At 51.9% G+C, this 111,454-nt stretch overlaps 1 protein-coding gene across 2 annotated transcripts; it reads right to left on the bottom strand.

The window, feature by feature from the left end:
- Positions 1-4,039: 4,039 nt before the first annotated feature.
- On the bottom strand, positions 4,040-105,116 carry LOC140396583 (protein mono-ADP-ribosyltransferase PARP12-like). 2 transcript variants are annotated; one of them, XM_072485370.1, is made up of 12 exons: positions 104,724-105,116; positions 65,869-66,004; positions 56,840-57,104; positions 54,188-54,289; positions 39,347-39,470; positions 35,631-35,799; positions 32,037-32,139; positions 30,950-31,046; positions 26,401-26,494; positions 18,024-18,154; positions 16,777-16,931; positions 4,040-5,310 (listed from the first exon to the last, which is right to left on the bottom strand). In XM_072485370.1, exons 1-12 carry the CDS (start codon positions 105,056-105,058, stop codon positions 5,036-5,038), a joined length of 1,986 nt encoding a protein of 661 aa, XP_072341471.1. In that variant the 5' UTR covers positions 105,059-105,116; the 3' UTR covers positions 4,040-5,035. The 2 variants fall into 2 exon arrangements, with proteins under 2 accessions (XP_072341471.1, XP_072341472.1); XM_072485371.1 differs by having other exon boundaries at positions 35,631-35,796.
- Between the last annotated feature and the right edge of the window lie 6,338 nt (positions 105,117-111,454).

Here is a 111,454-nt window from a genome sequence, read left to right as displayed (position 1 = left end):
GGGAATTCTCTGTCTGTGAGTGCCGGCGGGAATTCTCTGTCTGTGAGTGCCGGCGGGAATTCTCTGTCTGTGAGTGCCGGTGGGAACTCGCTGTCTGTGAGTGCCGGCGGGAACTCTCTGTCTGTGAGTGCCGGAGGGAACTCTCTGACTGTGAGTGCCGGCGCGAACTCTCTGTCTGTGAGTGCCGGCGGGAACTCTCCGTCTGTGAGTGACGGCGGGAATTCTCTGTAAGTGCCGGCGGGAACTCTCTGTGAGTGCCAGCGGGATATTTCTCTGTCTGTGAGTGCCGGCGGGAATTCTCTGTCTGTGAGTGCCGGTGGGAACTCTCTGTCTGTGAGTGCCGGCGGGAATTCTCTGTCTTTGAGTGCCAGCGGGAACTCTCTGTCTGTGAGTGCCGGTGGGAACTCTCTGTCTGTGAGTGCCGGCAGGAATTCTTTGTCTGTGAGTGCCGGCGGGAACTCTCCGTCTGTGAGTGACGGCGGGAATTCTCTGTGAGTGCCGGCGGGAACTCTCTGTGAGTGCCAGCGGGGTTATTCTCTGTCTGTGAGTGCCGGCGGGAATTCTCTGTCTGTGAGTGCCGGTGGGAACTCTCTGTCTGTGAGTGCCGGTGGGAATTCTCTCTCTTTGAGTGCCAGCGGGAATTCTCTGTCTGTGTGTGCCGGCGGGAATTCTCTGTGAGTGCCGGCGGGAACTCTCTGACTGTGAGTGCCGGCGGGAACTCTTTGTCAGTGAGTGCCGGCGGGAACTCTCTGTGAGTGCCGGCGGGAACTCTCTGACTGTGAGTGCCGGCGGGAACACTCTGTCTGTGAGTGCCGGCGGGAATTCTCTGTCTGTGAGTGCCGGCGTGAATTCTCTGTCTGTGACTGCCGGCGGGAACTCTCTGTCTGTGAGTGCCGGTGGGAATTCTCTGTCTGTGAGTGCCGGTGGGAACTCTCTGTCTGTGAGTGCCGGTGTGAACTCTCTGTCTGTGAGTGCCGGTGGGAACTCTCTGTCAGTGAGTGCCGGCGTGAATTCTCTGTATTTGTGTGCCGGTGGGATTCTCTGTCTGTGAGTGCCGGCGGGAACTCTCTGTCTGTGAGTCCCGGCGGGAATTCTCTGTCTGTGAGTGCCGGCGGGAAATCTCTGTCTGTGAGTGCCCGCCGGAATTCTCTGTCTGTGAGTGCCGGTGGGAACTCTCTGTCTGTGAGTGCCAGCGGGAATTCTCTGTCTGTGAGTGCCGGCGGGAATTCTCTGAGCATTAGTGCCAGCGGGAATTCTCTGTCTGTGAGTGCCGGTGGGAACTCTCTGTCTGTGAGTGCTGGTGGGAACTCTCTGTCTGTGAGTGCCGGTGGGGACTCTCTGCCTGTGAGTGCCGGCGGGAATTCTCTGTCTTTGAGTGCCGGAGGGAATTCTCTGTCTGTGAGTGCCGGCGGGACCTCTCTGTCTGTGAGTCCCGGCGGGAATACTCTGTCTGTGAGTGCCGGCGGGAATTCTCCGTCTGTGAGTGCCGGCGGGAACTCTCTGTCTGTGAGTGCCGGCGCGAAATCTCTGTCTGTGAGTGCCGGCGGGAACTCTCCGTCTGTGAGTGACGGCGGGAATTCTCTGTGAGTGCCGGCGGGAACTCTCTGTGAGTGCCAGCGGGATTATTCTCTGTCTGTGAGTGCCGGCGGGAATTCTCTGTCTGTGAGTGCCGGTGGGAACTCTCTGTCTGTGAGTGCCGGCGGGAATTCTCTGTCTTTGAGTGCCAGCGGGAATTCTCTGTCTGTGAGTGCCGGCGGGAATTCTCTGTGAGTGCCGGCGGGAACTCTCTGACTGTGAGTGCCGGCGGGAACTCTCTGTGAGTGCCGGCGGGAACTCTTTGTCAGTGAGTGCCGGCGGGAACACTCTGTCTGTGAGTGCCGGCGGGAATTCTCTGTCTGTGAGTGCCGGCGTGAATTCTCTGTCTGTGATTGCCGGCGGGAACTCTCTGTCTGTGAGTGCCGGTGGGAATTCTCTGTCTGTGAGTGCCGGTGGGAACTCTCTGTCTGTGAGTGCCGGTGTGAACTCTCTGTCTGTGAGTGCCGGTGGGAACTCTCTGTCTGTGAGTGCCGGCGGGAATTCTCTGTCTTTGAGTGCTGGCGGGAACTCTCTGTCTGTGAGTCCCGGCGGGAATTCTCTGTCTGTGAGTGCCGGCGGGAATTCTCTGTCTGTGAGTGCCGGTGGGAACTCTCTGTCTGTGAGTGCCAGCGGGAATTCTCTGTCTGTGAGTGCCGGTGGGAACTCTTTGACTGTGAGTGCCAGCGGGAATTCTCTGTCTGTGAGTACCGGCGGGAATTCTCTGAGCATTAGTGCCGGCGGGAATTCTCTGTCTGTGAGTGCCGGTGGGAACTCTCTGTCTGTGAGTGCCAGTGGGAACTCTCTGAGCGTTAGTGCCGGTGGGAATTCTCTGTCTGTGAGTGCCGGCGGGAACTCTCTGTCTGTGAGTGCCGGCGGGAGCTCTCTGTCTGCGAGTGCCGGCGGGAATTCTCCGTCTGTGAGTGCCGGCGGGAATTCTCTGTCTGTGAGTGCCGGCAGGAATTCTCTGTCTGTGAGTGCCGGCGGGAATTCTCTGTCTGTGAGTGCCGGCGGGAATTCTCCGTCTGTGAGTGCCGGTGGGAACTCTCTGTCTGTGAGTGCCGGCGGGAATTCTGTCTGTGAGTGCCGGCGGGAACTCTCTGTCTGTGAGTGCCGGCGGGACTTCTCCGTCTGTGATTGCCGGCGGGAATTCTCTGTCTGTGAGTGCCGGCGGGAATTCTCTGTCTGTGAGTGCCGGCGGGAATTCTCCGTCTGTGAGTGCCGGCGGGAATTCTCCGTCTGTGAGTGCCGGCGGGAATTCTCTGTCTGTGAGTGCCGGTGGAACTCTCTGTCTGTGAGTGCCGGCGGGAATTCTCTGTCTGTGAGTGCCGGTGGGAATTCTCTGACTGTGAGTGCCGGCGGGAATTCTCTGACTGTGAGTGCCGGCAGGAATTCTCTGAGCCTTAGTGCCGGCAGGAATCTCCGGCCTAGCTGCAGTGAATGGAGTTTTGGCCGAGCACTAAACCATTCTCGCTGGCAGTGGTGGAGGGCAAACTCGGATCGGAGAATTCCGTCCATAGACGTGGAGGAAATTCCTGAGTTAATTAAAGACCTGTTAAATGCGGTGACTCCTTCTTCCCAAAATATCACAATCATCATAGATCGGTTCAAATGAATGTCTCATTTCTGGGGCTGGTTTAGCACACTGGGCTAAATCGCTGGCTTTTAAATCAGGCCAGCAACACGGTTCAATTCCCGTAACAGCCTCCCCGAACATGCGGCGGAATGTGGCGACTAGGGGCTTTTCACAGTAATTTCATTTTAGCCTACTTGTGACAATAAGCGATTTTCATTTTTTCATTTGTGAAATTTTGCTCCGTAAAATGCATTCTACCTGATTAGATAAACGAGTGTCTCTTTCACTCAACTAAAGCCACTTTATTAGATGACCTCAATAAACCTGCTCTAATGGAGCATTGAGAATCATCACATTCTGCAAAGTGGATGAATTCTGTTAAATAGTCAACAGATTTATAACACAGACATTTGTAAAATGATCACGTGAGCTATTAGGAGACAATAGTGGAAGAGTGAAAAAGTTCTCCAGAGGTGCAGTTATGTTCAGTCTAACCTGTGGATTGAGCAGTCAGACCAAAAAATAACGGACTTATTAAACAAAGATCATTAAAACCTCAAAAATATAACTTCTAGGCTAAGCCATTCAAGATCAAGTTAATTTTGTTGGCATATTGTGGGAAAATAAAGGCTCTCCAAGTTTGTAATGGGAAATCAGTTGAGGCCTTTTCTTCCTTTTTTAAAAATATATTTATTCAAATTTTTCAACAAATTTTCAACAAACCCACCCCCCTCCCAACAAAAAGAAAGAAACAAGAACACAACAATCAGAAATTATACATTGGATTTCCCCCATATACAACAACCCCCCATATAACATTTAACAACAGAAATAGGGGGAAAAAAACACCTTCACCCAAACAGAACCCCCCACCCCCCCTCCCTTGGGCTGCTGCTGCTGCTGACCCCCTCCTAACGCTCTGCGAGATAGTCTAGGAACGGTTGCCACCGCCTAAGGAACCCCTGCATAGACCCTCGCAAGGCAAACTTTATCCTCTCCAGCTTGATGAACCCTGCCATGTCATTTATCCAAGCTCCACACAAGGGGGCTTTGCATCTTTCCACAGTAACAAAATCCTCCACCAGGCTACCCAGTTGTGGCCTTTTCAACAGCACTTGTGAGTACATAGAACATACAGTGCAGAAGGAGGCCATTCGGCCCATCGAGTCTGCACCGATCCACTTAAGCCCTCACGTCCACCCTATCCCCGTAACCCAATAACCTCTCCTCAACTTTTTGGTCACTAAGGGCAATTTATCATGGCCAATCCACCTAACCTGCACATCTTTGGACTGTGGGAGGAAACCGGAGCACCCGGAGGAAACCCACGCCGACACGGGGAGAACGTGCAGACTCCGCACAGACAGTGACCCAAGCCAGGAATCGAACCTGGGACCTTGGTGCTGTGAAACCACAGTGCTATCCACTTGTGCTACCGTGCTGCTCATATACTGAAGTAAATACTGAACAATTCCCACCATAAGCTGAACAAAGTTCAATGGAGTTGGAGTTAGTTCAATTGGTATGGTCACCAATGGAGCATGAGGTTTGATAAATCTGTCACCTAGGTGTTCTCTCGGAGGGTCGGTGCAGACTCGTTGGAACAAATGGCCTCCTTCTGCACTGTTATGATTCTATGGATTCGGTGGAAAGTAACTTCACTACGTCACTTACACGGATCCAAAACCAGTTGAATTTTGGGCATTTACAATCTATGATTTAGGATCACACCCCCTGTTATCCAGCACAAGCTCTCACCCAAACTTAATTACTCAAAGTAGAAAGTACTGAAGTAACAAGTAGTATCTATCTTTAAAAAATTGCTTTAATCATTTCTCACCATTAGATATTGTTAACAGGCAAAGTGTGTTAGGAGAAAATTGATTTCTACACGGAATTACTACTATATTCTATCACATATTCTGGGTAGATCTGAAATTTCTCAAATATAACAAATACAGATGGATTATCGGTACAGTCAACACAGCTGTCATAAAGTCGGAGTCTTCTGTCACCTTTGGATGGAGGCCGATCATAGCTTGAGTGCCCTTTGGTGAAATGTCCCACCAACACCCGTGCCAAAAACATGATGTTGAAATTTGCCGCAGAATCTGAATACAAGTCAAAGTTGGCGCAGGATGCTTCCTTGGCAAAGTACCTTCCTGCGGAACAGGAGGAATGAATTGCTGTTATATTCTACAAACAGAAAAGGTACCCCTCTTCTCGGAGCCTCTCCATGTAAGAAAAGTTAAGAATTAAAAAACTGAATCAACAAGCTCCTTCCTCTGCCTCAGGGCAATTGCAATGTACCTGCCCATAGATCTCTATCCCAACTTTTTAGGTTCCTGGAGGGAAATCTGGCACAAAAATAATGATTCATGAGGGCAATCGAATAGAACATTAATTTATCCTCACTTCTTTAGGCACTTCCGCAAATAATACAATTCTGCTACCATTGCAATGGTCCCAGATCTGAGGAAACTATTCCATGGATTTGATCCATATGAATTTGATCATTTTATCAAAGTGTTACACTATACTGAAAGATTATTACTGCGATTTTCGGCCTGCATTCCCCACGAGCACAAATGGCGATATGGGCGCAAAGATCGCGAGACATGGAAAATAACTTCTCGCCGACACAATCTTGTTTTCCGATTCTCTCCCACCAGTGACCTAATGAGGGCCCCGCCCAGGAAAGTCAGGAACCAGATCTCAATAAAGTTAAATATAATTAGAGGGCTTCCCTGTCCTATTGTCCCCCCACAACGTAACTGCAATATTTGTAAACATTCTTGTTATAATTGCAGCTGCTGACCACTTCAACATTGTTAAGTGCTTTCTGCGGTTAGAAAAGAGGACGTTACGTCAATGCAAATCAGCTATTTGAATGTTTCTGCTGGCACAGGGCAAGGATCACGCTATGGCTGGCGTAGCGGGCAGGATGGGAGATTGGCGCCGCCATTTTGACCTGATGCGGGATTCTCTGCCTGATCGAGATTACCAATCTTAACGGCGGGGGACCGTAAGTGTCATTTCGGGCAGGAAAACTGGTGAGAATCACATCGGCTGTTCCAGCAATTCCCATTGAAACTCTCCCGCACTTAAACATTTTTGGGGGGGCTTGGCGAGATTCCCATCGGGAAAGAGATGTGAAGGACCTAAAAATGCCGGCCAAGCTGCCCCGATCTCCAGATAATCCTACAGCCCACTCCAAACTCACCAGCAGATCCCACCCCACAAACAGGCATCAGCATCACCCCCCCCCCCCGCCCCCCAGTGGTAATAAAGCACCCGGCCTCATCAAGTGACCGATACCCAAGTGAGGTCGCCAAAGGCCCCCCCCCCCTTTGAGGCCATTCACTTTTAAGGCCCCCACCTTCCCCTTTTCATTCACATGCTTCCTTTCAGGCCCTGCTCCTTAGTAGTGCCCCAAGGCACCCAGGCACTGCTCCTGGATCCCTGGCAGCGCGCCTTATTATGATCCCAGACCAGGTCCCAACAGTGGGTCGGATACTGGACAGAAACCTCAATATTTTATTTTAATCTTGTAAGATTGTGAGGAAAGATATCTTGCTCCAGGAGTGATTTCACACTAAGTAGGAATATGGTAAATTAAAACAAACTTTATTACTAGCACAGTATTATAATCTTTAACATCACACAAGAAACATTACCCCTTAAACAATACTACTCAACACAGTGAATACAATACCCTTAATTGCTATCTCTGTTCTCACTCAAACAAGAAAAAAACATCTCAGATCTCAATCCACTTTAACTTTGATTTGATTTATTATTGTCACATGTATTAGTGTACAGTGAAAAGTGTTGTTTCTTGCATGCTGTACAAACAATGCATACCGTACATAGGGACGGAAGGAGAGACTGCAGAATGTAATGTTACAGTTATAGCAAGGTGTAGAGAAAAGATCAACTTCATACGAGGTAGGTCCATTCAAAAGTCTGATGGCAGTAGGGAAGAAGCTGTTTTTGAGTCGGTTGGTACCTGACCTCAAACTTTGCTATCTTTTTCCTGACGGAAGAAGAGAGTATGTCCGGGGTGAGTGGGGTCCTTAATTATGCTGGCTGCCTTTCTGAGGCAGCAGGAATTATAGATAGAGTCAATGGATGGGAGGCTGGTTTGCGTGATGGACTGGGCTACATTCACGACCTTTTGTAGTTTCCTGCGGTCTTGGGCAGAGCAGGCTCCATACCAAGCTGTGATACCAGTGCCACTCAGGAATACTTGCTATACGGAGATGTTCTTTGATAACGAGAGATCTCCTGACACTGTTCTTAAAGACAAGATCTGACTCCTGTCAGAACCATGAAGAAACATTGGTGGTAAGTTTTCAGAATATGCTTCTCAGCTTGTTTCAGCTCCCCCTTGTTCTCAGACACATCTACACTGCTTTAAAGATTGTTAATCTCTTTTAACTGAACTGCAGTGAGAGAAAAACTGCTTCACCTCTGGACACAGCTTCATTCAGCTTAAAACTGAACTGACCTGCTTTCTGCAAAATGCTCAATGCCTTAGCTCCACCCAGCAACGACCGCTAAACAGCTGGCTTGTAATGCAGAACAAGGCCAGCAGTGCGGGTTCAATTCCCGTACAAGCCTCTCCGAACAGGCACCGGAATGTGGCGACTAGGGACTTTTCACAGTAACTTCATTGAAGCCTACTTGTGACAATAAGCGATTATTATTATTATTATTATTATTAACAAGCGGAAATCTAATTAACTCCACATGGAATCCCCTATGGAATTCCATTAGTCCAAGCTTTTAAAATGCTTTCATTGCACCCTGGCTCCAAATGGTTTGCTGTCTTTCATCAAGGATTTCTTTTAAACGTGACTGCAGCAGACACACACACACTAACCCAGGCTTTTAACCCTTACTGCACCAAATAACTATAACTCTGAAATTCATACATTCATCACAGCCTTGGCACCCTGGGCAGTGTGCCAGAGGGCATTGCTAGGGCCCTGCCGTGTCCCCCACCAACCAGGGCTCCAATAGCCTTTAAGTCCCCAGCATCAGCACTACGTCTTGTCTCCGTTGATGGAGAGCAGTAGTGAATCCCGCCGGCCTCACGCTTCGCGGCGAGGGCGGTGAATCTCGGGTGCAAGGGGTATCCGGTTAAAACCCCAAAACGCAAATTTAAATGAGTTTTAATACTGATTTAAACATACAACTCCGGTTCCCACCCAGCGAGGGGGTCCAGAACACCTCGTCCATTTGGCACCTGCCGCAAATCCTGCTTAGATGCCTTCCCGATATTCTTTGGGATTAACGGGAGGTGTGCCGGGGGCAAAGACCAAGATCTCTGATGACATACTTTGCAATTTACTGTTTACGCTCAGTGTGCATTGGGGGGGAAAATGTAATAATAATAACAATAATCATCATATTTATTGTCACAAGTAGGCTTACATTAACACTGCATTGAAGTTACTGTGAAAATCCCCTAGTCGCCACATTCCGGCGCCTGTTCGGCTACACAGAGGGAGAATTCAGAATATCCAATTCTCCTAACAGCACGTCTGTCGGGACTTGTGGGAGGAAACCAGAACACCCGGAAGAAACCCACGCAGACACGGGGAGAACATGCAGACTCCACACAGACAGTGACCCAAGCTGGGAATAGAACCTGGGACCCTAGCGCTGTGAAGCAACAGTGCTAACCACTGTGCTACCGTGCCGCCCATTGCTGTTTGTGGGAACTTGCTAGGTGTACATTACATTACGACAGTAAAACAAATGTAGTTGGGTGAAAACATTCAGATGTCATAATAGATGCTGTATAAATGTTATTTCTTTCTCATTGGGAAACAAGGGAAATCAGATAAACTTATTTATAAAACTGCCGCACCCAGAGGAGAAATCTCAAATATTAGCTACGCTAATTACATATCAGAATAACTTTTATTACAATTAAATGTGTCAAAGCTATACCATTGCATGGATAGTGGATCAGTACTTTCACCTTGGAGATTTGGATTAGACTAATTCAGTAATAACTTTGTTTATTTCCTTTCTTTCTCCACATCATGATGCCCATCAAGGTGAGGTGCGTTCACGCAGGGATATGCAATGCATCACATTTCGTGCAGCCACTGGCAACATCAAGAACTCCCGAGGTCAGGGTCTTGTTCATTCTTTGACACAACGATGACCACGATCATTATGTGGGGTGTTTGGTCGGGTTCTAGTGGGGGTGTAGGTGACTGCTGCGCCGGGTCTGTGCCCACAAGCTTCTGTTACAGACAAGTGCAGGGTCTCACAGACGATTGAGTTTGGGATGGGTTGTTCGTTTGTGATTTCCTCTCCTTGCATTTTCCCTCTGCCTCCAGATGTGCAGCTGTTTCCATCGGAGGCTGCACTGTTTTTTAATTTTTAGTTTGGTTGCGCCAGGTGCAGCAATCCTGGGTGACCCAGGACTCACAGCCGATAGGAAATGTCCGAAGGAAAGATGTCAGCGTGTCCTGGGTGCTTACTGTGGCTGCCATGACAACGCACTCCAGACTCTAGCTCTCCATTGATAGATTTGTTTTGTTAAGTGTCATGTGAGAGTACCTTTAGGAAATGGGTGCTTAAGAAATGTACCTTTATGAAATGGGTGTTTATCAGTGATGTCAGAGAGTGGGTGGAACTGGGCTGTCTGTCCGCTTTTTACTTTCGTTTTAGGCTGTTTGCTGCAGGGTGTGTTTTAGTTTCATTTTCGGAGCTGGATAGCTGCAGTCACAGCCACAAGGTGTATCAGAGTCTCTCTCTGTAATCTAAAGACTGTAAATTGATCCTGGTGATTTAAACTAATAACAATAGTGACTTTAACCTGATGTGCTTCCAGTAAAAGGTGTTTTAAGTCTTATGGATGTTAAAAGGACAGCTTAAAGGATTACTTAGTGTTGTATTCTTCGGGGGTTGTATTTGAATTAATGGTTGCTAAGATGTTCACTGTATGTTTTTAAAAGGTTAACTTGAGTTCATAGAATAAACATTGTTTTGCTTTAAAAAATACTTTAAAAAATACTTTTCTGCTGTACCACACCTGTAGAGTGGGCCATGTGCTCCCCATACCACAATCTATTAAAAGTTATGGGTCAGGTGAACTCCATGATACTCATTGGGGTTCTCTAAACCTGGCCCATAACAAATTGGGGGCTCGAGTGGGATAAAAGTCTATCTATTGGATTGGCTTAGTGAACTTAAAGACAGTGAGGTGTGAGCATATTGTGCTTGCTTTTCAGGTGTGGTATTCTAGTTTAAGTGGGGAGTGTGTTGTGGACAATGGCTCTTTCAGAGGCTCTGACGTTTTTGGGGGTGGAGACGGTCACATGCAGTACCTTACGGGACAGAGACTAAAAGCAGACTGTTAGATTTGGCAAAAACATTGCAGTTAACATTACCTGACAAAATGTGAAAAGGTGAGGTAATTATGGCGGTGGCTAAGCATTTAAAGTTGCCTGAGATACAGTTTGACTCATTGGAAATGGCAAAAATTCAGTTACAACGTAAACAAATGGAACATGAGAAAGAATTAAAGCAGCTTGAATACGAAAGAGATAGAGAGGAAAAAGAAAAAGAGAGAGAAGAAAGGAGAAAAGAAAGAATAGCCCTAGCAGAACAAAAAGAAAGAGAAAGAGAGATACAGATCAGGGAAAAATATAAAGAGAGAGAGTTTGAACTTCAGAAAATGGCCATGAAACATGACAGTCAGTTAAAATTGGCAGACGTAAAGGGAAACGTACAGTTGGATGATAGTGATGAGGATAGTGAGAAAGAGCGTCAAAGTTGAAGGCTTGGTGGGGATCTATTTAAATATGTCCAAGCATTGCCAAGGTCTGACGAGAAGAAGGTGGAAGCCTTTTACATTTCATTTGAGAATGTAGCTAAACAAATGAAATGGCCACAGGACATTGTCCCTATTGTCGTGTTGGGTGTTCCGATACACAAACGAACCAACACGGTTGTAGATGGTACAACTCTGTTTTATTATTCTGTACAATAATAACTATTAACTTCTGGCTGTGGTTCGTACTTCACCAGCTAACCTGTGGACCCAGCCCTAGCACTATCTTAGTGAGGCACTCAGCACATGGTGTATGTGACAGAAGTGACAGAAGTGTTAGTGAGGGATCACTTTGGGACAAGTGACCATAACTCCATTAGTTTTAAGATAGCTATGGAGAATGATAGGTCTGGCCCAAGAGTTAAAATTCTTAATTGGGGCAAGGCCAATTTTGATGGTATCAGACAGGAACTTTCAGAGGTAGATTGGGGGAAACTGTTGGCAGGCAAAGGGACGGCTGGTGAATGGGAGGCTTTTAAAAATGTGTTAACCAGGGTGCAGGGTAAGCACATTCCCTTTAGAGTGAAGGGCAAGGCTGGTAGAAGTAGGGAACCCTGGATGACTCGAGATATTGAGACTCTGGTCAAAAAGAAGAAGGAGGCATATGACGTACATAAGCAACTGGGATCAAGTGGATCCCTTGAAGAGTATAGAGATTGTCGAAATAGAGTTAAGAGGGAAATCAGGAGGGCAAAAAGGGGACATGAAATTGCTTTGCAAATAATGCAAAGGAGAATCCAAAGAGATTCTACAGATACATAAAGGGGAAAAGAGTAACTAGGGACAGAGTAGGGCCTCTTAAGGATCAACAAGGACATCTATGTGCAGAGCCACAAGAGTTGGTATTCACGGTGGAGAAAGGCATGGATATTAGGAAACTAAGGGAAATAAATAGTGATGTCTTGAGAAGTGTGCATATTACAGAGGAGGAGGTGCTGGAAGTCTTAAAGCGCATCAAGGTAGATAAATCCCCGGGACCTGATGAAATGTATCCCAGGATGTTGTGGGAGGCTAGGGAGGAAATTGCGGGTCCCCTAACAGAGATATTTGAATCAACGGCAGCCACAGGTGAGGTGCCTGAAGATTGGAGAGTGGTGAATGTTGTGCCCTTGTTTAAGAAGGGCAGCAGGGAAAAGCCTGGGAACTACAGACCGGTGAGCCTAACGTCTGTAGTAGGTAAGTTGCTAGAAGGTATTCTGAGAGACAGGATCTACAAGCATTTAGAGAGGCAAGGACTGATTCGGGGCAGTCAGCATGGCTTTGTGCGAGGAAAATCATGTCTCACAAATTTGATTGAGTTTTTTGAGGGGGTGACCAAGAAGGTAGATGAGGGCAGTGCAGTAGACGTTGTCTACATGGACTTTAGCAAAGCCTTTGACAAGGTACCGCATGGTAGGTTGTGCAGAAGCTTAAAGCTCACGGGATCCAGGGTGAGGTTGCCAATTGGATTCAAAATTGGCTGGACGACAGAAGACAGAGGGTGGTTGTAGAGGGTTGTTTTTCAAACTGGAGGCCTGTGACCAGTGGTGTGCCTCAGGGATCGGTGCTGGGTCCACTGTTATTTGTGATTTATATTAATGATTTGGATGAGAATTTAGGAGGCATGGTTAGTAAGTTTGCAGATGACACCAAGATTGGTGGCACAGTGGATAGTGAAGAAGGTTATCTAGGATTGCAACGGGATCTTGATCAATTAGGCCAGTGGGCCGACGAATGGCAGATGGAGTTTAATTTAGATAAATGTGAGGTGATGCATTTTGGCAGATCGAATCAGGCCAGGACCTACTCAGTTAGTGGTATGGCGTTGGGGAGAGTTATAGAACAAAGAGACCTAGGAGTACAGGTTCATAGCTCCTTGAAGGTGGAGTCGCAAGTGGACAGGGGGTGAAGAAGGCATTCGGCATGCTTGGTTTCATTGGGCAGAACATTGAATACAGGAGTTGGGACGTTTTGTTGAAGTTGTACAAGGCATTGGTACGGCCACACTTGGAATACTGTGTGCAGTTCTGGTCACCCTATTATAGAAAGGATATTATTAAACTAGAAAGAGTGCAGAAAAGATTTACTAGGATGTTGCTGGGACTTGATGGTTTGAGTTATAAGGAGAAGCTGGATAGACTGGAACTTTTTCCCTGGAGCGTAGGAGGCTTAGGGGTGATCTTATAGAGGTCTATAAAATAATGAGGGGCATAGATAAGGTAGATAGTCAACATCTTTTCCCAAAGGTAGGGGAGTCTAAAACTAGAGGGCATAGGTTTAAGGTGAGAGGGGAGAGATTCAGAAGGGCCCAGAGGGGCAATTTCTTCACTCAGAGGGTAGTGAGTGTCTGGAATGGGCTGCCAGAGGTAGTAGTAGAGGCGGGTACAATTGTGTCTTTTAAAAAGCATTTAGGTAGTTACATGGGTAAGATGGGTATAGAGGGTTATGGGCCAAGTGCGGGCAACTGGGACTAGCTTACTGGTAAAAACTGGGCGGCATGGACTGGTTGGGCCGAAGGGCCTGTTTCCATGCTGTAAACTTCTATGATTCTATGTCTGAGTGGCACGCTGTGAGCTCTGTGCTCTGAGCTATCTCCTGGTGGAATGAGCGGGAACTCTGGTGTTCCCTGTTTTATAGTGCGTGTGCTCTCACTGGTGATTGGCTGTGATGTTGCGTGTGTGTTGATTGGTCCGTTGACCTGTCCATCGATGTGTGTGTGTGATTGCACCATGATATGTTTATATGAATATCATGACATCCCGCCTGTTCACAAGAATATGTGCCTACATGGTAATAAATATTGGTGTGTACTGAGTGCAGCTGAGTATGTGTGTGCAATATTTACAACATGTACATGAGGCTAAACTATATACATAGGAAGGTGTCAGGTGCAACAGAGCAACGAGGTTGTACCACAAACAAAACAAGTGCAATCATCAAACATCGAAAGAGAACTCCTGGAACGGCAAAAAGAGAAACACATTAACATTGTTGCACAACAATTCAGTGAGTCCAAAGTGCAAACAGGCTCATAAGTCCAGCCTAGTAGGTGGACGACGAATTCGGGTTGACCGCTAGGGTGGCACACCACTCATCGCCCGGATTAACGCTGTGCACTGACATCGGCTGGTGGGTCCTACTTGGGGACATCCAATTTCTGTCTATTACCGCAACGCGGAAGGCTTCCCGGTCGTCGGTATCACCGGTCTGTACGTCATCAGGGTATGACTCGGTGTATGGAGGCTGAATGGCCCTCATGTCCCTGCGAGGCTGGCGGAATTGCGGAGCGTTGGCAGGTTGAGCTGCTCGACAGCAAGCAGCGTAGTGGCCCATCTTGCCACAGTGGAGGCATTGTCGAGTTTTGGCTGGACATTGCCGCTTTAAATGTGCGGATCCGCAGTTGCCACACGTCGTGACGTCATGGCGTTCGTTGCGCCACCGTGCATGCGCAGTTCGGTCCTGCGTAGAGCGCGCCTGCGCATCACGTCCCTCTGCGTCGACTTCCCCTCTTTTGGCACGTACAAGCGTGGGAGGCCTCGGAAAGCGCGCTAAATGGCCGCCCTCGTCCGGGCCGCGGGCCAGGAGGAAGTCGATCGACTGGACCCGCTCGGCCTCGTATGACCCCTGCCGTGCTGATTCGGCCCCCTGGAATTGGGAGTACCGGCTGGTCGCGTTTTTGTGGAGGACGCAGGTTTCGATGGCGGTGGCTAGGGTGAGGCTCTTTATTTTGAGGAGCTGCTGGCGTAGGGTGTCCGAGGTGACCCCAAAAACTATCTGGACCCGAATCATGGAATCGGAGGTGGCCTCATAGCCGCAGGACTGAGCGAGTGTACGGAGGTGTGTCATAAAGGATTGAAAAGGCTCATCCTTATCCTGCAGGCGCTGCTGGAAGCGGTACCTCTCGAAGCTCTCATTCACTTCGACGCTGAAGTGTTGCTCAAGTTTTAGAAGGACCGTCTTGTACTTCGTCTTGTCCTCGCCTTCCGCGAATGCCAGGGAGTTGTAGATGTGGATGGCGTGTTGCCCAGCCGTGGAGAGGAGGAGGGCGATCTTCCTGGTGTCCGATGCATTCTCCCTGTCTGTGGCTTCTAGGAAGAGCTGGAAGCACTGTTTAAACAGCTTCCAGTTGACGCCGAGATTTCCAGCGAGTTGGAGCGGCTGCGGCGGGCTGATGGTGTCCATGGCGCAGGATGGCGGATCTCTGAGGAGGTGCAGGTAGGTCTCACAGTTGCTGGCGAGTTTCCAATCCTGGTATCATGTCGTGTTGGGTGTTCCGATACACAAACGAACCAACACGGTTGTAGATGGTACAACTCTGTTTTATTATTCTGTATAATAACAACTGTTAACTTCTGGCTGTGGTTCGTACTTCACCAGCTAACCTGTGGACCCAGCCCTAGCACTATCTTAGTGAGGCACTCAGCACATGGTGTATGTCTGAGTGGCACGCTGTGAGCTCTGTGCTCTGAGCTATCTCCTGTTAGCATGAGCGGGAACTCTGGTGTTCCCTGTTTTATAGTGCGTGTGCTCTCACTGGTGATTGGCTGTGATGTTGCGTCTGTGTTGATTGGTCCAACTACCTGTCCATCAGTGTGTGTGTGTGATTGCACCATGATATGTTAATATGGATATCATGACACATTCCAGAGTGATTCTGGTGAAGACTTTCCCAGCAATGGAACAAAGTCTGATCCCTCTATGATTTCTGTAAGATTGGTGACTTATTTCCTGCTACTACAGGTTATGATCCCCGTGCGGAACCATAAACCAGAATAGCCAAGTTTACGAAATGACCCTCAACTGAAGATTTCACTTGTTTTAACTTTTACTTTAACACAAATCAGAACCACCAAAAATTAAACATGAATTAACAGGCAAATGATACAAGAAATATACACCGTACACCACTATAAGCATTTGCATCATCCTTGCAGACGTGAGGTAATAGATAACCACACAATTCCACAATATACTGTTCTTCATTCATGGAGGGTAAGTCAGGAGTCTTATCCAACAACAGCTTTCACCTTCCAGGACTACAAGGACTAATTTCATCAGGAGGACATTCCTATAAACCCTGCCTGCCTCGAGTCACAACAGTCGTGACGTTGTGACTTTTGAAAGTTTCCCTTTCAATTGATCAGCCACTTCTGGGAAAACACCCAACAGTGTCTCCCAGCTGAACACAACTTTCCAGATTTTAGACCTTCTCAGTCAGATCACAGAGCGTGTCCAAGAGCTCCTATCTCCATTTCTGCCAAGCAGAAAAACTGACCGCTTCCTGAGAGTGATTTGCTTCTTGTCCTCACATGAATTCTTGGTGTCCTCTTCCTGTCTCTGTCTGATTTCTCTATGCCTGCATCTGCGCACTGATTGCCTTCACCCTCCAGCTCCTCTGCTTGTAGCTCTCCTTTGTGTTTGCAACTCTCCTATGTGGCTGCCAGCCATTGACTTCCTTCTTAACTCCCTTCCTCATAGCACTGCTTTCAGGTCGAAGGTTGCTAGGTCACATGGGCCAGTATTTTATCCATGAAAATTACAATTGATCCCTTTACAACTGATGCAAATTCTTAAAAGTCCTCTTCAAATATTCTAAAAAATAAATGACCAATTCCACAGATACTTGACTTAAATTACAAATGTTCCTAACCATTCTGCTTCCAGGTCAAAGGTCATCACATGGTGTACAAGGAGGCACGGTATTCTTGAAGAATGGCTCCTTATTTCCACATAGACTGAAAGAATTGTTTCAGAAAACTTAATAATGAAAATTTAATAATGCAGCACCTACCTTTTCCATATAAAGTTCCATCCTCTGTGAAGCTTCCCCAATCAAAGTTCTGGTAGCAAATGGCATCAACAATTGAGTGGTCAGTGATTCCATGAAAAAGTAACTGTTCATTCACATCATGATTGTCATTCTTTACCCTTAGTTGTTCTTTCCACCTGAATACCAGCCCACACAAAGCAGAAAAACACAAAAGTACTGTGTGAGTTGCAAGAAAATGCTTTCCTCGCAATGCCTGACGCTCATGAACCACCCAATTGAATTTCTATATTGTAAGTGACTTACTGGTGTTCATTTCCCCCGATAGATTAATTGATCCATTTTACCAAGGCCGTTTTCCGAACTGTGCATAATTCAGCTGAAATGTTTAATCCCTAAAATGGCTACCTGATACTGAGCACAATCTGATATGATCAGAGAGCCAAAAATATCTGAGATCAGGTATCAGCTACAATGCTTTAGAAGTGATATTTTTAATGGAATGAGGGAACAGTTAAAATAAATAAAGTCAGGGGGAGGGGGAGAGGGGGGAACGGCAGCTTAGCAACGTTTGCAGAAGACAGATGGGCACTTTTACTGGGACAATGTTCAGTATTCAAGATCATTTCAATCTTAAAGCTAATAAGCTCAGAACAGGCAAACATGACAGGCGGCACAAAAGCACAGTGGTTAGCACTGTTGCTTCACAGGGCCAGGGCCCCGGGTTCGATTCCCGGCTTGAGTCACTGTCTGTGCGCTCGACCCGTGTCTGCGTGGGTTTCCTCCGGGTTCTCCGGTTTCCTCCCACAAGTCCCGAAAGACGCGCTGTTAGGTCAATTGGACATTCTGAATTCTCTCTCTACGTACCCGAACAGGCACCAGAGTGTGGCGACTAGGGGCTTTTCACAGAAACCTCATTGCAGTTAATGTAAGCCTACTTGTGACAATAATAAAGATTATTATTATCATAAATAAATATCACGCCAACTGAAAATGGGACATAAAGGAGCCAGCTTTGACCAAGGGTCATCTGGACGCAAAACATTAGCTCTTTTCTCTCCCGACAGATGCTGCCAGACCCGCTGAGATTTTCCAGCCCTTTCTCTTTAGGCTCTTCTGCACCCTCCTCCTCTAGCATGATTTAAACTTTCTTAACCCTCATAATCTCCCTTTCTTGGCTGTTGTCTACTTTGTTACATTTGTCTAATGTAAGAATATTGCAGATGGATATTACTGTTACTAATTGGCGCACCCAATAGTGTTATACAAACCACTGAAATATTTCCCAAAGTCCAAGGTTCTGGATTCTGTCAATTTGATGGACTTTGCTGGATGACATGCTGTTGTGGAAGAGGGCCTGGATATCCTGATATTCTTTGGAGAGCGGAGAGAGCTGAATACGCTGCAAAAAGAATCCAGAACATAAACATATATTGATAAAATTAAAGTAAAGATCAATTATAGAGTGTTTATTTTGCGATCGAACATTCTCAGAGGAACATCTATCCCTGAAATGACAGGCTTCAGCCTTTTATTTTCTTGCCATTAACCTTCAGACTGTGGTTCCTTCCATAGAGTCTTAGTCATAGAGTCGTACAGCACAGCAAAGGCTCTTCGGCCCATCGAGTCTGCACTGACAGTAACTATCCCTAATCCTGCGCTAATCCCACTTACCAGCACCTGTCCCATATCCTTGAATGTGAGGGTGTTTCAGATGCCCATCCAAGTGCTTTTTAAAGGGTGTGAGGTTTCCAGCCTCCACTGCCTTCCCAGGCCGTGCATTCCGGATTAGAACATAGAACATTACAGCGCAGTACAGGCCCTTCGGCCCTCGATGTTGCGCCGACCTGTGAAACCACTCTAAAGCCCATTTACACTATTCCCTTATCATCCATATGTCTATTCAATGACCATTTGAATGCCCTTAGTGTTGGCGAGTCCACTACTGTTGCAGGCAGGGCATTCCACGCCCTTACTACTCTGAGTAAAGAACCTACCTCTGACATCTGTCCTATATCTATCTCCCCTCAATTTAAAGCTATGTCCCCTCGTGCTAGACATCACCATCCGAGGAAAAAGGCTCTCACTGTCCACCCTATCTAATCCTCTGATCTTGTTTGCCTCAATTAAGTCACCTCTTAACCTTCTTCTCTCTAACAAAAACAGCCTCAAGTCCCTCAGCCTTCCCTCCATACCAGGCAACATTCTGGTAAATCAGCTCTGCACCCTTTCCAATGCTTCCACATCCTTCCTATAATGCGGCGACCAGAGCAATACTCCAAATGCGGCCGCACCAGTTTTGTACAGCTGCAACATGACCTCATGGCTCCGAAACTCAATCCCTCCACCAATAAAAGCTAACACACCGTACGCCTTCTTAACAACCCTCTCAACCTGGGTGGCAACTTTCAGGGTGGAGGTGTTGACCTTGGGTAGGGTGTTCTTTCCAAGAGCCGGTGCAGACTCGATGGGCCGAATGACCCCCTTCTGCACTGTAAATAAATTCTAAATTCTATGATAAACATCCGTCGTTTGATATCAAGCATTACCCTTATGTTTTATACTCATGGGTATAATCTAGTCACATCACATCTGGATATTCTACTCTGCTTACACCAATGTCTTTTTAAAAATGTAGTTAAATCTCAAGAGGAAAACAATGGAAAATAAACTAATTCTAAGCTTAGAAAATCTATTACATCACACTCCATTTGAACCTGATTCAACAACTTTACTGGAAATAGGCAGCATCTCAAGTTATTTCTTTCACCCAACTCAATTATGATCACTATTGATCAGACACAATTTGATCAGTCTGGAACTTGTGTAGCACAGGTCAAGTATTCTTTAGCCAAAGCCCTTGGGGCTAATTGGATTTCGATATCATTTACAGGCCTAGGCCTATTACATTACAATAGTTTCATGTAGCTATGATCTACAAATACAAGGCTGAATCTCCATTTGTCACTTTTACACACCTGACTGTTTACCTGCTTGCACTAATTACACCTGTAATATCGCACTGTTAAATACAAATTAACTGCACGGCCTTTCGAGAAGCATTTTATTTTGGGCCAGTTCGGTTTTCAGACGTACAGATAAAGGATCATTGACTGTACTCTCATTACCAACCAGAATATATATCAGATGGCATTAAATAATGCTCCAAAAGATGATATTGCTGGATCAAGATTCAAAGGAAACTTGCAGAAACTGAATTGCAATCAATTTTCTAAAGTCCTCTGCCTAAATCTTCTCTCTTCAATGTGATGCCACATAAAGGTAAATTTGCACATTTTGTTGTGCATATAATGCTGGTTAGTTTCCAGTGGCATTCCTCCCATCTGGGTTTTAATAAACAAATTCCTCTTTCTTGCTTTAATGCAGTGTGGAATACTGATTTGCCAACCTGTGTTATTGCTCATTAGAGTGCATATTTCTTACCCAAAACGCTCTTACCCATGCTTGAATATTAACTTGGAATTGCCCTTGGAAATGGTCTAATTAAGGCATTCAGATCAAGGGCAATTAAGGATGAGCAACAAATACTGGCTGATCCTGCGACGCCCACATCCCATGAAAGAAAAAAAGACTACATTTTATGACACATAGTATTCTATATTTTGCCTTGGGATGGTTTAATTTAATGGTGATGTAAGAGGCATACGGAGAGGAGAAAATACTAAACTCAACCAAAACGCTGCTACATCCTGGCCCACACAGGTCCTTGCCAATCTAGTCACCCGATGCCTCAAATTGAATATTTTCATTCAGGTATTTTAACTCCCTCCGTGGTTTTGTTCTGCCAGCACGAAAGCACCCTCTCCTCCACAGCCCCAAATACGTTTACCTCAGATTCCAGCCTCCACTGGCCCACCAATGATAGCCATGTCTTCAGCTGCTAAGCCTCCTCCTCTGGATTTAGGGGGAGATGGTGGCATAGTGGTAATATCACTGGACTGGTACACCAGAGGACCAGGTTCAAATCCCACCAAAGCAGCTGATGGAATTTAAATTTGATTAATAAATCTGGAATACAAAACTAGTCTCAAGAAATAGAAGCAGGAGTCGGCCACCAGGCCCCTCAAGCCTGGCTCAATGTGATCCTGGCTGATCCATGCCGGCCTCAACTCCTTTTCTGTGCCATTTCCCCATAGCCCTCTATTCCTCAATCTATCAAATATTGATCAACCTCCACTTTAAATACTTCTAATGATCCAGCCTCCACCTCCCGCCAGGGATTCCAGAGATTCACCACCCTCTGTGAGAAGAGGTTTCTACACATCTGTTTTAAATGACCGACCCTTTATCTTGTAGCTGTTCCCTTGTTTGAGACTCTCCACTAGTGAAAACTACCCTGTCCAGTCCCCTCAGGATCTTGTATGTTTGAATAAGGTCACCCTGCACTCTTCTAACTCCAAGGAATACAGACCCAGACTATTTAGTCTGGTAGGGCAACCCTCTCATCGCAGGAATTATCCTAGTGAATCTCCCTTTGGACTGCCTCCAATGCTACTATATCCTTTTTTAGGTAAGGCGACCAAAACTGTCTGCAGTATCCCAATTGAGGTCTCACCAACACCCTGTACAATTGCAACAAAACCTCCCTAATTTTTAAACTCTAACCGCTTTACAACTAAGGCCAAAAATGTTGTTTGCCTTTTTAACTATTGTTGGACCTGCCTGTTGGTTTTTGTGATTCATGGTCCAGAACACCTTGATCCCTCTGTACTTCACTCAACTGCTGTCTCTCTCCATTTAGATCATAATCTGCCTTTCGATTCCTCCTACCATGTGGACAACCTCGCACTTCGCCACATTAAACACATTTGCCAGGTTTTCACCCAGTCACTCAATCTATCTATATCCCATTGCAGAATCCCAATATCCTCATCACATGTCCTTCCACCTATTTTTGTATCATTGTCAAATTTGGAGAACTTGCATTCTGTTCTTTCCTGCCTCCAGATCATTCATGTAAATTAAGGCCACATTTTGAATACTGTGTCCAATTCTGGTCACCGCACTACCAGAAGGATGTGGAGTCTCACAACCCTCTGAGTGAATTTTCTTTCTCAAATCCCCTCGGAATCTCCTGCCCCTCACCCTAAAACTGTGCCCCTTTGTGATTGACCCCTCAACCAAGGAGAACAACTGCTTCCCATTTACCCTGTCCAAACCTCTCATAATCTTATTCACCTCAATCATATCCCCCTCAGCCTTCTCTGCTCTAAAGAAAACAATCCAAGCCTATCCAACCTCTCCTTTTATCTCAGATGTTCCATCCCAGGCAACATCCTGGTGAATCTCCTTTGAATCTTCCAGCCAGGGACTACACAACATCAGCTAATGTATTATCCCCATAGGGGTCCAACAGGGACAGACATATCAGTCAATGTGGCAGCTCTTTTATTTCTTTCCACAAAGAAAAGAAAGACAGTTCTGCTCAACGCCCAAAGCACAGGGGGTCACGGGGACACAGGGGTCACAGGGGGTCACTGTTGTCTACAAATCTTGGGTGTTAATAAAGGAACAGTTTGCATTTCAATACTTTAATGTATAAAACACATAGAAAGAGTCTGATCTGATTTTCACAAGGAGGAAGTGCGATTTATGACTCGTGCACATTAGCCCTGCTAGGAGAAGGTCTAAACTTAATGGCCATCTTTTGAGAGGTAGAATACATTTGGAGAGGTATGGTATGCTTTTGGACATGGTCTCAGGGCACCTTTGGGAGAGGCATGATGCCCTTTAGGGTTGTTAAAAATAACATGAATGTGTGTGAAAAGTGGAGACACTCAGTGGAATTTCCAAGTTTATTGGAACTGTTAAGTGAGCTTTCAAGGGAACTGTCAATGGAAACTATCAATGGAATCTGCCAAAGTAGCTGTCAGAGAGAGCTGTCAAAAGGGGTTGTCAGGTTATCCAGGCATTTAAAACTCCTCCCCTTTAAAAACTGTTGGCATTGTTGGAAAAAGCATGTTTGCTATTTTGCTCTATCTGTTGACATCAGCCAAAGGGTTACCATTACAGGATTGGGTGATGCATGACTGAATTCGCAACTCATCATTATTACAGTAGGATGCCTGTCAGTTCACAGTTTGATTGACAGGTCCAAGTCCTTATGAAGTCTTTGAAGTGGGACTATAAATACAAATGCTTGTTTTTACAAGGGATCAAAGGAAGGTAAATATAGTGATTGGATTTTTACCAATGGGGTTGCTTTATCTTAAATAGGGAATTCATTAATAGACTTTTGAGAACTTTTATTTGCTGTGAGGTCTGACCAATGGAGATACTGGATGAGTTGGCAGAGAGTGTGAAAGGGAAAAGGGTGGTGAGTGTTCGGCTGAGTTGGCATGAATTGGAACTAAATTGACACTGAGCAGGTAAAGAGCCATGGGAGGGTGGAGAGGTATAGGCTGGCATTGGAGGCATGAGGGGCCATGGGGCAAAGATGGTACATATGGAGGGCATGAGGGACTATGGGGGTGGGGAGGGGATCGTGGTTTGGCAAGGAGGAGAGGGTGATGGAGTTATAGGTTGAAATGGATGATATGAGGAGCCAGGGGGGTGGGTAGGGCTATGAGATGGCAATGGTTGGCATGGGCAGGACATGGGGAGTGTGTGGAGGGTGAGGGCTAGACGGCTCTTTTTTGTTTTATTGTTGTATTTTGCACCTGGGTCAAAGTACCAGATCATCAAGGCCAGCATCTGGTCCAGAATTCCTCTGCACCCAGCAGCCCTGTGTGGCATCTGAACTGTTTCTGTGGTTGATGAATGTGATGTCAATTACAACCTCCCCAATCCCGGATACAAAACCCGAACTTCCAGCAGTCAAGCCCGTAGAGCTGGGAATGCTCCAATTCTGCGCATGTGGCACAAGAATGTGTAATAAATGCAGGTCTGTGACAGATTTATAAGCTTGTAGGAGGTGTTGGCATGGACAGACAGTTAATGGATAATAGATTGATAGGTAATACCTTACAGCATGGAATTATCTTCTGATTATCTGGTACATGGCCATTGGATCATCTAACTCGGCTTGGTTTCTTAAATCGTGTAGTCTCCTACAACTTTGTTATGACCTGCGTCGCACTGTGCCTTGCCAGTGGCTGGTCAGGTTGGGTCAGTGAGGTTTGTCAGTGGGCCAAGGGAAGATGGGCGGGTCAGTATGAGTGATTGGAGGGTCAGTTGTAAAGTTTTCCAAGAGTTGGACTAGGGTTTATTTGTCTAACATTTCCTGGGTGTCTCAGTCGGAACTGTCTGAAGTCTCTGACTCTAACTTTGAATTGGAGACTTTCTTGGAAAATCTCAGGGAGCAGGGAAATGGACCATGTGTCGGGTCATTCATAGCTAAGGCTCCCAACACTCAGCTTGTGTACCTGGGGCGGGATTCTCTGACCCCCCCGCCGGGTCTGGCGGGGAGGGAATCATGCGCGCCGGTCGGGGGCCGTTGGCAGTGGCCTCCCCGGAGATTTTCCACTCCGCGATGGGCCGAGCGGCCGACAATTTTCGGCCGGCCCCGCCGGCGTAAATCAAACCAGGGGCGACATTCTCCGACCCCCCGCCGGGTCGGAGAATCGCAGGGGGCTGGCGTGAACCCCGCCCCCGCCGGTTGCCGAAGTCTCTGGCACCACCCGGTTGGCGGGCCCCCCCGCTCGATTCTCCGGCCCGAATGGGCCGAAGTCCCGCCGATAAATTGCCTGTCCCGCCGGCGTAAATTAAATCACCTACCTTACCGGCGGGACAAGGCGGCGCGGGCGGGCTCCGGGGTCCTGGGGGGGGCGCGGGGCGATCTGGCCCCGGGGGGTGCCCCCAAGGTGGCCTGGCCCTCGATCGGGGCCCACCGATCCGCGGGCGGGTCTGTGCCGTGGGGGCACTCTTTCCCTTCCGCCTCCACCACGGTCTCCACCATGGCGGAGGCGGAAGAGACTCCCTCCACTGCGCATGCGCGGGAATGCCGTCAGCGGCCGCTGACGCTCCCGCGCATTCGCCGCCCGGAGATGTCAAACAAAGGCCGTTTCCGCCAGCTGGCGGGGCGGAAATTCCTCCGGCGTCGGCCTAGACCCTCAATATTGGAGCTCGGCCCCCAAAGATGCGGAGCATTCCGTACCTTTGGGGCGGCGCGATGCCCGTTTGATTTGCGGCATTTGGGGCGCCAGTCGGCGGATATCGCGACGTTTCGGGAGAATTTCACTCCAGATCCGTACCGGCGGGACCTGGCTCTACGGGCGGCCTGCAGAGTCCTCGGGGGGCGCGGGGGGATCTGGCCCTGGGGGGTGCTCCCACAGTGGCCTGGCCCGTGATCGGGGCCCACCGATCCGCAGGCGGGCCTGTGCCGTGGGGGCACTCTTTCCCTCCGCAACAACCTCTGCCATGGCCGACGCGGAGAAAACCCCCCTGCGAATGCGCTGGGATGACACCAGCACACGCCAACTTGCGCCGGCCGGCGGAGGCCCTTCAGTGCCAGTTGGCGCGCGCCAAGCGCTTCCGCACCGGCCTAGCCCCTGAAGGTGCGGAGGATGCCGCACCTTCCGGCGACCCGATGGCGGAGTGGCTCACGCCGCTCCTGGGCACCGGTACGGCCCGTCCCGCCATGGAGGGGAGAATCCCGCCCCCGGTCTCTGATGACCCAGAAACCAGGGTCGGGATTCTCCGAGCCCGCGCTGGGTCGGAGAATCGCCGGTGATGCGGGAAATTCCCGCCACTCCGCTCCGACACCGGGACGCGATTCTCCAGCGACCAGAGAATCGGCAGCAATCGCCGAAAGAGGCCCCCGTGGTGATTCTCTACGGTTGGCCAGCTGAATTCCCGCCGAATCCTGCCGGCGTGGTTCCAACCTGGTGCCACCCGGTGGGAGCTCGGAACCACGGCCGCGGTGGCTGTACTGGTGGGCGGGGAGGGGGGATCAGATTCCGGGGGGGGGGGGGGCTCCATGGCGTTCAGGGCCGCGATCAGGAGGATGCCTACCTCCTTCTGGGTGGGCCCGCTGTAGGCCTCCGCCATGATGCTCGGCGCTGGCGCGTAAACGGGCACGTCGGAGATGGACGTCGCGCGCATGCGCGGACCCTCACCGGCAGTTCAGGGCCGCCTTTCGCCGCCGGAGCAGCGTGCAGCACTCTGCCGCCATGTTGGCCCCCTGAAGGCCATTGAATCGCTGGGCCAGGAGGCCCATCCACCCGGGCGTGCACCACTCCGGTGTTTACGCCGGAGACAACACTTGACAGACGTTTGTGTTCGATTTTCTTCTAATTTCTTCTTTGTTGTTATTTCGTTATTTAGTGAGTCCAAAACCTTTCAGAATCATTTTAAGGACATTACCAAACATCCAGCATTTTTCCTCGTCGGTCTTTAAATAACCATATCCCCTCAATAGTGAATTGGAGACGAAATTCTGGGGGGCGCTTAATCCTAATCCCCAATGTACGACCCGAGCTATGAGGAGTGCATGGTAACAATATTGATGATCTGGCTTCTCAGCATTTGGGAAATCCACCACCTTAATCCTGCAGAACACACTGTGCAGCAGTGCCTTCTTCGCAGGAATTGGTAAGAAAAAAATTGTCCTCAAATGTATTAACTGTGAACCTGCTGTTGCCGAATCTCAGTAACACAGTTGTGTAAATTAGCGAATAGGAGCTTTACCTTGTAGCCGATGCTCGGCAAAGCTGATTTGTCCCAATTTTCTGGAATGTTTTTTGGCTTGCCGGAGCTGACTTGTCCTTGACTCAGTTGAATGCTATTGTGAAAGGAAAAGGATATTAAATATTTAAATTTATAGTATTCTATGTGACATACTGAGAATTTTTGAAGACATTTGCAACCTTTCTGTAACTTGCCATCTGTGGAATGGATGATAGAGGTGAAGAAGGAAATATTTTTTTATTTTTGGCATCAGTTCCATCAAACAATCCCAAGCTCAATACATGACTGGGGAGATGTGGAGTGAATGTTCCGATGCATCTTCCTGTTCCACACTCTCAAATCGAGTTCTAAGCTGGTTAAAATATAGAGTAAGCGTCTTCTGCACAATCTCAACCCTGAAACCTTTCACTGCGCCAATTTTCCACAACCCCTTGGGCAGAGATCTAAACATATTGGGACACATTCACTGAGTATGCCTCCAGACATATTGGAATATTGCAGCTGCATTGCCCCATGACTTTCCGATCAATAATTTTGTTTAACAGATTTCAACAGTTAAATATTGCCCTGGCATGAATTCTGAACTGTGGACAAATCCAGGGAGCGCAAAATTGATGGGGATTGGAGGTTAGTCAGTGGAACTCTAAACTAACTCAATCATGCTATCATGTTATTGTAAATGTCTCAGGTAGACTGCATAGAGGATTATTTTCAATGGATGGTGAGTCATTGATGATGGGGTTTCAATTTAAAATTATTACTGAAGAGAGAGAATAGGAGAAAATTCTTCACTGTTAGGATACCGGACAAGAACCCGATTATTTGCAATTTGAAAAAGTTGGAGGCAATGTTACTGCCCCACATGGGTGATAACACTGACCCATCGGTATCTTTTATGTTAAAACAAACTTTAATTCAAACACAGACTTAATCTCATTAACAACAGAGAAATAGCTCGACAGTTAACAGTTAGAACAGTTCTTCAGTGAAATAATAAACTTTAACTTGCTTCCTAAACCTGCCACTATATTCCAAATAAGCAAATCAATATAGTTCAAATACCACTCATGAATAAAGTTGACAACCAAGGCAGGGATTCTCCGCTACCCGGCGGGGCGGGCAGTCCCGGTGCCCAGGAGCGGCGTGAACCACTCCGGCGTCGGGCCGCCCGGAAGGTGCGGAATCCTCCGCATCTTCAGGGACTAGGCCGGCGCGGAAGCGCTTGGCGCCACGCCAACCGGCGCAGAAGGGCCTCCGCCGGCCAGCACGAGTTGGCGCATGCGCGGGAGCGCCAGCGTGTTCTGCCGTGATCCCAGCGCATGGGCAGTGGGTTTCTTCTCTGCGCCGGCCATGGCGGACCGTTACAGCGGCCGGCGAGGAGGGGAAGAGTGCCCCCATGGCACAGGCCCGCCCGCAGATCGGTGGGCCCCGATCACAGGCCAGGCCACCGTGAGGGCCCCCCCCGGGGCCAGATCCCCCCGCGCCCCCCCAAGGACTCCGCAGGCCGCCCGCAGAGCCAGGTTCCGCCAGTAAGGACTTTGTTCGATTTACACCGGCGGGACTAGCCGAAAACAGGCGGCCACTCGGCCCATCGCGGAGCGAAGAATCGCCAGGGGGACCACCACCAACGGCCCCCGACTTGCACAACGTGATTCCCGCCCCCAATGAAAAACCGGTGCTGCAGAATCCGACAGCCAGCGTCAGGGCGGCGGGGCGGGATTCACGCCTCCCCCCAGCGATTCTCCAGCGCGGCCTGGGGTCGGATGAATCGCCCCATGATTTTTACTTGCTTTTCTCTTTGGAGGATCTTTGGAGAGAGAACCTTTCTAAACTAAAACTGAAACCCTTCTGTTCAGATTAAAATCCTGGGAAAAACTAACTTTTACAGACAGACCTGGGGCGGGATTCTCCCATCCCGCGTCAGAGAGTCCACGCCATCGTAAATGCTGTCGCGTTTTACGATGGCGTAAACGGGCCGCTGCCAGGAGTAATTCTGGCCCATATAGGGGCCAGCACGGCACTGGAGCGGTGCGCGCAGCTCCAGCTGCCGATCCCGGCATGAACTGTGCGCCGCGGGGTCCGCGCATGCGCTGTGGCCTCCTTCAACATGCCGGTCCTGGCGCAACATGGCGCTGGACTACAGGGGCTGGCGCATAGGAAAGGAGGCCCCCAGCCAGAGAGGCCGGCCCGCCGATCAGTGGGCCCCAATCACGGGCCAGGCCACATCGGAGGGCCCTCCCCGGGGTCGGACCCCCCCTCCCCCCCCCACAGGCTGCCACCTGACCCTTCAACGCTGAGATCGTGCCGGCTCAGAGCGCGGTAGAACGGCGGCGTCGGGACTCGGTTTTCTTCTTACGGCCGCTCAGCCCATCCGGTCCGGAGAGTCGCGGGGGGGGCCAATTAGAGCGGCCCGTGTCCGGCGCCGCGCCAACCACGCCGGCTATGCGGAGAATCGCTTGCCAGCATCGGGGCGGTGTGGCCCGGTCGCGGGGATTCTCTGGCCCGCCCCAGGTTCCTCCCCTTAATTACATCACCTGAACCCAAAACATAACGCATTCTTCTGTCTCCTCCCACAGGAGGTCAGGGGCGGGATTCTTCGGAAACCGGCGGGGCGTACAACTCCGGCGCGAAGGAGTGGCGTGAACCACTCCGGTGTCGGGCCACCCCAAAGGAGAAGGGTTAACAGTGGCTGCAATGTGGAGTCAGAGTGGCACAATTCCATCACAGCTCATGGACTGTTCTCGGTGTCCAATTTTCATACATTAAAGCTTTGCTTAAGTTAAAGAAACACAGCCCCCTCAACGTGTGGGTCCCAGGTTTGGAAAAGAGAAATAGAAATTAAACTAATAATTAATTCAGTCTTCTTTGGGAACCTTAAGACTATCCAATTTCCCAAACAGCAAGCCTGCCGTTTGTTTGTGCCTGTCACAAAGCTACTCCTCTGATTAATTAATTCAGCGGCCAGCCACTGTGAACCCTTCTCCTTCAGGCCACAAAAGAAACACAGAACTCTGGCAGCTCCAGCGATTTATCTTTCTGGTAAACCTGGACCTGAAGTTCCAAATGATCTTCCTGTCAGAACTGTACCAGCGGCTGGTGATAAACAACTGGGAAAAAGCCTCGCGTCAGGGGGGTCCTGAAGAAACAGAATCCTTAGCTGAAAGCAGATTGGGTTAACTCAACTTGAAGCGCAGCCAGGCATAACAGCAGACAAGAAGACCACCCACAGAGCTCATTGCCTTGACAGACTCTTTGATGGATCAATACATTCTCCTTGAAAAACCGGAGGAGTTGGTAAAGGCGGTGAGAGCTACTTCAGAAAAAGATGCATTGGAGCTATCAGCATTGACAAAGCTACACACAGACACACAGATTAAGACAAGAGCTGAACAAGAAAATAAACAGTGGAAGGAGCAGCTAATTGCCCTTCAGAAACAGATTCAAAAACAGTCCTTTACCGTTTGGCAACACAACAAAATCAAGAATACCTTCAACAGCAGAATGACAGAACAGCAGAACAAACCCCTACTAAAAGCTCAAGATGAGATACTGGAATTCCACATCAAAACGGGGAAGCTTTGAGTAGAACCCCTGAGGCCAGAGTTTATTCCTCCAGAACATTACAAAGTGAGGCAAAATTAATTTAATGTCACTTTGACAGAACTGATAAACCAATGAGAAGACATTGTTTACCGTTTCAGGAGAAACCGGGAGGGACAGGAATGAGGCTGGAACACTGAAGGAAACAGTTGAAAGTTTGGAAATGCATTCGACTCCAAAAGAGGTGAAAATCCAGGATACGGAATGACAAGCAAAGGTTGAAGTTATCACTAAACAGTGTGAGGCCTTTCAAAAACAATTGGTGGAAATGTAATCACAGAATGTGACCTCGATCTTGAGCACAGAGGAATTCAACTCTGGCAAAGGACAAATGATCAGTGGAAAGCAATAAGGAGCAGCGTAAACATCGTTGAGCTGATGTACATTGGCCAGAATCAGCTTTCTCTCTTTTTATTCCAAATTTTCAACCTTTTACATTTTACAACAACAAAAAACCCACCCAACACATTAAACCCCCCACCCCCAAACCCCCCCTTCCCCCCTCCCCTCCCCCCACCCCTTCCTCAGCAGCCAACGATAACCAACTCTCCAAAGTGCAGAATGAACAAACCCCAATTATTGTAGAACCTGTCACTCACCCTCCCTTTCCAGCAAATTTCACCCACTCCAGGGCTAAGCCTGCAGCAGGTTCCCCGATGTGTCGAGGCAGCAGTGCCGAGGCAGCCGTGTCGAGGCAGCCGTGTCGAGGCAGGATTTTAATGCATAAATAATCAGTATACTGTTGCTTCAATAATCATGAAATTATCATGTCAATAATCAGGATGCTGATACATTAATAATCAGAATTATTTAAATTACAACCAGAGTTCCATTGCATCAATAATCAGGATGCGATTACATTCGAAGCACACCTTACCAACTAAACAGAAACTCAATCAGCCAAAGTGTGAACCATGAGAAATTCTTGCTAATCTGTGTTTTCAGTTACCTGCTAACTTTCGTCTCCACATCCTCTTTAGAGATAAATCTCGGCCTCCTCCGAACTTCACTCGCACTTTCGGAAAACTTGTCTTTCTGAATCATTTCTGAGGTGGAAAACATTAATATTTGAAGTACAGTGAATTGGCAAACCGAAAGAAAAATCCAGGTCCAGCTTTGAAACAGAGTCCTCAAGATTTTAAAAGAGTTTGTTCCTAGATTTTCTGGGGACTTCTATCTATCTCTAATGTACTCAACACCACATATACACGATACACATCTGCATCACCAGTGGGTGGGGCTTCTGAGGGGCAGTGGTTTTTAAATTGCTGCCGCGCTAAACTAGAGGAACAACGAGTTTTGATGGAAATTAACATGTTGAAGATGACAACTGGGGGAGATGCAAGAACTGCTGTTTTTCTTTAACGAACCAAAGATCATCCCTGAGGAGAAGTGGCCTTCTTCCAGGTCTAACTGAACACAGCACGGTAGCACAGTGATTAGCACAATTGCTTCACAGCTCCAGCGTCCCAGGTTCAATTCCTGGCTTGGGTCACTGTCTGTGCGGAGTCTGCACATCCTCCCCGTGTCTGCGTGGGTTTCCTCCGGGTGCTCCGGTTTCCTCCCACAGTCCAAAGATGTGCAGGTTAGGTGAATAGGCCATGGTAAATTGCCCTTAGTGTCCAAAAAAGGTTGGGTGGGGTTACTGGGTTACGGGGATAGGGTGGAGGTGTGGGCTTAGGTAGGGTGCTCTTTCCAAGGGCTGGTGCAGACCTGATGGGCCGAAAGACCTCCTTCTGCACTGTAAATTCTATGATTCTAGGATTTGAGGTTGGAATGGGTTGTCCACAGAGTTAGATTTTGGATCCGCTTTGATTTCACTGAGTTTCTGACAGGTCCGCGTGGCCACATTGCCTAATCCTGTCGCTGTGTTACATGCCCCTCACCTTCAGGTATTTTAATTCATACCAGGATATACAGAACTAAAAGTGTCCCAATTTACTCGTCCACCGCTACTATGAAATTAAAATTTAAAAGCTGTTTCACATAATATTTGAAAAAAACACAAATGATAATGTAACATGAAGTTACTGTACCTTTAAAGCTTAAAATTTCATTGAATTCTCCAATATTCACGTCAGCATTGTTATTGGCCAAATAGACATTCTCCAGGTCTTTGGATGTAACAGTCACTTGATCCTGTCAAATAATGATGATAATTTCCAGTATGGGACAAAGGTGATCATTGAATCAGAGAATCCTCACACCCGAATCAGCACTCCCCCCAGGCCCCGTGCCCATAACCCAGTGATCCCACCTAACCTTTTGGACACTAAGGGGCAATTTAACCTGACCAATCCACCTACCCTGCACATCTTTGGACTGTGGGCGGAGCACCCGGAGGAAACCCACGCAGACACGGGGAGAAAGTGCAGACTCCGCACAGACAGTGAGCTGAGGCTGGAATTGAACCTGGGACCCTGACGCTGTGATGCAGCAGTGCTAACCACTATGCCCTAAAAAGGAGATCTGAAATAATTTTATTCAATGGGAAAAGGTTCACATATCAGTGGACTCAAGCTAAACTAGAGGATAATAAGAATCAGAAGGGAGACCAGACAGAACCCTTTTTACACATTGGGCGATAGGCAGTACCACAAGTTAGTAAGAGCTGCCGTGGAAGAAGGCAGTTATAAATGGGTTCAAGAAGCAATCGGACACACATTTGGAGAGAATGCAAGTTGAAGGATTTAATGAAAAGTTTAAAATTGAGATCACAAAGAAGAAGAATTGTGAACTTCTCCTGAACTTCTTGGGCGGGATTCTCTGATCGCCGGCTCCAAAATCGCGTTCGGCGATCGGCCGGAGAATCCACTGTCACGCCGGAATCGGGGGCGGTGCCGTTTCTGCGATGCTCCTCCCCCCTCCAAACCAGCGGCATACTCATGGAGTACGCTGCACGGCGTATGGACGGTCTCGGGATGTCACCTGCGGCCCTCCTCCAATGCGCCGCCCCGATTGGCCGAGTCCCCGACGGCGTGGGGCGCGTGTGCTCACACCGCTCGGGGACTTCGCATGGCGGCTGCGGACCGTGACCAGCACCGCCACAGTCGGGGGGGGGGCGTTCCGCTGGCAGGGGGGGCTTCGAGGAGGGCTGGGGGGACATGCGGGGGGTGGTCCGGGGGTAGCGAGAGGTTTTACGGGGGACAGTTTTTCGGCAGACCGGGTCGGTGTGTGGCTGGCGCCATGTTGCACGCGCGCCGCCCCAGGCTGCCACTGTGCGCATGCGCGATCACAGACCCGGTCATTCTGCGGCCGTATCCGCAGGTAAAGCCGGGGGCTTTACGCCGCTCGACTGCTAGCCCCCCCCACTGGGCGGAGGATTGGGGTGGGGGCGGCGCCGACTTTCTGGTCATAAGACCAGACGGATCCTGCGGATAATCCAGCCCCGCTTAGAACATAGAACATAGAACAATACAGCGCAGTACAGGCCCTTCGGCCCACGATGTTGCACCGAAACAAAAGCCATCTAACCTACACTATGCCATTATCATCCATATGTTTATCCAATAAACTTTTAAATGCCCTCAATGTTGGCGAGTTCACCACTGTAGCAGGTAGGGCATTCCACGGCCTCACTACTCTTTGCGTAAAGAACCTACCTCTGACCTCTGCTTCTTTCTGAAAATCCTGCGGCTGGATTCTCCTTTCCTGTTGATGCCAGCGCAGGATTTGTGGATTCTCCTCGACAGCAAAACTGGGGCAACGTGGCCAATTAAAGCCAGGAGACCCCGCTCCCGGGATCTACACGGCTCACAACACCTCGCACGATCGAACGCAATCTCGCGACACACTGCGATGTGAATCCCACCCATTGTCGGGTTTGACTGGGAGTTTCTCCCTGACTGTCAGCGAGCTCCCCACTGCTATCTGTCCACACTGGGCCCTGGGCAGTTTCTCTCTGGATTAGCCCACAGAATTATTTCCATCCCTGCAGAGCTAACCTCACTGGCCGACTGGCTCCTCAGAGACGGGGCCCCTATATGAAATGAATTGAAAATCGCTCATTGTCACAAGTAGGCTTCAAATGAAGTTACTGAGAAAAGCCCCTAGTCGCCACATTCCGCCGCCTGTTCGGGGAGGTTTGAGTGTCCCCCACACTCCTCACCCGCAGGCAATGTCACCCCCCACGCACATGGGCACTACCCTCAAGTGAGGACACCCCACTATGGGGCATCACTAAGGACCCCACTTATCTGCCCTTGCACACCCCCCTTCGCACCCTCCCCAATCAGAACCCCCACCCTTCGCCCCCAACCATATGTTCATAACACCCGCCTCGCATCCCACTCCCCCTCCTGTCATATGCCCCCCTCATCCCTCCTATCCTTGGACACGGCCCCCCACAGGACCCGGACCTTGGCGCTGCCACCCTGGCACTGCTCCTGTCAATCTGGCAGTGAGATCTGGGCACCTTGGTGGTGCATGATGGCAGTGCCAATGTGCAAATCTGGCATTGCCAGGGTTCCCAGTTGCCAGAGGTAGAGCCAGGGTGTCACCCTGTCCTGTTCCTGACCATCCAGAGGTCTCCAATGGCCTGGCAGACTCCCAGGTGCTGTCATGCCTGCTCCAGTACTAATCGGTGCCCGTGTGACCTCTCACCGGGGAGATCATGGGAGGCCATTAGATCGGTTTCCATCTCGCTAATGAGATGGAGATTACCCTTACTTGGCCTCAATTAGCTTTGCGGCGTGTCTACGTGGAATTCAGGTCCCGCCAGCAGGAACGGGCCGGTTAGATCCCCAATCACTAGGGGCCTGGCACGGTTCCTGATTTGGGCCTCTCTCGCGATCTAACCAGATCGCACGGATCCTCTCCGGGTGCAACGTGGCAGTTAAATTGCACTCAATATTTATTCATTTATTCTCTCTCTCTCGCTCTCTTTCTCTCTCCAATTTTTTCTCTCCTCACCTAAAGATGTTCATTCTTGATGTGTTATGGGTCCGGGATTACAGAACCCCAAAGTGTTTCATGGAGTTCAACCGACCCACACCTTTGAATAGATTGTGGTGTGGGAAGCACACGGCGTACTCTCCAGGTGTGGTACAGCAGAAATGGACAAATGGTTTGTAAAATAAAACAATGTTTATTCTATGAACTCAATTTAACCTTTTAAAAACAAACATTGAATATCTTAACACCCATTACTTCAAAGATAACCCCAAATGACTACAACACTAAATAATCCTTCAAACTGTTCCTTTAAACATCCAAAAGACTTCAAACCTTCAAAAACAGACATGAGGTTACATTCAATATATTTATAGTCTTTGGATTTGCAGACATCAACAGACCAGCTCTGTGTTTTGTTCCTGCAACTCTCAGCAAAACACACAGACACTCCCAGCTGCCTCCTCAAACTGAAACCAAAAGCAGAAGTGAGCTCAGCTCCCCCCCACCCTCCGATATCACTTCAGCAATATGATCAGCTCCATTTCTTAAAGGTACATTGCTTAAACATCCATTTCTTAAAGGTACTCTCACATGACAGATGCAACAGTATTCTGACTGAGCAGCAAGTTGAAAATCTGCCTCGAATTTACAACTTGCTCTGATCAAGGCCATTGAGTCACTGCACAGAATTTAGGGATTGCTCCTTATTGGCTCAGGTTCAAGGAAGTGAAACTTACTTGATTTTCATACTGAGTCCATTTTCCAAACATATCCTTCATGTACCACAGCCACTCAGTGGTCAGGATGTAGTGAGGAGGTTTGGTAACTGAGGATGAAGTGGAGACACGCCTCACCCGGTGGGACGCACACATCATTGTCTCAAAGTTAATGGTAGGTTCTGAACTGCTGAAACAATTTGGAGAAAAGAACTTGAAGAGAGACACAATTCAGATTATTAATCACAGAATCACAGACTTTACAGAGCAGAAGGAGGCCATTTGGCCCATCGAGTCTGCATCAACCCTCGGAAAGAGCGCCCCACTTAAGCCCACACCCCCACCCTATCCCTGTAACCCAGTAACCCCACCGAACCTTTTTGGACACGAAGGGGCAATTTATCATGGCCAATCCACCTAACCTGCACATCTTGGGACTGTGGGAGGAAACCGGAGGAAACCCACACAGACATGGGGAGAACGTGCAGATTCCGCACAGACAGCGACCTAAGCCGGAATCGAACCTGGGGCCCTGGAGCTGTGAAGCAACTGTGCTAACCACTGTGCTATCGTGCCGCCCCACGTCAGCAGCCGGAAAGCACCCGGCATTTCCCACTCGCTACCGCACTCAGTGCTTCTCTATGTGGCGTAGTCCCAGAGGTCCATTTCTTGTGCTTCATGACCGTGAGCATCAAGACGCTGGTCGCGGCAGCTTGAGCCACCGGGACTGGCAGCGCCAGGTGGTGGGAGAGCCTCGGGGGCTGGCTCCACTCGCATCCCCCTCCCATGGAGAAGCCCGGGGTACATCGGGCACCCCGAGAGAGGAGGAGGTGATGAAGCCCATGCTGGTGACTCCTGCCAGAACACCGCAGCACCTCGGACCCCCCCCCCCCCTGTCTCTGTGCATCTGGTGAGCAGCGGGCGGAACTGGGCGGCACCCGAGCAGCAGCCGGGCCCATTCAGGCCGGGTGGCCCCAGGAGATGGCTGCCCAGGGGACCGAGGTCTCAGTGCAAGAGTCACAGCAGGCCGCCTCCACTCCTGCTGTACCATCTGGGGAACCACATTGGCGTAGTGTTAGGACCTGTAAGGCCAGAAAATTAGGCACCAGTTAAGGTGGCACAGTATAGCGATAGGAACTAGGGCACAAATCTGTATACATTTGTTCATACCTGTTGCAACCGGCCTCGGTGCTCTGTCAGATGGATGTGAGAGGTGGGTTGGTCTGGGCTGGCCAGAGGGCGGGTGGGTGGGGTTGGAATCGACAGGCATTGTGGGTGGGCTTGGTCCAGGGACTGAGGTTCAGGAGCGCTCACCACTCCGATGTCCAACCACCATCCCACCCCCATCCCCCACCCCGACCGTCTACACCTCCACCACCCCCGGGGATTCCATGTGATGGATTGACCAGCTCACATGCAGGGATCACCCAGGTGGATGGTGGAAGTGCTACTGTGGGCAGGAGTCAGACATTTTCGAACAATGCGTAGCACCAGAGCTCATCGCAGAGCGGGTTGTCATCATCCTCCACCCCATGGACCAGACCCGCTGTCACTGCCAACCCAGGACTCACACCCCATAGTGCGGCAGTTATGTATCACGGAGGGGGCTGCAAAGGGGGGTAGATGGTTGTGTAGGGTGTTCATGGGGGTGGTCGGCGGGGGCGGCGGGGTTAAGGGTGGTGATGGGATGTCTGTGCTGCTGCACAATTCCCCTAGTGGTGAACCTGGAGACGATTAGAGCATCCCATGTACATTGGCTCTGGTGCACACGTACCACAAGGATCTGTTTTGGGGCCACTGCTGTTTGTCATTTTTATAAATGACCTGGAGGAGGGTGTAGAAGGATGGGTGAGTAAATTTGCAGATGACACTAAAGTCGGTGGAGTTGTGGATAGTACGGAAGGATGTTACAAGTTACAGAGGGACATAGATAAGCTGCAGCGCTGGGCTGTGAGGTGGCAAATGGAGTTTAATGCAGAAAAGTGTGAGGTGATTCATTTTGGAAGGAATAACAGGAAGACAGAGTACTGGGCTAATGGTAAGATTCTTGGCAGTGTGGATGAGCAGAGCGACCTCGGTGTCCATGCACATAGATCCCTGAAAGTTGCCACCCAGGTTGAGAGGGTTGTTAAGAAGGCGTACGGTGTGTTAGCATTTATTGGTAGAGGGATTGAGTTTCGGAGCCATGAGGTCATGTTGCAGCTGTACAAAACTCTGGTGCGGCCGCATTTGGAGTATTGCGTGCAATTCTGGTCGTCGCATTATCGGAAGGATGTGGAAGCATTGGAAAGGGTGCAGAGGAGATTTACCAGAATGTTGCCTGGTATGGAGGGAAGATCTTATGAGGAAAGGCTGAGGGACTTGAGGCTGTTTTCGTTAGAGAGAAGAAGGTTAAGAGGTGACTTAATTAAGGCATACAAGATGATCAGAGGATTGGATAGGGTGGACAGAGAGAGCCTTTTTCCTCGGATGGTGATGTCTAGCACGAGGGGACATAGCTTTAAATTGAGGGGAGATAGATATAAGACAGATGTCAGAGGTAGGGGGCGAAATTCTCCTACCCGCCCCGCCACATTTCTGCGTCGACCGGCCGGCGGGAGTCTCCGTAACACCGGCCGGTCAATGGGGTTTCCCATTGTGGGGCAGCCCCACGCCGTCGGGAAACCCCCCGGTGCCGGCAGAACGGAGACTCCCGCCGGCGGAGAATGACGCCCATGTTCTTTACTCAGAGAGTAGTAAGGACGTGGAATGCCCTGCCTGCAACAGTAGTGGACTCGCCAACACTAAGGACATTCAAATGGTCATTGGATAGACATATGGACGATAAGGGAATAGTGTAGATGGGCTTTAGAGTGGTTTCACAGGTCGGCGCAACATCGAGGGCCAAAGGGCCTGTACTGCGCTGTAATGTTCTATGTTCTATGAGGCTTCCCATGCCTGCCTGGGCCCCATGTCCTGCCCATCCTTGCCCTCTTCCGCTGCCTCCTCATTGGACGAGGACTGATCGTCATCCTCCTCCTCCAGTGCATCGCCCCTCTGCTGCGCGATGTTGTGGAGGATGCAGCAGGCCGCCACGATGCGAGCAACGCTCTCAGCATCATACTGGAGGGCCCCTCCAGAGTGGTTGCGCACCACACCTTCAGGAGGCCAAAGCACCGCTCGATCACGCCTCTGGGCCTGTGTCCCCCGGATAGGTGTCATCAGCCACGCCCAGGATTGGGAGGGGGGGCTGGGGAGCTGGGGTGGGGGCACCCTTTTGGCCGGTATCACTCTGCACAAGTGGACGGTCAGTGGGGTGCGCAGTAAGGTGGCTGCCTTGCAGGCCGTGGCAATGGCGGCCGGCGTCTGGTCCCGTGGGAGTTCACCTCGGCCCCACGCCCCAGCCCCTGATCACCACCATCGCCCCCACCCCGCTGCCCCCGGGCTTGGTGGTAGCCCTCCGGCCCCCTCCATCAGCCTGACCAGCAGCAGGAACGGCAGCCTCTCCGTGTCTGACCCGCTCTCTCTTCCTCGCCAGTCACAGTGCCGCCATTGGGAATTCCGCCTGACAGAGGCGGAGCATCACGGGGAATACCGGGTCAGGCATCCTAATGATATGCAAACGCCGTTTAAAGCACGTGCGGAGTGGAACGCATGGTGCCGCTGTCGAGGTGCCTGTCCCGAATTCAGCATTGGCGCTCAGAGATCCCCAGCCATTATGTACTTTTGTCCCGATATTCATGACATCAGAAGGGTACCTGGTGATATTGCTTGGTTCAGAGAATTCCTTTTCAATCATTTCCATGTTCGGGAGATCGTGCCACATTTCCGTGAAGATCTGCCACCTGTAGGGTAGATTGAAGTGAACCCAGCTGCACTTCTCTGTAAAAACATAAAGTATGAATGTGGCAGTCAGGTTAACTGAGTCAATATTTTCAGCTCCTACACTGTGACGCGAGTTGTACACACTCAGATTTCCTCATCACGGAGACAAGACTCACATAGATGGTAGCATTTGCAAACGTCCAGGAGATGCTGCCTCGCTCACTGGACAGAAGGTCTTTGGGTAGTTGGCCATCCTCCATCTGATTATTGTGTCTGAGCCAATGCAGACTTCATTGGTTGAGCAATGGCCAAATGCTGATGGAATTAATAAGCTCAGGACCTGATTGGTGACCTTCTCCCGCCAAGAGATGTCTTGGATATACCTGAGGCAGCAAAGGTGGAAACTGTTCAGCCTTTTCTCCTGCCTAGCGTCTGCTATTGAAACTTACAGCACATAACGAGGCTGTTCGGCCCATCGGCTCCATGCTGATGGTCAAGCATCTCTCTATTCTAATCCCATTTTCCAGCACTTGGTCAATAGCCTTGTGTGCTGTGGCATTTCAAGTGCTCATCTCGATATTTCTTAAACATTGTGAAGGTTCCTGCCTCTAACACCCTATAGCCATCTGAGATGGCCACCTGCAAAGGACCATGGGAATTATGGCCAACCCAGGACTCAGACAGATACAGAGCTTCTGTGTATTGAAACGCAGGTAGCTAGACCTGATCGAAACCCCCGCTCGTTTGCATTTTAATGGCCCATTTCCCCAGAACAATAGGACTGCACTCAAGAAACCGATACAGACACAGACTGATCAGCGCCACTCCCCTTACTCAGAGAGCCCAACCGCCAAGGTCAATGACCGCTAAGGACCTGCCCAGCCACCAAGGCACCCGCCCCTTTATTGGCCAAAATCGAAGGCAGGGATCGAAGCCTGTTGAATTATTGGGTCCAAGATTAAGTACCGCCCCAAAGAGCACGAAACCCTAGAGGGGTAAAAAGGGGACAGCCAGGTGTTCGGTCTCTTTTGGACCCGGCCTGTGCCAGCCTCCTTTGAATCCGGCCTGTGCCAGCCCAACTGCAGCATAACGACCAGACAGCCAAGTTCAAGACCAACAATTGCTACCTGACTGATAAGCCCAGCAGAGACAGAGACACTTCTTCAAACCGTAAAGGCCTTATCCACTTGCACAGTGCCGGTCGCCTGAAGTTAAGTATAGGTTATTGTAGCTGATAGGTGTAGTTTAAGTTGTAGTATATTGTGCTTGCATGTCGAAGTAACCCTTGTGTGTAAATAAACCATCTTTGAACTTGAACTGACTAACTGGGTGTGTGGTCATGTGACCGATATACGGGAAAGCCTTGTGGTTCAGTCAGAGAATCAGAAACACCCACAGTATTGGCAACGCTGTTGGGACATAACATCATATGATAAAAAGAGCCTCAGTAGTATTCCGATTGGCAACAACCCTGTCAGGCAGCGGCTTTCAGATTCCTTCACCCTCTGGGTTGACAAGGTTTTCCCCACATCTCCTCGAACCTTAAATCTATGCCCCCTGGCTATTCCCCCTCCCCCCACTAAGGGGAAAGGTATCTTCCTGTCCACCCTGTTTACGTCCCTCATAATTTTGTACACCTCAATCTGGTCCCCCCTCAGCCTTCTCTGCTCCAGGGAAAACAGCCCCAGCCTATCCAGCCTCCCTTGGTAGCTGGAACGCTCCAGCCCAGGCAGCATCCTGGTGAATCTCCTCTGCACCCTCTCCAGTCACTTCCCTCTGTAGTGTGGTGACCAGAACTGCACACAGTACTCCAGCTGGGGCCGAACCAGCATTTTATACAGACGCAGGAGAGCCTCCACGCTCTTATATTCTCAGCCTCAACTAATAAAGGCAAGAATCCCATAGGCTTTCTTAACCACCTTATCTACCTGTCCTGCTGTCTTCAGAGGTCTGTGAACCTGCACACCAAGGTCCCTTTGATCCTCTCTACCTCCGGGGGGGTGCCATTCATTGTCTATTCCTTTGCGGTGTTAGTCCTACAAAAATGCATCGCCTCACACTTTTCATGGTTAGATACCATTCGCCACTCTTCTCCCAATTTAACCGGCCCCTATATATCGCTCTGTTTACCACACCACCAATTTTAGTGTCATCTGTGAACTTATCACACCTCCTACATTCACATCCAGATCATTAATGTAGACTACAAATAACAAGGGACTCAGCACCGATCCCTGCGGAACATCACTGGACACAGGCTCCCAGTCACAAAAACAACCTTCAATCATCACCTCTGCCTCCTGCCACTGAGCCGGGTTTGGGTCCAGTTTGACAAATTGCCCTGGATCCAATGGGCTCTTATCTTCTTCATCAGCCACCCATGTGGGACCTTGTCAAAAGCCTTGTCCATGTAGACTACATCAACCTCACTACCCTCGTCTACACACCTCGAAAAATTCAATAAAGTTTGTAAGACATGAGGCGTCATTCTCTGACCCCCCAGCGGGTCATAGAACAATACAGCGCAGTACAGGCCCTTCGGCCCACGATGTTGCACCGAAACAAAAGCCATCCAACCTACACTATGCCATTATCATCCATATGTTTATCCAATAAACTTTTAAATGCCCTCAATGTTGGCGAGTTCACCACTGTAGCAGGTGGGGCATTCCACGGCCTCACTACTCTTTGCGTAAAGAACCTACCTCTGACCTCTGTCCTATATCTATTACCCCTCAGTTTAAAGTTATGTCCCCTCGTGCCAGCCATATCCATCCGCGGGAGAAGGCTCTCACTGTCCACCCTATCCAACCCCCTGATCATTTTGTATGCCTCTATTAAGTCTCCTCTTAACCTTCTTCTCTCCAACGAAAACAACCTCAAGTCCATCAGCCTTTCCTCATAAGATTTTCCCTCCATACCAGGCAACATCCTGGTAAATCTCCTCTGCACCCGCTCCAAAGCCTCCACGTCCTTCCTATAATGCGGTGACCAGAACTGTACGCAATACTCCAAATGCGGCCGTACCAGAGTTCTGTACAGCTGCAACATGACCTCCCGACTCCGGAACTCAATCCCTCTACCAATAAAGGCCAACACTCCATAGGCCTTCTTCACAACCCTATCAACCTGGGTGGCAACTTTCAGGGATCTATGTACATGGACACCTAGATCCCTCTGCTCATCCACACTTTCAAGAACTTTACCATTAGCCAAATATTCCGCATTCCTGTTATTCCTTCCAAAGTGAATCACCTCACACTTCTCTACATTAAACTCCATTTGCCACCTCTCGGCCCAGCTCTGCAGCTTATCTATATCCCTCTGTAATCTGCTACATCCTTCCACACTATTGACTACACCACCGACTTTAGTATCGTCTGCAAATTTACTCACCCACCCTTCTGCGCCTTCCTCTAGGTCATTGATAAAAATGACAAACAGCAACGGCCCCAGAACAGATCCTTGTGGTACTCCACTTGTGACTGTACTCCATTCTGAACATTTCCCATCAACCACCACCCTCTGTCTTCTTTCAGCTAGCCAATTTCTGATCCACATCTCTAAATCACCCTCAATCCCCAGCCTCCGTATTTTTTGCAATAGCCTACCGTGGGGAACCTTATCAAACGCTTTGCTGAAATCCATATACACCACATCAACTGCTCTACCCTCGTCTACCTGTTCAGTCACCTTCTCAAAGAACTCAATAAGGTTTGTGAGGCATGACCTACCCTTCACAAAGCCATGCTGACTAGCCCTGATCATATTATTCCTATCTAGATGATTATAAATCTTGTCTCTTATAATCCCCTCCAAGACTTTACCCACTACAGACGTGAGGCTCACCGGCCTATAGTTGCCGGGGTTGTCTCTGCTCCCCTTTTTGAACAAAGGGACCACATTTGCTGTCCTCCAGTCCTCTGGCACTATTCCTGTAGCCAATGATGACATAAAAATCAAAGCCAAAGGTCCAGCAATCTCTTCCCTGGCCTCCCATAGAATCCTAGGATAAATCCCATCAGGTCCCGGGGACTTATCTATTTTCAGCCTGTCCAGAATTACCAACACCTCTTCCCTACGTACCTCAATGCCATCTATTCTATTAGCCTGGGGCTCAGCATTCTCCTCCACAACATTATCTTTTTCCTGAGTGAATACTGACGAAAAATATTCATTTAGTATCTCGCCTATCTCTTCAGACTCCACACACAATTTCCCATCCCTGTCCTTGACTGGTCCTACTCTTTCCCTAGTCATTCGCTTATTCCTGACATACCTATAGAAAGCTTTTGGGTTTTCCTTGATCCTTCCTGCCAAATACTTCTCATGTCCCCTCCTTGCTCGTCTTAGCTCTCTCTTTAGATCCTTCCTCGCTACCTTGTAACTATCCATCGCCCCAACCGAAACTTCACACCTCATCTTCACATAGGCCTCCTTCTTCCTCTTAACAAGAGATTCCACTTCCTTGGTAAACCACGGTTCCCTCGCTCGACGCCTTCCTCCCTGTCTGACCGGTACATACTTATCAAGAACACGCAGTAGCTGATCCTTGAACAAGCCCCACTTATCCAGTGTGCCCAACACTTGCAGCCTACTTCTCCACCTTATCCCCCCCAAGTCACGTCTAATGGCATCATAATTGCCCTTCCCCCAGCTATAAATCTTGCCCTGCGGTGTATACTTATCCCTTTCCATCATTAACGTAAACGTCACCGAATTGTGGTCACTGTCCCCAAAGTGCTCTCCTACCTCCAAATCCAACACCTGGCCTGGTTCATTACCCAAAACCAAATCCAACGTGGCCTCGCCTCTTGTTGGCCTGTCAACATATTGTTTCAGGAAACCCTCCTGCACACACTGTACAAAAAACGACCCATCTATTGTACTCGAACTATATCTTTTCCAGTCAATATTTGGAAAGTTAAAATCTCCCATAATAACTACCCTGTTACTTTCGCTCATATCCAGAATCATCTTCGCCATCCTTTCCTCTACATCCCTAGAACTATTAGGAGGCCTATAAAAAACTCCCAACAGGGTGACCTCTCCTTTCCTGTTTCTAACTTCAGCCCATACTACCTCGGCAGAAGAGTCCCCATCTAGCATCCTCTCCGCCACCGTAATACTGCTCTTGACTAGCAGCGCCACACCTCCCCCTCTTTTGCCTCCTTCTCTGAGCTTACTAAAACACCTAAACCCCGGAACCTGCAACATCCATTCCTGTCCCTGCTCTACCCATGTCTCCGAAATGGCCACAACATCGAAGTCCCAGGTACCAACCCACGCTGCCAGTTCCCCTACCTTGTTTCGTATACTCCTGGCATTGAAGTAGACACACTTCAAACCACCTACCTGAATACTGGCCCCCTCCTGCGATGTCAAATCTGTGCTCCTGACCTCTATACTCTCATTCTCCCTTACCCTAAAACTACAATCCAGGTTCCCATGCCCCTGCTGCATTAGTTTAAACCCCCCCAAAGAGCACTAACAAATCTCCCCCCCAGGATATTTGTGCCCCTCAGGTTCAGATGTAGACCATCCTGTCTGTAGAGGTCCCACCTTCCCCAGAAAGAGCCCCAGTTATCCAAAAATCTGAATCCCTCCCGCCTGCACCATCCCTGTAGCCACGTGTTTAAATGCTCTCTCTCCTTATTCCTCATCTCACTATCACGTGGCACGGGCAACAACCCAGAGATAACAACTCTGTTTGTTCTAGTTCTGAGCTTCCATCCTAGCTCCCTGAAAGCCTGCCTGACATCCTTGTCCCCTTTCCTACCTATGTCGTTGGTGCCAATGTGGACCACGACTTGGGGCTGCTCCCCCTCCCCCCTAAGGACCCGGAAAACACGATCCGAGACATCACGTACCCTTGCACCTGGGAGGCAACATACCAAACGTGAGTCTCTCACGCTCCCACAAAATCGGGGTCGGAGAATGGCCGTTGGCCGCCGTGAATCCCCCCCCCGCCAGTTGCCGAAGTCTCCGGTACCGGATATTCGGCGGGGGCGGGAATCGGCCGCGCCGGTTGGCGGGCCCCCCCGCTGGATTCTCCGGCCCGAATGGGACGAAGTCCCGCTGGGAAATTGCCTGTCCCGCCGGCGTAAATTAGAGTACCTATTTACCGGCGGGACAAGGCGGCGTGGGCGGGCTCCGGGGTCCTGGGGGGGGCGCGGGGCGATCTGACCCCGGGGGGTGCCCCCACGGTGGCCTGGCCCGCGATCGGGGCCCACCGATCCGCGGGCGGGCCTGTGCCGTGGGGGCACTCTTTCCCTTCCGCCTCCGCAACGGTCTCCACCATGGCGGAGGCGGAAGAGACTCCCTCCACTGCGCATGCGCGGGAAACTGTCAGCGGCCGCTGACGCTCCCGCGCATGCGCCGCCTCGACATGTCATTTCCGCGCCAGCTGGCGGGGCATCAAAGGCCGTTTCCGACAGCTGACGGGGCGGAAATCCCTCCGGCGCCGGCCCATCCCCTCAATGTTGGGGGCTCGGCCCCCAAAGATGCGGAGCATTCCGCACCTTTGGGACGGCGCAATGCCCGTCTGATTGGCGCCGTTTTGGGCTCCAGTCGGCAGACATTGCGCCGTTTGGGGAGAATTTCGCCCCTGATGTCCCTTTGGCAAAACCATGCTGACTATCCTGGATTAATCCCGGCCTCTCCAAGCGGAGATTAATTCTGTCCCTCAAAATATTTTCCAGTAGTTTCCCTACTCACTGGTCAGTAATTTCCTTCTTGAATAATGGCCCCACATTAGCTGTGAGCACAGGGGCGACAGTGAGCACAGGGGTGACAGTGAGCACAGGGGTGACAGTGAGCACAGGGGCAGCAGTGAGCACAGGGGTGACAGTGAGTACAGGGGTGACAGTGAGCACAGGGGCAGCAGTGAGCACAGGGGTGACAGTGAGCACAGGGGCAGCAGTGAGCACAGGGGCAGCAGTGAGCACAGGGGCGGCAGTGAGCACAGGGGCAGCTGTGAGCACAGGGGCGACAGTGAGCACAGGGGCGACAGTGAGCACAGGGGCAGCAGTGAGCACAGGGGCAGCAGTGAGCACAGGGGCAGCAGTGAGCACAGGGATAGCAGTGAGCACAGGGGTGACAGTGAGCACAGGGGCGGTAGTGAGCACAGGGGCAGCAGTGAGCACAGGAGTGACAGTGAGCACAGGGGCGGCAGTGAGCACAGGGGTGACAGTGAGCACAGGGGTGACAGTGAGCACAGGGGCGGCAGTGAGCACAGGGGTGACAGTGAGCACAGGGGCGGCAGTGAGCACAGGGGTGACAGTGAGCACAGGGGTGACAGTGAGCACAGGGGCAGCAGTGAGCACAGGGGCAGCAGTGAGCACAGTGGCAGCAGTGAGCACAGGGGCAGTAGTGAGCACAGGGGGGACAGTGAGCACAGGGGCAGCAGTGAGCACAGGGGCAGCAGTGAGCACAGGGGCGACAGTGAGCACAGGGGCGGCAGTGAGCACAGGGGTGACAGTGAGCACAGGGGCAGCAGTGAGCACAGGGGCAGCAGTGAGCACAGGGGCAGCAGTGAGCACAGGGGCAGCAGTGAGCACAGGGGCGACAGTGAGCACAGGGGCGGCAGTGAGCACAGGGGCAGCAGTGAGAACAGGGGTGACAGTGAGCACAGGGGCAGCAGTGAGCACAGGGGCGGCAGTGAGCACAGGGGTGACAGTGAGCACAGGGGCAGCAGTGAGCACAGGGGCAGCAGTGAGCACAGGGGTGACATGTGAGCACAGGGGTGACAGTGAGCACAGGGGCGACAGTGAGCACAGGGGCGACAGTGAGCACAGGGGGGACAGTGAGCACAGGGGTGGCAGTGAGCACAGGGGCGACAGTGAGCACAGGGGTGACAGTGAGCACAGGGGGGACAGTGGGCACAGGGGTGACAGTGAGCACAGGGGCAGCAGTGAGCACAGGGGCGACAGTGAGCACAGGGGCAGCAGTTAGCACAGGGGCGGCAGTGAGCACAGGGGCAGCAGTGAGCAGCGGGGCAGCAGTGAGCACAGGGGCAGCAGTGAGCACAGGCGTGACAGTGAGCACAGGGGCAGCAGTGAGCACAGGGGCAGCAGTGAGCACAGGGGTGACAGTGAGCACAGGGGTGACAGTGAGCACAGGGGCAGCAGTGAGCACAGGGGCAGCAGTGAGCACAGGGGCAGCAGTGAGCACAGGGGCGGCAGTGAGCACAGGGGGGCAGTGAGCACAGGGGCAGCAGTGAGCACAGGGGTGACAGTGAGCACAGGGGCGACAGTGAGCACAGGGGCAGCAGTGAGCACAGGGGCAGCAGTGAGCACAGGGGCGACAGTGAGCATAGGGGTGACAGTGAGCACAGGGGCAGCAGTGAGCACAGGGGCGACAGTGAGCACAGGGGCAGCAGTGAGCACAGGGGCGGTAGTGAGCACAGGGGTGACTGTGAGCACAGGGGCAGCAGTGAGCACAGGGGCGACAGTGAGCACAGGGGCAGCAGTGAGCACAAGGGCAGCAGTGTGCACAGGGGCAGCAGTGAGCACAGGGGTGACAGTGAGCACAGGGGCAGCAGTGAGCACAGGGGCAGCAGTGAGCACAGGGGTGACAGTGAGCACAGGGGTGACAGTGAGCACAGGGGCAGCAGTGAGCACAGGGGCAGCAGTGAGCACAGGGGCGACAGTGAGCACAGGGGCAGCAGTGAGCACAGGGGCGGCAGTGAGCACAGGGGCGGCAGTGAGCACAGGGGTGACAGTGAGCACAGGGGCGACAGTGAGCACAGGGGCGACAGTGAGCACAGAGGGGACAGTGAGCACAGGGGCGGCAGTGAGCACAGGGGCGAAAGTGAGCACAGGGGTGACAGTGAGCACAGGGGGGACAGTGAGCACAGGGGTGACAGTGAGCACAGGGGCAGCAGTGAGCACAGGGGCAGCAGTGAGCACAGGGGCGGCAGTGAGCACAGGGGCAGCAGTGAGCAGCGGGGCAGCAGTGAGCACAGGGGCAGCAGTGAGCACAGGGGTGACAGTGAGCACAGGGGCAGCAGTGAGCACAGGGGCAGCAGTGAGCACAGGGGCGGCAGTGAGCACAGGGGCAGCAGTGAGCAGCGGGGCAGCAGTGAGCACAGGGGCAGCAGTGAGCACAGGGGCGACAGTGAGCACAGGGGCAGCAGTGAGCACAGGGGCAGCAGTGAGCACAGGGGGGCAGTGAGCACAGGGGCTGCAGTGAGCACAGGGGTGACAGTGAGCACAGGGGCGACAGTGAGCACAGGGACAGCAGTGAGCACAGGGGCAGCAGTGAGCACAGGGGCGACAGTGAGCACAGGGGTGACAGTGAGCACTGGGGCAGCAGTGAGCACAGGGGCGACAGTGAGCACAGGGGCAGCAGTGAGCACAGGGCCGGCAGTGAGCACAGGGGTGACAATGAGCACAGGGGCAGCAGTGAGCACAGGGGCGACAGTGAGCACAGGGGCAGCAGTGAGCACAGGGGCAGCAGTGAGCACAGGGGCAGCAGTGAGCAGCGGGGCAGCAGTGAGCACAGGGGCAGCAGTAAGCACAGGGGCAGCAGTGAGCACAGGGGCAGCAGTGAGCACAGGGGCAGCAGTAAGCACAGGGGCGACAGTGAGCACAGGGGCAGCAGTGAGCACAGGGGTGACAGTGAGCACAGGGGTGACAGTGAGCACAGGGGCAGCAGTGAGCACAGCGGTGACAGTGAGCACAGGGGCAGCAGTGAGCACAGGGGTGGCAGTGAGCACAGGGGGGACAGTGAGCACAGGGGCAGCAGTGAGCACAGGGGCAGCAGTGAGCACAGGGGCAGCAGTGAGCACAGGGGCGGCAGTGAGCACAGGGGTGACAGTGAGCACAGGGGTGACAGTGAGCACAGGGGCAGCAGTGAGCACAGGGGCAGCAGTGAGCACAGGGGCAGCAGTGAGCACAGGGGCAGCAGTAAGCACAGGGGCGACAGTGAGCACAGGGGCAGCAGTGAGCACAGGGGTGACAGTGAGCACAGGGGTGACAGTGAGCACAGGGGCAGCAGTGAGCACAGCGGTGACAGTGAGCACAGGGGCGGCAGTGAGCACAGGGGCAGCAGTGAGCACAGGGGCGGCAGTGAGCACAGGGGTGGCAGTGAGCACAGGGGCGGCAGTGAGCACAGGGGCAGCAGTGAGCAGAGGGGGGACAGTGAGCACAGGGGCAGCAGTGAGCACAGGGGCAGCAGTGAGCACAGGGGCAGCAGTAAGCACAGGGGCAGCAGTGAGCACAGGGGCAGCAGTGAGCACAGGGGTGACAGTGAGCACAGGGGCAGCAGTGAGCACAGCGGTGACAGTGAGCACAGGGGCAGCAGTGAGCACAGGGGTGACAGTGAGAACAGGGGTGACAGTGAGCACAGGGGCGACAGTGAGCACAGGGGCGACAGTGAGCACAGGGGCGGCAGTGAGCACAGGGGCGACAGTGAGCACAGTGGCAGCAGTGAGCACAGGGGCAGCAGTGAGCACAGGGGCAGCAGTGAGCACAGGGGGAGCAGTGAGCACAGGGGCAGCAGTGAGCACAGGGGCAGCAGTGAGCACAGGGGTGACAGTGAGCACAGGGGTGACAGTGAGCACAGGGGCAGCAGTGAGCACAGGGGCAGCAGTGAGCACAGGGGCAGCAGTGAGCACAGGGGCAGCAGTGAGCACAGGGGTGACAGTGAGCACACGGGCGGCAGTGAGCACAGGGGCAGCAGTGAGCACAGGGGTGACAGTGAGCACAGGGGTGACAGTGAGCACAGGGGCAGCAGTGAGCTCAGGGGCAGCAGTGAGCACAGGGGTGACAGTGAGCACAGGGGCAGCAGTGAGCACAGGGGCAGCAGTGAGCACAGGGGTGACAGTGAGCACAGGGGCAGCAGTGAGCACAGGGGCAGCAGTGAGCAGCGGGGCAGCAGTGAGCACAGGGGCAGCAGTGAGCACAGGGGTGACAGTGAGCACAGGGGTGACAGTGAGCACAGGGGCAGCAGTGAGCACAGGGGCAGCAGTGAGCACATGGGTGACAGTGAGCACAGGGGTGACAGTGAGCACAGGGGCAGCAGTGAGCACAGGGGCAGCAGTGAGCACAGGGGCGACAGTGAGCACATGGGTGACAATGAGCACAGGGGAGCAGTGAGCACAGCGGCAGCAGTGAGCACAGGGGCAGCAGTGAGCACAGGGGCAGCAGTGAGCACAGGGGTGACAGTGAGCACAGGGGTGACAGTGAGCACAGGGGCAGCAGTGAGCACAGGGGCAGCAGTGAGCACAGCGGCAGCAGTGAGCACAGGGGCAGCAGTGAGCACAGGGGCAGCAGTGAGCACGGGCAGCAGTGAGCACAGGGGTGACAGTGAGCACAGGGGTGACAGTGAGCACAGGGGTGACAGTGAGCACAGGGGCTGCAGTGAGCACAGGGGCAGCAGTGAGCACAGGGGCAGCAGTGAGCACAGGGGTGACAGTGAGCACAGGGGCGACAGTGAGCACAGGGGTGACAGTGAGCACAGGGGCAGCAGTGAGCACAGGGGCAGCAGTGAGCACAGGGGCGGCAGTGAGCACAGGGGCAGCAGTGAGCACAGGGGCGGCAGTGAGCACAGGGGTGACAGTGAGCACAGGGGCAGCAGTGAGCACAGGGGCTGCAGTGAGCACAGGGGCAGCAGTGAGCACAGGGGCAGCAGTGAGCACAGGGGCGGCAGTGAGCACAGGGGCAGCAGTGAGCACAGGGGTGACAGTGAGCACAGGGGCGGCAGTGAGCACAGGGGTGACAGTGAGCACAGGGGCAGCAGTGAGCACAGGGGCTGCAGTGAGCACAGGGGCAGCAGTGAGCACAGGGGCAGCAGTGAGCACAGGGGCGGCAGTGAGCACAGGGGCAGCAGTGAGCACAGGGGCGACAGTGAGCACAGGGGCAGCAGTGAGCACAGGGGCGGCAGTGAGCACAGGGGTGACAGTGAGCACAGGGGCGGCAGTGAGCACAGGGGCAGCAGTGAGCACAGGGGCGGCAGTGAGCACAGGGGCGGCAGTGAGCACAGGGGCAGCAGTGAGCACAGGGGTGACAGTGAGCACAGGGGCAGCAGTGAGCACAGGGGCAGCAGTGAGCACAGGGGTGACAGTGAGCACAGGGGCGACAGTGAGCACAGGGGCAGCAGTGAGCACAGGGGCGGCAGTGAGCACAGGGGTGACAGTGAGCACAGGGGCAGCAGTGAGCACAGGGGCGGCAGTGAGCACAGGGGCAGCAGTGAGCACAGGGGTGACAGTGAGCACAGGGGCAGCAGTGAGCACAGGGGCGACAGTGAGCACAGGGGTGACAGTGAGCACAGGGGCAGCAGTGAGCACAGGGGCAGCAGTGAGCACAGGGGCAGCAGTGAGCACAGGGGCGGCAGTGAGCACAGGGGTGACAGTGAGCACAGGGGCAGCAGTGAGCACAGGGGCAGCAGTGAGCACAGGGGCGACAGTGAGCACAGGGGCAGCAGTGAGCACAGGGGCGGCAGTGAGCACAGGGGCAGCAGTGAGCACAGGGGCGGCAGTGAGCACAGGGGCAGCAGTGAGCACAGGGGTGACAGTGAGCACAGGGGCGACAGTGAGCACAGGGGCAGCAGTGAGCACAGGGGCGGCAGTGAGCACAGGGGCAGCAGTGAGCACAGGGGTGACAGTGAGCACAGGGGCGACAGTGAGCACAGGGGCGGCAGTGAGCACAGGGGCAGCAGTGAGCCCAGGGGTGACAGTGAGCACAGGGGTGACAGTGAGCACAGGGGCGACAGTGAGCACAGGGGCGACAGTGAGCACAGGGGCGGCAGTGAGCACAGGGGCGACAGTGAGCACAGGGGCAGCAGTGAGCACAGGGGCAGCAGTGAGCACAGGGGTGACAGTGAGCACAGGGGCAGCAGTGAGCACAGGGGCAGCAGTGAGCACAGGGGCGACAGTGAGCACAGGGGCAGCAGTGCGCACAGGGGCGGCAGTGAGCACAGGGGCAGCAGTGCGCACAGGGGCGGCAGTGAGCACAGGGGCAGCAGTGCGCACAGGGGTGGCAGGTGAATGTCACGTGGGAGGAGTGCATTAGATTAGTCAAGTCTGGAGATAACCAAAAACGTGGAACAAAGACATCTGGAAATGTTTTATTTCCTATCTGCATTAACTGTAAGTCAGCTATTAGATTTGTAATACGCAGATGTGACATTGACTTATGCAGGAGTGAGTTTGCAAGTTCACCAGACTTAGTTCATCTCACTTCACAAGGCAGCTGAACAACTAATTGACAATTACAGATTGTGAGTATCACATATTCCAAGTAGGGAGTCAGTTAACTCAGTTGGCTACAGTGTGGGGCAGAAAGTTGCCAACAGCATTGGTTCGATTTCCATACTGGCTGTAATAGATGATGGAGGCTTACCTTGTCCCAGACTTCGTGTGGAGCACTGCTGCTGAATTTATATAACTAATGTGTTTCTCTCTCATGGGGCGAAATTCTCCCCAAACGGCGCGATGTCCGCCGACTGGCGCTCAAAACGCCGCAAATCAGACGGGCATTGCGCCGCCCCAAAGGTGCGGAATGCTCCGCATCTTTGGGGGCCGAGCCCCAACATTGAGGGGCTAGGCCGACGCCGGAGGAATTTCCGCCCCGCCAGCTGGCGGAAACGGCCTTTGGTGCCCCGCCAGCTGGCGCGGAAATGACATCTCCGGGGCGGCACATGCGCGGGAGCGTCAGCGGCCGCTGACAGTTTCCCGCACATGCGCAGTGGAGGGAGTCTCTTCTGCCTCCGCCATGGTGGAGACCGTGGCGAAGGCGGAAGGGAAAGAGTGCCCCCACGGCACAGGCCCGCCCGCGGATCGCTGGGCCCCGATCGCGGGCCAGGCCACCGTGGGGGCACCCCCCGGGGCCAGATCGCCCCGCGCCCCCCCCCCAGGACCCCAGAGCCCGCCCACGCCGCCTTGTCCCGCCGGTCAGGTAGGTGGTTTAATTTACGCTGGCGGGACATCCGGGCTGGAGAATCGACTGGGGGGGCCGCCAACCAGCGCGGCGCGATTCCCGCCCCCGCCGAATCTCTGGTGCCGGAGACTTCGGCAACCGGCGGGGCGGGATTCACGCCAGCCCCCGGCGATTCTCCGACCCGGCGGGGGCGGGATTCACGCCAGCCCCCGGCGATTCTCCGACCCGGCGGGGGGTTGGAGAATCTCGCCCATGATGAGAGATGCCTATGTGGTCCTTTGTAGACTGCAGCTAATTACCACAGGTCAATATTTGGGTAACATCAGTGAGCACTAATGCTCTTGGGATACTTCCTGCAACAATGGAGACATCAGCCTTTAATTTCCTTTATTTCAATTGTATTATTTCTGGCTCTATTCCGGTTGCAGAACTATATTTCAGTTATATGCAGAGCTGTCAGGTTGGAACTGCCAGATCTCCAACACCAACACAATAGACAAAAATATGATGCTTCCATGTGATTTTCAACATTTTTCAGTTTGCAATGTTATTTTTGGTTGTTCTTTTCTCCTGGGTGGAATGGGTAAGGAGAGGGAATGAAAGGCATCTTTGTGCCTGGACCAAGGAAGACGCACTCAGTCTCCCGAGCCGATGTCGCTCCAGCATGCTGCTGGCTGCAGAATTACTGAGGGAAACTCGACATTGAACTTTACTGTATCTACACCTTATGAAACTGCCTTCTTAGTTGGAGCTGCTCGCTGTGAGGGAAATACAAGGTAAATTCATCAAAATAAATGAGTAAAAACAAATGCGATGACAAGGGAAAAACTGCCAGTGTAACTGCTTCACCGAGTGTCATCATCCACGGCAAAACGTGAAGGATTTCACACATACCTTTGAACCTGCAGTGATTCCTGAGGAAGTAGAGACAGATCTCGTCAGTGGCTGCATTTCTCTGGCTGCCTGTGAGTGGAGACTGCGAAGTGGCATTCATTCCTGAAAAAACACAGCAAAGGATTAGGGGCGGGATTCTCCGCAATCGGCGCGATGTCCGCCGACCGGCGCGAATCAGTCCGGCATCACGCCGCCCCAAAGGTGCGGAATTCTCCGCATCTTGAGGGGCCGAGCCCTCACCTTGAGGGGCTAGGCCCGCGCCGGACTGATTTCTGCCCCGCCAGCTGGCGCGGAAATTACTTTGCCGTGCGGCGCATGCGCGGGAGCGTCAGTGGCCGCTCACGGCATCCCCACGCAGGCGCAGTGGAGGGGGTCTCTTCCGCCTCCGCCATAGTGGAGGCCGTTGCGGAGGCGGAAGGGAAAGAGTGTCCCCACGGCACAGGCCCGCCCGCGGATCGGTGGGCCCCGATCGCGGGCCAGGCCACCGTGGGGGCCCCCCCCCGGGGCCAGATCGCCCCGCGCCCCCCCCAGGACCCCGGAGCCCACCCGCGCCGCCTTGTCCCGCCGGTAAGAGAGGTGGTTTGATTCTCGCCGGCGGGACAGGCATTCCAGCAGCAGGACTTCGGCCCATCCGGGCCGGAGAATCGCCGGGGGGGGCCCGCCAACTGGCACGGCGCGATTCCCACCCCCGCCGAATATCCGGTGCCGGAGAATTCGGCAACCGGCGGGGGTGGGATTCACGGGCGAAATTCTCCCGAAACGGCGCGATGTCCGCCGACTGGCGCCCAAAACGGCGCCAATCAGATGGGCATCGCGCCACCCCAAAGGTGCAGAATGCTCCACGTCTTTGGGGGACGAGCCCCAACATTGAGGGGCTAGGCCTATGCCGGAGGAATTTCCGCCCCGCCAGCTGCCGGAACGGCCTTTGGTGCCCCGCCAGCTGGCGCGGAAATGACATCTCGGGGCGGCGCATGCGCGGGAGCGTTAGCGGCCGCTGACAGTTTCCCGCGCATGCGCAGTGGAGGGAGCCTTTTCCGCCTCCGCCATGGTGGAGACCGTTGCGGAGGCTGAAGTGAAAGAGTGCCCCCACGGCACAGGCCCGCCCGCGGATCGGTGGGCCCCGATCGCGGGCCAGACCACCGTGGGGGCACCCCCCGGGGCCAGATCACCCCGCGCTCCCCCCAGGACCCCAGAGCCCGCCCACGTCGCCTTGTCCCGCCGTTCAAAAGGTGGTTTAATCCACGCCGGCGGGACAGGCAATTTATCGGCGGGACTTCGGCCCATCCTGGCCGGAGAATCGAGCGGGGGGGGCCCGCCAATCGGCGCGGCCCGATTCCCGCCCCTGCCGAATATCCGGTGCCGGAGACTTCGGCAACCGGCGGGGGCGGGATTCACGCCAGCCCCCGGCGATTCTCCGACCCGGCGGGGGGTCGGAGAATCTCACTCCCGGTCTTTAGCTTTGACAAAGAGTCATCTGGACTCGAAACATTTGCTTTTTTCTCTCCCTACAGATGCTGCCAGACCTGCTGAGATTTTCCAGCATTTTCTTTTTGGTTTCAGATTCCAGCATCCGCAGTAATTTGAACAAAGAACAAAGTACGAAGAACAAAGGAAAGTACAGCACAGGAACAGGCCCTCCCATTTGCTTTTACATTTGTGAGCTGGCTGGATAACTTTTCTCTGTGGCGCAATCTGAGATTGAGAGTCAACTGCCATGGGGTTGGGAGCCAGTTAGGTGAAGCGTTGCCAAATCAGACTGGCACTTGCGGCAATGCAAGCCTTAAATTGCTAATGCCTGGGTACTGCGCCCCTCTGGAACATCCCTTAATCATCCTTTTCCTCCTCCCTGAAATTCAGTCCCGTGTGTTTTCTCGGTGCAGTTCAGGGGATTTAGTAAGAGAAGAAATTTAAGCTAATGTTACCTGTTTCCTTAACAGCCAGTTCAAAGTGGCAGGAGCCAGTGAGCAGGGCACACCTGAGGGCACACCTGAGGGCACACCTGAGGGCACACCTGTCCAGACAGCTGTAGTCATGTATCCCAGTGAAAGGCAGGAAGTGAGTGTTTTATACATGTGGACATCAGTGTGGCTGGATGAAGGAAGGCCAAAGTCACTTCTGCCATCCCGCTAGTTGCATAATAAAATGATAATGAAGTTTTTGGTAAATCATAGCAATCAGTCTTTACTGATTAATCTGTAACAGATCCATATTTGGGGCAAAGGAAACTTCAGCATTGGAACCATTGGGAACCTCAAACGTCCATCCAATATTATACATTTTCTGATTCAATATTTTGCTCCGATAATGCGGGATTACCTAGTATCCACTTAATTACTATTTAACTACAGGGAAGACCACTTTCTAGCTCAATCCAACCCAACTGATCTCCACACATTCACATTCCGCAGCAGGGAAACTGAGGCCAATTGTAGCATTTCTACTGGCACCCTCCCAAGAAACAAAAAACAGTAAAAACTGAGAAATAGCAATACTGGTCCACGCTGTTTATTCCTATTGGGCGTCTGAATTCAGCTAACTCAGTATTGGCCCAGGACTGAATCTGGCACCATTAGGGCTCGAAATAATGTTCGGAATGTAAATCAGGGCAATTTAATGGGAAAGATTAGAAATAAATTGGGATTATATTCTCACCATCTGCGCAGAGTGCTTGCTTAATGTGGCGCCTGTTCTGATAGATCAGTTGCAGGTTACGCATTACATTTTCATCCAAACTAAATTTCTTGAGAAGGGTACTGGCATCTTTGCTATGGAAACTGTGGGAACGTCGACATTCAGCCCCAAATTTACAGTTTCCTGAAGCGAAGTATAAGCAAATATGGAGCTTATTGCAGGTGTCTTTGTGTGTGCAGTTTCCAAATCGAGCATCCTCACTTCCTCTGTTGTAATGCAGGCAAACCTGGAAAAGGAAAGATTTCAAATTCAATGCTAAAAATAAACTGAAGGAGACAAAAGTAGTAAGTCTTTTGAGGACATTTTTGAACTCCTCAATTGAAGGAAATTAGACTTCTATATGTACAGGGTCCCTACACATTGCAACATCAATTAAATAGCATGAGTTGGATGCAGGGTAAAACTCAGGGAAAATCTACCCTACTACACACTGGAGAGTTTATTATGAACTCTTTCAAACAATAGAGGAAACTAGCTCGTTTCTTAAAAGTAGACTTAGAAACATAGAAAATAGAAGCAGGAGGAGGCCATTCGGCCCTTCGAGCCTGCCCCGCCATTTATTATGATCATGGCTGATCATCAAGTTCATTACCCTGATCTCTCCTCCCCTCCCATATCCCTTGATCCCTTTAGCCCCAAGAACTATATCTAATTCCTTCTTGAACCACACAACTTTTTGGCCTCAGCTACTTTCTGTGGGAGTGAATTCCACAGATTCACCGCTCTCTGGGTGAAGAAATTTCTCCTCACCTCAGTCCTAAAAGGTTTACCCCTTATCCTCAAACTATGTCCCCCTAGTTCTGGATCTTCCACCATTGGGAACATTCTTTCTGAATCTACCCTGCCTAATCCTGTTAGAATTTTATAAGTTATGAGATCCCCTCTCAGTCTTCTAAACTCCAATGAGTATAGTCCTAACCGACTTCATCTCTCCTCATATGACAGTCCCGCCATCCCAGGAATCAGTCTGGTAAACCTTCGCTGCTCTCCCTCCACAGCAAGAACATCCTTCCTCAGATAAGGACACCAAAACTGCCCACAATACCCCAGGTGTGGCCTCACCAATGCCCTTTACAATTGCAGTAAAACATCCCTATTCCTATACACAAATCCTCTCGCTGTGAAGGCCAACATACCATTTGCCTTCTTTCCTGCCTGCTGTACCTGCGCGCTTACTTTCAGCGACTGATGCACGAGGACACCAAGGTCTCGCCGGGGGCTGGCGTGAATCCCGCCCCTGCCGGTTGCCGAAGTCTCCGGCACCGGATATTCGGCGGGGGCGGGAAACGCGCCGCGCTGGTTGGCGTGCCCCCCCGCTCGATTCTCCGGCCCAGATGGGCCGAAGTCCCGCCGCTAAAATGCCTGTCCCGCCGACGTAAATTAAACCACCTACCTTACCACCGGGACAAGGCGGCGCGGGCGGGCTCCGGGGTCCTGGGGGGGGGCGCGGAGCGATCTGACCCCGGGGGGGTGCCCCCACGGTGGCCTGGCCCGCGATCGGGGCCCACCGATCCGCGGGAGGGTCTGTGCCATGGGGGCACTCTTTCCCTTCCGCCTCCGCCACGGTCTCCACCATGGCGGAGGCAGAAGAGACTCCCTCCACTGCGCATGCGTGGGAAGCTGTCAGCGATCGCTGACGCTCCCGCGCCGCCCGGAGATGTCATTTCCGCGCCAGCTGGCGGGGCACCAAAGGCCTTTTCCGCCAGCTGGCGGGGCGGAAATTTGTCCGGCGCCGACCAAGCCTCTCAATGCTGGGGCTCGGTCCCCAAAAATGCGGAGCATTCCGCACCTTTGGGGCGGCGCGATGCCCGTCTGATTTGCGCCGTTTTGGATGCCAGTCGGCGGACATCGCGCCGTTTCCGGAGAATTTCGCCTAATATATTTAATTCCCTCGTCCAAATCATTAATATATAATGTGAACAGTTGGGGTCCCAGCACAGATCCCTGCAGTACCTCACTAGTCACTGCCTGCCAATCAAAACAATTCCCATTTATTCCAATTTTTTGCTTCCTGTCTGCTAATCAAATTTCTATCCATCTCAAGACACTACCCACAATCCCATGCACTTTCATTTTACATAATAATCTGCGATGTGAGACCTTGCCGAAAGCCTTCTCAAAAAGTCTAAATAAACTACATCCACCGGCTCTCCCTTGTCAACTCTACTAGTTACATCTTCAAAAAGTTCCAGTAGATTTGTCAAGCATGATTTTCCTTTTGTAAATCCAGGCTGACTTTGTCTGATTGCACCACTGCTTTCCAGCAACTTCCCCACTATCGACATTAGGCTGACTGCTCTGTTGTTCCCTGTTTTCTCTCTACCTCCCTTTTTGAATAGCAGGGTTGTATTAGCTACTCTACCCTCCAATCTGTAGGATCATTCCAGACTCCAAAATATTTTGCAAAATGACCACCAATAGATCTACTATTTCTAGGCCCACTTCCTTAGGTACTCTGGGATGAAGATTATCTGGCCCTGGAGATTTGTCCGCCTTAAATTAATTTTCCGAAAACCAGTTGGATTGAATTGGATTTGTTTATTGTCACGTGTACCGAGGTACAGTGAAAAGTATTTTTCTGCGAGCAGCTCAACAGATCATTAAGTACATGGGAAGAAACGGGAATAAAAGAAAATACATAACAGGGCAACATAAGGTATACCTTTACAAATTTCTACTATATTTCTTTACTAATACCAATTTTCTTCAGCTCCTCACTGAAACTTGTTTTTCTCAGAACTTCCTGGACATGATTCATGTCTTCCATAAGACCATAAGACATAGAAGTAGAATTAGGTCACTAGGATATTTGAGTCTGCTCCACCATTCAATCATGGCTGATATGTTTCTCATCCCCATTCTCCTGCCTTCTCCCCATAACCCCTGATCCCCTTATTAATCAAGAACCTATCTATCTCTGTCTTAAAAACACTCAGTAATTTGGCCTCCACAGCCTTCTGCGGCAAAGAGTTCCACAGATTCACCACCCTCTGGCTGAAGAAATTCCTCCTCATCTTATTTTAAGCCATGATGTGGAGATGCCGGCGTTGGACTGGGGTGAGCACAGTACGAAGTCTTACAACACCAGGTTAAAGTCCAACAGGTTTGTTTCAATGTCACTAGCTTTCGGAGCGCTGCTCCTTCCTCAGGTGAATGAAGAGGTCTGTTCCAGAAACACATATATAGACAAATTCAAAGATGCCAAACAATGCTAGGAATGCGAGCATTAGCAGGTGATTAAATCTTTACAGATCAGGAGATGGGGTAACCCCAGGTTAAAGAGGTGTGAATTGTCTCAAGCCAGGACAGTTGGTAGGATTTGGCAGGCAGATGGTGGGGGATGAATGTAATGTGACATGAATCCCTCAACCGGGACCTGGGGGGTTGTGGGTGGGGGGGGGGGAGTTGTGGGTGGGGGGGGGGGGTTGTGGGTGGGGGGGGGGGTCTGCATAGAACGGGCCCCGACCAGCGGTGCACCGATTCTCCGCTCTGAGAAGAATCGCGTCCCGGCGTCGGGGCGGCGTGGCGCGATTCGCGCTGGTTGCGAGGATTCTCCGGCCCAGCCCCGGGCTGAGAGAGTCCCACACAGAATTCCTACAGCCATTCAGCCCATCGAGTTCACACCAACCCTCTGAAAGAGCACCCCACCTAGGCCCACTCCCCCGCCCTACCCCCATCGCCCCACCTAACCTGCACATCTTTGGACTGTGGGAGGAAACCGGAGTACTCGGAGGAAACCCACGCACACACGGGGAGAACGTGCAGACTCCGCACAGACAGTGACCCAAGCCGGAATCAAACCCGGGTCCCCGACACTGTGAGGCAGCAGTGCTAACCACTGTGCCGCAATGCCGCCCCACAATTCTCAATATGCAAGCAATAGGAATCGGGTGAGGATTAAACCTGTTTAATGAAGGGGCTGTCTCGGAATTTTCAAAATGTAGACTGGAGGCAAAGTGGCGTGAGGTACACGGTGAAGCCTGAGTTCTGAGGGGTTTTTAATTCATTTTATGGGATGTGCGCGTCGCTGTCGAGACCAGCATTTGTTACCCATCCCTAATTGCCCCTTGAGAAGGTGGGGGTGAGCTGCCTTCCTGAACCGCTGCAGTCCCTGAGGTGTAGGTCCACCCACTGTGCTGTTCGGGAGGGAGTTCCAGGATTAATTAATTAATTATTTGTTTCTTAATTATTTCTCTGCTGTCTCAGAGCCTCACTGGATGGGCTCATGTGGTTAATTGATGCAGTTCTAACTGAATAGTCCTGATCCTGTAAATAGCTTTCTTTTCAGTAATTTCAGGCAGCTCCAGTGATGGGGTGAGAGCAGGCCCCAGGATTGGGGCTATAGTTTTACAGCTCTGTCACTGACCTGTGCTCCACTGCCGGTGGTATGGGGATTGTAATGTTACAGCTCTGTCACTGACCTGTGCTCCACTGCCATTGGTATGGGGATTACATAGAACATAGAAAATACAGCACAGAACAGGCCCTTCGGCCCACAATGTTGTGCCGAACCTTTGTCCTAGATTAATCATAGATTATCATTGAATTTACAGTGCAGAAGGAGGCCATTCGGCCCCCTGAGTCTGCACCGGCTCTTGGAAAGAGCCCCCTACCCAAACACAACACCTCCACCCAACACCAAGGGCAATTTTGGACACTAAGGGCAATTTATCATGGCCAATCCACCTACCCTGCACATCTTTGGACTGTGGGAGGAAACCGGAGCACTCGGAGGAAACCCACACACACACGGGGAGAACGTGCAGACTCCGCACAGTGACCCAAGCCGGAATCGAACCTGGGACCCTGGAGCTGTGAAGCAATTGTGCTATCCACAATGCTACCGTGCTGCCCTTAAGAACAAATAAATCTACACTACATCATTTTACCGTAATCCATGTACCTATCCAATAGCTGCTTGAAGGTCCCTAATGTTTCCGACTCAACTACTTCCACAGGCAGTGCCCCCACTACTCTCTGGGTAAAGAACCTACCTCTGATATCCCTCCTATATCTTCCACCTTTCACCTTAAATTTATGTCCCCTTGTAATGGTTTGTTCCACCCGGGGAAAAAGTCTCTGACTGTCTACTCTATCTATTCCCCTGATCATCTTATAAACCTCTATCAAGTCGCCCCTCATCCTTCTCCGTTCTAATGAGAAAAGGCCTAGCACCCTCAACCTTTCCTCGTAAGACCTACTCTCCATTCCAGGTAACATCCTGGTAAATCTTCTTTGCACCTTTTCCAAAGCTTCCACATCCTTCCTAAAATGAGGTGACCAGAACTGTACACAGTACTCCAAATGTGGCCTTACCAAAGTTTTGTACAGCTGCATCATCACCTCACGGCTCTTAAATTCAATCCCTCTGTTAATGAACGCGAGCACACCATAGGCCTTCTTCACAGCTCTATCCACTTGAGTGGCAACTTTCAAAGATGTATGAACATAGACCCCAAGATCTCTCTGCTCCTCCACATTGCCAAGAACTCTACCATTAACCCTGTATTCCGCATTCATATTTGTCCTTCCAAAATGGACAACCTCACACTTTTCAGGGTTAAACTCCATCTGCCACTTCTCAGCCCAGCTCTGCATCCTATCTATGTCTCTTTGCAGCCGACAACAGCCCTCCTTACTATCCACAACTCCACCAATCTTCGTATCGACTGCAAATTTACTGACCCACCCTTCAACTCCCTCATCCAAGTCATTAATGAAAATCACAAACAGCAGAGGACCCAGAACTGATCCCTGCGGTACGCCACTGGTAACTTGGATCCAGGCTGAATATTTACCATCCACCACCACTCTCTGACTTCTATCGGTTAGCCAGTTCGTTATCCAACTGGCCAAATTTCCCACTATCCCGTGCCTCCTTACTTTCTGCAGAAGCCTCCCATGGGGAACCTTATCAAATGCCTTACTAAAATCCATGTACACTACATCCACTGCTTTACCTTCATCCACATGCTTGGTCACCTCCTCAAAGAATTCAATAAGATTTGTAAGGCAAGACCTACCCCTCACAAATCTGTGCTGACTATCCCTAATCAAGCAGTGTCTTTCCAGATGCTCAGAAATCCTATCCTTCAGTACCCTTTCCATGACTTTGCCTACCACCGAAGTAAGACTAACTGGCCTGTAATTCCCGGGGTTATCCCTAGTCCCTTTTTTGAACAGGGGCACGACATTCGCCACTCTCCAATCCCCTGGTACCACCCCTGTTGACAGTGAGGACGAAAAGATCATTGCCAACGGCTCTGCAATTTCATCTCTTGCTTCCCATAGAATCCTTGGATATATCCCGTCAGGCCCAGGGGACTTGTCTATCCTCAAGTTTTTCAAAATGCCCAACACATCTTCCTTCCTAACAAGTATATCCTCGAGCTTACCAGTCTGTTTCACACTGTCCTCTCCAACAATATCGCCCCTCTCATTTGTAAATACAGAAGAAAAGTACTCGTTCAAGACCTCTCCTATCTCTTCAGACTCAATACACAGTCTTCCGCTACTGTCCTTGATCGGACCGGCCCTCACTCAAGTCATTCTCATATTTCTCACATATGTGTAAAAGGCCTTGGGGTTTTCCTTCATCCTACCCGCCAAAGATTGTTCATGCCCTCTCTTAGCTCTCCTAATCCCTTTCTTCAGTTCCCTCCTGGCTATCTTGTATCCCTCCAATGCCCTGTCTGAACCTTGTTTCCTCAGCCTTACATAAGTCTCCTTTTTCCTCATAACAAGACATTCAACCTCTCTTGTCAACCATGGTTCCCTCACTCGACCATCTCTTCCCTGCCTGACAGGGATATACATATCAAGGACACGTAGTACCTGTTCCTTGAACAAGTTCCACATTTCACTTGTGTCCTTCCCTGACAGCCTATGTTCCCAACTTATGCACTTCAATTCTTGTCTGACAACATCGTATTTACCCTTCCCCCAATTGTAAACCTTGCCCTGTTGCACGCACCTATCCCTCTCCATTACTAAAATGAAAGTCACAGAATTGTGGTCACTATCTCCAAAATGCTCCCCCACTAACAAATCTATCACGTGCCCTGGTTCATTACCAAGTACTAAATCAAATATTGCCCCTCCTCTGGTCGGACAATCTACATACTGTGTTAGAAAAGCTTCCTGGACACACTGCACAAACACCACCCCATCCAAACTATTTGATCTAAAGAGTTTCCACTCAATATTTGGGAAGGTAAAGTCACCCATGACTACTACCCTGTGACTTCTGCACCTTTCCAAAATCCGTTTCCCAATCTGTTCCTCCACATCTCTGCTACTATTGGGGGGCCTATAGAAAACTCCTAACAAGGTGACTGCTCCTTTCCTATTTCTGACTTCAACCCATACTACCTCATTAGGGTGATACTCCTCGAACTGCCTTTCTGAAGCTGTTATACTATCTCTAATTAACAATGCCACCCCCCACCTCTTTTACCACCCTCCCTAATCTTATTGAAACATCTATAACCAGGGACCACCAACAACAATTTCTGCCCCTCTTCTATCCAAGTTTCCGTGATGGCCACCACATCGTAGTCCCAAGTACCGATCCATGCCTTAAGTTCACCCACCTTATTCCTGATGCTTCTTGCGTTGAAGTATACACACTTCAACCCATCTCCGTGCCTGCAAGTACTCTCCTTTGTCAGTGTTCCCTTCCCCACTGCCTCATTACACGCTTTGGCGTCCTGAATATCGGCTACCTTAGTTGCTGGACTACAAATCCGGTTCCCATTCCCCTGCCAAATTAGTTTTGTAGGATTGTAATGTTACAGCTCTGTCACTGACCTGTGCTCCACTGCCACTGGTATGGGGATTGTAATGTTACAGCTCTGTCACTGATCTCTGCTCCACTGCCGGTGGTATGGGGATTGTAATGTTACAGCTCTGTCACAGACCTGTGCTCCACTGCCGGTGGTATGGGGATTGTAATATTACAGCTCTGTATATGACCTGGGCTCCACTGCCGGTGCTATGGGGATTGTAATGTTACAGCTCTGTCACTGACCTGTGCTCTACTGCCGGTGGTATGGGGATTGTAATGTTACATCTCTGTCACTGGCCTGTGCTCCACTGCCGGTGGTATGGGGATTGTAATGTTACAGCTCTGTCACTGACCTGTGCTCTACTGCCGGTGGTATGGGGATTGTAATGTTACAGCTCTGTCACTGACCTGTGTTCCACTGCCGGTGGTATGGGGATTGTAATGTTACAGCTCTGTATATGACCTGGGCTCCACTGCCGGTGCTATGGGGATTGTAATGTTACAGCTCTGTCACAGACCTGTGCTCTACTGCCGGTGGTATGGGGATTGTAATGTTACAGCTCTGTCACAGACCTGTGCTCTACTGCCGGTGGTATGGGGATTGTAATGTTACAGCTCTGTCACTGACCTGTGCTCCACTGCCGGTGGTATGGGGATTGTAATGTTACAGCTCTGTCACAGACCTGTGTTCCACTGCCGGTGGTATGGGGATTGTAATGTTACAGCTGTCTCTCTGACCTCCACTCTCCCCTAGGAAGGCTCAATTCTGGCTGTGGAGTGACTTTGAACTCAAATCATTTCTGATCCTGAGTGTTCTGACCCTTTGCTTTCGATCTGATTTTAGAAAGGATGCACATTTGAGTGAGAAACGGTGCTGAGACTTAGTTTGAAAGAGGAGCTGAGGAATTATGAAAACGTCTATTTTCCTGCACTTCCTAAATTTTACACCTTGCAAATCATGTGATTGTAATGGTTACTTTTATGTGGCTGACCCCATCATCTGCTTTGAGTGTTTTATATCTGCCTCCTCTCTCTCACACACTTAGACATGCAAATAAATTAAAACAAAATTTGCATCCAATTAATTATCCAAACATATTTTGATGTCAGCACAGAGAGTAAATGCAGGAATATGTTTAAATTAGTCATTGATTTTTCCATCAATCAAGGACAAGAAGCTTTGCAAATAATTTGGACAACTCACCTCAGGCAGCAAGGATGGGTCATTCTGAAGCAGGAGGATACGCAATTCATCCATGTTCAGTTCCTGGAGCTGGTTAGCATGAACAATTCCCCAGTTGTGAATATTACGGGTGGTGTGGGAATATTTGCAAGCATCGCTGAAAGGAATAACAAAAAAACAACTATTTCAGGGAGAAAAGCTTGCAAATGAATTTTGTTACTTCCTTATCAAGAGACTGGATGAAACTCTCCGTTTTTGAAACTATGGTGGACAACTCCTTTCCCGCTGGACAGAGAAGCGGGATCCCACGCCGGATTCTCCACTTGGGAGCTCATTAATTATGCACAGGCGAGTTCCCCGGTTTGAAGGACCCAGCGCCACAATTCAACACCGGCCCAGCACGCTCCCATCACCCTCTCCAACCCACCTGCCTTCACCAAGCCGTGTAGGATGCCAGCAACCCAGAGGCAAATGGCTGGCAGCCTCAAGAAGCACCACCTCCCCCATTAACCCATTGCAACATGATTTTACACCGCTGGGTTTCTGTCTTTTTGGCTCCCCCGAGATTCCATCTCGAATTTCATCTCGGCTTTTCTTCCAGTAGGAATCCTTCCAGGATATTTGCTTGTTTGGTCTGGGCGGAACCACTGCAATATTTTTACTATTCTTATGGCTGTGCTCAGCCACCTGTCTCAAATGGGAGAGAATCTAAACTATGGCTTCCAAACACTAATCCGCACTGTCCCTGAGACTGCCTATTTCCACCTCGTTATATCATTGATCCCACTGGGACGAGGTGCCTGTAAAAAAACAACTCCATTATACATGGACTTCGCCCAGTATATTCTGCCAACTACCTGGAACACACTAGAATACAATCCAATTTCTCAAAATGGCAGAAGATAGACAGAAGTAAATCATGGATTCTCATTGCACGGTATCTGGGGCTGAATGCTCCGCCTTTGGGATTTGCCGGCAGCCCGAGAGTTTCCCAATGGCGGGGGGCTGCTGAACAATGGGAAACCCTATTGACCAGCCGGCGAAACATAGAATCCCGACGGTGCTCCGCACTAAGGGGCTGGATTCTCCGGTTCTGGGGCTATGTCCCCATGTCGGCGATAGTACGGTGGCGTTTTACAACAGAAGTGACCTCCAATCACCACAACCATCTTCCTTTGTGCCGGGAATGACTCCAGCCAGCGGAGAGTTTCCCCCTGATTCCCATTGACTCCAGTTTAGCTCGGGCTCCTTGATGCCGCACTCGGTCAAACGCTGCCTTGATGCCGAGGGCAGTCACTCTCACCTCACCTGTCATTCATTTCTTTTGTCAATGTTTGAACCAAGGATGTAACAACGATTATTGTTATTTTTTTTAAAAAAAATATTTTATTGAAAATCTTTTCCCTGAGCAACATTTTTCCCGCTCACAAAACCAGCGAAACGATAACAGTAACAAAACAGAAATTTTAAAACTTTTTAACAATAATAATAATAATAATATACAAATAACAAAACCTCGTACTCTATTGACCTATACTCAACTGAGCTTCCTCCCCCCCTCCCCCACCCCCCCCCCCCTCCCCCCTGGGTTGCTGCTGCTGGTCATCCGTCTTCCCTCTAACGTTCCCCTCGGTAGTCGAGAAATGGCTGCCACCGCCTGGTGAACCCTTGAGCCGATCCTCTCAGGGCAAACTTTATCTGCTCCAGTTTAATAAACCCCGCCATATCGTTTACCCAGGCCTCCACCCGGGGGGTTTCGCCTCCTTCCACATGAGTAGGATCCTGCGCCGGGCTACTAGGGACGCAAAGGCCACAACGTCGGCCTCTTTCGCCTCCTGCACTCCCGGCTCTTCCGTAACTCCAAATAGAGCTAACCCCCAGCCTGGTTTGTCCCGGGCCTTCACCACCTGCAAAATCACTCCCGTCACTCCCTTCCAATACCCTTCCAGTGCCGGGCACGCCCAAAACATATGTGCGTGGTTTGCCGGGCTCCCGCCACACCTCCCACATTTGTCCTCCACTCCAAAGAACCTGCTCAATCTTGCTCCCGTTATGTGTGCTCTATGTAGCACCTTAAATTGAATCAGGCTAAGCCTGGCGCATGAGGAAGAGGAATTTACCCTGCTTAGGGCATCAGCCCACATACCCTCCTCTATCTCCTCCCCTAATTCTTCTTCCCACTTTCTTTTTAGTTCGCCCACCGACTCCTCCCCCTCTTCCCTCATCTCACTATAAATCTCTGACACCTTGCCCTCTCCGACCCACACCCCTGAAAGCACCCTGTCCTGTATCCCGTGTCGGGAGCTGCGGAAATTCCCTCACCTGTTGTCTAGTAAACGCCCTCACCTGCATATATCTCAAGAAATTCCCCCGGGGTAACTTATACTTTTCCTCCAGTGCTCCCAAGCTCGCAAAAGTCCCATCTATGAATAAATCTCCCACCTTCCTAATTCCCAACTGGTACCAGCTTTGAAATCCTCCATCCATTCTTCCTGGGGCGAACCTATGGTTGTTCCTGATTGGGGACCCCACCAGGGCTCCCCGCACCCCTCTCTGTCGCCTCCACTGTCCCCATATGTTCAGTGTTGCCGCCACCACCGGGTTCGTGGTGTACTTTTTCGGTGAGAACGGTAGCGGCGCCATCACCAGCGCCTCTAGACTCGTCCCTTTACAGGACCTTCTCTCCAGCCTTTTCCACGTTGCTCCCTCACCCTCCATCATCCATCTACGTATCATTGCCACATTGGCGGCCCAATAATAATCTCCCAAGTTCGGTAGTGCCAGTCCTCCTCTGTCCCTACTGCGCTGAAGGAACCCCCTCCTTACTCTCGGAACTTTCCCTGCCCACACAAAGCTCGTAATGCTCCTATCTATTTTATTAAAAAAGGTCCTGGTGATTAAAATAGGGAGACATTGAAATACAAATAAGAACCTCGGGAGGACCATCATCTTAATTGCTTGCACCCTGCCCGCCAGCGATAAAGGCTGCATGTCCCACCTCTTAAAGTCCTCCTCCATTTGTTCTACCAGCCGTGTCAGATTAAGTCTGTGCAAGGTTCCCCAGCTCCTAGCGATCTGAATCCCCAAGTATCGGAAGTTTCTTTCCACTTTCCTTAGCGGTAAGCCTTCTATCTCTCTACTCTGGTCCCCTGGATGTATCACATATAATTCACTCTTCCCCATGTTTAACCTATACCCCGAAAATTCCCCGAACCTCCTCAAGATTCGCATAACCTCTGTCATCCCCCCCGCTGGGTCCGACACGTATAGCAATAGGTCATCCGCGTATAACGAGACTCGGTGTTCTTCTCCCCCTCTAGTCACCCCTCTCCATTTCCTGGAGTCTCTCAGCGCCATGGCCAGAGGTTCAATTGCCAGCGCAAACAACAATGGAGACAGCGGGCATCCCTGTCTTGTTCCCCTATATAATCGGAAATACCCCGATCTATGTCGACCTGTAACTACGCTTGCCGTCGGTGCCCCATAAAGTAGTCTAACCCAGCGAATAAATCCGTTCCCAAACCCAAACCTCCTTAACACTTCCCATAAATATTCCCACTCCACCCTATCAAATGCCTTCTCTGCGTCCATTGCCGCCACTATCTCTGCCTCCCCCTCCACTGAGGGCATCATTATCACCCCTAATAGCCGTCGCACGTTAACATTCAATTGTCTCCCTTTTACGAACCCTGTCTGGTCTTCATGCACCACCCCTGGGACACAGTCCTCTATCCTCGATGCCAGCACCTTTGCTAGCAGTTTGGCGTCCACGTTCAATAGTGCAATAGGTCTATAGGACCCACACTGCATCGAATCTTTGTCCCTCTTCAAAATTAGCGATATCGTCGCCTCCGACATTGTCGGGGGTAGTGTCCCCCCTTCCCTGGCCTCATTGAACGTCCTCGCCAACAACGGGGCCAACAAGTCCACATATTTTCAGTAGAATTCCACCGGGAACCCGTCCGGCCCCGGGGCCTTCCCTGCTTGCATGCTTCCCAGTCCCTTAATAAACTCGTCCACCTCAATCGGCGCCCCCAGGCCTGCCACCGCCTGCTCCTCCACTTTCGGGAACCTCAACTGGTCCAGGAACTGCCGCATCCCCTCCTCTCCCTCTGGGGGCTGAGACCTATACAGTTCTTCATAAAAGGTCTTAAACACCTCATTTATCTTTCCTGCCCTTCGCACAGTGTCTCCCCTTTCATCCCTAATTCCTCCTATCTCCCTCGCTGCTGCCCTCTTTCGCAGTTGGTGCGCCAACAGGCGACTAGCCTTTTCCCCACATTCATACCTCCTCCCCTGTGCCTTCCTCCACAGTACCTCCGCCTTTCTGGTGGTCAGAAGGTCAAACTCGGTCTGGAGTCGTCTCCTCTCCCTGTACAGCTCCTCCTCCGGGGTCTCTGCAAATTCCCTGTCCACCCTTAAACTCTCCCCCAGTAATCTATCCCTTTCCTTGGCCTCTGTTTTCCTTTTGTGGGCCCCAATAGAAATCAGCTCTCCTCTGACCACCGCTTTTAGTGCTTCCCAGACCACTCCCACAGGGACCTCGCCGTCGTCATTGACCTCCAGGTATCTCTCGATACACCCACTCACTCTTGCACACACTCCCTCATCCGCCATCAGTCCCACATCTAATCGCCAGAGTGTTCTCTGCTCCCTGTCCTCTCCTACTTCCAGGTCCACCCAATGTGGGGCATGATCCGAAACCGCTATGGCTGAGTATTCAGCTTCTTCCACCCTAGAGATCAACGACCTTCCTAAAACAAAAAAATCTATCCGGGAGTACACTTTATGGACGTGGGAGAAGAAGGAATACTCCCTAGCCCTGGGTCTAAGAAATCGCCATGGATCCACTCCCCCCATTTGGTCCATAAACCCCTTAAGTACCTTGGCCGCTGCCGGCCTTCTTCCAGTCCTTGAGCTGGATCTATCTAGCCCCGGGTCCAGCACCGTATTGAAGTCCCCTCCTAAAATCAAATTTCCTGCCTCCAGGTCCGGAATACGCCCCAGCATCCGTCTCATGAACCCCGCATCGTCCCAATTTGGGGCATACACATTAACCAACACGCCCTCCATTCCCTCCAGCCTACCACTCACCATTACATATCTACCTCCACTATCTGCTACGATGTTCTTTGCTTCAAATGCTACCCGTTTCCCCACCAAAATGGCCACCCCTCTGTTCTTTGCGTCCAGTCCTGAGTGGAACACCTGTCCCACCCATCCTTTCCTTAGCCTAACTTGGTCCGCCACCTTTAGGTGCGTCTCTTGGAGCATAACCACGTCTGCCCTTAGTCCTTTCAAATGCGCGAGCGCTCGGGCCCTTTTTATCGGTCCGTTCAGGCCTCTCACGTTCCACGTGATCAGCCTCACTGGGGGGCTACCTGCCCCCCTCCCGTGTCGACTAGCCATTACCTTCTCTAGGCCAGTCCCATATCCCGCCTCCGCGCTCCCGCTCGCTCCCCCAGCGTCGCATTCCGCCCCCGACCACCCTCTCTTTAGCCATTTCCTTTTGGATTTCCGCAGCAGCAACCCAGTTGTCCCCCTCTCTCCCCCCCCCCCCCCCCCCCCCGCTAGATCCCTATCTAGCTTGATTGCTCCCCCCATATCACTTCCGTAAGTCAGCTGACTTCAACTGACCCTGGCTACTCCTGCTCGCTCCTCGGCCCCCCCGGTGTGAGGGAACTCCCATCCGCCTTGCGCCTGTTTTCCCGCCTTATTCTTTCTGGCGCGGGAACATCGCTTTACCTGATCCGCCTCTTATGGCGCAGCTCCCTTTCCCCTCCCCCTCTCTTTCCCCATTCTCTGACTATGTCCCGCCTCTCCCCCCTCACCGGCGCCCACATTTCCCCAGTGTTCCCCCCCTTCCCTGTTTACTTCTCGATTAACTTTCATCATCCCATTAACAAAAACAATAATAACAACAATAACAGTTCCCTGCAGCATCAGTCCCTCAGTTCCGGTCCAGTTTCTCTTCATTGATGAAGGACCATGCTTCCTCCGCCGTCTCGAAATAATATTGTCTCTCCTGATGCGTGACCCATAGTCTTGCCGGCTGCAGCATCCCAAACTTCACCTTCCTTTTGTGCAAAACCTCTTTGGCTCGGTTGAAGCTCGCCCTCCTTCCCGCCACCTCCGCACTCCAATCCTGGTAGATCCTTAACACCGCATTCTCCCATCTGCTACTCCGCACCTTTTTAGCCCATCTCAGGACCTCTTCTCTGTCCTTAAGGCGGTAAAATCGCACGATTATCGCCCTCGGTGGTTCTCCCGCTTTTGGTCTTCTCTCCGGGATCCGATTTGCCCACTCCACCTCCATGGGGCCCGCAGGGGCGTCAGCACCCATCAGTGAGCTCAGCATCTTACTTGCGTACGCTCCACAGCCCACTCCTTCCACACCCTCCGGGAGACCTAGTATCCTAAGGTTCTTCCTTCGCGCTCCGTTTTCTAGGGCTTCAATCCTGTCAGCACACTTTTTATGAAGTGCCTCGTGCGTCTGAGTCTTGACCGCCAGGCCCAGGACCTCGTCCTCAATACCTGATACATTCTGCTCCACCACGCGAAGTTCAGTCTCCTGGGTCTTTAAAGTCTCCTTCAGCCCCTCAATTGCCTGTAACAACGGGGTCATTACCTCCTTCTTCAGCAGGTCCACGCACCGTCTCACCACCTCGTCCTGCTCAGGCCCCCATGTCACCTGTGGTTTCTCCGCCGCCATTTTGCTCCACTCCCTCTGACCTTCTGGTTGCAGATCCTTCGGGCTGCAGCCGCCGCCGCCGGTTTTTCCCTCCGCCGTTCGGGGGGACTCCCTTCCCTCGCGCCTCGCACCGGGTTTTACGGCCATCCAAGTCCCCGTTGGGGCTCTTAAAAGAGCCCGAAGTTCCGTCGGAGCTGGAGCCGCTGAAACGTGCGGCTAGCTCATCCCTGCCGCAACCGGAAGTCTACGATTATTGTTATTATAATGAGGTCAGGAGCTGAGTGACTCTGGCAGAACCCAAACTGAGCGTCTGTGAGCAGGTTATTGCTGAGTAAGTGCCGCTTGACAGCTCTGTTGATGACTCCTTCCATCACTTTGCTGATAATGGAGAATACACTGATAGGGTGGTAATTGGCTGGGTTGGATTTGTCCTGTTTCGTGTGTGCAGGACACACCTGGGCAATTTTCCACATTGCCAGGTAGATGCCAGTGTTGTAGCTGTACTGGAACAGCTTGGCTAGGGGCGCGGCACGTTTTGGAGCATGAGTCTTCAGTACTATTGCCAGGATATTGTCAGGGTCCAGAGCCTTTGCAGTATCCGGTGCCTTCAGCTGTTTATTGATATCACGCGGAGTGAATTGTATTGGCTGAAGACTGACGTCTGTGATGCTGGGGACCTTCGGAGGAGACCCAGACGGATCATCCACTCGGCACTTCCGGCTGAAGATTGTTGCGAATGCCTCAGCCTTGTCTTTTGCACTCATGTGCTGGGCTCCTCCATCATTGAAGATGGGGATATTTGTTGAGCCTCCTCCAACTGTAAGTTGTTTAATTGACCTACCGAGGTCAGGACTACCGAGCTTAGATCTATTGCGTTTGTTGTGCAATCGCTTCGCTCTGCCTGTTACTTGCTGCTTATGCTGTTTGGTACACAGGTAGTCCTGTGTTGTAGCCTCACCAGGTTGACACCTCATTTTTCGGTATCCCTGGTGTTGCTCCCGGCACGCTCTCCTGCTCTCTTCATTGAACCAGGGTGGATCCCCTGGCTGGGTGGTAATGGGGGAGTGGGGGATATGCTGGGCCAGGAGGTTACAGATTGTGGTTGATACAATTCTGCTGCTGATGGCCCACAGCACCTCCTGGATGTCCAGTCTGGAGTTGCTAGATCTGTTCAAAGTCTCTCCCATTGAGCACGGTGGTAGTGCCACACAACACGAGGGAGGGTATCCTCAGTGTGAAGATGGGACTTTGTCTCCACAAGGACTGTGCAGTGGCCACTTCTACCGATACTGTCACGGACAGATACATCTGCAGCAGGCAGGTTGGTGAGGATGAGGTCAAGTATGTTTTTCCCTCTTGTTAGTTCCCTCACCACCTGCTGCAGTCCAGTCTAGCAGCTCAGTCCTTTAGGACCCGGCCAGCTCGGTCTGTGGTGGTACTGCCGAGCCACTCTTGGTGATTGACGTTGAAGTCCCCCATCCTCAGGGCTTCCTCCAAGTGGTGTTCAACATGTCGAAGCACTGATTCATCAGGAGGAGATTTCCTTGCCTATATTTGACTAGATGGATTCAGACCATCAGGGCAACTCCCTCTCAACTGTATACCACTATGCACCATCTCTGCCAGTGATGTTGGGGACATTGCCTGTAAGATTCTCACAGCTCGGCCATGGGAAAGGGTCAGAGCAAAGCAGCCGAGCTAAAACAGCTAATACATCTAAGGAAGACTAGAATTTAAAGAGTAGGCAAATTCAGCTCAGAGTCAGCTCAGGACAGCCAGCAGTGCCAGCTCTCACAGCTCGGTACATGGGAAAGATAGAACATAGCAACCGAGCAGAACAGCGAATACATCTGAGGAAGACCAAAAGCTAAAGAAAAGTGATTGTCAAGTTGGGCCTGAAGGTCCCTTCAACCAACCAGAAGGATCCAGAAGCAAGATCTTTATACTTTTCTGTAAAGACAGTGATTGCATCTTTTAAAAGAAAAAAATATAATAATAAAATAACTTAAAAGTTTTAACCTGAAACAGTGGTTATTACAAAGTCTACTTTACTTACTTAGCAACGCAGGACTCAGGATATCGATGCTACTAAGTGGTAAGTAGGTAGAATTCTTCTGTGAATGTATGGGTTATACTGGGGGATAACTTGAATACATAGTTTGACCTGAATAGCACCCACCAAAGTCAGGGAGTCAGAATTCCTGTTCACCATTTAGAATGTCGGCCCTTTTTGGTATAGGGGGAATTTTAAGAATAGTGGTGAGTTTTTAACTTCACCTCTCCTCCTGTGAACCTGACTGGAGTGAGATGGAGAGGACCAAGCAGGCTCCCCTTTTGCATTAAAGGTAAGCAAATGTGGCATGGGTCGGAAAGGTCGGCTGGCGTGGGTCCCAAGTTGGCAAAAGTGAATGCCGGGGGGGGGGGGAAATGTTCGCAAAATACTCCATAGGACCATAAGATGTAGTAGCAGAAGTGGGCCATTCGGTCCACCGAGTCTGGCCCTCCATTCAATGGGATCATGACTGATCTGATGTGATAATCCTCAGCTCGACTTTCCCACCCTATCCCCATAACCCTCAATTCCCTCAGATCCATGAGTGTGACTATGTCAGCTGTTGCTTGACTACTTTATGAGACAACCCGTCTAATTTTGGCACAAGATTCCAGATGTTCATAATGAGGACTTTGCAGAGTTGACAGGGCTGGATTTCCCAGAGTTGTTCACAGTGCCTAGCTCATGCCAGGTAGTGTGTTCAGTTTCATTCCTGTTTGTTGTCTTTGTAGCGGTTGGATACAAAATGCCTTGTGAGGTCATTTCAGAGGGCATTAAAGAGTCAATCACAATGCTGTGGGTCTGGAGTCACATGTCGGTTGGACCAGGCAAGGACGGCAGGTTTCCCAGTTGGGCTTTTACAACAATCGACAATTGTTTCATTCCCAATATTAATTCCATATTTTTACGAAATTTAAATTACACCACCTGCCAGGGTGGGAGTTGAACCCAGGCCCCAGGTCATTACCCAGGGTCTCTGAATAACTAGTCCAGCGATAATATCACTACATCACCACCTCTCCAATGTCCCATCAGTCTACCTAGAATCATCAGCAAAATGATGGAAGGTGTTATGGCAATGCTAACTGTGACACTTACTGAGCAATGACCTGCTCACTGAGGCTCAGCTGACATTCTGCTGGACCACTGAGCTCAGGACCTTATTACAGTCCTTGTCCAAACATTGACAACACAAGCTAAATTCTAGAGCTGAGTTTGGAAAGACAGTAGAAAGAGGGAAAATCGACTGTGGATATCGAAGGAAATAAGGGAGATTATCAAATTGAAGGAAAAAGCATACAAAGTGGCAAAGGATAGTGGGAGACAAGAGGACTGGGAAATCTTTAGGGGGCAACAGAAAGCTACTAAAAAAGCTATAAAGAAGAGTAAGATAGATTATGAGAGTAAATTTAAGAGCCGTGAGGTGATGATGCAGCTGTACAAAACTTTGGTACGGCCACATTTGGAGTACTGTGTACAGTTCTGGTCACCTCATTTTAGGAAGGATGTGGAAGCTTTGGAAAAGGTGCAAAGGAGATTTACCAGGATGTTGCCTGGAATGGAGAGTAGGTCTTATGAGGAAAGGTTGAGGGTGCTAGGCCTTTTCTCATTAGAATGGAGAAGGATGAGGGGCGACTTGATAGAGGTTTATAAGATGATCAGGGAAATAGATAGAGTAGACAGTCAGAGACTTTTTCCACCGGGTGGAACAAACCATTACAAGGGGACATAAATTTAAGGTGAATGGTGGAAGATATAGGGGGGATGTCAGAGGTAGGTTCTTTACCCAGAGAGTAGTGGGGGCATGGAATGCACTGCCTGTGGAAGTAGTTGAGTCGGAAACATTAGGGACCTTCAAGCAGCTATTGGATAGGTACATGGATTACGGTAAAATGATATAATGTAGATTTATTTGTTCTTAAGCTAGCATTGTGATAGCACAATTGCTTCACAGCTCCAGGGTCCCAGGTTCGATTCCGGCTTGGGTCACTGTCTGTGCGGAGTTTGCACATCCTCCCTGTGTGTGCGTGGGTTTCCTCCGGGTGCTCCAGTTTCCTCCCACAGTCCAAAGATGTGCAGGTTAGCTGGATTGGCCATGATAAATTGCCCTTTGTGTCCAAAATTGCCCTTAGTGTTGGGTGGAGGTGTTGACTTTGTGTAGGGTGCTCTTTCCAAGAGCCAGTGCAGACTCAATGGGCCGAATGGCCTCCTTCTGCACTGTAAATTCAATGATAATCTATGATTAATCTAGGACAAAGGTTCAGCACAACATCGTGGGCCGAAGGGCCTGTTCTGTGCTGTATTTTTCTATGTTCTATGTTCTAAACTTGCTCAGAATATAAAAACAGATAAGAAAAGTTTCTACAAATATATAAAACAAAAAAGAGTGGCTAAAGTGAATATTGGACCTTTAGAGGATGAGAAGGGAGATTTAATAATGCGAGATGAGGAAATGGCTGAGGAACTGAACAAGTTTTTTGGGTCGTTCTTCACAGTGGAAGACACAAATAACATACCAGTGACTGATGGAAATGAGGCTATGACAGCTGAGGGCCTTGAGATGATTGTTATCACTAAGGAGGTAGTGATGGGCAAGCTAATGGGGCTAAAGGTAGACAAGTCTCCTGGCCTTGATGGAATGCATCCCAGAGTGCTAAAAGAGATGGCTAGGGAAATTGCAAATGCACTAGTGATAATTTACCAAAATTCACTAGACTCTGGGGTGGTCCCGGCGGATTGGAAATTAGCAAACGTGACACCTCTGTTTAAAAAAGGAGGTAGGCAGAAAGCAGGTAATTATAGGCCAGTTAGCTTAAGTTCGGTAGTCGGGAAGATACTGGAATCTATCATCAAGGAAGAAATAGTGAGGGATCCGGATGGAAATTGTCCCATTGGGCAGACAGAGCATGGGTTCATAAAGGGCAGGTCGTGCTGACTAATTTAGTGGAATTATTTGAGGATATTATCAGTGCGGTAGATAACGGGGAGCCAATGGATGTGGTATATCTGGATTTCCAGAAAGCTTTTTGCTGCATTAGATAAAGATGCATGGCATTAAGGGTAAAGTAGTAGCATTGATAGAGGATTGGTTAATTAATAGAAAGCAAGGAGTGGGGATTAATGGGTGTTTCTCTGGTTGGCAATCAGTAGCTAGTGGTGTCCCTCAGGGATCAGTGTTGGGCCCACAATTGTTCACAATTTACATAGATGATTTGTAGTTGGGGACCAAGGGCAATGTGTCCAAGTTTGCAGACGACACTAAGATGAGTGATAAAGCAAAAAGTGCAGAGGATACCGGAAATCTGCAGACGGATTTGAATAGGCTAAGTGAATGGGCTAGGGTCTGGCAGATGGAATATAGTGTTGACAAATGTGAGGTTATCCATTTTGGTAGGGATAACAGCAAAAGGGATTATTATTTAAATGATAAAATATTAAAACATGGTGCTGTGCAGAGAGACCTGGGTGTGCTCGTGCATGAGTCGCAAAAAGTTGGTTTACAGGTGCAACAGGTGATTAAGAAGGCAAATGGAATTGTGTCCTTCATTGCTAGAGGGATGGAGTTTAAGACTAGGGAAGTTATGCTGCAATTGTATAAGGTGTTAGTGAGGCCACACCTGGAGTATTGTGTTCAATTTTGGTCTCCTTACCTGAGAAAGGACGCACTGGCACTGGAGGGTGTGCAGAGGAGATTCACTCGGTTAATCCCAGAGCTGAAGGGGTTGGATTACGAGGAGAGGTTGAGTAGACTGGGACTGTACTTGTTGGAATTTAGAAGGATGCGGGGGGATCTTATAGAAACATATAAAATTATGAAGGGAATAGATAGGATAGATGCGGGCAGGTTGTTTCCACTGGCGGGTGAAAGCAGAACTAGGGGGCATAGCCTCAAAATAGAGCGAAGTCCACAGAAGATCAGCCATGATCTCATTGAATGGCGGAGCAGGCTTGAGGGGCCAGATGGCCGACTCCTGCTCCTAGTTCTTATGTTTTTATGTTCTTATGTCCTTGACATCGAGGCAGCAGTTGACCAAGTGCAGCATCAAGAATCCTTAGTAAAATTGAACTCAATGGAGGTCAAGGAGAAAATAGTTCAGTGGTCGGTCAGACCTAACTCAGAAGCAGATGGCTGTGGTTATTGCAGGCCAATTATCCCAGTCCCAAAGCAATACTGCATGAGTTGCTTCAGACAGTCTCCTAGACCCAGCCATCTTCAGCTCCACCATTAATGATCATTCCTCCATCATAAGGTCGAGAGTGAAAAAGCTGAATGATGATTGTATAGTTTTCAGCTCCACCCCCGGTAATGAAGCAGTTTATGTCCACATTCTGCAAGACCACGACAATATCTAGGTCAGGACTAGTAAATGCCAGGGACATTTGTCATCGACAGAATTTGTATGTTTACTTTCACTGCCTCTAATCAGTGTGTTTGTGTAGGGGTAGGGGTGTTGCGGGGGTGGGGTGGGGGTGGGGGGGGGGGGTGGGGGGGGGGGGGGGGGGAGAGAATTTCAATTGAATAATTTCCAGCAGTGAACTTTTTGAAGTTTAAAAATAAAGGCGATTATTTATTAGCACACACATTTGTCTCAGAAATCTCACGCACAAAGTTTAGAGACCGATGCAATATGATTGCAATTTATAATCTCCGTCTCATTCGTGGCAGACCTGTAGTAGCTTTTTTTTCAATGTATTTTATTCCAAACTTATATGGTTTCATATAAGGTTACAAAACATAAACAATTCGGGGAGCAAACTCCTTATAGAATTCCGCCGGGTAGCCATTGGGCCCCGGGGCTTTCCCCGACTTCATACCCCTTATACTGTCCAGTCCCTCTCTCGGCCCTAAAGGCTCCTCTAGCGCGCGCCTCTTCTCTTTCTCCAACTATGGAAACTCCAGTTCGTCTAAGAACTTTCCCATCCCCCCCCTCTACACCTGCCCCCCGGTCCGTCCTGTACAGCTCCGTATAATAATCCCCAAATGGCTCGTTTATCTTCCCCGGCTCCGACACCACCTCTGTATCCTCAATATTTCCCAGGAAATGGCCTGCCTCCATAGCTGACGCACTAACATTCAACTCACCTTCTCCCCATATTCGTACTGCACCCCCTTGCCCTACACAGTGTGGCTGCTGACACCTCCCTGTTTTGGTTCAATTCGACATAGTCTTTAATCGCAGCCCGCACTTTATCACAAAACCCTCTATCTGGCAACAACTCCGAATCGAGTCTCCACCCCGACCTCTGCTCCAGTCACGATCGAAGCCGGATTTCCAGCCAGGGGGACGCATGTTCCGAGATTACTATCCCCGCATACTCTGCCCCCTCCATCCCGATCAAAACCTCCCAGATCACCACAAAAAAGTTGTTTCTTGAACACTCCCTATAAACATGTGAGAAAAAGGAATTCTCCCTTTCCCCGGGTTCATAAAGCACCAGGGATCCACCAGACCCATCTTTTCCAGAATCTCACCCAGCTCATTTGCCCTCGTAGCCAACTCATCGACCTGGGATTCGTCCTATCCACCCTCGGCTCGAGGAAACAATTGAAATCTCCTCCCATAATCAACTGATGTGTGAACAAGTCCGGGATCGCTGCCAGCAACCCTCTCATAAATCCTACATCATCCCAATTCCGTGCCTATGCATTCACCAATACCCCCATCCCTGCAGTATCCCGCTCCCCATCGCCTATCCCCCCCAGGGTCCCTCACTTCCTTCGCGCTCACTAACCCCGTTTTGTTGCTCATCAGAAAGGCCACCCCCGTGACTTTGAATCAAACCCCGAGTGGAACACCTGGCCCACCCGTCAGCCTAACCTGGTCCATCACGCCCTTATTCATAGGTGGAGATGTTGCTTTAAAGTTGAACTAAAAATGTGATAAATTAAAGGATTCTATGTAAGGTTTCTGTGAGATTTCTTGCAGTTGAATTCCAGGCGGTTGGTTCTCAGGGTGACTTGGGACAGGTTGTGGTATGGGGAAGTTCTTCTCCCACGTTTGAGATATTGTTATTTATTATAAAAGCAAAATACTGCAGATACTGGAATTCTGAAACAAAAACAGAAAATGCTGGAAAATCCCAGCAGGTCAGCGAAAAGAGAAAATTGAGTTAACGTTTCAAGTCCGTAAGACTCTGGTTCAGGTTAAAGAGAGCGACAAGTCTGATGGCTTATAAACTGTACAAGAGAGGGCGGAGCAGTGGAACCGTCGAAGGTCAGTAATTGGAGAGATTGCAACAAAGATGTGTCGGGCATGAGACTGAGGTGAAGGAATGGCAGGATGAAGGACTGTAAAAGGTACTTGTCGTGACATAAAAATAAAAATAGATATCAGAATGTGTGAGAGCAAAGTCAGTTCTCAGTGAAAGCAAAACTAAAGAACAGGGGCGAAATCCTCCATTATCGGCGCAAAGTCCGCCGATCGGCACAAAAAAACGGCGCAAATCCGACTTGCGTCACGCCGGAAAAATGGGTCAAAAGTCTCCGGCCCGAAATGGTCTAGCAGCGACGTGACGGGATCCGCGCTTGCGCAGTGGTTCACGCCGTGCAGCGTCATACGCGCCGCACGGCGTGACGGCTCATAAGGCCGCGCTGCTCCCCCCCACCCGACCGGAACACCCGACTGGATGGCTGGCCGTCGCTCAGCCCCGAGGTTCGAGTCACGCGATGTGGAGGCGCTCCTGGACGCTGTGGAGCAGAGGAGGGACGCCCTGTATCCCGGGCACGGCCGCAGAGTTGCCCCACGCCACAGCCGGCATCTGTGGAGGGAGGTGGCAGAGGCCGTCACCGCTGCGGCCCTGACACCACGGACAGGCACCCAGTGCCACAAGAAGGTGAACGGCCTCGTCAGAGCAGGCAGGGTGAGCCTCCCCCATATCCCACCATCCCCCATACCCCCCTCCACCATATCCCCCTCCCCCATTTCCCCCCTCCCCATATCCCCCCTCCCCCATATACCCCCTCCCCCATATCCACCCCTCCCCCATATCCCCCCATACCCCCCTCCCCATATCCCCCCTCCCCATATCCCCCCTCCCCCATACCCCCCTCCCCCATATCCCCCCTCCGCAATACCCCCCTCCCCCATATCCCCATCCCCATATCCCCCCCACCCCCATATCCCCCCTCCCCCATATCCCCCATCCCCATATCACCCTCTCCCCCATATCCCCCTCCCCATATTCACCCCTCCCCATATACCCCTCCCCCATATCCCCCCTCCCCCATATCCTCCATCCCCATAGCACCCTCTCCCCATATCCTCCCTCCCCATATCCCCCCTCCCCATATCCCCCTCCCCATATCCCCCCTTCCCCATATCCCCCTCCCCCATATCCCCCCTCCCCCATATCCCCCATACCCATATCCCCCATACCCCCCTCCCCCATATCCCCCTCCCCCATATCCCCCCTCCCCCATATCCCCCTCCCCATATCCCCCATATCCCCCCTCCCCATATCCCCCCTCCCCCATATCCCCCTTCCCCCATATCCCCCCTCCCCCATATCCCTCCTCTCCCATATCCCCCCACCCATATCCACCCTCCCCCATATCCCCCCTCCCCCATATCCCCCCTCCCCCATATCCCCCCTGCCCCATTTCCCCCCTCCCCCATATCCCCCCATATCCCCCCTCCCCCATATCCACCCCTCCCCCATATCCCCCATACCCCCCTCCCCCATATCCCCCCTCCCCTATATCCCCCCTCCCCATATCCCCCCTCCCCCATATCCCCCCTCCCCCATATACCCCTCCCGCATATCCCCCATATCACCCCTCCCCAATATCCCCCCTCCCGCATATCCCCCATATCCCCCTCCCCCTTATCCCCCATATCCCCAAGTGAATCCAGCCCTAACCTTAACCTCTGCAATGCACGCGCAACCGATGGCGTGCATTCATATACCTGCCTAACACTGTTGCCTTTTACCCCTGCCACCACCCCCACCCCCCCCCCACCCCCTTACAGGAGAAGCGCGCACACAACAATAGGGAGCATGTGAGGACTGGAGGAGGCCCCGCTGATGAGAGGCCACTGACCGAACACGAAGAAAGGTCCTTGGAACTGGCTGGCGGACCTGAGGGCCGGGAGGTTGCTGATGCAGAGGTCGGGGGCGTACTAGCAAGTGAGCCACCGACAGCCCGTCCCTATATCCCCCCTCCCCTATATCCCCCCTCCCCTATATCACCTGATCACTGCCTGATGTCTAACCATGCATGCTTCATTGTGTATCGCAGGACCAAATGTCCAGGCACCCATCCCCGCAGATGCAGACCGCCCGCAGGATGCCCCTCGCATACCACGGGAGATGGAGAGACCTGGAGCAACAGGGAGATGACACCCCCGTCACGTGCGGGAGCGACCACCCAGCGACGATGGGGCAGCCACAGGCCCCTGTCACATCCGAGCCAGGACACCACTACCCAGGTCACCACTACCCAGGACACCCCTACCCGGGACAGCACTACCCAGGAAGACGAAATACCGGACAGTGACTCAGAGTGGATGGGTGGAGACGAACCCCCACCCCAAAGTGCCATGGGACTCAGAGTGGGACGAAGAGCACGACACAACGCCACTGCTGTCACCAACACCCTCCACCATCGCAGAAACACTCACCTCGGTTGGGCACTTTAGTGATGAGGCGTCTGGTACACTCACTGGTGCGCACAACACAGCCGTCCCGGTACAGCAGGTGGAGGTAGGAGCAGCAGAGGGGCCGGGCGGTCGGAGGGCAGCCCAGGCCAAGCGAACATCTGCCGCCCAGATGGATCCCGGGTTCCTGGAGTTTCCACACCCACATTTAGATCCGATGCAACCACCGACCCGGAGACGAGCGAAGAGGGTGACGGCCGGCTTGCGGCGGCTGCAGTCGCAGGTGGAGGAGTCCACCCGCGTCCAGGAGCTGGGAGTGGTGCCGGTCATGCGTGCCACCCAGGCCGACACCGCACGGGTGGCGTCCGCGGTGGAGGCAATGGGTGCGACGGTGTCAGACATGGGGAACGGTTTGCGAGGCCTGGGGCTTTCCGTGCAGGCGGCGTCTGTGGCCCAAGACATGGCTGCCCTCTCACAGGAGGCCATGAGCCAGCGCCAGCGGCAGGTGGCAGAGGCGCTCAACGCCATAGCCCAGTCTCTGCAGGCCATGGCCCAGTCACAGCAGGCCATAGCCCAGTCTCAGCAGGCCATAGCCCAGTCTCTCCAGGCCATAGCCCAGTCTCTGCAGGCCATCGCTGAGGGCATCGGCGCCAGTGGCCATGTGCGAGCCGGCGTCGCACTGTCACAGACAGGGTTTGCCAACCCCCTGGGCTCCATGGCTGCAAACCTGTAGACCCCTGTCGATACCAGCACGGGCCTCCAGGACTGGCAGCGCCAGATGTCGGGGGGGCGTCGGATGGCCAGTCCGTTCGCATCCCCCACCCACGTAGAGGCCTGGGGGCCATCGGGCACCCCGAGGGAGGAGGAGGTGGTGTGGTCCGTCCCGGGTCCCCCTGTAGGGGAGGTCCAGGAACACCGCGACACCTCGGACTCCCCCCCTTCCGTCCCAGGTGCATCGGGTGGGAAACAGGCAGGACAGGCTGGCAGCTCGCCATCCCAGTCACCCGGGCCGCAGCCTGGCCCATCTAGGCCAGGACGCCCCAGGAAACGGCCACCAAAGGGATCCAGTGTCAGAGGGCAGGAATCACAGGAGTCCACCTCCAGTTCTGCTGTACCGTCTGGGGAACCACGTAGACGTAGTCAAAGGGCCCGTAAGGCCAAACAATTAGACACTGAGTAAGTTGGCATGGGTGCAGGGCACAGATGAGTTTTAGGGGCTAGGGCACGTGCATGAACTCCTTTGGTTATTAAAGTCAATGTTACACCTACAGAAGCTGCCTTTGTGCTCTGTCCAAAGCGTGCGGGGGTGTCGTGTAAGTTGAGCGCAAGTGTGTGTGTGTGTGAGGGGTGGTCTTACCTCAGCCCCAGGTGAGTCTGCCCCCTTCCCCCTGGGCCGCCACCAACATCCCCCCGGGCAGAGGACGGGACCGTGCGCTGCAGTGTCACAGCCGCATGCAGGGATGGTCCGGGTGGATGGTGGTCCTGTGGCCATGGGTCAGACATAGTCCAACGATGTGGAGCCAGGAGCTCACCGCAGGGCGGGTTGTCATCATCCTCCATGGCCTGCGATAGACACGCGTCCACCCGCAACTGTGTGAGCCCGGCCCGTTGTGCCGCAGGTGGATCGGCAATGGGGGGGGGGTGAGCATGCGGGTGGGGTGGGTGGGGTTGGGGAGGGGGGTGAGGGTGCTGGGTGGGTGGATGGGTGGGGGGTGTGGGTGGTCGGCTGTTGCCATGGTGTGCGGTCTGTGGCCATACTACCCGATTCCCACGCCCATCTAGTCAGTGAAGCGGGCGGCTATCAGTCTGTCCCGTGCCCGCTGGGCCAGCTGGTAACGGTGGATAGCCACCCGCCTGTGTCTAGCCCGTCTGCCCTGACCATTGCCCCCATCCCCCTCATCTGGGGAGGACTGCGCCTCTTCCTGCTGCTCCTCCACTCCGCCCTCCTCTGCCTGCGGCACATCGCCCTTCTGCTGGGCTATGTTGTGCAGGACGCAGCACACCACAATGATGCGGCCGACCCTATCTGACCAATACTGGAGGGCGCCCCCAGAGAGGTCCAGGCACCTGAAACGCATCTTCAGCAGGCCAAAGCACCTCTCTAGTACTCCCCTTGTCGCTACATGGGCATCATTGTAGCGGTTCTCCACCTCATTGCGTGGCCTCCGTATAGGCGTCATCAGCCACGATCGCAATGGGTAGCCCCTGTCGCCCAGCAACCAGCCCCTCAGCCGGGGATGGCGACCCTCGTACATGCCGGGGATGGATGACCGCGACAACACGTATGAGTCGTGTACACTGCCTGGGTAACGGGTGCAGACTTGCAGGATCATCATGCGGTGGTCGCAGCCCACCTGTACGTTCATCGAATAGGTCCCCTTCCTATTGGTGAACATGGCCCTGTTATCTGCAGGTGGCCGCACGGCGACGTGCATCCCATCGATCGCGCCCTGGACCATGGGGAACCCGGCCACGGCAGAGAAGCCCACGGCCCGGGCATCTTGGCTGGCCCGGTCCACAGGGAAGCGGATGTAGAGGTGCGCCATGGCATATAGGGCATCTGTCACTGCCCGGATGCACCGGTGCACCGATGTCTGCGATATGCCGGACAGGTCCCCTCTCGGTGCCTGGAATAACCCCGTTGCATAAAAGTTCAGGGCCACCGTAACCTTGACGGACACGGGGAGAGGGTGTCCCCCGCCAGTGCCACGCGGTGACAGGTGTGCCAGCAGGTGGCAGATGTGTGCCACAGTTTCCCGCCTCATCCGGAGTCCCCTCCTGCATTCCCGGTCCGTGAGGTCCTGGTATGACTGCCGGGGCCGGTACACACGGGGCGCCCTCGGGTGCCTCCGTTGCCGTGGGGCCGCGACGTCCTCCTCCCCCTCCTCGTCCTGTCGGTCAGGTGTCCCTCCAGCCTGGGCGGCTGCCGCCTGCCCCCCTGCGGCAGCCTGCGCCGCCTCTCTGGCACGCTCCTCCTCCTCATCCAGGGCAACATGGACATTAGCGGCTGCCGCCACGGCGGCCAACATCGCTGGATGATCGGAAAACATGACGGCCTGGTGGGGGGGGGGGGGTGGGAACGACGACATGTCATCATTGCCCATATCCCCTCCTCCCCCCCAGCCAGATGGCATGGACCGCATGGGTCCAACTGTTGGAGGCTGGCACCTGGCCAGGTGGGCCAACTCACTTGCCCTCGCACCCCCCTCCCCGGCACGGACCCCCCATCCCCCTCCCCGGCACAGACACCCCATCCCCCTCCCCGGCACGGACCCCCCCCATCCACCTCCCCGGCACGGACTCCCCCCCATCCTCCTCCCCGGCACGGACCCGCCCATCCCCCTCCCCGGCACGGACCCCCCCCCCCCCATCCCCCTCCACGGCATGGACCCCCCCATCCCCCTCCCCGGCATGGACCCCCCATCCTCCTCCCCGGCACGGACCCCCCCCATCCCCCTCCCCGGCACGGACCCCCCCCATCCCCTTCCCCGGCACGGACCCCCCCCATCCTCCTCCCCGGCACGGACCCCCTCATCCCCCTCCCCGGCACGGACCCCCCCATCCCCCTCCCCGGCACGGACCCCCCCATCCCCCTCCCCGGCACGGACCCCCCATCCTCCTCCCAGCACGGACCCCCCACCCCCAGCCCCCCATCCCCCTCCCCGGCACGGACACCCCCATCCCCCTCCCCGGCACGGACCCCCCATCCCCCTCCCCGGCACGGACCCCCCCATCCCCCTCCCCGGCACGGACCCCGCCCATCTCCCTCCCCGGCACGGACCCCCCCATCCCCCTCCCCGGCACGGACCCCCCATCCTCCTCCCCGGCACGGACCCTCCCATCCTCCTCCACGGCACGGACCCCACCCCCCATCCCCCTCCCCGGCACGGACCCCCCCATCCTCCTCCCTGGCACGGACCCCCCCATCCCCCTCCCCGGCACGGACCTCCCCCACCCTCCATCCCCCTCCCCGGCACGGACCCCCCCATCCCCCTCCCCGGCACGGCCCCCCCCCCCCATCCCCCATCCCCCTCCCCGGCACGGACCCCCCCATCCTCCTCCCTGGCACGGATCTCCCCGGCATGGACCCCAACCTCCTCCCCGGCACGGACCCCCCATCCTCCTCCCCGGCACGGACCCCCCTCCCGGCACTCCCCCGGAGCCGAGCCCACTCTAACCACCCCCCCCCCCCCCCCCCGCCGCACACACACACACACAACCCGAGACACACCTCTCCCCACACATTCAGACTGCGGCCACGCCATCGCCTGCCCAGCGGCCAACCCCCCAGGCCGTCACTCACCTCCACGCTGGTCGGCGTGAGCCTGGAGCACAGGGTCACGCCGATGAAAAGGAGGTTTGATTCACGTCGACGTGAACGGTCATCACGTCGACGGGACTTCGGCCCATCCGGAAGGGAGAATATCGGCAGGCCGAAAATCGGCTGCCTTGCGCAGACCCGTGACATTCTCCGCGGCAGCGGCGACATTAACGCCCCGCCGACTTTTCTCCCTTCGGAGACTTCGGCAACCGGTGGGGGCGGGATTCACGGCTGGGGGGTCGGAGAATGGCGCCCCAGGTGACAGACGGCCCGGTGGGGGAGGGGGGGCTTTTGCATTGGGACAACAATAATTTTGGATATGAAAAAAGGGTTAAGATGGAGGTGAAAGGTCACAGTTTAAAGCTGTTGAACCCAATATTGAGTCCGGAAGGCTGTAACGTGCCGAATCGGACGATGACGTGCTGCCCCTCCAGTTTACGCCGGGCTTCACTGCAGCAATGCAGCAGGTTCAGGACAGACATGGTGGGCCTGAGAGAAAGCTGCGGAGTTAAAATGGCAAATAACAGGACGGTTGGGATCCTGCTTGTGGACTGAGTGGAGGTGTTCCGCGAAGCGGCCACCCAGTCTGCATCTAGTCTCCCCAGTGTAGAGAGGACCGCATTGGGAGCAGCAAATACAATTGACCAAATTGAAGGAGGTGCAAGTGAAATGCTGCTTCACCTGAAAGGAGCACTTGGGGCCTGGAACAGTGAGGAGAGAGAAGGTAAAGAGGGAGATGCTGCGTCTTCTGCAATTGCAATGGCAGGTGAAAGAAGGGGCTGAGGAGTTGGGGGTGATGGAGGAGTGGACCAGGGTGTTACTGAGGGAGTGGTCCCTGTGGAATGCTGCCGGAGACGGGGGGTGAGGGGAAGGTGTGAGGGTGGTGGCATCATGCTGGAGTTGGCGGAAGTAGCGGAGGATGATCCTAATAATAATAATCTTTGGTGTCACAAGTAGGCTTACATTAACACTGCAATGAAGTTACTGTGAAAATCCCCTAGTCGCCACATTCCGGCGCCTGTTCGGGTACACGGAGGGAGAATTCAGAATGTCCAAATTACCTAACAGCACGTCTTTCGGGACTTGTGGGAGGAAACCGGAGCACCCGGAGGAAACCCACGCAGACACGGGGAGAACATGCAGACTCCGCACAGACAGTGACCCAAGCCGGGAATCGAACCTGGGACCCTGGAGCTGTGAAGCAACAGTGCTAATGACTATGCTGCCCTAGTAAGATAATAGAATTCCAAAGTACTTCCTGTCTTAGAAAGATAAAATTCCTACCGTGCAGAAGACACCATGCAGCCCATTAAGTCTGCACGAACCCTCCGAACGAGCCCCCTGCCTAAGCTAATTTCCCCATCCTATCCCTGTAACCCCACCTAATCTTTGGTTAGTGGGAGGAAACCCACGCAGACACGGAGAGAACGTGCAGACTCCACACAGACAGTCACCCGAGGCCGGAATTGAACCCGGGTCCCTGGCACTGTGAGGCAGCAGTGCTAACCACTGTGCCACCGTGCTGCCCGTTAAACAACAGCAAAGGGCTTGTACAGAATCAATTTATTGGTTTGACATTTTTTTCCATGGCAAGTTATTTCTTTTCATGCTCCACCTTTGTTTTCTGAAATTCACGTTCAATGTTGTGCCAAATCTTATCTTTCTGAAATTTGCTCAAAGGCCCCTTGAGTGAGAATAAAAATTGACATATGGCCTCCCACGTGAAAAGGTTGGACAAGCCTGATTTAAACTGCAACACAACAGCTAGAGTTGTAAAAAGGGGGCATGGCCCAGCTTCCCCCCGATGCTCCTACACTGTGACGAAAGACTGTAAGCTCCACATTTCTGAGGACATCCCGTTTGGGAGTGCGGGTGAGAAATGTGGAGCTCCGATATAAGGTCAGTAACTAGGGTGATGTGTTGGGTGTTCTGGATCACAAACAGGTCACCAACACTGGAAGTGGTGCAACTCTATTTTATTATAAGGTTAACTATATTAACATACTTGAACTGTGGGTAAATGCAATACCAGCTTTAACTGTTGACCCTTGCCTAGTCCTAACCAGGTGATGCACTCAGCACATGGTGAATGTCTGTGTTGCAGGCTGTGAGCTCTGTGCTCCGAGCTGGCTGCTGCTAGAATGAGCGGGAACTCTCCTGTCCCCTGTCTTTATAGTGCGTGTGCTCTCACTGGTGATTGGCTGCGGTGTTGTGTATGCTGATTGGTCCCACTACATGTCCATCTGTGTGTGCGCGTGTGTCTGCACCATAATATACTGGGGAATATTATGACATAGGGGAGGAGTGCCAATCTGACGGTCCATCGCACCCCTCCCACCTGAATGAGTGCAGCTCCTTCAACACCCAAGAAACTCCAACCCTCAAGACAAAGCAGCCCACTTGAACCACCATCTTAACCATTCATTCTCTCCATGACCAATGCACAGTGGCTGCAATGTGTACCATCTGTAAAATTCACAACTCCTTCAATGCCTCCTGTCGTGTTAAGTACCCAGGAGTAACATGGACTGCAACTGGATGCAATTGCACTTGAAAGTAGACTCCAAACTTTGGTGTTGGTTCAATACACTTTATTGAACTTGTTAAGCAGTGCACACAGTTCGCTGTGGGTTTGACCTCTACTAATCTAAGCGTGCTTACTATAACTAACTAGACCAGACTAGCTCTGAGCCACGTGTGGAAGGTGCTAACTGATATATACACCCTGACTGTCACTGCAGTTGTCACCAGTGGAAAGAGGCGGAGTGTTGATGCCTCGTGTGTTTTATAGTGGGAGCCCACCTTCTAGTGTTCTGCCTGGTGATTGGTTGTGTTCTGTCCTGTGTGTTGATTGGCTGTACTGGGTGTCTGTCACTGCCTGTCTGTATCTCATTATGTGCATGAGTGCATATCATGACATCTCCCCTTTTAAAAAAAAATATATTGGTTGCTTGGAGCATATGCGACTGTATTTACATGTAAACTATTTACATTAAATGGCGAGTGGATGAAAGCGAGTGGATGAATATATACATAAGAGGTGTCGAGCATGCAGATACAGAACAAAATTTACAAGATAGATGTCTATAAGTCCAATCTTTGGGGCTGGCGTCTGATCCTTGTCGACCGCCTGAGAGGTGGAGATGGGGACGCCGGCGCCTGGACAGGCGGGATTGCTGCCAGATTGGTGGCCTCGTGGTGCGAGGTGTCCGGAGGGGGCACGACAACATATGGAAAAGTTGGATCTGGTGGTGGGCAGGCAATTTTGCGCAATGCCCTTCTGTTGCGCCTGTCAATGGAGCCATCAGTCATACGAACTGCGAACGACCTGGGAGCAGCCTGTCGAATAACAGCAGCTGGAGCCGACCAGCCTCCATCAGGTAGCTTGATGCGAACAGCATCTTCCAGAGATAGCACAGGCAAATCTGTAGCATGAACATCGTACGTCAGCTTTTGCCGGTTCCTGAGTTGCTGCACATTTTGCAGCACTGGGAGGTGATCCATCTATTCATGAGGAGTTGAGCCGGGGACATACCGGTGGACAGAGGGGCTGCCCTGTACGCCAGCAGCGCAAGGTTGAAGTCAGATGCAGAGTCCGCAGCCTTGCAGGGCAGTTGCTTCGCTATATGGACCCTTTCTCGACCTTCCCGTTGGACTGCGGGTAGTGTGGGCTCGAGGTAATGTGGTTAAATTGGTACGACTTGGCGAAATTGGACCGCTCTTGGCTGCGGAAACAGGGACCATTGTCACTCATGACAGTGAGCGGAATACCATGCCTGGCAAATGTCGCCTTGCAGGCCTTGATGACTGTCCTTGATGTGAGGTCTGAAAGCTTCACAACTTCCAGGTAATTTGAGAAGTAATCTATGATGAGCACATAGTCACGCACATTGGCGTGAAAAAGATCGATTCCGACCTTGGACCACGGAGAGGTCACGATCTCGTGTTGCTGGAGTGTTTCTTTGGTTTGAGCCGGCTGGAAACGCTGGCAGGTCACACAATTGGGGACCATGTTGGATATGTCCTGGTTGGTTCCAGGCCAATAGACAGCCTGCCGGGCCCTGCGCCTACACTTTTCCACACCGAGGTGTCCCTCGTGGATTTGTTTGAGCACTAAGCTCTCCAGACTGTGAGGAATAACAATACGATCGAGCTTGAGGAGGATCCCCTCGACCACTGTCAGGTCGTCCTTCACATTGAAGAACTGAGGGCATTGCCCTTTTTGCCAACCATTTGCAAGGTGGTGCATTTCCCGTTGCAGCAGAGGGTCTTTGGCAGTCTCTTCACGAATGCTGATCACTCTTTCATCTGAGGCCGGGAGGTTGCTAGCACACAGCTGCACTTGTGCCTCTGGCGGATGAAGACAACCTGTTGACAGGGCGAGGTGATGGAGCGGGACAGGGCATCCGCAATTATCAGCTCCTTGCCTGGTGTGTATACTGACTCAAAATCATACCTTCGGAGTCGAAGGAGAATGCACTGAAGCCTGGGCGTCATGTCATTCAAGTCCTTATGATTGATATGGACCAAGGGTCTGTGGTCAGTCTTCACTGTGAATGTTGGTAGACCGTAGACGTAGTCATGGAACTTTACAATGCCTGTTAGGAGGCCCAGGCACTCTTTTTCTATCTGGGTGCACGTCTGTTCAGTAGGAGCCATGGCCCTTGACACATAAGCAACTGGAGCCCAGGACGAGGAGTCGTCCCTCTGGAGGAGCACCACACCAATGCCGTCCTGGCTTGCATCCGTGGAGATTTTTGTTTCCCTGTCCAGATCAAAAAACGCTAGTCCCGGAGCAGTGGTGAGCTTTGCTTTGAGCTCGAGCCTCTCTGCTTGATGTGTGGGTAGCCACTGGAATGCAGTGGACTTCTTCACCAGAGGCCAAGTTGGGAATGAATTTTCCCAAGAAGTTCACCATTCCGAGGAAGCGCAGTACCGCCTTCTTGTCTTCCGGGGTCTTCATGGCGTTAATGGCCTTGACCTTGTCCGAATCTGGTCGCACACCCTGCTGGGATATCTGGTCGCCCAAGAACTTGATGGTTGACATGCCAAAGGAGCACTTGGCCTTGTTCAGCTTGAGGCCATTTGCATGGACACGTCGAAAGACTTGTTTGAGACGAGATATGTGTTCCTCGGGGGTCGTGGACCATATGATTACATCATCTACGTAGACACGAACACCCTCAATGCCCTCCATCATCTGCTCCATGATCCTGTGGAAGATTTCAGAGGCTGAGACAATGCCGAATGGCATACGGTTATAACAGTACCTGCCAAATGGTGTGTTGAACGTGCAGAGCTTCCTGCTGGACTCTTCGAGTTGTATCTGCCAGAAACCACGCGATGCATCTAGATTCGTGAAGAATTTGGCGTGTGCCATCTCACTGGTCAGTTCCTCCCACTTCGGGATCGGGTAGTGTTCCCGCATTATGTTCCGGTTAAGATCTTTGGGATCTATGCATATCTGCAACTCTCCTGAGGGCTTCTTCACACAGACCATCGAGCTGACCCAGTCAGTCGCTTCCATCACTTTGGAGATGATGCCCTGGTCTTGGAGCTCCTGTCGCTGTGCCTTTAAACGTTCCTTCAGAGGAGCCGGCACCCGGCGTGGTGCATGGATTACAGGCGTGGCATCAGGCCTGAGTAGGATCTTGTAGCAGTATGGCAGAGTGCCCATTCCATCAAGCACATCCGGATATTGAGCAAGGATGTCATCAATGTCAGCCTGAAGATCCACATTGGAAGAAGACATGGCATGGACTTGCTGTGCGAGGTTGAGTAGCTGGCATGCATGGGCACCAAGCAGGGTGCCTTATCAGGCTTGACGATTTAGAATCGCAGTGTGGCATTGATGGTCTTGTTGGAGACGCATAGATGACAAGATCCTAGTGCAGTTATGGCATTGCCATTATAATCGCGGATCTGGCAGGCTGGCGGAAGAATTTTGGGTTGCTTTTTAATGCGGTCAAAATCAGCTTGAGAGATGAGATTGGCAGAAGCACCAGTGTCCAGCTTGAACTGGATGCTGCATTGATTTACTTGTATGACAGCACGCCATTCGTCCGCGGAATCCACATTGAGGATAGATAGGAGTCTTGCTGAATTTGAGGAGGATACTCACATGTAGTTATGATGGCCACACGATAGGGGGACTCCAGGCAGTCATCCTCTGGATCCGTAGTGGTACCAGGATCAGAATCCAGTAAACCTTCCTGTACACATCGAACGGGGCTGCGTTGGAATTGGAATCGCTGGCCCTTGACTGGTGTTGCAGACCTGCACAAGGCTGCATAATGTCCAGGCTTCCCACAATTTGCAGGGCATTGCCGCTTTAAGTGGGCTGTGTCGCAGTTCGGGCACATCATGACGTTGACGTTGTTACGCTCCGTGCGTCGTCGCACATGCGCAGTGCGGTCAGTTGACGTTCGCACCTGCGCAGTTTGGTTTTCGGCCACTTAGTTCTCCTGTTCGTGTTGCGCATGCGTGGGGTCCCGGGAAAACGCGCGAAATGGCCGCTTTCATCGATACTGAGGTGCTGCATCCGGGCAATGGCCTGTACACTCTGCCTCGTGGGAGGCAAGTTTTTCGTATTCTGCCGATTTGAAACGGGTGTACCGATTTCCCGCATGCTCATTCACTATACACGTCTCGATTGCGACTGGCAGGGTCATGTGCTTAATTTTGAGGAGTTGCTCTCGCAAGGAATCGGAGTCCACCCCAAACACGATCTGATCCCTGATCATGGAATCATCGGTTGTACCATAATTGTAGGACTGCGCTAATATACAGAGATGAGTTAGAAAGGATTGGAACGGTTCATCCTTACCGTGAAGGCGTGCTGGAAGATAGAGCGCTCAAAGGTCTTGTTTGTTTTGACTTCACAGTGACTGTCGAACTTCTCCAAAACGGTCTTGAATTGGTCTTGTCCTGGCCGTCGGTAAAAGTAAGCGAGTTGAAAATCTGGATGGCTTGGTCCGCCCAGTTAGAACATAAGAACATAAGAACTAGGAGCAGGAGTCGGCCATCTGGCCCCTCGAGCCTGCTCCGACATTCAATGAGATCATGGCTGATCTTTTGTGGACTCAGCTCCACTTTCCGGCCCGAAAATCATAACCCTTAATCCCTTTATTCTTCAAAAAACTATCTATCTTTATCTTAAAAGCATTTAATGAAGGAGCCTCAACTGCTTCACTGGGCAAGGAATTCCATAGATTCACAACCCTTTGGGTGAAGAAGTTCCTCCTAAACTCAGTCCTAAATCTACTTCCCCTTATTTTGAGGCTATGCCCCCTAGTTCTGCTTTCACCCGCCAGTGGAAACAACCTGCCCGCATCTATCCTATCTATTCCCTTCATAATTTTATATGTTTCTATAAGATACCCCTCATCCTTCTAAATTCCAACGAGTACAGTCCCAGTCTACTCAACCTCTCCTCGTAATCCAACCCCTTCAGCTCTGGGATTAACCTAGTGAATCTCCTCTGCACACCCTCCAGCGCCAGTACGTCCTTTCTCAGGTAAGGAGACCAAAACTGAACACAATACTCCAGGTGTGGCCTCACTAACACCTTATACAATTGCAGCATAACCTCCCTAGTCTTAAACTCCATCCCTCTAGCAATGAAGGACAAAATTCCATTTGCCTTCTTAATCATCTGTTGCACCTGTAACCCAACTTTTTGTGACTCATGCACTAGCGCACCCAGGTCTCTCTGCACAGCAGCATGTTTTAATATTTCATCATTTAAATAATAATCCCTTTTGCTGTTATTCCTACCAAAATGGATAACCTCACATTTGTCAACATTGTATTCCATCTGCCAGACCCTAGCCCATTCACTTAGCCTATCCAAATCCCTCTGCAGACTTCCAGTATCCTCTGCACTTTTTGCTTTACCACTCATCTTAGAGTCGTCTGCAAACTTGGACACATTGCCCTTGGTCCCCAACTACAAATCATCTATGTAAATTGTGAACAATTGTGGGCCCAACACTGATCCCTGAGGGACACCACTAGCTACTGATTGCCAACCAGAGAAACACCCATTAATCCCCATTCTTTGCTTTCTATTAATTAACCAATCCTCTATCCATGCTCCTACTTTCCCCTTAATGCCATGCATCTTTATCTTATGCAGCAACCTTTTGTGTGGCACCTTGTCAAAGGCTTTCTAGAAATCCAGATATACCACATCCATTGGCTCCCCGTTATCTACCGCACTGTTAATGTCCTCAAAACATTCCACTAAATTAGTTAGGCACGACCTGCGCTTTATGAACCCATGCTACCTCTGCCCAATGGGACAATTGATAGGAGCAGCGGGATTTTTCTGGCATCGGACGCATCCTCGAGGTCAGAGGCCTCAATGCCGAGAAGGAACCTTTGCTTGAAGACCCGCCAGTTGGCGCCGAGATTACCAAAGATCCGTAGCTGTGGAGGGGCCTGGATTTTCTCCATGCTGCTGGAAGGCACTTGCTGGTCGTCACGGAATCACTAGAGGTTAACCACTTTGAGATAGTAGACTACTGGTACCATGTCGTGTTATTCACCCTGGGGTAACACGGACTGCAACTGGATGCAGTTGTACTTGAAAGTAGACTCCAAACTTTGGTGTTGGTTCAATACGCTTTATTGAACTTGTTAAGCAGTGCACACAGTTCGCTGTGGGTTTGACACTCTGCTAATCTAAGTGTGCTTACTATAACTAACTAGACCAGACTAGCTCTGAGCCATGTGTAGAAGGTGCTAACTGATATATACACCCTGACTGTCACTACAGTTGTCACCAGTGGAAAGAGGCAGAGTGTTGATGCCTCGTGTGTTTTATAGTGGGAGCCCACCTTCTAGTGTTCTGCCTGGTGATTGGTTGTGTTCTGTCCTGTATGTTGATTGGCTGTACTGGGTGTCTGTCACTGCCTGTCTGTATCTCATTATGTGCATGAGTGCACATCATGACACCTCCCAAACCCACAACCTCTCTGTCATAGAAAAACAAGGACAGCCTGTTATGGAAACAACACCACTGGTAAGTTCTTCTCCCACTCGCACACCATCCTGATTTGGAAATATATCGCCATTTCTTTATCATCGTTGGGTCAAAATCCTGGAATTCCCTCATGAACAATATTGTGGATATGCCAACTGCAACAATTCACCAGGCTGGCTCAGCAACGCCCTTCTCCAGGACAATTAGAAACTGGCAATAAATTCCAACACGACCAGCAACACATCGCGTGAATGAAAAATGAAACATCAGTTGTCCTTATTCGTAGGTGTACCGCGTGACACATTTCACTGATCGATGCTGTGACACTGGGTTTTGCAAACTCTACAAATAAATGTGTGTGAGTCATAAAATGGTGGAAAGAACCACAATAAGGTTTAGGAGCCTTGAAATGTTGGTCAATGGACTGTACTGATGTGGAAATACCCCATGCTTATTGCTTCCAGTGCAAAAAACAGGAACACTTCACGCTGCCTGCAAATGCAAATGATTCTAACATGTAACCGCTGCGAAGCACACTACTGAATGGTTACAAGCCTAAACAGGGGTGAAAAGCCATGAGAGGCTAACACCGTTTGAGGTAGTGTGCATCTCTTGAGGCAGAAGTGTATTTTGACTGGAAGAGGTGATGAAAGTAGTTTTAAAAGCCCTTTTGGCTGAGGGAAAGACTCAATACTGGCCACAAAAGTCATTCAATAATTCACTGGAGTCTTTCGTGGAGGAAGTGGTGAGAATGAGAGATGTTATTAATTCAGAGGGTGTCAGGCTGAACCTCAGTGGGCTCAGAGAGTTGAGGTCGAGTCAGCTGTTTCTCGCAAACCTAAGAACAGTGAATTATGTGGAAATTCTTTATTGTATCTCAGGTTTATGTATAATTACATGTGCCGTCATTAGCTATGATAGTGATCATTGTAAAATTAATACATAGGAAAACCAAGGCCATTCAAGCTAATTTTTTGTGGAATAATTTATGGGTTAATCCCAACACATAGATATTCACCTGTCCACCATGTCTGTAACCGGCTCAAAAACCCGACTCAGTCAGACATGACCTACCCCTCACTGATTCGTGCCAACACTCACAGGTCGGCTGTGTTCAGCGAATCTATCCTGAATGATCGATTCGAGTAAATTCCGCACAGCTGACATTAAACGGACATGTCTGTAGTTTGCTGGTTTCTCCCTGGCTCCTTTCTTAAATAGTGGGCTGACATTTCAGAAATCCTGCTCTAGCCATTCCTATCTCTCAGGAATCAAATTTTAAAAATGCAAATCTTGCAATTCAAATGGCACAATTATCAAACCTGGAGAGGTTTTGAACATTGTGACTCATGTTTCTGCAATCTCTCACCTGTTTCTCTCAGTACAATAAGGAGCAAAGTACAAAAGCCTCCATTCTCTAATTTATTATCGCTAATACCACTCAAACTTACACTCATTCTATACAAATGTTGTTTTTTAAAAAATATATTTATTAAAGTTTTTAACACAATTTTTCTCCCTTGCAAACAATCACCCCCACCCCGTAACAAAAAAAAAGAAACGAGAAATCGCGCGGAGCAAGATATATACATGGCAAAATGGTATATTTACATAGCTTTGTACACTGGCTCGCTCCCGTACGTGCCAGTTTCCCCGACTCTTCATGTTACCTCTTGCTCATCCACCCCCCCAGGCAGCCCCCCCACCCCCACACCGGACGTGTGCGTGTCCCCCCCCAGGTTGCTGCTGCTGCTGACCGACCTTCCTCTAACGCTCCGCGAGATAGTCTAGGAACGGTTGCCACCGCCTGTAGAACCCCTGCGCAGACCCTCTCAAGGCAAACTTAATCCTCTCCAACTTTATGAACCCAGCCATATCGTTTATCAAGGCCTCCATGCTGGGGGGCTTCGCCTCCTTCCACATTAGCAAGATCCTTCGCCGGGCTACTAGGGACGCAAATGCCAGAATGACGGCCTCTTTCGCCTCCTGCACTCCCGGTTCGTCCACTACTCCAAATATTGCTAGCCCCCAGCTTGGCTTGACCCGGACTTTCACCACCTGAGATATTGCTCCCGCCACTCCTCTCCAGAACCCCTCCAGTGCCGGGCATGACCAAAACATATGGACCTTCCTCGACCTTCTCCCCCAGCTCCTCCTCCCATTTACCCTTCAACTCTTCTACCAACGCTTCCCCCTCTTCTTTCATCTCCTGGTGTATTTCCGACACCTTGTCCTCCCCGACCCATGCACCCGAGATCACCCTATCTTGAACCTCTTGTGCCGGGAGCAACGGGAATTCCCTCACCTATCTCCTCACAAAAGCCCTCACCTGCATATATCTAAAGGCATTTCCCGGGGGTAACTCGAACTTCTCCTCCAGTGCCCCGAAGCTCGCAAACATCCCGTCAATGAACAGGTCCCCCATTCTTCTAATCTACGCCCGATGCCAGCTCTGGAACCCCCCGTCCATCTTCCCCGGGACAAACCGGTGGTTACCCCTGATCGGGGACCACACCGATGCTCCCATTGCACCCCGGTGCCGTCTCCACTGGCCCCAGATCCTTAACGTTGCCGCCACCACCGGGCTCATGGTATACTTTGACGGCGAGAGCGGCAGTGGTGCCGTCACCAACGCCCCCAGGCTCGTTCCTTTACAGGCCGCCATCTCCATCTTCTTCCATGCCGCCCCCTCTCCCTCCATAACCCACTTGCGGATCATCGCCACATTTGCTGCCCAGTAGTAGCTCCCTAGATTTGGCAGCGCCAACCCTCCTCGGTCCCTACTGCGTTCCAGGAACCCTCTCCTTATCCTCGGGGTCTTATTCGCCCACACAAACCCCATAATACTCCTACCTACTCTCTTAAAAAAGGCCTTGGTGATCACGATGGGGAGGCACTGAAACACAAACAGAAACCTCGGGAGGACCACCATTTTGACCGACTGCACTCTGCCCGCTAGCGAGAGCGGTAACATGTCCCATCTTTTGAAGTCCCCCTCCATTTGCTCCACCAGCCTCGTCAGGTTCAGTTTATGTAGGGCCCCCCAACTCCTGGCTATCTGGATCCCCAGATACCGAAAGCTCCCCTCCGCCCTCCTCAGCGGTAGGTCCCCTATCCCTCTTTCCTGGTCCCCTGCCTGTAATACGAAGAGCTCACTCTTCCCTACATTGAGCTTATAGCCCGAAAACTCCCCAAACTCCCTTAGAGTCTGCATGACCTCCACCATCCCCTCCATTGGATCCGCCACGTACAGCAACAGGTCATCCGCATATAGCGACACCCGATGCTCTTCTCCCCCTCGGACCACCCCCCTCCATTTATTAGACTCCCTCAATGACATGACCAATGGTTCGATCGCCAATGCGAACAGCAGGGGGGACAGGGGACACCCCTGCCTCGTCCCTCGGTACAGTCGAAAGTACTCCGACCTCCGCCGGTTCGTCACTACACTCGCCACCGGGGCTCTGTAAAGGAGCTTAACCCAACTAATAAACCCTCCCCCGAACCCAAACCTACGCAGCGCCTCCCAGAGGTACTCCCACTCTACTCGGTCAAAGGCCTTCTCCGTGTCCATAGCTGCCACTATCTCCGCCTCTCCCTCCTCCGATGGCATCATCATCACGTTTAAAAGCCGCCGCACGTTTGTGTTTAATTGCCTGCCCTTTACAAATCCCGTCTGGTCTTCATGGATCACCCCCGGGACACAGTCCTCGATCCTCATGGCCAGCACTTTTGCCAGCAACTTTGCATCCACATTGAGGAGCGAGATCGGCCTGTACGATCCACATTGCAGTGGGTCCTTGTCCCGCTTTAAGATCAAAGAAATTGTCACTTCTGACATTGTCAGGAGCAGGGTCCCTTCCTCTCTTGCCTCGTTAAAGGTCCTCACTAGTAGCGGGGCCAACAGATCTACATACTTTCTGTAGAACTCCACCGGGAACCCGTCCGGTCCCGGGGCCTTCCCCGCCTGCATACTCCCCAAACCCTTGCTCAGCTCCTCCAACCCAATTGGTGCCCCCAAGCCAGCCACCTCCTGCTCTTCCACCCTCGGGAATCTCAGTTGGTCTAGGAATCGTCTCATCCCCTCTTCCCCCGCTGGGGGCTGGGATCTGTACAGCTCTTCATGGAAGGCCTTAAATACCTCGTTTATTTTCATCGCACTCCGAACCGTGGCTCCCCTTCCATCCTTGACTCCCCCTATTTCCCTCGCTGCCATCCTCTAACGGAGCTGATGTGCCAGCATCCGACTAGCCTTTTCCCCATACTCGTAGATCGCCCCCTGCACTTTCCTCCACTGTGCCTCCGCCTTCCCTGTGGTCAACAGGTCAAACTCCGTCTGGAGCCGTCGTCTTTCCCCAAGTAATCTTTCCTCCGGGGCCTCTGCGTATCTCCTGTCCACTCTCAAAATCTCCCCCACTAACCACTCCCTTTCCATGCCCTCTGTCTTCTCTCTATGAGCCCTAATGGAGATTAGCTCTCCCCTGATCACCGCCTTCAACGCCTCCCATACCACCCCCACCCGCACCTCCCCGTTGTCGTTGGCCTCCAAGTACCTTTCGATACACCCCCTCACCTTCCCACACACCACCTCGTCCGCCAGCAGTCCCACATCCAGTCGCCACAGCGGGCGTTGGTCCCTCTCCTCTCCCAGCGCCAGTTCCATCCAGTGCGGGGCATGGTCCGAAACGGCTATGGCCGAATACTCCGTCCCCGCCACCCTCGGGATGAGCGCCCTGCCCAACACAAAAAAAATCTATCTAGGAGTAGGCTTTGTGTACGTGGGAGAAGAAAGAAAATTCCCTGGCCTGCGGCCTTGCAAACCGCCATGGGTCCACTCCCCCCATCTGATCCATAAACCCCCTGAGCACCTTGGCCGCCGCCGGCCTCTTTCCAGTCCTTGATTTGGAGCGGTCCAGTGCTGGATCCAACACTGTATTGAAGTCCCCTCCCATTATCAGGCCTCCTACCTCCAGGTCCGGAATGCGCCCCAACATGCGCTTCATGAATCCTGCATCATCCCAGTTCGGGGCGTATACGTTTACCAACACCACCCACGTCCCTTGCAGCCTACCGCTCACCATTACATATCGCCCTCCATTGTCCACTACAATAGTCTTGGCCTCAAATGACACCCGCTTTCCCACCAGAATTGCCACCCCTCTATTCTTCGCGTCCAGTCCCGAGTGGAATACCTGTCCCACCCATCCCTTTTCTAACCTGACCTGGTCCGCCACCTTCAGGTGTGTCTCTTGGAGCATGACCACGTCTGCCTTCAGTCCCTTTAAGTGCGCGAACACTCGAGCCCTCTTCCCCGGTCCATTCAGGCCCCTCACATTCCACGTTATCAACCGGATTGGAGGGGCTCACCCCTCCCCCCCCCCCCCCCCCCCCTCCCCCGCCGAAGAGCCATCTCCTTTTCTGGGCCAGTCTCGTGTTCACGCCTCCCTCACCCCCCGTCCCGACCACCTCTTCTGTGTCCCATTCCCTTTCGGCCAGTGCAGCAGCAACCCTTTCCCCCCCCCCCTTCCCTCCCCCCCGCTAGACCCCTGTCTAGCTTTTTTGCTCCCCCCATGTCACTCCCGTAAATCAGCTGACACCTGCTGACCCCGGCTACCCCCGCGATCCCATTGACCTCCCCGTGTGGGTGTTCCCCCTCCCACCTTTCTTCCCGCACGCGGGAAAAACAAAAAACTCTGTGCTTTCCAAAGCCCGCTCCGCCCCCTCTGGCGCAGCTCCTGTCGCGGCCTTGTCTCTCTCCCCCAGCCCATGTAACATTTCCTGCGCGTGATTGACCCACTATATACAACAACCATCACACATCAAACCTCAAATATCCCCCCCACCCTCACAAACCCTCAGTTAGAGTCCAACTTTTTGGTTTGTATAAATGTCCACGCCTCTTCAGGCGTTTCGAAGTAATAGTGTTGGCCCTTGTATGTGACCCACAGTCGCGCTGGCTGCAGCATTCCGAATTTCACTTCTTTCCGGTGCAACACCGCTTTGGCCCGGTTGAAACCCGCTCTCCGCTTTGCAACCTCCGTGCTCCAGTCCGGGTATATTCGGATCTCTGCATTGTCCCACTTACTGCTCCGCTCCTTCTTGGCCCATCTCAGGACCCACTCTCTGTCCGTGAACCGGTGGAACCTCACCACCATCGCCCTTGGCGGCTCATTTGCCCGGGGCCTCCTCGCCAGCACTCGGGTATGCCCCGGCATCGGCCCCATCCGCTCCTTCAGGGAGACCCAGGATCCGCAGATACTTTCTCCTCGACCTGTTCTCCAGGTCTTCGAGTCTTCCCGCCCACCTCCTGTGTGGCGCCTCGTTCTGCTCCACTCTCACCGCCAGGCCCAAGATCTCGTCCTCGTTCTGACTGACTCTTTTTTGTACCTCCTGGATCTGAACCTCGTGGGCCTTCTGGGTGATCCCTAGTTCTTCGATTGCCGAAATTTCCTTACGCATCTCCTCGCGCTGCTCCTCGAAGCAGTGCTTGATAAACGCCTGCAGCTCCACTTTGTCTCTGGCCGCCGCCATTTTGTCTTTTTTCCCCAGTTTTTCCCATTGCTCCAATGCCACTTTTGTGGCCGTCACACTTCGAGTCCGTTTCATAAAAGTTGGAGAGGGACCTCCCTCTTACCTTCCCCACGGGTTGGTATCAAAAAATGTTCCGTTGGGGCTCTTCTAACGAGCCCGAAAGTCCGTGGTAGCGGGAGCTGCCGAATCGTGTGGCTTAGCTCCGCATAGCCGCAACCAGAAGTCATTCTATACAAATGTTAGTAGCAACATTTTTCAGCAATGTATATATTACTACCAGTTCGGTATAGATTATCAGTAAGTTAGTTGTGAGGGGAATCTGAAAATTACCAGTAGGTTTTGGTGCAGTGTCAAAATTATTTCCCATGTTTGTTTGCTCCCTGGGACTCTTTCCCTTCACTTCTCTTTTTGTCTACTTACTAGAGCTTTCCTGGTTTTTGGAACTTTTTGCACAATAGCTGCTGAACCATAGAATTCCAATAGTGCAGAAGGAGGCCATTCGGCCCATTGAGTCTGTACCGACCCTCTGAACGAGCCCCCCACCTAGGCCCAATTCCCACCCCATCCCCATAACCTAATAGCCCCACCTAACCTGCACATCCCTGTACACTAAGGGGCAATTTATCATAGAATTTACAGTGGTGAAGGAGGCCATTCGGCCCATTGAGTCTGCACCGGCCCTTGGAAAGAGCACCCTACCCAAGCCCACGCATCCACCCTTTCCCCGTAACCCAGTAACCCCACTTAACGTTTTCGGACACTTTCACAATTTATCACGGCCAATCCACCTAACCCGCACATATTTGGACTGTGGGAGGAAACCCACGCACACACGAGGAGAACGTGCAGACTCCGCACAGACAGTGACCCAAGCCGGGAATCAAACCTGAGATCCTGGAGCCGTGAAGCAACTGTGCCAACCACTGCGCTACCATGCTGCCCAAATCCACCTTAACCTGCACATCTTTGGACTGTGGGAGGAATCATAGAATCCCTGCAGTGCTGATGGACGTAATTTGGCCCATTGAGTCTGCGCCGGTCCCTTGCTACCGAGCCCAATCCTGCGCCCCATTCCCACAACCCCACCCCGCCTTTGGACACTAAGGGCAATTTAGCATGGCCAATTTCTAACCTGCACATCTCTGGACTGCGGGAGGAAACTGGAGCACCCGGAGGAAACCCACGCAGACAATCACCCGAGGTCAGAATCGCACGCAGGAAACCCACAATCAAAACTGAACAGTTTGGAATGTAAATGCAATAACAGACGTTAGGTGATCAGAACGGCGGGTGCGAAAACCTCCTGGGGTTCCTCTCTATGACCTAGACATTTCCTCTCCCTACATAAGTGGCTGTCGGGCTCCCAGCACAGAGACCAATCAACACCAGGAGGGACTTTCAGGAAATATTGGAAAACCTACACCCCATTTGTGAGGTGGGAGATGTGCTGAAGCTCTCCTGGGTGTAAAGTTTGCTGCAACAACTGAGCAATATATCCCTTCTAATCTACACTTCATGGACACAAGGAACAAATAGATTGTTTACAATGACAATGGGATAGACAAAGGCGACTAACATTTTTTATAAATAGTAGCTTAAATCTTGCCTCTTGACTTCAGGTTTCTATTATCTTAGTTCTTAACAGTGTCTCACATTGATTCAGTAATTGCTGTTATTTGTAATGAGCTGAATATTACCTTTCTTCTGCATATTTGCAGTTGCCAAAAATGAAAAATCTGCAGAGATGAAGCTGGCCACAATCTCCACACTTCTTGTTTGGGTAATCTTTGCAGACCCTGATGGTGCTGCTGGCAATGACTTGAGTGTCCGATGTCAGCTCGGGTCCCACTGCTTTCCTCCCTGTTCCTTGGACGATGGTAAAAAGATCGGAGTTTCTCAGAATCATGGTCAGTTGCATGTCAGACACTGCATTGCTGCCAGAGAGTTTTCTGTGGAGATCCTTGTAATACATCGATCCATTATTAGAACAGAGAATCTTGATGATGCCGTGAGAGAGCTTTGGCAGAGACATTTCTGCCCGTGTGACTTTTTGGCTGCTGACAGTAAGACGATCTTTCCCAATGTACAGGCTGAGAATTCAGGAAATGAAACTGAAACTTAAGCTATGCCTTTCTCAGAACAACAGAGCATGACTACAGGTAAGCGGTGGAACAGGTTTGGCAATCACCATAGGAGACAAATATACATTGATTTAGTCAGAATTAAGTTAATTCCAAATCCCTTAATATCGCTGATTGCTGTAGTGGCAAGTTCACATTGGCACTGCACAACCAGCCTATATTTACCCGAGCCTGATCACTGGCCAAGACATTTCCTGCACAAACCCAAGCAGCCAAACATCTGAAAGCACCTGGGGGCGAAGGGGGTCAAAGGATATTGGGGGGGGGGGAGGATTAGGCTACTGAGTTGGATGATCAACCGTGTGTGGTAGTCACCACTGTTTGTATATAGTACACATATGAGGTGTAATACGGTAAGGTTCCTGTACTACAGGTATGGGGGTAGATCCCTGCCTGCTGGCTCCGCCCAGTAGGCGGAGTATAAATGTGTGTGCTCACCGAGCTGCAGCCATTTCGGCAGAAGCTGCAGGAGGCCACACATCTCTGTGTAATAAAGCCTCGATTACTCTCTACTCTCGTCTCGTCATAATTGATAGTGCCTCAATTTATTACGCAGAGATATTACAGCGATGGACCTTCGCATCAAGCCAGATCGCCTGCAGCTGCACCCTCAAGCAGACAACGCCACGTCGGCCTACGACCACTGGCTAGCTTGCTTTGAAGCCTACATCGGATCAGTGACAGAACAACCCTCAGAGGCACAGAAACTCCAGATCCTGTACACACGGTTGAGCTCCAATATATTCCTCTTATCCGGGACGCGCCCAACTACACTGAGGCCGTGGCGCTTCTGAAAGAGAACTACACCCGGCCGATCAACAAACTCTACACCAGACACCTCCTGTCCACGCGGTAACAGCTCCCCGGTGAGTCATTGGAAGGTTTCTGGCGTGCTGCACGCCCTGGCGAGGAACTGCGATTGCCAGGCAGTTTCGGCCGTTGAACATTCCGAACTCCTAATTAGGGACGCTTTTGTTACGGGCATAAGGTCGGCGTACATCCGCCAGCGCCTCTTAGAAGGGGGTACGCTCGACCTCGTGGCGATCAAGAAACTAGCGCTCCCACGCAACGTACAGGCGTATGCCCCCGACCGCATGGCCCACCCCTCCTGGGCATCGTGGACCCCGCCAGCGGCCACCCCATCGTGGACGCCATCAGCGACCGCCCCCAGCCAACCCCACGCCTGGGCCGCGCGGCAGCCAGCCAACCCAGGGGTGCCCAAGTGCTACTTCTGCGGACAGACAAAACGCCCCCAGAAGTGCTGCCTGGCGCGGAGCGCGCTCGGCGAGACCTGCAGCAAGAAAGGACATTTTGCTGCAGTGTGCCAGACCCGCTCAATCGCTGCTATTGTCCCTGCACTCCCCGCGTGCGGCCAATGGGCACCGCCATCTTCCTCGCCTCAGACCACGTGCGGCCCGTGGGCGCCGCCATCTTGAACACAGCCCGCCATGTGCGCCCTGTGGGCGCCGCCATCTTCGGCGCCATTTTGGACGGCGCCTCAGGACCCCTGCTCGTCGGGCACCTCATTGGGCCACTCATCGCCCGCAACCGCCGCCGACCAGCCCGGGCCCACCACACCAGCCGCAGCTCGCCCCCGTCACGCTCCACCAGTCCCGGCCACACAACCGCGACAACGACGGTGAAAGTCGATGGCCACAAGACACCTTGCCTTCTTGACTCCGGGAGCACGGAGAGCTTCACCCACCCCGATACGGTAAGGCACTGCACCCTCGCGGTACACCCGATTAACCAGAGAACCTCCCTGGCCTACGGATCTCACTCCGTGGAGATCAGGGGGTACTGCATCGCCACCCTCACCGTCCAGGGCGTAGAGTTCAGCAACGTCCGATTCTACGTCCTCCCCAACCTCTGTGCAGCCTTGCTACTCGGCCTGGACTTCCAGTGCAACCTCCAAAGTCTAACTGAAATTCGGCGGGCCACTACCACCCCTTACTGTCTGCGGCCTCAGGATCCTTAAGGTCGACCCATCTTCCCTGTTTGCGAACCTCACCCCGGATTGCAAACCGTCACCACCAGGAGCAGACGGTACAGTGCCCAAGACAGACCTTCATCAGGTCTGAGGTCCAGCGACTACTGCGGGAAGGGCATCACCGCGTTTGAAGCGAACGGCCGTCTTTACTATTACGGTAAGGCCCCTGTACTACAGGTGCGGGGGTAGATCCCTGCCTGCTGGCTCTGCCCAGTAAGCGGAGTATATATACAACATACAACATAGAACATACAACATAGAACATAGAACACAGAACATAGAAAAATACAGCACAGAACAGGCCCTTCGGCCCACGATGTTGTGCCGAAGCTTTGTCCTAGATTAATCATAGACTATCATTGAATTTACAGTGCAGAAGGAGGCCATTCGGCGCATCGAGTCTGCACCGGCTCTTGGAAAGAGCACCCTACCCAAAGTCAACACCTCCACCCAACACTAAGGACAATTTTGGACACTAAGGGCAATTTATCATGGCCAATCCACCCAACCTGCACATCTTTGGACTGTGGGAGGAAACCGGAGCACCCGGAGGAAACCCACGCAGACACGGGGAGGATGTGCAGACTCCGCACAGACAGTGACCCAAGCCGGAATCGAACCTGGGACCCTGGAGCTGTGAAGCAATTGTGCTATCCACAATGCTACCGTGCTGCCCTTAAGAACAAATTAATCTGCACTATATCATTCTACCGTAATCCATGTACCTATCCAATAGCTGCTTGAAGGTCCCTAATGTTTCCGACTCAACTACTTCCACAGGCAGTGCATTCCATGCCCCCACTACTCTCTGGGTAAAGAACCTACCTCTGATATCCCCCCTATATCTTCCACCATTCACCTTAAATTTATGTCCCCTTGTAATGGTTTGTTCCACCCGGGGAAAAAGTCTCTGACTGTCTACTCTATCTATTCCCCTGATCATCTTATAAACCTCTATCAAGTCGCCCCTCATCCTTCTCCGTTCTAATGAGAAAAGGCCTAGCACCCTCAACCTTTCATCGTAAGACCTACTCTCCATTCCAGGCAACATCCTGGTAAATCTCCTTTGCACCTTTTCCAAAGCTTCCACATCCTTCCTAAAATGAGGCGACCAGAACTGTACACAGTACTCCAAATGTGGCCTTACCAAAGTTTTGTACAGCTGCATCATCACCTCACGGCTCTTAAATTCAATCCCTATGTTAATGAATGCTAGCACACCATAGGCCTTCTTCACAGCTCTATCCACTTGAGTGACAACTTTCAAAGATGCATGAACATAGACCCCAAGATCTCTCTGCTCCTCCACATTGCCAAGAACTCTACCGTTAACCCTGTATTCCGCATTCATATTTGTCCTTCCAAAATGGACAACCTCACACTTTTCAGGGTTAAACTCCATCTGCCACTTCTCAGCCCAGCTCTGCATCCTATCTATGTCTCTTTGCAGCCGACAACAGCCCTCCTTACTATCCACAACTCCACCAATCTTCGTATCGACTGCAAATTTACTGACCCACCCTTCAACTCCCTCATCCAAGTCATTAATGAAAATCACAAACAGCAGAGGACCCAGAACTGATCCCTGCGGTACGCCACTGGTAACTGGGATCCAGGCTGAATATTTGCCATCCACCGCCACTCTCTGACTTCTATCGGTTAGCCAGTTCATTATCCAACTGGCCAAAGTTCCCACTATCACATGCCTCCTTACTTTCTGCAGAAGCCTCCCATGGGGAACCTTATCAAATGCCTTACTAAAATCCATGTACACTACATCCAGTGCTTTGCCTTCATCCACATGCTTGGTCACCTCCTCAAAGAATTCAATAAGACTTGTAAGGCAAGACCTACCCCTCACAAATCCGTGCTGACTATCCCTAATCAAGCAGTGTCTTTCCAGATGCTCAGAAATCCTATCCTTCAGTACCCTTTCCATTACTTTGCCTACCACCGAAGTAAGACTAACTGGCCTGTAATTCCCAGGGTTATCCCTAGTCCCTTTTTTGAACAGGGGCACGACATTCGCCACTCTCCAATCCCCTGGTACCACCCCTGTTGACAGTGAGGACGAAAAGATCATTGCCAACGGCTCTGCAATTTCATCTCTTGCTTCCCATAGAATCCTTGGATATATCCTGTCAGGCCCGGGGGACTTGTCTATCCTCAAGTTTTTCAAAATGCCCAACACATCTTCCTTCCTAACAAGTATTTCCTCGAGCTTACCAATCTGTTTCACACTGTCCTCTCCAACAATATCGCCCCTCTCATTTGTAAATACAGAAGAAAAGTACTCGTTCAAGACCTCTCCTATCTCTTCAGATTCAGTATAAATGTGTGTGCTCTCCGAACTGCAGCTATTTCGGCAGCAGCTGTCGGAGGCCACACATCTCTGTGTAATAACGCCTCGATTACTCTCTACTCTCGTCTCGTCATAATTGATAGTGCATCAGATGGCTAAGCGGTTGGTGCTGAACACACACTTCTCCTTGTTATACGTTAGGTTCAAGAGTTTGGCGGTGTGGAGAAATTTGGAAAGGCTGGTGTCGTGGTCCTGCTGGTCATGGCCACAGGTGGTGACATTATCCAGGTACGGGAAGGTGGCCCGGAGTCCGTACCGGTCAACCATTCGGTCCATCTCCCGTTGGAAGACCGAGACCCAATTAGTGACGCCGAAGGGAACCCTAAGGAAATGGTAAAGGCGGCCGTCTGCCTCGAACCCAGTGTACGGGCGGTTCGCCTTGCGGATGGGGAGCTGGTGGTAGGTGGTTTTCAGGTCCACTGTCGAGAAGACCCGGTTCTGTGCAATCTGATTGACCATTTCTGATATGCGTGGGAGGGGGTACGCGCCGAGCTGCGTGTACCGATTGATGGTCTGCCTGTAGTCCACGACCATCCTGTGTTTCTCCCCAGTCTTTACAACTACCACTTGGGCTCTCCAGGGGCTGTTGCTGGCCTCGATGATGCCTTCCCGCAGTAGCCGCTGGACCTCAGACCTGATGAAGGTCTGTCTTGGGCACTGTACCGTCTGCTCCTAGTGGCGACGGTTTGCAATCCGGGGTGCGGTTCGCAAATAGAGAAGGCGGGTTGACCTTAAGGATCGTGAGGCCGCAGACAGTAAGGGGTGGTAGGGGCCCGCCGAATTTCAGAGTTAGGCTCTGGAGGTTGCACTGGAAGTCCAGGCCGAGTAGCAAGGCTGCACAGAGGTTGGGGAAGTTGCTGAACTCTACGCCCTGGACGGTGAGGGTGGCGATGCAGTACCCCTGATCTCCACGGAGTGAGATCCGGAGGCCAGGGAGATTCTCTGGTTAATCGGGTGTACCGCGAGGGTGCAGTGCCTTACCGTATCGGGGTGGATGAAGCTCTCCGTGCTCCCGGAGTCAAGAAGGCAAGGTGTCTTGTGGCCATCGACTTTCACCGTCGTTGTCGCGGTTGTGTGGCCGGGACTGGTGGAGCGTGATGGGGGCGAGCTGCGGCTGGTGTGGTGGGCCCGGGCTGGTCGGCGGCGGTTGCGGGCGATGAGTGGCCCAATGAGGTGCCCGACGAGCAGGGGTCCTGAGGCGCCGTCCAAAATGGCGCCGAAGATGGCGGCGCCCACAGGGCGCACATGGCGGGCGGTGTTCAAGATGGCGGCACCCACGGGCGGCACGAGGTCTGATGAGGGGACGATGTTGGCGCCCACGGGTCGCATGTGGGGGCGCAGGAACAATGGGGTTGGTTACAGCGGCGATCGACCGGGCCTGGCACACCGCAGCAAAATGTCCTTTCTTCCCGCAGGCCTTACAGAGTGCGCTCCGCACCGGGCAGCACTGGCGGGGGTGCCCTGTCTGCCCGCAGAAATAGCACTTTGTCCCCTTGGGGTCGGCTGGGGGCGGTCACTGGTGGGGTCCACGATGTCCAGGATGGGGTCGCCGTGCGGTCAGGGGCGTACGCTTTACATTGCGGGAGGCTACCGTCCACGATGCCCAGGAGGGGTGGGCCATGCGGTCGGGGGCATAAGCCAGTACGTTGCGCGGGAGCGCTAGTTTCTTGGTCGACGCGAGGTCAAGCGTTGCCCCTTCTGAGAGGCGCTGGCGGATGTAGGCCCTATGCCCGTAATTAACCACTGTTTGCATATAGTACACACATGAGATGTAATACGGTAAGGCTCCTGTACTACAGGTACGGGGGGAGATCCCTGCCTGCTGGCTCCGCCCAGTAGGCGGAGTATAAATGTGTGAGGTCACCGAGCTGCAGCCATTTCGGCGGCAGCTGTAGGAGGCCACAAATCTCTGTGTAATAAAGCCTTGATGAAATG

Source organism: Scyliorhinus torazame, chromosome 19, assembly GCF_047496885.1.
Source record: "Scyliorhinus torazame isolate Kashiwa2021f chromosome 19, sScyTor2.1, whole genome shotgun sequence".
NCBI classification, from domain to species: Eukaryota; Metazoa; Chordata; class Chondrichthyes; order Carcharhiniformes; family Scyliorhinidae; genus Scyliorhinus; species Scyliorhinus torazame.
This window is presented reverse-complemented; position numbering and strand designations above follow the sequence as displayed.

Bases quoted from the DNA above. Each gene is read 5' to 3' on its own strand.
- LOC140396583 (XM_072485370.1), bottom strand. From the start codon at position 105,058: ATGTCTCTGCCAAAGCTCTCTCACGGCATCATCAAGATTCTCTGTTCT. The intron at 57,105-65,868 runs GTGAGTTGTCCA...TTCCTTTTCCAG, and splicing joins ACCCATCCTTGCTGCCTGAG to GTTTGCCTGCATTACAACAG. The intron at 16,932-18,023 runs GTTTGTATAACA...GCTGGTATTCAG, and splicing joins CTTTGGGAAATATTTCAGTG to GTGGAAAGAACAACTAAGGG.